Genomic DNA, 131,845 nt, shown 5'->3' with positions numbered 1-131,845 from the left:
GAAGTAATCTATTCCCACGATCAGGTATTTAACTTGTCCTGGTGCTTGGGGAAAAGGACCTAATAAATCCATTCCCCATTTTGCAAAGGGCCATGGAGAAGTGATACTGATGAGCTCTTCTGGTGGAGCCACGTGGAAATTTGCATGCATCTGACATGGTTGACACTTTTTCACAAACTCTGTGGCATCTTTCTGCAAGGTCGGCCAGTAGAATCCAGCTCGGATTACTTTCCTGGCTAGTGACTTTGCTCCTAGATGGTTTCCGCAGATCCCACTATGTACTTCCTCTAATACCTCGACAGTTCTTGAGGTCGGTATAGACTTTAATAATGGTGTTGATATCCCCCTTCTGTAGAGAATATTTCTCACCAGGGTGTAGTGTTGTGCTTCCCTTCGGATCTTTTTTGCCTCTTTCTCCTCTTTAGGGAGGATGTCAAATTTCATGTATTCGACCAAGGGGCTCATCCATCCGAGGTTTAAACCGACTACCTCAAGTACTTCTTGTTTGTCTTCTGTTTTTACTACTGAGGGTTCCTGGAGGATTTCTTGGATCAGGCTTCTGTTGTTCCCTCCCGGTTTGGTACTTGCTAACTTAGATAGGGCGTCCGCTCTGCTATTTAAATCCCGAGTTATGTGTTTGACCTCGGTTTTTGCAAAGCGCCCAAGGTGCTCCAGAGTTTTCTCCAAGTACCTCTTCATATTTGGGTCCTTTGCCTAATACTCTCCACTTATCTGGGAGGTTACCACTTGTGAGTCGTTGTATATCATCACCTTTGTAGCACCGACTTCTTCTGCCAACTTCAATCCGGCAATCAGGGCTTCATATTCTGCCTGATTATTTGAAGCTAGAAATTCAAATTTTAGGGAAACCTCTATCTGGGTTCCTCTTTCATCTACCAATATTATGCCTGCGCCGCTTCCTGTTTTATTGGAGGATCCATCTACATAGAGTTCCCATGTAGTTGGTTTTTCCTCCTGATCCCCTGTGTATTCTGCAACGAAGTCGGCGAGGCATTGGGCTTTAATCGCTGTCCGAGTTTCATATCTTAAGTCGAACTCGGAGAGCTCTATTGCCCATTGAACCATTCTCCCTGCAACATCCGTCTTTTGGAGGATTTGCTTCATGGGTTGGTTCGTACGGACCCTTATTGTGTGGGCCTGAAAGTAAGGTCGTAGCCTTCGTGAGGCTATTATTAGGGAGTAGGCGAACTTCTCTAGTTTGTGGTACCTTAGCTCAGGGCCCTGTAGAACTTTACTGATGAAATAAACTGGATGTTGTCCGACCTCGTCTTCTCTTATCAGGGCTGATGAAACAGCTTTGTCCGCTACGGATAAGTACAGGACGAGGTCTTTTCCAGATACTGGTCGAGTCAGAATAGGAGGTTGGCTTAAAAACTTTTTGAACTCCTGGAACGCCTCCTCGCATTCAGGAGTCCATTCAAACTGACATCCCTTTCTCAATAAGGAGAACAGAGGAAGGGATTTTAGTGCCGATCCTGCCAAAAATCTGGAGAGGGCTACAAGTCGGCCATTCAGCTGCTGGACTTCCCTCAAACAAGTCGGGCTTTTCATCTCTAGGATGGCTCTACACTTATCGGGATTGGCTTCGATCCCTCTTTGTGTTAGCATAAATCCTAGAAATTTTCCTGCCTCCACCACGAAGGCGCACTTTGTGGGATTTAGTCTCATCCCGTGTAGCCTTATGGTGTTAAAGACTTGTGAAAGGTCGGACAAGAGGTCGACTTCTTTCTTGGTCTTTACCAGCATGTCGTCGACATATACTTCCATTAGGTTCCCGAGGTGAGAAGAAAACACTTTATTCATCAACCTTTGATATGTGGCTCCCGCATTCTTCAATCCGAATGGCATGACCACGTAGCAGAAATTAGCTCTGGGTGTGATGAATGATGTCTTCTCTTGGTCTGGCTCATACATTGGGATTTGATTATATCTCGAGTAGGCGTCCATGAACGATAAGTATTGATACCCCGAGCTAGAGTCTACTAGGGTATCAATGCTTGGCAGTGGATAAGGGTCCTTGGGACATGCCTTATTTAGGTCAGTATAGTCGACGCACATTCTCCATTTACCATTTTGTTTCTTAACTAGCACTACATTAGCTAGCCATGTTGGGTACTTGACTTCTCTGATGAAGCCAGCTTCTAAAAGTGCCTGTACTTGTTCTTCCACTACGAGAGCTCGTTCAGGGCCGAGCTTGCGTCTTCTCTGTTGAATAGGTCGGGATCCCGGGTAGACCGAGAGCTTGTGTGACATGAGCTCGGGATTTATCCCGGGCATGTCGGAGGCCTTCTAGGCGAAGAGATCGGAGTTATCTCTTAGGAGCTTAGTCAACCCTTGTTTTAGGGTTTCCCCTAGGTTGGCTCCTATGTGAGTATTTTTTCCTTCCTTTTTGCCGACCTGTTTCTCCTCCGTCTTTCCTCCCGGTTGTGGTCGCAGCTCTTCTCTGGCCCTTGCACCTCCGAGCTCTATTGTGTGAACTTCTCTGCCCTTTTCCCTCAGATTTAGGCTTTCATTGTAGCATTTCCTTGCCAATTTCTGATCTCCCCTTACTGTTGCTATTCCCATTGAGGTCAGAAATTTCATGCAGAGGTGGGGAGTGGATACCACTGCTCCGAGTCGATTAAGGGTAGCTCTGCCGATTAAAGCATTATATGCTGACCCGACATTAATGACTATAAAGTCTATACTCAGAGTCTTTGATTTTTCCCCTTTTCCAAAAGTGGTGTGGAGGGGCAAAAATCCCAGTGGTTTTATTGGCGTGTCCCCTAATCCGTATAGGGTGTCGGGGTAGGCTCTTAATTCTTTCTCATCCAACCCTAACTTGTCAAAAGCGGGCTTAAAAAGGATGTCTGCTGAGCTTCCTTGGTCTACTAGGGTTCTGTGGAGATGGGCATTGACTAGGATCATAGTTATTACCACTGGATCATCATGTCCAGGGGTTATTCCTTGCCCATCTTCTTTAGTAAATGAGATGGTGGGGAGATCGGATGACTCTCCTCCAACCTGATAGACTCTCTTGAGGTGCCTTTTGCGAGAGGATTTTGTGAGTCCCCCTCCCGCGAACCCCCCTGAGATCATATGGATATGTCTCTCAGGAGTCGGTGGTGGTGGGTCTCTTCTGTCGATATCATCTCGCTTCCTCTTCCCATGACTGTCCGACCTTTCTATGAGATATCTGTCAAGCCGACCTTCTCTAGCCAGCTTTTCTATCACATTTTTAAGGTCATAACAATCGTTCGTGGGGTGACCATATATTTTATGGTACTCACAGTAGTCGCTGCGGCTTCCCCCTTTTTATTTTTGATGGGTCTGGGGGGTGGTAGCCTTTCAGTGTTGCAAATTTCTCTGTACACATCTACTATTGAAACTTTTAGAGGAGTATAAGAGTGGTACTTCCTTGGTCTGTCGAGACCGAGTTCTTCCTTCTTCTTGGTCTCCCTCTCCCTCTCTTTTATTGAGGGAGGGTGCCCAGGTCGCCAACTCAGGTCTCTCAGCTTAGCATTTTCCTCCATGTTGATGTACTTTTCAGCTCTTTCCTGCACATCACTCAAGGAGATGGGGTGTCTTTTGGATATGGACTGCGAGAAGGGACATTCTCTAAGCCCATTGACTAACCCCATTATTACTGCCTCGGTGGGCAGGTCTTGAATCTCCAAACATGCTTTGTTGAACCTTTCCATATAGGCTCGTAGGGACTCTCCGACCTCCTGTTTTACTCCTAGGAGGCTTGGTGCATGTTTCACTTTGTCTTTCTGGATAGAGAACCTCATCAAGAACTTCCTTGATAGGTCTTCAAAGCTGGTGATTGACCTTGGAGGGAGGCCCTCGAACTACTTCATTGCTACCATTGACAGAGTGGTCGGGAAGGCTTTGCAGCGTGTTGCGTCAGAAGCATCAGCCAGGTACATCCGACTTTTGAAATTACTTAGGTGATGCTTCGGATCCGTGGTTCCGTCATAGGAGTCCATGTCTGGGCTTTTGAAGTTTCTCGGAACTTTTGCCCTCATTATATCCTCGCTGAAGGGATCCTCCCCTCCTAAGGGTGTTTTTGCACGCTCGTCGCGGGAGTTTCGACCTTTGAGGGAGGATTCCAACTTCAAGAGTTTTCTTTCTAACTCTTTCCGTCGTTCCGTCTCCTCTTTTAGGTTCTTCTCAATCTCCCTTTGTCGCTCCCGTTCCTGTTCTAACTGCTCCAAACGGTTTTGGTGGACGTGGACCAATCCATGAGTTCGGTTGCATGGGATGGTTCATCCTTTTCTGATTCGCGGCCTTCTGAGGAATTTACCTTTGGATTTTTTACTCCAGAGGTGCCTTTCCTGTGATGGTCGCTGATTCCCTGGTGGAGATCCATATCTGGGTTATTGTTTCCAGTTTCCTGATTCTCTTGTTCAGAATCTGTCTCCACATGTCCTTCTTCAGAGAATCTGTCCGCCATTACTGGTTGATCTCTCGGGTCCCCGGCAACGGCGCCAATGTTACGGTGGGTAACCAGAGATTAATGGACTGGACTGTATTAGCCGGCCCGATCGTCAGCGGATTGCAGCCTCAGAGCAGGTTTGTGCGCTGGAACCTCCTTCCGACTTGTGTTCGTGAGTGAATGGGGGGTGGTACCTGCAAAGACACTTCGATGCCTAAGTTAGCAAGGGTGTGAGCAGGTATAGAATGTATTGGGCTTAGAGATACCTGAAGAGTGTCAGTGTATTTATAGTGGTGAGCCAATAACCACCGCTGAAGTAGTGCCACCCTTTTAGGGTGATAACCGTCCCTTTATCTTAGGGAGGTTAAGATATGGCTCCTGGAAGTGGTTAAAGAGATTTTAGGGGCAGTTACTCGTTTGGATTGATGTTGATCTGCCAACTACTCTCCGTCCCGACTTCTTTAGAGCAAATCGTAGTCAAGACCGACTTCTCAGTACGAAGGTCGGTGCTCAGTAAGGCTCAATCCTTTGGACTAGGACTTTCGTTTGGACCTGGGCCTTTATTATTGGGTCAGGGTATGAACAGTTTGTAAATGAAAAAATAATTAAATAATAAAGTAGATTGAATTATTTTTTACTAACACTAATGTATATCCAAAAAGAATTAATAATTTTTTAATTAGTGTTCTAATACGTTTAATGACCCAAAAAAATATATAGGTTATATGGTAAATTCGTTTTTTAAATTTTTTGGTCGAAAAGTTTAATTTTTAACAAATTTTAATTATTAAATCAGTTACTAAACTTATTACACATATTACTTTTCATGTTAAATTATGTAAAAAATAGACGAATTAATTTTTATTATTATTTAAAAAAATATTAAAAAACATCAAAATTTATTAATTTTTATCATTACTTAATCATCAGTTCAATTATTTTAGTTTAACTTTTTAATCTAATAATCCAACAACATAATTTTAAATATTAACGATTAAGTGATAATAAAAAAATAATAAATTCTGATAATTGTTTAGTATTTTTTTATTATTCAATAAAAATATAAATATCTATATAACCAAATAATTTAATATAAAAATTAATTTTTCTAACAAAATAAAAATTTAAAGAATGATTTGATAAACTAAAATAATATTTCATAAAAATTTCCTTAAATATCGATCCAATCATAAATTGATTAGCACTAATTTATTATGACTAAGACTAGTAATTTTGTACAATCTAAAGTATGATGACAAATAATTTTGCATCCCAAATCAAACAGTTTAATAAAATTTTGCTAAATCAAAGGTTATATTTCATGTAAGGTGAAGTAGTTGTTCTATCCATGGTCATGAACATGAGTAATGTTTATTTGTTTTCGTTAAAGGCAAATTTTTTATTTTTTTTGTTATTAAGATCTCTTTCACGACTAAGTAGAATAGATACATTGGTAATGAATTAGTCATAATATTAATGATAGTAAAAATTTTATGATAATAATAACTGACATTATAATAATAACTAGACTAAAATTTGTACGATGCATAAAAAAAATTAATTTATAGTATAAATTTAAAAGTATTATATTATTAATAAATTGATTAAATAATATATAAATTAATACTAAATTTAAAAATATTGCACAAAGTATTAATTTTGTAATTTGTATATAATTTAATATAGTTAATTAAGTAGAAAAAAACATAAAGTAAAATATTATGTATTTTAAAAAAATAGGTATTTGATATTGTAATCCTTCAAAGTTACGTATTCATTTTTTTTTATTTTTATATTATTTGTAATTGACAAATTTATTAGTCTTTTTATGTGGTGTTTGTTTTACTTTTTTTATTTTTGCTTCTTATTGAAGTCGTTTGTTTATTTTTCTTCTTATAGACTTTTGTAGAAATTATATTTTTTTAAAATATTAATTTGTTTGAGTTTTGTACTATATTTTTTATTTAATCTTTGTATATAAGTTTTTCATTTGAAGATATCTTCTATATTTTTTTTATATTTTCTATTTTTGTAGAATCTTGATTAATATGTGATTTTTATCTAAAAATATTAGTATTTGTGTTAGTTTTTATATTTTTTAAGAAATAAAAACTTTATTTAAATAAACATTATAAATGATATTTTGAATAAGAGAATTTTTTTAGTATTATCTATTTTATTTATCAAAATAGAGTAACGGATCTTTAAAATTACATAATATATATAAGAATAGTAGCAAATCTTTTTATTTTGTAAAAAGATTAAAAAATATTTCAAATAAAAACAGAAGTATTAAAATGTAATTTAATTAGATAAGATGTACTAAATAGTCACTTAAACTGATGTGACATAATATTAAAAAACTAAAAAACTAACAATACATTTAGAGACTAAAAAAAAAAAACGGCAGATGTCCTGGTGTAGCTCGATGATCTTCGACCATCATAGATGCAAGCATGAAACAAAACTTTCCAACACGCATGAGGAAAATTAGGATGAGAGTTTTAAACAAGCAGTAGCGGCGAAAAAAAAGCGTGTGACAACAAAAAGATGGTGGTTGAATCACCATAACCAGCAACAAGAAGAAAGAGATGGAAACACCGAACGAAAATGACAACAAAAGAAGTTGGCAATGACCGACCTAAGACGTCGATAAAGTCGTGGACTGCGTCGACAGTGGTTTAGTGGCTATGAAAATTCGAGTGCCTTTTTCAAAACTTAACTTTCTAATATACAGATTATAATGACTAAAAAAATACACATTAAATAATTACTTAGTTATCTACTATATATATGCATGAAATAATAAAATAAAAGTAACACATTAAATCAGTTTTTAAAATTTTTTTGTTCGAAAAGTTTAATCTTTAACCAATTTTAATTATTAAATTAGTTACTAAATTTTTATTTTGTTTGACAAATTAATTTTTACTTTAAATTTTACTAGAAAGTTAGATAAATTAATCTCAATTATTATTTAATAAAAATTAAACATCTTTATAGGCCAATAATTTAATATAAGGATTATTTTTTTAACAAAATCAAATTTTAAAAAATAACTTGATAATTAAAATTTATTAAAAATTAAAATATTTCACAAAAAAAATTCTTTAAATATCAGTATGGGTATTACTCATATATAATTGGCACTAATTTATTCGTTTGAATGAATTTGATTTTGTAGAATTGATTTTAGGTAGGAGTGAATTTAGGCTAACATGATTTATGTGTGACAATTTTATACCAAAATTGTTTTTGATAAAATAAATATTATTTAAATAATGTTAATTAAAATCACTTTTAGATAAACAATTATTAAAAAAGATATGACATTAAACTATATACATAAGAATATTCCATCAAACATGTTATCTTTTTAAACATGTTTAACTTTTTAAATATGTTTTTTAATATTTTTTATCAATAAAATTCTACATTAAAATTATTTTTTTAATATGACTAAAGATTAATAAATAATTTGTCAAAATTAAATATTAATTAATTGTTTAAATCACCAAATATTTTTTTATTATTTTTATACTAGTTACATATTTATTTTTATTTGGATTTAACTTCTTACATATGAAAGGGTTATTAAAAAAAGTGACTTTAAACTTAGTAGGTAGTAGGGGTGTGCATGGCCCGACCCGATCCGAAGATCCGGCCCGGTTCCAAATACTTTAGGGGCTAATTTGGTGTGATTTCATCGGGTCTAGGACCGGGTAAGGGTCTCAAAAATAGACCTGGTCATTATTTCGGGTCGGGTCCGGGCCATGGCTTCGGTCACCCGAAGTCGGCCCAGTCGTCATACACAATTAATATTTTGTATTATTAGTGATGGATGATGGCTATTCTTATGTGGAGTTTAAATATTATAAACCTTAATATTTTGTATTATTAGTTATTCTAAAACTATAAGTTAATGTTTTATGTTTAAAATGCATAAGATTTTAGACTAATGCATAATATTATGTTATTTGTATTGATTTAAATATTTGGTGTTATTAGATAATATTAGGGACAATGTACATATTTAAATAAAACCACAGAATTCTACCCAAATACACAAAACAGAAAGTTATTACGTGCATGTGCAAATTACATTATTATGTAAATCGTGGGAGCCAACCACGGTTTCTGAATTGTACATAAACCGTAGCTGACAGGGAGGGATTACGTGTTGAAACAAAATGACCATAAACCGTGGTTGGCTACCACGGTTTATGAATGCAAGAAAATCTTTATAAAACCTTGCTACCAGCAACGGTTTATGAAGGAATGGTAATTGGCATAAACCCTTGTAGCCTTCAACGGTCTATGAGGAGTGAAGATCTATATATATGTGGGTGAGATTCAAGCTGCATGAGAGAGATCATTATCATAATGGCAAGTGAGGAAGAGAGTGTTCTTGTCCTAGTGTATTGCTCTGGGAAAATTCAAAAAAGCAAAAGATATGGTGTAAAATTCACTGACAGAGAACCAGTGAGTGTTTTCATCAGTTCATCAAGTACTTTGTCAGATCTAAAGAACAACATCTTGCAAAAGTTTGGGATTTCTGGTAGTAAGTGGGTGAAGAAGTTATTCTACAAGATTCCCATCGCAGTTGTCTCGACCCGGATTCAGTATGATACCTTCGTGCTAGCAACTGATGAAGACATTAGGGTTCTGTTCCATTGTGTCAGAAATTTTCCAGAGGTCAGAATACACGAGTTATTCACAAAGTTGGATGTTGGGGTGGATAGTTCTGGGGCATCAGATCCATTTCATAACTTGACTGGCGTGGGAGGTGCGTCTTGTTTGATGCCTATGATAGCACCATCCGTTCCGCTGGTCGCATCCCCATCATTCGCGGCTGATTTAGATCGAACGGAGGCTGTTGGTTCTGCACCTTTACAGAATCCAGGGGTCCGTGGGCAGGCATATGAGGTGGGCACCAGTGGTGGCTTGATTCCTGGTGTGCAAGGGTTTGGGGAACCTGATCGAGTAGAGAATGCAATGTATGACGATGAGTCTGACTAGGAGCCTGTAGATATCATTGGGGACAGCGATGATGACACAGCTGCCAATCCTAATACACAGCATGGGCCTTCAAGTTCTGGCACTCAGCAGTACCCTCCACACTTCTCGACTTTAAACTTGGAGGCTCTGGGTGAACAGGCGGACGGTGGTCCCACAGTTGGGGGCTCTTCTACAGAATTTCAGATTGGGCAGTCATTCCAAAATAAAGATGAGGTTGTGCTGAGTGTGAAGGACTACAACATCCGTCGAGGTGTTGAGTACAGAGTCATCGAATCAGATCATCTGAAGTATCATGGAAAATGTAAGGAGTTTGGCAAGGGTTGCACTTGGTTGATTCGCGTAGCGCTGCGTGCACACAAGGGCACTTGGGAGGTTCAAAGCTGGCTGAGGAAGATGCTGAACACTGCCGAACACTGCCATCCTTGGCATGTAACCAATCTATGTTCAGAGCTGGCTGAGGAAGATGCTGAACACCGTCGAACTGAGGAAGCACCCTATCCACTTGATGCCACTCAATCGCAGCAAAATATATCAGGCTAGTGATGGACGTCCATAACATACGGTGCTGGTCAACTAGTATCTCCGGATGAATAATAGCAGCAACCTCGGCAGAGGAATAAGGCTCCCACACAAACTGTATAAAAAAAGGAAAGTTATGTCAAAACATAAAATAAAATCTAAACTATTCCAACTAAGAGCAAAGACTAAATGACTCACATCATGGACACGCAATCAATCCAACATAAGGCGTGCAGACAGGACTCTTTGACCCACTGCATCGTTTCTAGGTAGATATGTAGCCCACCTACAATAATAATTGAAATGATGTCCTAATAAAGAAGTAAATAGCTTCTTGAACAAGTTATAAAACCAAAAATATTAAACGGTACCTGGATGCAAGCAAAAACCCGAATCCATGAAATCTAGCAGGCCTCAAAGTGGGAAACCTCCAGAAAATTCAAGACTGTAGAAGCTGTAGCGGCCCGGCCAAGTTAACGACATTTCTGTTTGTCCCACGGCAGAGACATCTATACAACCAGGTCAGTGCCGCCGAACCCCAGCTATATCTCCCCAACTCGTCCAACGATGCCAAATAAGGCAACCAGCGAAGGTGGACCCGGTTCGCGTTCTTGTCCGCGAACAGCTGAGAGGACAACAACATCAGAATATAAGCACGCGCGTATATATGCACGATCTCCTCACTAGCATCTGCTAGAAGAATCCAGAACCTCTCATGGAACCATGTGTAGCACACTGTCATCTGCTTTACCTTATTCTGCGGAGGTAACTCCCCAAATAACTTGCGAAACCAGACCCATGCCGGTCTACCGTGTTCCATTAGATTCTCAAACTCAGTCAGGCACCCATTGACAGGCTGCCCATCGATCGACAAACCAAGCTGATATGCCACATCTTGCAACATGATAGTGCACTCACCAAAAGGCATGTGGAAGGTGTGGGTCTCAGGACGCCACCGCTCAATAAATGCGCTAAGTAGAGGCTCGTCAACCCAGAATCAGTGACTGTTCAGCCTAGCCAAATGATACAACCCCGCGGTCTCCAGGTACGGTATGATCCGCTCGTGTAAAGGCATATTTTGTTGCCTCCTCACGCCACTAATAACCCTAGTGGGCTGCACAATGTAGGTAAAAAAACCCCTCAACGTACGACCAATACTAAACAAATCATATTAAATTTATAAAAAAATTTAATTACATACGTACATATGTTTTCTATTTTCTTTTAGATTAAGAAACATCACAAAGGGAAAAATAATGATAACAATACCAACAACAATACCTCTAGTAAGAATAACTACATTTATGATACTAACAGCTACAGGTACTAATAAAAATAAAGGTAATACTGATAACTAGGACTATCATAATAGTAACAAAAATAATAATGTAAATAATAAATTAATTATATAAATAATGCTAATAAAATAAACTGATTACATTATTAATTATAAAATAATATTAATTATTTAAATAATGAGAATAATATTATTAATAAAGACTAACCTCATTATCGATGGATCCAGCCACATGAGCAACGTCATTTAGTCGGTATAAGCGAGCTTCATCCTCCATGACTCCACCACCCAAACCTCACCAAATCCTCCCACCCCCTCTCTCAAACTCTCTCAACTATGAAGGTTGCCAAATTTTTGTTTCCTTCCAAATGATCCGTGTTGAGCATCAACAGATTATGTATATATACTAATATAAACATAAACGGTGGGAGCCTAGGAGTTTTTACGTTTAATGCCAAAATCCTCATAAACCGTGGTAGTCACCCACAGTTTATGCCTAAAACTATTCCTTCCTAATCCGTGGTTGGTGGCCATGGTTTACAGCCATATTTTTCCTTCCATAAAACGTTTCTGCCAGCCACGGTTTATGTACAATTCAGAAACCGTGGTTGGCTCCCACGGTTTACATAATAATGTAATTTTCACAAACACGTAACAACTATCTGTTTTGTGTATTTGGGTAAAGGATTCAATGGTTTTATTTAAATATGTAAATTGCCCTAATATTAGTATTGATTATGGTTATTTTTAATTTTAGAGAAGAGTTGGTTCTTGTTATATTTTTCTAAGTGAATTTTACCATATCAAATAATGATTGGAGTCTTAGAAATTTGGATATTTTCACATGCTGGCTTATTAGAAGGTATTAAGATAATGAAATGTTAATGGTCCGGTTTTTACTCAGTTTTTATCCGGTATAATCGTGGTCCGAAAATATATCGGGTTCGAATTTAACAAATAGGCTCGGTATATATTTCGGACCGAATCTAGGTCACATCAAACCCAATTTTATCCGGCCCATACACACCCCTAATAGTTAGTATGACTCACTTTTCTCTATAACATATGGCTTAGGAAAAAAAAAGGTTAAAAATTTTGCAATTCAAGTGCAAGCTGCACAAACATAGAATTTTGAACCAATTTAAACTGTAAAAAGAAAAGACTAGTTATAAGTGTTTTGTGAATTTTCTAAATTGCATGCTCACAATAATGTTACCAACCCAATTTGAACTCTATAAATTATTTAATATAAATCCCAATGGTCATGAGATTTGAAATACCAATATGCCAGAAAAGGACAATAATGGCATACTTGAAAACCTTCCAATAAAATAATAACAAGCATGTTAAGCATGTGCATTAATATAATAATAAATCATGAGATGGATGTACTATACAGTACATATGTGTGTTCTTGATTGTTGAGTGTGACAAACGAGTGAATAATTAACTATGAAAGTGAGTGAGTGAACGAAGAATGAGTGAGAGAGTGCAATAAAAATAGGCGTAGTTACCTTTATACACATATTAAAAAAAGTGTTATAATTTTTTTATTATAATTAAAAGTTTGTATTTTTTTATATATATAAAAGAGTAATATAATTTTTTTATATATAATTAAAAACTTGTAATTTTTTTATTTGATCATAATATATATAAAATTATCTAAAAATAAAGTTATCGTGTTTAGTTTCGTTTTTTTTTTATCTTTAAATTTTAATTGCGTTCATTTGTTCCATTATTCTAGTACCCAACATCCAAATATATATATATATATATATATATATATATATATATATAAAAGATGTTAAAATTAAGGAGATAATACTCAATTTGATTTTTAAATTTACATGCGAATTTTAGTTTAGTTCATAAAATTTTAATTGTCTTTATTTAATTTTTAAATTTTGCAAACATAATTTAAAATGATGTCATTTTGGTTTTAACACTCAAATAACCCAAAAACATCATAAATTGTGTATATTAAAAAGTTACCTAATAAAACAAGTAATACTTTATGATGTATATTGAAAAGTTACCTAATAAAACAAGTAATACAACGTGGTTTTTAAACAATTTGAATATCAATACTAAAATTATAACATTTTACAAACATATCAACGTTCTATTAATATTTTTTGTACTAAAAAATTAAAAATTATTTCAAGAATTAATGTAAGACAGTTCATAAGATTTAGAAACTAAATTAAAATTTGTATATAAATATAAGTATCAAATTGAGTATTAAATCCAAAATCTAAGTTAATGAAATATACAATACTAACTTCTAGCTAAGCTAAATAAAATAAAAAAAAATCTATTGCAAATCCATCAAAATCATGAATCATCATCGAAAGATATTAATACACAACACTATGCGACTCTAAATATAATACAAATAAATAAGGTGTTTGTTGTAGTGCTGAAAATATATTATCTAATTGTTAAAATAGGTTAACTAATTAATTTTAAATTAAAAAATATAAAAATTAAAAAATTTAAATATTTTAAAATTATTATAAAAAATAATTTAAATAAAAATTAGACACCAATAAAAAAATACTCTAAAATTAGCCAATAAATAATTCCCAGCGTTGGCATTGAAGCAGACTAGTTAAACATTATTTTATTGATTTTTGACAGAGTTTAGAGTCTAGACACTAAATAAAATGTTTCTTTTTTCCTTTCTGTATACGTAATTTTAAAAAGATTTTTTTAGACATAGTTATATAAATATTGAAGGTTAGAAAACAATAAAACGAATGTGATAAAATGTGAATTGAATCAATGAAAAACCGCTGGAGAAATCCCAAAACACATTGTTTGCATTGATACTGATACAGAAAGTGATCCAAGACTTTTTCCTCTCTTGAGAATCTGTTGGGGGTGTTGATTCTCCTGTTGATCTTCAATTTTTCTCCCAACCTGCTATGCCCGTAACCGCTGCCCCCATTTCTCCTTTTGATCAGCATTCGCTGCTATTGGAGTCCAATTAATGAATGTATCACACAAATTTATATAATGTTGCTTTTATTTGTGCATGGAAAATTGTTTATAATCTTCTACTTATATAAGTTAATGAATTTTAATCTACTAAAGTAGTACTATAAAGCCAACGAGCTGTAACTCAAATGGCATAGCCTTCTCGTAATCATTTAGAGATCACAAGTTCAAATCTTTTTATCTTTGATAAAAAAACAAAAAAAAAAAAAACAGTACTATAAAGTTTATTAAACAGTTTAAAACATGTAAAGTAGCTAGCACAAGGTTGAAAGGAGTTAACATAATATAGTGTATTTCATTTAACAGATATTGTTATTATGTGTTAACTTATATCTGGGTAACCATTAGCTGAAGGATACGTACCGTCCTTGAACAAAAGATACTAAGTTAAAGTATCCAACAAATATTGATAAGTGTTTGCTATGGTGCCTAAAAAGTGTTGCCTAATTACTAAAATTGGTAAAATAATTAATTCTAAATTTAAAAGTATAAAAATTAAAAAATTTTAAATATTTTAAAGTTACTATAAAAAATAATTTAAGCAAAAGTTAGACACCAAACAAAAGGCACTATAGAATTGCCCATATTGATAATAAGTTAACAAACAAGTTGTACCTTAACTATATATAGGTGACATCTTATTTAGCACAATTTTGATATTTTTAGAAATAATTCACATATCTATTTTATTTCATTCATTCATCAACTCAACAATTTCGTTCTATACGAATCTACAGAGGAAGACAGAAATTATTAGAATTAAAATATTTTCTCACTAGCTATCATAAAAAAACGACACCTTATTCCATCTAAACCACACTTCAATTTTTAGCAAATTTGCTCAAGAGAACTTGATGAATCAACTTGTCTAGATTCTGAAATGAGGATCCATTTGGGGCAGAAGCAGCTTCCTTTGCTAATTTCTTCAATTTCAAAGCCTTTTGTTTCATATCAACACCCTTCTCTCCATCCATTGACTCCCTCACAAGACTCTCAATTTTGTCCCTCCTAACATCTTCAATCTCCAACCCAATTCCCCATTCCGTACAACAAAACCTACAATTGGTTTGTTGCTCAGCAAAGAAGGGCCAACATATCATTGGCACACCACCACACACACTTTCCAATGTTGAGTTCCAACCACTGTGTGTCAAAAACACCCCAATTGAAGGGTGAGCCAAAACTTGTTCTTGGGGACACCAATTTGCTAACATGCCTCTAATTTTTGTCACTTCCACAAATTCAGGAGGTAACACAGCATTTTCACCAGCCACAAGATCTGGCCTAATGACCCACAAAAACTTTTTGTTGCTATTGGCAATTCCCCAAGCAAACTCTATTAAATTTTCATTGGTCATAGTTGTGATGCTACCAAAGTTTATGTACACCACTGAATTTGGCTCTTGTTTGTCTAGCCACTCAATACACTTTGGATCTTCCTTCCAAAGATTAGATGCAATGGATTTCAAGTCCTTGTCTGTGATATGGTTTAGTAGAAGATTCAAAGGACCAACGGAATAGACAGGTGGCAAATTATTAATGGTGGAGAATGCTTCCAAGATATCATGATCTAAGGCATCAAATGTATTGACTATGATTGCATGAGCTCTTTGAGCTCTCTTGGATTCTCTTATAAAGAAATTAAGCATAATATCATTTGGGTCTGTGGTTCTGATAAAGCTGGGCATATCCCTCAATCGGATCTCTTTCATTCCGGGTACCCAGTTGATAGTTGTCTCCAAATACCCATTTGTGATATCATTCATGTCTGCATGTGAAGTATGGAACATACTAAAACTCAGAAACATGATATCTTCTAATTAATTAATGTTATTGATATTTTAAACACATTTTTCTAAAATTTGACCTATAACTTAAAAAAAAAAGATCTTTTATAGTATATAATTTGTAAACAATATTATTTGTAAGAATTGAACTAATTTTTTTAATTAGAGTATAAAATACTAACCATATCAACTAATTTCACCATCATACATACATTATTAGAGCCACGGTAATGCTGACAAAAAAATAATTGTCAAAATTTGTCTTAAATAAATACTAAATATGATAAATTCTAACTATTTTTAGTTAATTTATTTTAATTATCATATTTTGTTACAAAAAAACATTAAAAGACTATTAAAATTTATCGTTTTTAGTCATTTTTTTAATTATCAACACAATTTTTTCTAGTTCAACAATTTAACTACATATTTTAGACTATATTTTTAAATATTAATAACTAATTAATAGTTAAAAAATAAAAATAATAAAATTTAATAATTTTTTAGTATTTTTTTATTATTATATAAAAATATTTTTAAGAATGAATATTTTTAGTATAAACAAAAAGAAAATTAATTAGTATTATTTAAAACAAGACAAAAATAAAGAAACATTAGTTACTTAATATTTATTTTATTTTGTTATTATTTAAAATCAATTTATAGAAAAGTAAATTTAGAGAGCAAAGTACATACCTTTAAGGGGAGTGAAGTCTTTATCAACAAGTTGGCGATAGTGCATATAGCACATGGTCCCACACCCACTAGCCGTCCAAAACACCACCACCGGAATCTCCAATTCTTCCGCTGCCTCAATCCCGAAACTCATCGTTCCGTCAGATACTATGCAAGTCACCGGAGGAACACCGCTATCACCGCCATTCAGCTCTGAAATCAGCTTCTTGAAGTGCGGCAAGCACCTTTTACTAGTGGAGTCACACAGTAACGGTACATCCTGCGTTGCATCCACAGGGTTAGGGTCCACGGGTAGACCGTCGGGGATGGTTTCGAATCGGAAGGATGGTAGGTTTCTGAGCGAGTCGGAGCCTCTGGATTTGAGAAGGCGGTTGCGATTGTAGTCGGTGTAAACGAACGTGATGTGGAAGCCTTTGTGGTGAAGAAGCTTTGCTAGTTTTAGCATTGGGTTTATGTGTCCTTGTGCTGGGTATGGCATGAACACCGCATGTGGCTTATTATTCTTTGTTATGTTCAAAGAACCCATTTTCTTTGTTCAATTCTTGCTTTCTGTTGTTGATGCAAGGTATTGGATTTTATAGTGGAGCCGTGGAGGTGGAGGTGTATGTGTCTGTTGTGAAATTAATTAAGTAATAATATACTGTAAAAATTCAGGTGTAATCGATTTCATGTTAAGTAGATAACTGATAGTCGTTAGTTAAAAATTTAATCAAATTAATCAAATCATTTAACGACCTCCATTATCAACTTCACATAAAATTGACTCCACCTAAATTTTTCCGTAATATATTTGGAGGCTCCAATTAATTGTGGTTGTGGCGGTAGTAGACTAGTCGTCTAGTAGCAGTAGCACCGGCACCACGATATGAATTTTATATTTCAATAGATTGAGAAAGGGCGGGACTGGGGTACTGGATCTTTATCCTGTAACCAAATTCAATTACTTTTTTTGGTTTACACCATCATATAATGAAGTATTTGTGGTATATATTAAAATTAGTTATTAATATAAAATATATATTAAAATATAAATATATATTATAAATAATATTTTTATTATATTATATAGAATTAAATTTTAAATTGATTATTATTTTCTATTAGCCGTTTCGTTGAATTTTTAAATTATGAGGTAAATAATCAATTTTTAAACTTATATAAGAAATATTTTAGTCTATATTCTAAATCATCACAACTTATATATATAATTATAGAATTCAAGGAGTAACAACTAATAAATAACGATTAAGAACTAAGGTACCGCTCAAAAAAAAAAAGAGAAGAACCAATTTGAGGTTTTACTATACATATAATTTCATTAGGTAACGAAATATAATATATATGCGTATAGGACCATCTTGTATGTCTGTGTGAGCAATAAAAGCTCTGGTCAGTTATATATGAAAAGAATGATCCATCTTATCTTTCCAACCATAACTATATGTTAAAAAAAATCCCTTCATACTCCATGATTTAAGTATACCAATCAATTCAAATATTATAAAAAGCATATTCTGTACCATATCCGTCAAGAAAATATTCAAAAATGTCAAACACATGGAGACAACATGTACTGTTTTAATACGAAAGATAAGCAACGTGTCGAGCGTCGAGTGAAAATGGATTCAACGGAGTAGTGCTGGTGGCCGAAAATATCAATAAGATGGTGACAACCGATACTTCACGTCATTGGACAAATATTTCTAGTGTTACTCAAAATAATTCAAATCCTTCCAAGTTTGTCGTATATAGCGATTAGCAGGTGATTGAGTCTAATTATTGTATCCACGTGCATGACCAAGCAGATGATTTTAGTCGTTATATATTTAAACATTTTTGCTTTTTGGACTTTTTATATATAGAATTTTCCAACACTAATTAAGTCTAAAAAATAATTTATAACCACACATGTAATGCGCTTGTTATTTTTTATGTGGGAGAGAGAAGTGTATAACAAGAAGCTGTGAACATAAGTGTGTTTCACATTGGTATGGGATGTACAAATCGGATGCACCGATTTGTTTGTTTTATTTTTTTTTTCAAACAAACAATCACAAATCGGACGGTCCGATTTGTGAATTCGAAAAAAAAAATTTTAATGTTGAAATCGGACCGTCCGATTTTTATTTTAAAAAATAAAAAAAATAAAAAATACAAAACGGATCCTTCGATTTGTAGTTTATTTTTTTCTTCAAACAAATCGGATCCTCCGATTTGTAATTTATTTTTCTCTTCAAACAAATCGGACCGTCCGATTTAAATAAAACACCATATCAAAAAAAATACCTAATCTTTCAATAATAATATATTACACATATATTTAAACAATATAAAAAAAATTAGCCCATGTAATGCAGCCATTTCTATTGAACTCCGATAAGAAGTAGCAATAATCGGAGATTCGGAGTATAGGACCACATAAAGTCACGGGTCTCATTCATTACATGTACATCATGATCAATGATGCAAAATAATAATGCAGGCACTCAGGCAGCTAGCTAAAGAGAATTGAGAAAATTTGTATAATAGTTTATGAGATTTGCATGAATATTTAATGTGATTTTTAAAATTTTAATTTTTTTATAATAATTTTTTAGATAGATTTATAATGGTATTTAAAAATATTTTTGATGATAAATCATTACTGCAGTGTTTATATGGTCTCGTTTTATCACATTGAATAATTCTAATGGCTAGTTTAACTGGCACATTTTTAATTTATACTCACGTTGGTCTCTTTCTCTATATTTAATTCTAAATTTTCAAATGTTCAAAAAATTTATTTTTTTTTTTCTTGTTCATCGTTCTCTTTTCATTCTTCTAGTTGTTATTCTTCGTCATATCGATGATGGGTGGTGATAGTATTGCAGCTAGAAGCTCTATTCGTTTTTTCCATCTAATTGGAATTGGATGAGAACGCCAAACAGGCGCAGAAGATCAAGACTGCTAGAATAGTGCGGTTGTGGTTGTCGGCCGGTTTTTAGGTGGTCGGAACAGATTCAAATCCAAACAAACAATTTTATAGTTGTCCTAATTATAATGTGAGTTATCAGTATTACTTATGTTGTTATGATTGTCCTTACCTCACTGTTTTTCTCTTATTTTTATCTGAAATTTGAGCATGTTATATCTTTTTTTTTATTACAGACAAGTGGAAAGAGATAATGTGGACTTTTGTGTGGACAGATACTGAAAATAATGAATAAGTTGATAAATCAAAATCTTCTGGTGATGATCATCAAGTGAAGATGAATTTTGATTGGAGGCTTCGGAAGTTGGAGGAAGATGTCCAGATGCAAAAAAGTGGTTATTCAGTTGTTGGTGTTAGTTGTGTTTGTATTGATAATGTTGATAGTTATCCTGTATTGTAAATCACAAGGTTGCAAGAACCGGACCGGTCAATGAACCGGTAAGGCAACTGGTTCACTGGTTCAATGGTCCGACCGGGTTCAACCGGGGTTCAACCGGTTTAATTAAATATTAAATAAAAATTAATGTATGTAATGCTTGATCACTATCTAGTTGTTCTATCTTCAAAAATAAAAATTTCTAATTAGTAATAACTACAAATTACAAACACAAATTTACACAAATTAAATTCAGTTACAGCCAATGACTAAATATTGATAGTTGAATAGATTTACAGAATTTCTAATCACATAAAAAAGCAAACAATACATGCAGTACCAAAAGTTTAAAACAGAAAATTATCAATTACATTCGACATCAAAAGTTCAGAAAATAAATTCAGAAGTCATAATCCAAACAATTAGACAATTAAATCGACAATTAACAAAGGGAAAGAGAGGGCTAATTCCATAATTTATAGCTTTGAAGATGCCCACAGCCTCATCAAGAAACTTAGCAGAGAAAGAGAGAACCTGGAGAACAAAGGAAAGAAACTCGACTGCTCAAGCGTTTCACATAGGTGAAAGCAAGGTCCCTAGAATACGCTCTTGTGAAAGTTAAAAGAACTCCTCCTATGAAATAAGAATGATTATCCGGCTAACCCATTCTCTTGGAAGAAGAACTAAAAGGGCTGGTGCAGACAAATACATCAATTCATACAATTCATACAGTATTCAATATAATTAAATTCATCAATTCATCAGTTAATTCACCAAACTCAATATAGTAGAATTCAATACAACAGAATTGAACTTATATAGCAAAGTTCAAAATTTTAAAATTGAATTTACATCAAATTTATTCAAAATTACAAAACCTTTAATCCATATAATTAACAAATTGAAAAGCAGAACAAGAACTCAAAAGGAAAACTGAAAAACTCTGCATCTGCCATCTGAAGCTCTAAACTAAAATCTGCCCTAAATTCCTCACTGAATAAAAAAATCAATTGAAAATAAAAACCAAAAAATCCATGAACTCAATAACATCAGTAAGTCAACAAGCCAATTCATACAGAGAAACAAAATTCAGCAAGTCAACAAGTCAGCAACCCAAACCAAATAAACAAAATTCATTGAAAAACAAAGATGTTATGTTAGAGACTTAGAATACTCACCGCGGAAGAGCACAGCCAGACGACGACGACCAGATGCCTGACGACGACCAGACGATGCCGACGAGCAGAGTTCATTATTAACAGAGCATAGTTCATTATCCACCCTAACAACCGAAATTAACAATAAAAAATTAACAGAACAGAAATCATTATCAACCAAGAAGTCAAGAACACAGAACTTAATCAAATTATCCAACATACAACAGCCTTAATAATTTGAAGCACAGAACAAAAAAAAATAAAATTTAATAACAGAGCTTAACAACCGAGCAGGAAGCACAACCCTAAACCCTAACATCAGAAGCCTTAAACTGGTTCAACCCAGAGGCCAGAACGAACTAACCTCGAAGGAGAGAAGACGACCAGCGACGGTAAGCGAGCACGAAGCAGAGAAGACGACCAGTGATGGACGAGCGACGGTGAGCGACCCTGGAAGCAGAGAAGACGACGAGCGACGGTGACCCACGACCCGCGACTCCAGCCTCGACGCAGACAAGACGACCACCTCCGCCGTCTGCAGCTCCGATTAGGGTGGCTGTCTTCGAAACAAAGGTGAAGGGATTGTGGCTTTAGGTTAGTTTTGGAGATTTGGGGGAAAATGGGAAATGTCGAAGGGAAGGGGGAAGCAGCTTCAGATATTGGCTGTTTTAATTTTTTTTTTTAAGTTAATACGACGCCGTTTTCAGGGGGCTGGGAGAGAACCGGCGTTGACAAAAACCGGGCCGGTTCACCCGGTTCGCCGGTTAACCACCGGTTCGGCCGGTTTTTCCACCGGTTTTTTGCAGGGCGGTTTTCCATGTGGACCGGACCGGCTAGGGGACCGGTTTCCGGTTAACCCGGTTGAACCGGCCGGTCCGGTCCGGTTCTCAGAACATTGGTAAATCATGAGTGAAATGAGTTGTTGGTGAATTTTCTGTATTCATTGGTCGCACAATATATGTAAAAATGGTATTTGTTGATAGAATGAAAACCTAGTTAACTATGAATTTATTGTATTTATATTTGTTCATAAAATGAAAAAAAAAGAGTAATATATTAAAGAAGACAACAAAAGTGATTGAAAATCACAAAGCATTAGTGTATTAAGGTAAATTTTATAGTTTAGCAAAAAACAACCAGTGACAAGTATAAAAGACAACCAATTAACATGAACCTGCTAAATGTAGTTGTCTCAAAAGGAAGAATTTCCCAACAAAACATAAAGGATCACACATCCTTATAAAATCATTGTCTAGTGAAAAGCTTTAATAACGCAAAACAAAAGGCCATATATGCATTTATCTAAAATCTTCAATTCTTCTTTTTTGGAGGCTTAAATCTTAGAGTTGGGACGAACTTCATCAAATTGACAAATTTTGTAGTTGTTCCTAAACTAGCACCCTGTATGAGATTCACTATTTAAGAGGTTGTCAGTGGAGAGGATCTTCTTCTTGGTGACAACTTTGAAAGTCTTTTCATATCAAGATTTTATATGAATAAAAATTGGCATTACACATCAATGAGCATTCACCTGAATCACAAAAACCTAATAATATAAATATTAAGCTACCTGTTGAGAATTGGTGGTGGGAGTAACTATGACTACATACATCTCATTTTAGGGAGATTCACAACAGCCTCTATAGTAGTATTACACCCCTCTCCACCATCATCATTCAAATGTATATACAACTGTGTTATTGTCCACTAAAACTTCTGACACTGACACTCTATGCTCGAAATATACATTATTCACTCCATCATTTCTCCTATTACAATTCACTATCTCTCTTATTTTCTTGTCACTGTTTAGGTTTCTCAACCCATTCTCCAAGCATTTTTTAGGAACATGCCACCAACAATGCTTTATGTCATTGTACCCAAACTCTTTATGGTAGTTTCGTATGTAGAAGACATCTAGAGTATCGGCGTCTAGATTACCTAAACACACCTTATTGTGTGGAGAATATATCGTTATTCTTTCTATATTTTTTTTGAAATCATTCCGATGATAAAACATGATGTCTAACATCTCTTTCATTTGCAAAAAATTCAAAATTAACACTTAAAGCAGATTTTGTGAGTTATCAGTATTACTTGTGTTGTTATGATTGTCCTTATCTCACTGTTTTTCTCTTATTTTTATCTGAAATTTGAGTATGTTATATCTTTTTTTTATTACAGACAAGTGGAAAGAGATAATGTGGACTTTTGTGTGGACAGATACTGAAAATGATGAATAAGTTGATAAATCAAAATCTTCTGGTGATGATCATCAAGTGAAGATGAATTTTGATTGGAGGTTTCGGAGGTTGGAGGAAGATGTCCAAATGCAAAAAAGTGGTTATCCAGTTGTTGGTGTTAGTTGTGTCTATATTGATAATGTTGATAGTTATCCTGTATTGTAAATCATGAGTGAAATGAGTTGTTGGTGGATTTTCTGTATTCATTGGTCGCACAATATATGTAAAAATGGTATTTGTTGATAGAATGAAAACCTAGTTAACTATGAATTTATTGTATTTATATTTGTTTATGAAATGAAAAAAAAAAGAGTAATATGTTAAAGAAGGCAACAAAAGTGATTGAAAATCACAAAGCATTAGTGTATTAAGGTAAATTTTATAGTTTAGCAAAAAATAACCAGTGACAAGTATAAAAGACAACCAATTAACATGAACCTGCTAAATGTAGTTGCCTCAAAAGGAAGAATTTTCCAACAAAACATAAAGGATCACGCATCCTTATATAATCATTGTCTAGTGAAAAGCTTTAATAACGCAAAACAAAAGGCCATATATGCATTTATCTAAAATCTTCAATTCTTCTTTTTTGGAGGCTTAAATCTTAGAGTTGGGACGAACTTCATCAAATTGACAAATTTTGTAGTTGTTCCTAAACTAGCACCCTGTATGAGATTCACTATTGAAGAGGTTGTCAGTGGAGAGAATCTTCTTCTTGGTGACAACTTTAAAAGTCTTTTCATATCAAAATTTTATATGAATAAAAATTAGCATTACACATAAATGAGCATTCACCTGAATCACAAAAACCTAATGATATAAATATTAAGCTACCTGTTGAGAATTGGTGGTGGGAGTAACTATGACTATATAAATCTCATTTTAGGGAGATTCACAACAGCCTCTATAGTAGTATTACACTCCTCTCCACCATCATCATTCAAATGTATATACAACTGTGTTATTGCCCTCTAAAACTTCTGACACTGACATTCTATGCTCGAAATATACATTATTCACTCCATCATTTCTCATATTACAATTCACTATCTCTCTTATTTCCTTGTCACTGTTTAGGTTTCTCAACCCATTCTCCAAGCATTTTTTAGGAACATGCCACCAACAATGCTTTATGTCATTGTACCCAAACTCTTTATGGTAGTTTCGTATGTGGAAGACATCTAGAGTATCGGCGTTTAGATTACCTAAACACGCCTTATTGTGTGGAGAATATATCATTATTCTTTCTGTATTTTTTTTGAAATCATTCCGATGATAAAACATGATGTCTAACATCTCTTTCATTTTCAAAAAATTCAAAATTAACACTTAAAGCAGATTTTGTTGGCCTACTAATGCATAATAGAAAAACAAAATTAATACCATAAGAACACATATTTTTTCAATCTTATAAATATCGTTTATCCTATTCCTGTTTCATTCAGGTAAATGGAGCATTCCCACAAAATTCTAACCTACCTTCAAATCTTAGAGACTATAATGACAAAAAAATGAAAAAATCTCAACCACACGAACAACTTACATATAATAAAGAACCAACACTGTATTAAAAATCTTAAATAAAAAAAGGTACCTTGAATCTGATGAGGATGTCAGAACCTCATGCTTTTAATGGTTTTTTAACTCCAACCACAGAACTCTACGGTAACACTATTGATGAAGAGACAAAGAAGAAATGGGAGGATGAAAGAAGAAAAGACTAATGAAATATTTGTATTGGAGACAAAAACTGTTTTTCGTGCTACATATTAATCCAAACGGCATCGTTTTTTACACACTAGGGTGCCAAACCAAAACGACAACGTTTTGGAGCCATTCAGTATGGCAAATGAAGCTACGTAAGTGCTGCGGTGATAATTCATCACTAAAAATATGTTCAGCAGAAATCACTATAAATACTCGAAACTCTATCTGAAAGACTATTATAAAAAAATTAAAATCTTAAAGATTATATTAAATATTTACGCAAATCTCATAAATTATTATGGAGATTTCTCTCTAAAAGGAATTGGTAACCACCCAATTGCATAACCTAAAAGTAGTGCGTGTTGTATCATGTGTATGTCTACGCACAAGAAAAATATATTCTGCATTAAGAAAAATATAAAGAAATTTTGTTAAGTATTTAGTTAATACTAAATTTTTTAGAGAAAATTTGGAAGGCCACATTTTTCAATAAATTCTAATTAGTATTTGTCCGTTTTAAGCTTTTAATATTTTGTTACATTTGAGTATTTTATGGATTTATATAAAAAATATTAATATTAATTGAGGATTAAAAATAATAAAATATATTAGTCATGTAGTATTATTAAACTTTTTATTATAATTTTTTATTTTTGGAAAATTTAAAATTTATGGTTCAAAATTAAGAATTAAAAAAATGTTGATTGACATTGACTAAAAAAATTAGAATTAAATCTTAAAGTGATCCTAAACTTACAATCAAGTTTTAATTTTGTTTTTCGATTTGCAGTTATTATAAATTTCTCTCTAAATTTAACAAAAGTAACTCATAATTGTTCTTGAGGTATATTCTGACGAATATTTATGAACAAAATGATGATGTGTACAGAACTAGATGATCAACAACTATATTACGTGGCAATTATAATTTGTTAACTCAATTTAGTCCTTGTTAGTAGTTTATAACCTTAATTTCAATTTGACTATCGTAAAGGAAAGAAGGAAAAAAAAAGAAATAAAGAGAAAGAAAAAAAAATTAAATAAATTTTATTTTTCTTAGATGTATTTAGATGAAAGAAAAATAAAAAAGATAGAAATATTATAAAAAGATAATTTTATTCTTATATTATAAAATATTTAAAAAAGTGAAATGATAATATTAGAAGTAAAGAAAAAAAAATAAGTTTTCTCTTCTTTTTTTCTTTTAATATTGGAAAGATCACTAATTTTTTTTTCATCTCTTTTTCTTTTTTTTTAATTTTTTTCTCAATCAAATAATAAAAAATATTTTTTTTTCGTTTTTTTTTTTTCATTTTTTTTTCAAATAAATATAGCATAAAAGTCATTCTCTTACTTCTCCTCCGCTATTGTCAGATGCATTTGGAAAGAGTGATGATGTGGAGTCTACTGAGGGTTCGACTACGATTTCAGCAACCTCTGCTGAATATATGATAGAGGCACTGAAAGTGAAGGAGTGGGAAGTGGGAATATTCCACGATGAAGTTGTTGCTAGTCAATGTATAAGGATAAGGAAGAAACCACCAACAGGACCCCCTTCGCATTATGTAGGACCCTTCGAGTCCCAATTACAGAATGAGGGCAATACGTCCCATAACATTTTGGAAGAGATTGTGTGGAACAAGGATGTAGGAGTTTCATAGGTACTGATGGTTGATTTATTTCATTCTTGGTTTCCTCTGTGTGTGTATATATATATATATATATATATATATATTCTGAAAGAAAATGCTTTAATATTGGGTAATTTTTATTTTCACCTTGAAGAAAGAAAATCGAATAAATTACTATTTGTACACATAAAAGAATAAAACGACAATTATAATTACGAAAGATGGGTTTTATGTGCCAAGAGTTAGTTACACAATTAGTCCATTAGGATATTTTTGGCACACGGAAATTATCCTTTGTAGATATAATTGTCGTTTTATTCTTATATGAATATATTTATCAGCATTAATATCTTTCATAAATACAAATGGTAATTTATTCTTTAACCTCTCATTTCTCTTAGGAAAGACCTTCAAAATGTTCCTCCTACAAGTGCAATTTTATTCGTGCTTTTTTTTTTTTGGTCAAGAATTTTATTCGTGCTTTGAGGGCAGCAAATGAGGCAACTGGACTTACGAAATTGATAGCCGAAGTGAAGAAGGCTTCGCCAAATGAAGGTGTCTCTTGAGAGAGAATTTTGATCCAGTAAACCCATTTTGTTTCTTTGCTATTGTTATCGGGCCTAAAATTGTTATATTCTTGTTTCTTTGTAACGCCCTTGGACTTGTTTCATCATAAGTGCTTGCATCTTTGCAATGATAGGTCTTAAACTATTTTATGCTGTATCAATTTCTTCATTTGAGCATCTTAAGCTTTTTGCTTCCTTTATACATTATGAATTATTTTTATTCCTTTGTCATGACCACCAAAATGAGTTGTTTCTTCCCTTTCCAACAACGTTGCTACCTCCATCCATCGTTACCCTTTCCAAAGGCACTTAACAACGGTGGAGGAGAAAAAAGAGAATAACTTCTATTGACGGATGATATTTTTTGGAACTTAAATTAGGATTAGGATTATAAACTACTAATAGAAACTAAGTTGAGTTAAAAAATTATAATTGTCACGCAATATAGCTGTTGTTGTCCAACGTGACTTTCTTTCATACACGTCATCACTCCATTCATGAATATTCGTTAGAATATACTTCATGGATGATTGTGAATCACTTCTGTTGTTAAATTCAAAAAATTTTTTGTAACAGTTGTAAGTTAATAGACAAAATTCAGGATCCATTACAAGTTTAGAAATCACTTTAAAATTTCACTTAAAAAATTATTTGATTTAATTCTCTAATTAAACTCACAAAAAAATATTTATTCATAATATTATTGTACTTAATTTAAAATATAAAAAATTATGATGTACTTTTTTGAATAAATTATGATATATTATTAATATCAAATCAAGTATATTTAATATTGTAAATTTTTAATTAAAAAAATCTATGGGACCAGCAACTTTTGTGTTTTGTGGCTAGCACTTAACTATCAAAACAAAAGTGAGTAATCTTCTATCATTAGATGTCACACCATTAAAAACACTATTGATGGCCAATTGATGGTTACAAAACACCCAAATTGCCGCCCCTAACATTCCTCTTTTTAATAATATAAACTAAAGAACAATGGTTGGTAGTCGTAACTTAACTTCCTAATTTTTATTTTAATTTTTTTATTCTTTTATATTAAAAAAAACATGTATATATTTAAATATTTACGTATTTAATTATTAAAAGAATAACTAGAACTTCCAATCATTGATATAAACTAAATATGCATTTAAAATTTATATTATCGTTAGGACCATGAGTGTTTATAAAGTAGTTATGATGACTTATTCAAAGATATCACATAAACACCTTCATACACCATTACAAAATGCATGGTACAATATATATAGAAAGTACAAATTACATTAAGAAGGATATTTAATAAGCAAATTCAAACTTCTATATATTGACACTAATTTTTAGCAAATTTGCTCAATAGTGCATCATGAATCACCTTGTCTAAATTTTGAAACGAGGATCCATTTGGGTCAGAAGCAGCATCCTTTGCCAATTTCGTCAACTTTAAAGCATTTTCTTTCATCTGTTGACCCATTTCCCCATCCATTGACTCCCTCACAAGACTTTCAATTTTCTCCCTCTTAACATCTTCTATCTCCAACCCAATTCCCCATTCATTACAAGAGAATCTACAATTGGTCATTTGGTCCGAAAAGAATGGCCAACATATCATTGTCACACCATTGCACACACTTTCCAATGTTGAGTTCCAACCACTATGTGTCAAAAACACCCCAACTGAAGGGTGCGCCAAAACCTCTTCTTGGGGACACCAATTTGATAATATGCCTCTAACTTTAGTCTCCTCATGAAATTCATTAGGAAGAATAGCATTTTCACCAGCCACAAGATCTGGCCTAATGACCCACAAAAACTTTTTGTTGCAATTGGCAATTCCCCAAGCAAACTCTATTAAATTTTCATTGGTCATAGTTGTGATGCTACCAAAGTTTATGTACACCACTGAATTTGGTTCTTGTTTGTCTAACCATTTAATGCATTCTTGATCCTCCTTCCAAAGGTTGGATCCAATTTTATTCAATTCATGGTCAGTGATATGGTTCAAGAGAAAATCCATAGGACCAATGGAATAGACAGGTGGCAAACTATTAATGGAGGAGAATGCCTCCAAAATATCACCCTCCAAGGCATCAAATGTATTTATTATGATTGCACAAGCTCTTTGAGATCTCTCCATTTCTCTTAGAAAAAAGTTGAGCATAATATCATTTGGATCTGTGGTTCGGATGAAACTGGGAATATCCCTCAAACGAATCTCTTTTATTCCGGGGACCCAATCTATTGTAGTTTCCAAATACCCATTTGTGAGATAACTTGAGTCTGCGTCAATATTAAACGCACAATTAAATTTGTCAAAATCATCATAAACTACACAATTTTCTTTCCAATAACATTTAGAGAAATTCTTAGGGGCAGTAACTTTTTAATATTTTTTGTTATTATTAACTATACTTTTTAATGATGTTTATTAACTAATTTTTTTTTGCTGGATAATATTAAACTAAACAAATAATAAAACATTACTAAACAAGAATATTTTATTAAATAAAGAAGAAAAAAATTTCAAATTAAAATATGAAAAACTTTTAAAAATTAGTAATTTTTAGTAATTTTTCAATTATTTGATTAGTATAAATATTAAATTGTGTTTGACATATAAATTTTATTAATTTATGTATATAAATTTGAAAAAATATAATTACGAACTGTACTAATTTATGTATATAAATTCTAGTAAATATAAATGTAAATTATATATATTTTATGTATAAAATTTTTATAAATATAAATATAAATTATTACTAATTAAATATTAATAAAAAATAATAATATTTACCGATGACCATTACTATTGAAATGTTGTTTAAGAGGTAGAACATAAAAATTACCTTTGAGGGGTACTAAGCCTTTAAGAAGAAGCTGAGAATATTGTATGCAACATGTGAACGAAGAAGCACTTGCTGTCCAGAAAACGGCCACAGGGATTTCCAATTCTTGAGCAGCATCAATTCCAAAACTCATCACAGCATCGCACACTATGCAACTAACACGAGGAACAACTTGGTCATTCAGCTTCAAAATGAGGTTCTTCAAGTGTGGCAAACAAGTTGTTGTTGTGGACTTACACAAAGAAGGTATATCCTGCGTTGCATCCCCATGATTAGGGTCCACAGGTAGACCGTCGGGGATGGTTTCGAATTGGAAGGAGGATAGACCTTTCAGTGAGTCGGAGCCTCTGGATTTGAGAAGGCGATTGTGATTGTATTCAGTGTTAACGAAAGTGATGTGGAAGCCTTTGTGGTGAAGAAGCTTTGCTAGTTTTAGGGTTGGGTTTATGTGACCTTGTGCTGGGTATGGAATTAATACAGCATGGGGTTTTTCCCAAGAAACCATTATCTTGCTTCTTATTAATGGTAACTAGTAAGTTGTCTTCCTAGCATGCACAAGAATTTATAAGGCAGAAAAATATATAGAGATAGACAGGGATGGATATAGATGGTGCTTATAATTACTGTTGAAAAAATTCACATATTGTCACATATCCATCATATGAGTTTTATGTCCATTCTTTCTATAATTAATGAGAAAATTTCCTTAACCATGATGCAGAGAAAAAAAATAAAAGAAAAGAAACTGGTTATTAGGCTGTGTTTGTTTAGAGAGACAGTGTGTTCAAAGACATGGACACAAAAACATAAAATTATGTTTGGCAGAGGAGACATGGACAAAGACAGTGTGTGTCCAAAGACACTAAATTAGTATATTTTGTGTCCATCTTAGCAGGAAGGACACAGAGACACTGACAAGGGATACAATTTATTTTTCATTCTTTTTTCATTATTTTGTTAATTTTTCATAATTATATTTTTATTATATTTTTCATCTCAAATTTTTTGAATGAAAAAAATGAGAATAAATTAGATTTTCATAATTTGTTCTAGTTTATCATCAAACAGAATATAAGAACACAAAATTTTGTGTCTTTGTCCATCAATATCTTATCCTGTCCTGTTCTCAGTGTCTTGTCCTGTCCTGTTTTCAGAAACAAACGCAACCAGCCAAGTTACTTTCTCTGTATCTGTTTGTCCGTTTGTGTGTGATCATATATTTAAGTGTATATTAAAATTAGCTACTAAAATTAGTCATTGATATAAAATACATATTAAAATATAAATATATATTAAAAATAAATAAATAAATATATATTAGTAATTAATTTTAATATATAAATAATATTTTTGTCATCATATACTATATAGATATTTACTATAGTATCTAAAAATTATTGTTTAATTACTAAAAACATTAAATGTTTAATTTTCAATTTAAAAATATAAAAGTTAAAAATTATTATAAAAAATAAATTAAATAAAAATTAAACACTAAATAAAAAACACCATAAAATTAGTCTTCTATAGTCTTGTGTGAAAAGAAAGTTTCTATATATAGTGTGTAAATGCATTGTTTTCTCGAAAAGTAAAAAGAACTTAACTGTACTTTTGGATCGTAACTTAAGATGAAAGGTAATTATTCTGATAATCTACAAAAACTTATTGTATTTAAATTTCTTCAATTTCCTCTATATATACTTCATAGTTACTCAGTCACGCTTGGGTATCCTCCTTTCACTTTCAGCTGACTCACGCTTGGTTGAATGATTGGTGTGGAAGAGATTATGCATTGCTGAGAAATAGTGCTCATGAGCAAGAGATTAAAGCACAAGATTCTCTACGATGAATCAGACAGTGACAAAATATATCTTATATATGTATGTACTTTTTTGTTAAATATATATTCATTGTATATTTTTATTCAAAAATATTTTATAAATACTAAATTAATTATTAAATATTCATCACGTATTTTTTAATTTAGATATTCTAAAATAAAAAAGTTAATCAGCATTAATTTTATAATTTTTATAAAACAAATTTTGACTTTTTTTGTCTAACATTATCATTAATTCATATATATAATTAGACATTTTCAACCAAAGTTGTCCACTTGCATTATTGTGGCCACTACACTATAAAAAAACAATTAGCGGGGTATTTTATTCTTATTTGCAACGGTTTTTAACTCTCGCAAATTGTGTAACGACGGTTTAGTAAAATGACGCAATTAGATGTTCTGCAATAAATTACGGAAATTCTTTCGAAACTGACGCTATTTTGAATTTCGAATAGCGATGGTGTTTTGCGCTCCACTGTTCGCGACGATTTCAACTAAATTATATTAGCTTCTAAAGACATCCAACGGTCCTGTGTTGCGGCGATTTTGATTCAGGTTGTGGGAGTTTTAAACTCCTGGGAATATCATATACTTAAAACGATTTTTTTGTGAAAATTGTGAACTCTCACAATTTAAAATGTGCTGCCAAAATATTTATACTATATATATATATAGTTTTTTTATTTTATAAAATATTAATTAGAATGCAAAATTTAATAAAAGTAAAATTCTTTAAAGTATAAATCTACAACACCAAATTATCATTATAATATTATGATGTATTCGGCCAATAAATTGTGTAACTATACTCACTCTGCAAAAAAAAAAAAAAAAAATAAATCAATTACCTCTATAACACCGCCAACGACGGCCATCTATGCTGAGTAACAGTGTGTAGATCAAGCTTTGGTTTTTGCGAATTGAAGAGAAGTCTCTACCGACACTTCATCTGTTTGCGTCGCGAGCAAAGTTTATGTGTTAGCTCCGGTGATGGTACAGACATTGGGTACCGATAAGCAAAAAGATGGATAGAGATATTTGATGAGGGAGGAAATGAGTTTTATTTACTTTCATGCATTTATCCTTTCGCTGCGTCATATAATATGACACTTCTTTTTTTGACTCAGAACCCATACATAATGTTTTTTTTTTTATTTTGGACAGCTTCAGGTCCCATTACCAATCCCAACTGACCGAACCCACAACTCGACCGGATGAATCAGAAAAAAGAAAAACGACGTCTTTTTTTATTCTCCATGATTGTCGCTGCTGTTATTCATTATGCTTAAAGAAGACTTAAAATTATTTAGCAAATAAACAGGTAAAGAATTAATTTTCATCCAAAGGTGGACCCAAGAAAACCAAAAAGATATATATGTAAAGGAACAAAAGCATATGGGCTATCTATATGCATATGCTCCAATAATGGCTATTCAATTTTCTTTTTAATTGTCATTTAGGGTCCGGGAGAAAGAAAGATTATAACTACCCCACACATATAATAACTATTTAGGCATCTCTTTGTTTAGTGACTAACTAATTAAAAGGAAAGTAGCAAAGCAAAGAAAAGAGAGAAAGGAGTTTCAGCAAAGGTACATAATAAGAGTTTGCGTTAACAACATCTTTCCTGAGATCCATCTGAAGAGCAAACTGAGGTTCGAACCATCCATATAAAATGTCATCTCCATCTGAATTTTAACAGTCTCACTTAACACAAAGAAAAACAAAAAAAGATTCTTTTTTTATAATTATTCTAATACAATCTTTTTGCAGTAAGAGGAAAAATCGTTGATCTCTTCTCCAGTGTTGAGAAGACGATTAGCAACATCACAAAACTGGATAGCGGTGCATGTAGATAGGAATGATGCCAACAGGTAAAAAATTGAATCCATGTTGATTCTTACTTTGCATGCTATAAGAAAATGAACATACAGTAACACTCAATTGGTACATGATATAGAAACATACTATCCTAAATTGATAAAATTGCTCATCCCCTTATCCCATATTTAGTTATAAAGTCTTCAAATTATACAAACTTAATTAGATTTCATAGGTTACAATTTTAACCCCTTTTAACCAATCATAAAGCCGTGAAAATTTGATAGGCTATACATCCTTAGAGACCTTTTTCTATCAGTCAAAAAATTTTAAAAATTTTGTTTTAACGCATTCAACTCATCATTAAATAGCCAAACTCTATTTTGAGCTTATTATAAAAAGGTAACTTCATAAAGAATTTGAGAAACAAAATTTATTTGAAGTACTTAAAAATAAAGATTCATCAAAAGGATATATGATATTTAACCCAATTGAACAAAAAAGAGTTCTTAATAATTTTATTTTTTGAGTAATTTTTATATAACTTTTTATGTAATTGTTTTGAAAATAATTTTTTTCGAATCAAATAACAGATATATTAGCATAAGATTCATGAAATAATTGTACTCATTAATAATTTATCATTAATAATTTATCATGTACTAAAAATGTTGTTAATTTTTTTATCTGATTAATTATAATTATTGTTTAGTTAATCATTTTTTATATGTCATATTTTATTAAACTTGGCTTGGGTTGAAGTAACTTATGTCATTGGTTGACTCTAAATTTTTCAATTCAGATTTTTTTATCACTCTATTCATTTACCAAAGATACTAAAATTAATTATAGTATCTACAATTTGTATTTGGCTTCAAAATAATCATCCGATGATCATATTTGTAAATAATGTTTGTAGTCTATATGTTACTGTCATAGCCAGCCTTTTTTGTTTTTTTTACTCTTATAAAACTTAAATATATCAATAAAAAATGACTATTTACTTTAGGCAGTACGGGTCCATTTCTTAGAATACAAATAATCGAAGTCTCACTAACCTATGATGGTACTGTTATATGCTCTCAGGAGATTTTTGGCAATCCAAGAATATTGAATCAAAAGATAATAAGGGATTCTGAGGTTTTGACTATACGACGGGCAGGTAACCAAATATATGTAATATTATATCTTATATCTTAAAGAGCTTGTGAAGGAAAACATTTAATTTTAGATGTAACATGCAATATAGGTAAACAGAGCTTTATCACCGCATTTTGTAGCAACTTATGGCCACCAATTAGGGTCCTCATGCTACGCAATTGATGAGTGAGATAATTATCTGGTGTTGGATCTATAAAGTAAAACTAAACAGAAGATCATAATGAAGTGTTCAATTGAGCTGATTAGATATTTCTATTTTGTTAGAAGAGGAACTACTATACAATTTACCTATGTGGATTTTGGGATATTTTTCATTCACTATGCAATGAAATGAACAAATCTATTAAAATTGTTCCGGATAAAAACTTTGATGTGGAGGACCGATTGGACCAAAATACGCTGCACGATGTAAAAAGAGCATTTCATCTAAAGCACGGTAGCAACAGTGACGTCTCATCACCTGATGTTATAGTACTATCCGAGTTCAAACCATTTGATTTTCAGGACTCGTCAGATGAGGATGAAGATTTAACAATGGAAGGTAATAGCCCTAATAATCCAATAATTATGTGTGATCAAAACTATTCATCAATTGAGTTGAGCGAACAAAGTTCTGAAAAAGAAGAAATACCTGACAACGGGTAATGTGACACGTAATTTTTGTATTCACCCATAAATTTTATTTTTGGATAACATTGAACTACATTTTAGAATGGAGACTAGCAATTTAAAGTATCCACAAGCAGATACACTCCATATGCTTACCATAGGAAGACCCTGACACGTGCTGACCAGACTAGAAGTAGATTGACAAGTTGATTCTAAATAATTCATCTCAATTTTATGCAAACACGTTAAATTCTGGTTATGCATTTATGATAGATAACCTTAACAAATTTTCCCTAAACACTAATAATGGTTCATTTGTGCAGTACTTGGGTGTTAATTTGTTGTACATCTTATTCCATCTAGACATGGTTCGATTTGCAGATTGTTGGTCTACCTTTTAGCGGAGGCAACAACATCTTTTTTTTTCATCTACTTAGGAGTGAAGGGAGAAATATAGAGTGAAAGTTTGGAGTTGACTGGATCGAATGTTGTCAAATGTAAAAGTTGAAGGCAAAGGACAACATTATCCTGAAGTTGAATTTCTTGTAGAACCGCCAGATAGATCTGATAATTGAAAGATTTTAAAGCGTGTGGGTGATTGAGATCTTAAGTTTTACCTTGACCATATTTTGAACTATATCATGAAGTGTATTGTTCATATTTTGCCTTGTTATCCATAACTATGTGAGAACCCCTATTTTGAATATGACCAACAATGACAACTAACAACTGCTCCCACAATTAACTCAGAAACAACACCAACAGTTACACCTCAATTCCTCAAACAATGCAAGGTGCTAGTGCTGGGACAACCACACATTTTATACAATTTATACCGGTGCAACATCAACTGTTAGAGGCAGAGGAACAACAGTCAGAGGTAGAGGAACTTTAAGTGGGCCCAGTAATGTTGTTTCAAGCAGGAGCAGCAACTCAACTCCAATATCATAATTGTTTAGTTGATAAAAACTACTTATTTTGTTGTATTAGTTCAATCTTGTTTTAATCTGAATTAGAATTTTGGGCTTGTTTATGTTTAATGTAATCAAGAGAGATAATAGACTTTTCTATTTTATTCTGCTGTTATGATGTTCTGAGCACAATCTCTAGACTTTTTAATTTTATTTTAGTAATATAAGGTACTCTTTAATAGATACTAGACTCTTGTGTTTCTCTATGAATCCACCATGTATCACAAGTTGAAGTTTGTTTTAATCTTTAAAGATAGTGTTATAGAATTATAAACATGTATTTCAGTTATGTATAACAGGAATTAATACATGATAAATACATATTTTAAACAGCATGTCATTAATCTTACAGGACCTATTTAGTCAAATAAAACAAATACACATGGTTATTTATGTCATCTGATTAATCATTCATAGGTACTTCTATCAAAATAACAAACTGAATTGGTTCAAACTGGTTTGTCATTCTTAACAACAAACAATGCTCATAAACAACAACGATCTTCAGATTACATTAATCCTATATTTTCATTACTAAATACAAATTATAAGCTAAACAAAACATAACCACCAATAGTATAGTTACAAGAAACACTCTACTTGTTCTAACTTTGCTCCTGAGTTTTTCTACTTTTCTTGCAATCCTGGAGAAGTTTTTTTGATTCTCCCTTTTAATTGTAGTAATTGTCAACCCATCTTCACATATTGCATAAGAATGCTCTATATTCCTTTTAGCTAATGATCTTGCAAGACCTTCCCAACTTTCTTCGATCTCATCCACCCACATAAAGTATTTGTAGTTTCTTGTCTGAAAAATCAAAATACCCATGTCCAACCAGCTGACAACGAAAATTCAAAAAAAAAATGGAACCTTCACAAAAAAAAGAAAAATGCTAAGTCAATACCTTCTATAGAGGACATCGGATGAACCATCTATTTGAGGTTGTTACCGTACCAGATTCCATTAACGCAACTTTCAGTATATTGAAGCATCTCTCATCAAGCTTTTTTTCCTTCTTCTTTTTCGAACTCAAAGCATTGCTGCAACTTATATTACTTGTAGTAGAGTTAAATCTGTGCAAAGACATGGCCAGAGGTTAGAAAATTTTTTTTTTGTCAATGTTCATGTTTGAAGAAGAAACAAAAATGAAATGATTTCAATTTCTAAGTTAGGATAAACATTGAAAAAGAAAGAAAGAAGAAAGCCATGCTAGGATTTTAGTTTTTGTAGAAGTATACGTTGGGTTACATATAGGTAGGTTTGGAGTGATTTTATTGCCACATAGGTTTAGATATTAAAAAGACCAAGTGTGAAATCAATAATAAGGTACTTCTGGCACATAAAAATTATCTTCCGTGATTATAAGATAAGTTTTCTTCTTCTATAAATATATTTATCGGCGTTTATATCTTTCATAAGTATATATAGTCATTTATTTATTTATTTTATTTGGTCACACAAAACGTTTCTCAAAACTACTTTGTTTTGTCGGGTTCAGTCTTATGAATTGTGCTAAAACTAATGGGCTCAAGTTAAGGACCGTTTGGTTTCTGTTTACCAATCTACGCTTAATGTTCAACAAACGTCATTTTTTAATGTGTAAAAAAATCAACTATTCAAATATTAAATTAATGACGCAAAAAATATTAAAAATATATAAAATAATATACATAATAATATAATATATATATATATATAATTAATTCTTAGGGTTTATATAATATTATATAGTTGACACATAAATACATTTCGCTTTTTAATTTTAGTGTTAGACTTTTAATAATTTTTTAAATAGTATGAAGATTTGATGTATTTTTTTATATGAAGAACATAAATTTAAAAGCCAGATTTATGATTTTTAATTTTTTAACATATAAATTTAAGGATTTTTTTAATTTTAAAATTTTTAAATATACAAAATTTATTTTTAGATTTATATTTTAATATTAAAAAAAATTTAAATATATAAATCGAATCCTTTAATTTTTTTTACAGTAAAAAAAATTATTTCAACACAAATCAAACTTTTTGATTTGTTAATTTAAAAAAATTTGACCCTTAATATTTTTCTACAAATTTTATTATTTAAATTTAAAAGTTCAATTTATTATTTAAAATAAAATAAAATTTAAATTTTATATAAAAAAAACACACCGATTAATCATTACCATAAATTATACTTAATCTTTCTTCATATCTAAAACAATTAGCCAATACGGTCATCTCTGTTTTCCATTGTTACTCTATCAAGTACATAATCTCCATATATTTTAAGTGAATAAATAAAACCAAACCATTAGCAGCAACAGCAACAACAACATTTAATTACTTTATTAGCTTTTATAATTTTATTAAATTTATAATTAAATTTTTATTTTTTTAATTAAATATTTATATTACTTTTAATTTTATAATTAAATTTTTATTAGTATAAAAAATATTAGAATTAATGAATTATTTTTTTGTAAATTAAAAATATCTATAATTAAAAATATAATTAATCTTTTGATCACATATTTTTAAAAAAGATATAAAAAAAGCAACATAAATATTTATATTTTTAATAATTTCTCTCGCACGAGAGTTTTTTTTTTGTTTACTTAATCTTTGTATAGACATTCTTTTACTCTTAGATTTTTTGAATATAGAACTGAAAACTCTAATATTATAACATAAAATTATTTATTCTAAAAATTTAAATTAATAAAATCTAAAAGAGATAATATAAATAATTATATCTCTAACAAAATTTAATTATAAAATTAAAAATAATATAAAAATTTAATAAAAATATAAAAAATTAATTATAAATTTAATAAAATTATAAAAATTCACAAAATAATTAAACCTAATAACAACAACTTTCCTTAATCTATCATCTATAATTTTTTTTCTTCTTTACTTAAAATCTAAAGGATTCTCTCGTTGTTGATTTTGTTTTTCAGCTCATCATTCGCATATTGCTTTTTGTTGTCTATCATCATTTGCACATTTAGTTAATGCAATAATAAGCTAAGCTACTCAATTATTTGGATTCTTTTTAGCTCTATTGGGATCTAGTAAAATAAACTAATGAACAGTAAAAAGAAGAAATTGCATATCCAAAATTTATATCGGTTCATTATTAACTGATATTTTTGTTATTTTTTACATGTTAATTAATCCTTTAAAAGAATATTAATATCCAAATATGGTTATATTTTGCCCATGAAAATATTGTTCATTTGTGGTGGACTGGTGGCGGTGGGTGAACAGTCACTCTCACACACAAAAACATGTAATTTCTTAGAAGCTCCTCAAAATTAAAAACACAAACTAACATATGAAAGGATCATTCTATTCTATGCCAGAAAAAAAAAAACATAAAAAGAAAGAAAGTCTTCTCCTTTTCTTTTCTTTTTTTTTTTTTTTTAAATTATTCTCACTGACACCACTAGTTGTGCTAGCAACTTGTTTTGTGCATGTACATTCATTCTTCTGCTCTGTGCCTCAAACCTTTCTTCATTCTCCCCATTTTTTTTTATTCCCAATTTCCAGTTCTCGTTTCCTTTCCCTAACAAGACAAAGAGAGTGCTGTTCATTTTCTCCTTCTTTATAAAGTGAAAGTCTTCTCTTGAAACTCATAAAAAAAGTTCCTTTTTGACTTTCCAAGGAGTCACTGCAAAAGTCAAGTGAGTCTGCTATGCACACAATTATGAGTTTTGGAACTCTTTTTTGTTCATAGCTTCTCTTTCTCTTTATTATCATCTCTGTCTTGCTTGATTTTGGATTGTGACTCTGTTTGATCTTTTGACCGGTGAATTCTTTGCCAAATTGAAATATAATGAGGCCTCCATTAGTTTTATCTATTCAAATATTCTATCGTTGTCATTCCATTTTCATCACTGCTTGTTGTAGTTCTGTTTGCTCTGTGTTGAAATATTTAGTTATTTTGTTCCTTGGTTTGTGTTGAATGCTTTATTATCACCTATGAATTATGATGCACAAATACTTAATTTTTTATTTGCTTGTACATAAAGTATGCATATATGCATCAAATACTGTTATCTTAAACCTGTTAAATTTATAATTAATTTCTTTTTAATACTTGTATTCGTATTTGTGCCACATAGGCTAATGATATCAGAACTGATAAGCATTATGTCATCAATATTTTTCTTCAGAGCTTTGATTTCATTGCCCCTGGCACTTCTAGATAATATTTTTTCTTGTTTGGTTCTTTCTACTTTCCTTTTGAAAATGGAAGTTTGATTCTTAATTTTTTGTTACTATTTTGGTGTAGGTTTTTCTTTCATTGTAATGCTTGAAGAAATAAAACTAATGCATATGTTTTTATTCAGATAGGGATGGGAACAAATCTGAGTTTTCCCAAAACTGAAAAGTTTTCTGAAGACGGAGAAAATGACTGTCTTAGATATGGTTTGTCATCGATGCAAGGGTGGCGCGCAACAATGGAAGATGCTGTGAGTAATCAGTAATAAATTACTTGGAACATAGCTTTTAAAAATGAAAATATGTTGACTTTTTTATATCCTTTTCTTCTGCTAGCATGCTGCACATCTTGATGTGGATGCGTCCACTTCATTTTTCGGTGTATATGATGGGCATGGAGGTGAGGATTGAACAAGTTTGGCTATTTGGAAGAATGACAGATTGCTGGTTTAACTATTTGTTACATAAAGGAAGAACATTCTAGGCATTAGAATTTAGAGCTTAGTAATAATTAGCTACATGCATTTTCTATGGAAAAGCCGGGTAAAAACAGGACTAAGAAATTACATTTGGACTCTAACTGGATTGCTTTATTGCTATAGAATCGTCAGTAAATATGATCACGAACTCTAAATCTCTACAAGAATGTGGATAATTTACGAGTTCCCTCAACTTTCGCTAAACTCTCATCATAACTTAAGTTACAAGTATCACTATCTATCTCTTTCTTTTTCTTATTTATACATATCAATTTCCCAAAATATGCATGAAATTGTTACTCTTCGATTTTGAAGGAAAAGGGAAGGAAGGGAAGGATTTCTAGTGTAAAATGAAGTCTCTTTTACTTTTCAAAGCCTTTCCCTCCAAAACTTCAACTTGGAAACGCACATTACATGTCCTATCAGAATATTACTGAAATTATGTATAGTTTTGTAATCAACAATGTGTTTTCGATGCCTAATTAACTCCAAAATTTCCAGGTAAGGCGGTTGCAAAGTTCTGTGCCAAGTATCTTCACCTTCAGGTGCTTAAGAGTAAAGCATACCTTGATGGAGATGTAGCAGTTTCTCTTCAGAAAGCTTTTTTCAGGTTATATGAGAAAGAGGCCCCTTAAGTGTGTTCCGCTGTTCCTTGTTAATTACATCACCAAAATAAGTTGTTTTTGTATACGGTCTATGAAGTTTGAACTATTTAGAGTATAAACCTTCTTTTGGCTCACAAACTTTTAAAGGAGGTTGGGGATCCACTTCCCAGCTAAACTATCCAGAAATAAATAAGTGCTTACATAATCAATTATGCACAAAAGCGACAGTATAAATAAGAGATTATTGAAATGATTTTAATGTTTTAGTCTTACCAAACATCCTAAATAGTCCCTTGCAGGTATACCAGACACTTGAATATTTAAAAGGTTCTCTTTTCTGAAAAATAATTAAAAAATGAAATAAAATAAAATTATACAGTTAGTGAATGTATATGACTTAGTCTACATATTGTTGACCAAATAGCATATGAAAACGGTGAAGTTATGAACTAGTGTTTCATTATTATTATGCAGAATGGACGAGATGATGCAGGGTCAAAGAGGTTGGAGGGAATTAGCAGCCTTGGGTGATAAGATGAACAAGTTTAATGGGATGATGGAAGGTTTGATTCGGTCTCCACGCGGCAACAATGGTAATTGCCAAAGTGATGATTGGACTTTTGAGGAGGTAGGGGTTTTGTTTATTTCTTTTTCTTTTCTTACCAACTTACCATAGCTTAATTTGATCTTATATATTGTAATTTCTAAGTAGGGGCCCCATTCCAATTTTGCTGGACCAACTTCTGGAAGCACTGCTTGTGTAGCAATTGTTAAAAACAACCAACTTTTTATTGCAAATGCCGGTGATTCGCGTTGTGTTTTGTCTAGGAAGGGTCAGGTAATAACTTCATATTGAAGCTTCTTAGATTTCTATCATGCTAATCGCTTCTTTGAATGTATAACTACACTGCATGCTGTGTTTTCTGTGAATTGCTAGTGTACATTTAGTAACATATGTCTCTTGAATTAACTAGTTAGAAACTTAGAATGCATAGATATTGATTTTGTTTCTTTCTCTTGTGGACTATGTCTCTTAAAGATTGTAGATATATTTTTTTAAGTTCTAACTATCGCTGTTTTGCATAGGCATACAATTTAACAAGAGACCACAAACCTGACCTTGCGATTGAGAAGGAAAGAATCTTAAAAGCTGGTGGTTTCATTCATGCAGGACGAGTTAATGGGAGTTTAAATCTTGCAAGAGCTATAGGTATTTACAAATCTGTGTTTAGGAAGATCTATGAATTTGTCAGTATGAAAAGACACATTCAACGTGTATCAATGTTCTGCAGGTGACGTGGAATTTAAGCAGAATAAATTTCTCTCAGTTGAAACACAGATTGTGACTGCAAATCCAGATATAAACATTGTAAGTTTGTTCTTGTTGAAATCAGTTAAGTTCCAATGTGATACATAGATCTACCATAGTTTCCAATTTAGTGATATGCTAGTCATAGAACTCATAATAAAATGTGTGGTTAAGAGTCTCTCATTACTTCATAACCATGCATTTTATTTGTTTTAGTTTCTATTTCGAGTTTTTAACTCGAATTAGCCCGCTAACATATATTGGTTGACTCTTTTTATAGGTTGATCTTTGCGACGAAGATGAATTTATGGTGCTCGCTTGTGATGGCATATGGTATGCTACTAATGTTTCTCATATTTCCATTTAGATTTTTAATGTTATCTTGAATTTGGCAGAATAGTATGATTATTTAAGAAATGCAAAGTGAGCTCAGTGTTGCCCCAAGGCAAAAGAAACATTGATGTGTTAAACCGAAAAGCGAGTCACTTTGATGCGGCAAGGTGATGCAACCTCATAAGTGAAGTGATGCACACATTTTAGAAAAAGAATCCCTGAATATGCATCTTAACAACAAATCATCACATAAACTAAAACTTGAGTCATAAAAGTGTGAGAAACTGTACTGGTGGATGTATTTCCCTTTTACTTTCTCTTGTTTAAATCCCTGAATTTTTGCAAACGTTTGTTTCTCTTTAATTTTTTCAGGGACTGCATGTCGAGTCAACAATTGGTTGATTTCGTGCGTCAAGAACTGCTGTTGGTGAGTTTTATACAAGTTTCCTAATAAGGGTCAGTATGGTTTAGGTGCTATAAATGAAGTGAGGAATTGGTGGATGAGTTTTGTATATTTTTCGAAATTTGATCTTTCAAAATTTTACCCTCCAACTAAACTGAGCTAAGAGAACGAAGTAAATTCAAGTTTTCAGTTATCTTTCATCAACCAAAAGAAGTTACCTGTCATTCTTGTCATGTCATGATACACCAATACTTAACCTTTCAAGGTTACATTTAAGTTTTATGTAGTTTTGGTTAATGTGATTTCAAACAACAGATGTTCTTAAAATGTTACTATTTAACTTGTCAGGAAACAAAACTTTCTGCGGTGTGTGAGCGAGTACTAGATCGTTGTTTGGCACCGTCAATTACTATTGGCGAGGGATGCGATAACATGACCATGATCTTGGTGCAGTTCAGAAAACCTTCCCAATTCATGCCCCAACAGAAGAGCAATACTCTTCAAATGAAGCAAAACTAGAAGGAAGTCAAAGTTAGGACTTAGCAGCCACAATTCCAGTGTGAATTGTTAATTTATAGTATTGAGCACTTGTTAGAATCCATCCATATATTGCTCCAATTCCAACTAGCTAAGTTTTGTACCATGGAATGGATCCTCAATTTAACTTTTCACTTTACAAGGTTGAGCATGCTTCTCCTGTATAATCTGTTGGGTCCTAACTTGCATAACAGAAATATAGAGACGTTGGAACAGTTACAAAACATGTAAACGGTATTTGTCTTGTGTTAAAAATTTGCTCAAGTTTTCATCCAAAATATTAGGACAATTTGAACATGGATAGTATTTCTTCTCTCTCAATAAGTTCAGTTTATGCGGTGAAAACTTAGTACAGTTGACTTCACATGAAATTGATAACTGAGAGTCGTTAAATAATTTGACTTATTTGACTAAGTTGAAGTTGATAAGTGAGAGTCGTTAAATAATTTGACTGATTTGACTAAATTTTTATTTAACGGCTTTCTAACGACTCTCAATTGTTAACTTTTCGTAAAGTCAGCTGCAACTGAGCTTTATTTTATTGTATATACAATAATTTGTCAAGTTTGTGCCACGTCAGACGAAAAGCGAATATGAAAGGAAGAAATAGAGAATTCAGGAAACTTGGTCAATATATAGATTTCTTGCTCCCCAAGGATTTCAGAGGGTTTTCATTCTTTAAATTAGAATGATATGAATTTCATTTTCATTTCCATTTCCATTTCATTTATCACACGGTGAAACAAACTAGTTAGTTAGTTATATTCTTCGCGCTTAGTCGGTTACAACTGACAACACGTCACTTCACCCGACCTGAAATAAATACTTCACTATTTCATAACTAAACCGAATCCAGACACTCGTTCATTCTTCATCATAGCGATCGAACAAGTTCGTTCTTTCTTTGCGAGCTTGAATTGAACGTAACGAGCCTTCCAGAAGCGAATACCAGTTGCTGCAAGCAATAATAATGGAGTGGTGTGATCACTGTGTGCGCTATCAACAAACCAGAATTGAACAAATTCCCGACGTTTTCCCCAAGAATTTCAACGGGTTCTTCTTCTTACCCTGGATTCCTCTCTTCTTTTTTTTTTTTCAATTAATTAGCGTATCAAAACTACAAAGAGTAGGGTTTTTCTTTCAAATCTATACTGCAATTTGCATGCATTATCATAATTGCCATCTTTAATTCTTTTCTTTTCTTTATTTATTTGTATTTTGATTTTAAGATATAGTACAAAATTATCGGAAAAGAAAAGATAATGACAATGTTCTTGGGATTTGGTGTTTGGAGAAGATATTTTATATTCTAATCATTCCAATCTCGTTGATTGATTAATTTACCCTCTCTGGTTTTTATTTATTTTTAATTTATTTATTATCTATGTTGTGTTTGCAGGTCTTGTAGTTCTTGTGGGAAGGTTCTATGGGACATGAGTATCGGCTTCTCCCAACAAATTAAGAATAACAGCAAAGGTTATGACAGAATGAAGAAAGTGAGAAAGGTCAAGGACAATCCAAAAGTTGAGAAATGTGTAAGTACTCTCAATATTCCTCTGTTAATTTCATAGAATTTCAATATTTTAATGCAGTTTCAATAAGAATGTTGATTGCAATTTGCACTATATAGACTATTGTGTTGACCTTACTGTTTCTTGAACAATTGCTTTTTCTATTTGAGCCCTGCCTAGAGACCCTTATGGTTTTGATTGATAATATATATATGGTGTCTAATTATATTCATATAATGAAAACTGATATGTTCAAGGTTTGAAATTCTGTGAAAGATGAACTATATGATGACAATCATTAAGCCTTACCTTGAATCTTAATGTGTGTCCTCGGCAATCTTCCAGATTGTAAGGGAAATTTTTGTTTGCCCCAGTTTCTTGTGCTTCTGTTTGTATGCATTATATTTATATGTATAATTTATCATTAATTAGTTATAATTTATATGGGAAAGTTATTCATATGTGATATGTTTTTTAAGCAATGTTATTTGCGCACTGAAAAAACTTATGTTTAGATTTGAGTTTTAAGTAACATTCTGTATTTGTTATATTCGACCCCATTTTCAATTTATGCTTTAATTAATCATCAGATGGTTGAATTGACAATATTTTTTGTGGGGATGTTCCATGCAGGTTGTAGTAGATTCTATGGATGAAGAAGATTATTCTACGGATGAAGAAGATAATGATGATAAGGAGGAAGATAAAAGTATCAATTCTGATATCAACTGAAGATTGATGAGGCATGTAGCTCACATGTGACATACCAAGATCTTATCAGAACAATGTTCTTTAGATTTTAATTTCCCAACTTTTATGGTCAAAATTCAAATGTCTCTCTTTCATTGAAACCTCATTCATTCGATTCATGAGGCCCCATAGTTCCTTGTTGTTTTGTTATTTGGCATTCATCTTTTCAATAAAAATAGAGCTTTCTATTAAAAACAAAAGAAAGAAAAGCTCCTTCATATTACTGTGCTGTGTTTCAGAAGAGTAATTCGTCCTCTTTTATTGTCATTTGGACTTTAGATACATGAATTTATGATTGAGTGTTGACTTGATCTTTATAATATCTAATAACTTTTCTAGTCTGAATTTCATTCATAATTACATTATGTGTTATATTTTACATGATACTTAAAAACTATGTAATAAATGTGAGCAAAGTTTTACGGAAGTTTTCAATTTATCTTTTGAGTTGAACTACCTTATTGCTTTGACAACTTGAGGCCTTCTTTCTTTGTTGGCGTAATCATGTTCTACCTAAAATTCATCGGAAGAGGGGGGAGGGGGGATCAATGGCTATGAACATACTAAAAGAAATCTTTATATATATTTATTTTATTCATTCGTTTCTTTATTGTTACCATATTTTTGAAAATAAAAAAAAAGAAAAGAAAAAAAAATAGATATAGTTAACATTCTTATCATACTTGTATGTTCATACTTCATATATGGGCCATTACATTACTTTTTACAAAACTCAATAAAAACTATATAAAGGGAACATGACAATTTTTAATTCTTTATGTTAAAAAACCCTTAAATTGAGTCAAATGTATTAAATATTATCTTGATAGAATACAATGCTGGGTAGTGTTGAAATCTATGATGCACGGACACGGATACGCCGACATGCGAATTTTAAAATTTTATAAGATAAGGGGACACGTATACATATAAATTATAAAGTTTTTTTAGATAAATCATAATGATATTTTGATATTTTATTGATATTAAAATATAAATTAATTTTTTAATTATTTTTAATGTCTTATTTTAATTATATCAAGTATTTAAAATATCTTTTTGTTTTGATAAATAATAATATATACTATATCTAAATGTATTTCAAGAATATATGTTAAGAATAAGACTGAACATGCTGATACGTGATGATATTTAAGTGTGTCCAACTGTCTCCGAAAAAGAATTTTTTATTTTTTATTAAGACACGATTGGACACAGCAGACACGCGTATCGAACAAGTGTCAGTGAGTGTCGTATCTAAAATATGTCCAACACGCAAACACAAAAATATCCATACTTCATAGGTTGAAATTGTAACACATGACTAATTTTTTTGTTATAACCTGACTAAAAATGTACAAACACATACCCCTTTTAATTGTCATATTTAATTGTAACTTGCTACTAGTTCAAGTTTTGAATTTTTAAACTTTAATCTGTTCTATTGTCTAATTGCTTAGGACTTTGGGTTAATGGTTTTTCTTATCTTGACCTTGATAGTTCAAAAGTATTTTTTTTGTCTCCAACGTTTGGGGTAAGTTTTAAAGTCATCTTTAATGTTTTAATCGTTTTATTTAAGTCTCTTAACATTTTAAAATTGACTCAATATTGTCCTGCCATCAGGGATCCATTAACAGAATTGATAGCGGGACAAAATTGAGACGATTTTGAAACATTTAGAACTTAAATAGGACGAACACGTTAAGGACAAAAATAATACATAAAAATAAATTTTAATTTAATTTTATCCTTCAATAATATCAATTTTTTACTGCACATAGTATTTAATTATTTTTTAATCACATCTAAATAAATTATACTTAATCACATTACTTTAATACTTTCATTTTAAATAAATTTATTTTTTTATAATTTAAAGAATTTTGATACATTAGAGATAAAATGTATAATTTATATTTCATTATATATATATATATATATATTATTTTTTCTTTTTCACAAATTTATATACTAGTTATTTTATAAACATTTTATGATAACAAAATCTTTAAGAGTAAAATCATAAAAAAAACTATTTAGAATGAAAATAATGTGATTAAGTGTAATTTATTTAAATGTGATTAAAAAATAATTAAATACTATGTATAGTAAAAAATTGATATTATTGAAGGATAAAATTAAATTAAAATTTATTTCTATGTATTATTTTTGTCCTCAACGTTTTCGTCTTATTTAAGTCTTTAACGTTTTAAAATCGTCTCAATTTTGTCCCGCCGTCAATTCTGTTAACAGATCTCTAACAACAGAACAACATTGAGTCAATTTTAAAACGTTAAAGACTTAAAAAAGACGATTGAAACGTTAGGGACAATTTTGGGATTTATCCCAAAAAACGTCGGAACAAAAACGATTTTTTTTCGTGTTAGTAATGTCAAAAATCCCCAGGCAGCGAGGATCCCCGCGGGGACTGCCCCGAACGGGGCCCCGATGGCGGAGAATTTTCCCTGCGGGGACAGGGATGGAGGACAAAATTCCCCCGAAGCAGGGACCCGAGCGGGGATCCCCGTCCCCGTCCCCGTCCCCGTATTCCCCAAAATCCCCGAATATATTAAATTACTTAAATACCCTTAAGAATTTAGTTTTTATTTTGGTTTTTTAGTCATTTCACTTTGCATATATATATATATATATTGAAAAGTGAAAACCCTAATTTCTTCTCTTCCCAGAATCCCAATTCGCACAGACTACAGAGGCATAGAGCACCGCGCATTGCAACTTCCTCACCCTGCTCCAGTGCTCCTCTCGAAACCCTTTCTTCCCACAGAGGCATAGAGCGCCGGCTGTGCCGCGCATTGCAACTCCCTCACCCTGCTCCAGTGCTCCTCGCGAAACCCTTCCTCTCTGTGCCCTTCATCTGCGTTCTCTCCCTCGTCCCAGCCAGCCACCTCCGACCGCTCCGTGCGCCATCTTCCGTTCGCCCTCTTCCGCATCGGTCGCCGCTCTTCTCTTCACCGGCGTCTCTACCTCTTCGACCATTTCTGTGATTCTGTCTTATCCCTGGTAAGATTCACTACTCCCCTTTTCTTCTTGTATTTTGGCATTTCACTTTAGATTTTTGTTTTTTTTTTCATGAATTTGATGGTGATGATGAACTTGGTTGGAGTTGGCTTGCTTAGACAAAATGTTCAGTTGGATATTCATGTTCGTATCCATTGTAGTCATAGTACAGTCTCTCCCCTTTTGATATATCTCTGTTAGCAATTAAAAGAACCTGGCATTCACCATTGATGTCAAATCTCACACACTTCTAGTTCTGCTTCTTTTTTCCTTCCCTGCATGGAAAACAACGCACTTCAATGTTTTATTTCTATCAAACATTTACCTTACTTAAATTCAAAAGATAATGTTACACTTCACATGGAGTACAACATCAAAAAGGTAACATCTGACTAATCTTGATAATCTAAATGCCTACTGGAACCCATATATAATACAATGTTAACATCTGACTAAGCCACAATAAAAAATAATGAGTTTGTATATCAGACTATATACTACTCGACCAGTAAGGTGTTACATATAGCTTACTTATAGTGATACCTAAACTTTATAGTTTTTTTAATGTAAATGCTAGATAGCAATCTTATTTTCTGTGTTTGGAGACTTTCCCCATTTAGTAAATTGAAACATTTTCTGGTTATATCGCTTACCTAATTAATATGCTTATATTAATGGTTATGTAATTATTATGCATGTTATTTAGAATGCTGGCTTGGTGGACATAATTTTGCCTCTAATATCTTTGATTGGTGTTTTGAAATAATCTAAAGCTAGCTAGATAGATAATGACATGATAAAATGTATATGAATGGTGATGAAAGTGGGGGTATGGTAAATTAAGTACTCAATGGAGAAAACAGGCATCTTATAATAGCCTCTCCTTTCATTAGAAAATTGATGCAGATTGAATTTGAATTTTAGTTTAGTGTTTCTGTATTAAATCTGAATTGATTATGTGTTTTAGTGTTTTAGTGTTTATGTATTGAATTTGAATTTTAATTTAGTATTTCTGTATTAAATCTTACTGTATAGGATGGATAGTTTAAACTTGACTCCTATTAAAAATAATAATGAGACAGAACTAACTCAAGATGATGAGGGTCAAGCAATTGAAGCACATGTTCAAGGAACACAAGAAGAAGGACAAGAAGAAACACAAGAGGGAGGGCAAGAAGTTAGCCAAAGTGTGCAAAACAGTCCTAACAAAAAAGGATTAACTTCTGAAGTTTGGAAACATTTTAGGAGGGAGCAAATAGATGAAAAGTGGAAGGCAATATGTAAATATTGCGAAAGAAAGATTGGAGGTGACACGAAACAAGGAACTAAGCACTTGCATGATCACATTAGAATTTGCCCGATTCGTACTGTTAGGGGACCAAAGAAATCAATATTGAAGATAGTGCAGCAATCATCAGGTTCGACAGGAACGGGAAGGCCAACAGATTCACTTTTGGTTGGAAACTTCACATTTAGTCAAGAGGGAGCACGACGAGCACTCACAAGATGGGTTATTAGGGACGAACACCCTATGTCGTTTGTTGAGCAACAGGGTTTTCATGAGTTTATGGCTGAGACTCAACCTTTGTTCAAATTTTATACAAGAAATACACTGAGAAGTGATGCTATGAAGATGTATGAAGCTGAAAAGGCAATGCTTCTAAAATTGTTGGGAAAAAATTCAAGCCGCATTGCTATAACTACTGATATGTGGAGTTCTGATTGTCAAAACAAAGGTTATATGGCGATTACAGCTCACTTTATTGATGATGATTGGAACTTGCAAAATCGGCTTGTAAGGTATTATTTATGCTTTTAGCATCTTTTAAATATTTGAATTTTTAATGTCATGATTGTTTATTATATTTACATTATTCTAGGTTTGCATATGTGCCTGCACCCCATACTACTGAAGTTCTTAGTGATGTTTTGGTGAATTCCTTGTATGATTGGAATATAGATAGAAAATTGTCAACTTTAACGGTTGATAATTGTAGTACAAATGATGCCATGATCCATCTTGTGCTTGATAAGATTTCACCGTCTAACTTTGTTAAGAGAGGAGAATTTTTTCACATGCGTTGTTGTGCTCACATTGTGAATTTGATTGTGAAAGATGGCATGAATGCAATATATGGTTCTATTGAAAAAATAAGAGATAGTGTTTCTTTTTGGGTTGCAACACGGGAAGAAAAATTTGAAGAGACTTGTAGGCAATTGAATATTAATTATAGGAGAAAGCTTGCACTTGATTGTAGAACTAGATGGAATTCAACTTATCTAATGCTTGCTTCTACTTTGCCATATAGAGAAGTTTTTGAGCGTTTAAGACACCGTAAATCTCTGTATAAAGTTGTACCACCTGATGATGAGTGGGAAATGGCAAATGAACTTGTTGATAAATTAGAAGTCTTTTATAGTGTGACTGAATTATTCTTTGGCACTTTATATCCAACGACAAATTTATACTTTTCCAAGGTATGTGAAATGAGATTGAACTTGAATGAGTGGTTGTTTAGTCCCAATGAGATGATTCATAGAATGGCAACAAATATGATTAGTAAGTTTGAAAAGTATTGGGATCAAATTAATGAAGTCATGGCTGTGGGAGCTATCTTAGATCCTAGGTATAAGATGAAGTTATTGAAATTTTTTTCCTAAAATATATGGATCTCAAAGTGAGAATCATCTGAGTAAGGTAAAGAAAATGATGGAAAAATTAGTATGTGAATATAAACTTAAGGCTAGGTTAAAAGAAGAGCAACAAATGATGATAGTTCAGCTTTTACTTTGAATGTTGGACATGATGAAGGATCTTCAAAGAGAAAATTTAACTCTATCTACTTGCAATTTGTGGAAGATACATCTGAAGGCTGTGTTGCAAAAACTGAGTTGGATTTCTATTTGGAAGAGAGTGTTATGGTAGATAAAGCAAATTTGGAAAAATTTGACATTTTGGGCTACTGGAAAAATATTAGAGTGAAATATCCAACTTTACAAAAGATTGCAAGAGATTTTTTAGCCATTCCCATTTCTACTGTTGCCTCAGAGTCTGCTTTTAGCACTGGTGGTCGAGTTATACATCCACATCGCAATAAATTGGATTGTGAACTTGTTGAGGCGTTAATTTGCACTCAGCATTGGATACACTCTTCAGATAAAAGTATTAATAACTCAAATTTTATCTCCTATTAAAGTTCAATTTCATGTTAAATTTAACTCTCGTGAATTGTTGGTTTTGATATAATATAGGTAAATCGGGGTCGAAAATTCCAATTCCTTGGGACTATGTGATGGATATGGAGATTTAGGAGTTTAGGTAATTATTTTTTTATTATGTCAAATTCTTATTAAATATATGGTATTGTTTATAATGTATGTTAACATATTCATGTTTGTGTCGTATTTTAACAAAGAACATGGAGTTGTTTGTTGGAGGTTGAAGACTTTATTTTATGGCTTTTTTTAACAATGGAAGTTGTATTTTAAAATTTCATTTTATGGACTATGATAACTTGATTTTATATTTCTTTACTTGTAAGTTGTAATCTTGGATTTTGTGTTGTAATTTTCATTTTGTGGACTATGTTAAACTTGATTTTGTGTTGTAATTTTCATTTTGTGGTTTTTTCTATGTTTTTTTTTTATTTTTTATGATAATTTTCATATAAATGTTCAATATAAGCAGATGGTGAATGAGGACCCGAATGAGGACCCGCGAGAAACACAAAAAACGTGGAGAATGGGGATGGGGTAATTATCTCCCATAACGAAAAATGGAACAGGGACGGAGACAAAATTTGAGGACGGAGACGGAAAACAGGGAGGCATCCCCCGCCCCGCCCCATTGACATCCCTAATTAGTATAATCCATTATGAATGCATTACGATAGTTGTGCAAATAAGAAATACTAAAGTGATAATCATAGATTCATAATTTGATTTTTAAATTTATTATCAATATAGAAGATAGAATAAGATAGATAGATAGATTATAAATATCTTTAGAAGTATCTCCCCATACTTTCCCATTAGGTTAAAGTCCAAGATTCTAGATGATGACTAGCCTTCTTCTTTAACTTGAATTCTATTAAGATTTTCAAAGTACCAGGAAAAAAAAAAAAAGAGAGAGTTTTCCTGTTTTATATACAACTCACAAGTATCATCGTTCTTATTTTATTTGTGGTCATTATTGTTAACCTCGACACAATTTGAATTAATATTTTTTAAAAAATTAATTATTAAAATTCATATAACTTGTTATCGAATCTCAATAGTTAAATATAAAAGAAATTAATAATAAAGATTTAGATTTAGATTTATGGTTAAAGACTTAAAGATATCATAAAGAAAAAAATCCAGTAAAAATAAAAATATTTTTTTCCAAAAATAAATAAATAAATATTTTTTTTCCTTTCTTTCTTCCAAAAGGAAAAAAAAAAAGCAACAATTCGAAGGGAGAGATGCTCCTAAGGCAGAGAGATAATACAAGTACAAGAAATCAAGAATTGAAGACATATGTCTTTTGAATTCTGTTCTCATCATCTGATCGGAGATATCATATCAAATCATATCATATCATATCTTGAAGCCACAACAACTCAGTATCTTCCCACATTTACCCTTCTTTCTTTCTTTCTTTCTTTCTTTCTTTCAGTTTCAATGGGTCCATTATTGCCTTCTTATTATTCTTCTTTCCTCCTCCTCTTCTTTCTTCACGCACACTTATGCTATAATAATAAACACAATACTCACCCTCCTCCTTCTTTTTCTTTCTTCTTCTCTCTACTGTTACAAAATTAATAAAAAGGAGGAGGAAGCACAGTGTCTCTCTTGAGGATTCTTTCTTCTTCTTCTTCTTTGTTTTTTTATTAGTAATCTCGATATTGAAGAGTTAAAGATGAAAAGGGCTGCTGTTAATTCCTCTCAATTTTGTGGTTCTGTGAAGAATTCCAAGTTGAGCAACAAATACAATGGTTTGTTGGAAGATTATTTAGAGATACAAAAGGTTAGTATTTTATCTTGTAATTATTATTGTGAATTAATTAATTTGAAAATATTATGAGGCTTTATTTTTTGCTGGCCTTGTTTATGGTAAATTCTATGGTTAATCATAGCCTGTTTATAAGATGGAGATAGCCGAGAAAACTGAACTGAAAACATGATTATTACTCGTTAGTGTTAGGAATGAACTATCAATCTGTGCTTGAATGATTTATTACGTTTGACAAATCATCTCAATTTCGATTCCCAGAACCTACTTGGGTTTGGTGAATTTGTATAGGAAGTATATCTTTGTGTATCAGAAGTTCAATATTCAGCGTATCAATCTTTTGGGTACTAAATTGATTCTGTTTACCTTCATTCTAGCATTGATCTTAAATTATGGTTTGCAACAGCATAATCTGTTTCACTGTTTGTACCTTGTTAGTTTTAGATTGTAGTCTGCAACCTCATGGCTACAATAGAAGCAGATATCTGTGCTTGAAAGCTTGTGAGATGAGGGCTATAACATTTTGTGTTTGGTTTATAAGACTTTGGTTGCATATCTGATTGATAATAAACAAGTAGTTTATTGATGTTTGGTATGGTGGTGGTGTCTTTGCTTTCTGTTTTGTGATTTCTTTTTTCTTTTTTCACAGTTGATTGATTTTCCGGTAGCTAAATGTTCACAAAATTCTATCACAATGTTGCAGGAGTATGTTTCGAAGAAAAGGAAATTGAAAGTCGAAAAGCAGAAGCGAGATATTCTTTTGGAAGAAGTTAGGTATGAAATGTACACTTAAGAGTTCATTGATTGTTAATATGCATTCTTTTATCGAATATTTCTTTGACCAGTGCCTTTTGATTTCAGGTTTTTGAGGCGACGGCATAGACATTTAACAAAGTTACACTCTGCTAAGGTTGAACAAGATCATGGTCCTTCTGCTGATGTAAATATTCATGATGTGCCTGTTAGGACGAAGGAGAGTGTTGCTCAACATGAGGTATTGACTTCATTTGAAATCCTAACTGTTTGTCTTTCGATATAAATATCGTTGACTATCTACTTTGAACCAAGAATCATCACATTTGTTTTGTTTATTTAACAGAAACAAAGAACTACATTAATGCAGATAAACAGAAGGGAAAATGTCAATGAGAAAAAGAAGCTTGTGAGTAAAGCCCCAAGGATAATAGAGAAGCCACCTAAGAAAGTCAAATTCATTGAAGAGAAAAGTGGAAAGGAGAAAATCTTGTGGCCAGATGAGTTAGATTTGAAGCTCTGAATTCGTTACTTTCAATCAAGGAAGAAAATAAACACACATTTTTTGCTGAGGAGAAACCTCTCTTTTGGTGCAACATCCTTTGAATTGTTGGCTAGTGTAGGATAGATTTTTGGCAAACATGGGTTGGGAAAACTTGGCCTGTGTAAATTCAAATTTTCTTTTAATATTTTTTGGATCTTTATCAGGATCCTGTTATAAGAAATGTGAGTAGTTTGTTTCGGCCTTTTGGGGTTAGTTATTGATGAGGTCTAAAATCACCTGAGACCATTGAAACAGTAATACAAAACTTTAGGTCTTTATTTACAGAATAAATTTAGTTCATGTTTTATGAAACTTACATGTATAGACACACTGTTATTTAGTCATCAAGTTTCTTTACTTAATTTTCATATTAACTTGGTTAGCATCTCACAATCTGGTTAAGATTATATTATAAAAAAGTTCAAATTTGTCCGCCAAAAAGCCTTTATTATTCAATCTCACTTAATTTACATAACCTTTTTAACATATTTTTCTTTTCAAAAATTATGTCAAAGGTCGATAATCTTTCAGGTGTTACGAAAACTTTCGTTCCTTTGGTTCAATTTTGTTCACACCAAAATATTTGGGGTAGATTTTTGGTATTTTACTTCACTCCAGCTAGCATAATTTTGCTTTGGCAGTTACATCGTAATAATCAAATTTGGCAAAATGCAGTGTTTTATTGGATGAAAATATTTGGGTCGCAGTGACACATTAATTTTTAAAGATAAATTTGCTCAAATAAAACAGAGAGAGATCAGTCTTTTTAGTTTCTAAATTTATACAAGTACTTTTTCATTGTTTTCAAACAAATCTGAACCTACTTTCACACAACTTGAAAATAGGTAGACTGATGGCTGAGTTTGAAGACCAACTAAACGTATGAACACCCTAAGATTTAAAATCAATGCAGTTGCTTCCTTGTCTGAAAATACATGTCATTTACTGGGGAACTAAGGATCAAGTTATATGGTTGACGTAAAAAATCATAATACTCATCCCCTCTACTTGGCAATTGTTTATAAAACATATGAAAATGATTGATTTACAGTAGCATCTATGTTGAATATATAGAGATGAACATAAGAAAAAAGAGTACAAAGTAAGGAAGCCTGCTTAGTTTTTCAAAAAGTAAGACAATAACGCAATTCCAGTGCTCATCTCATCTCATTAGCCAAGTTGCTCTTTCATTCTTCTCTACTGATGACCTAAAGAAAACGACTATCAATTAAATGCTTAGTAATCAAATACTCCAGAAACTGCATATGAAATAAGTACTTGTGTGAACGAATGGAACTCTGCTCAAATATCTAAATGAAAGGTTGCCTTCAAATAAGCTATTTTGATTGCAAATATGTTCCAATACACACATCAAATCAGTAAATCATTAAAAAAATTAGTTTGTTGACAAAAATGATCCTTCAAAGATTGAGAATTACACATTAGTCTCCAAAGATTGGTTCTGCTTGACTTTTCCACACAAAATAAAGATTCTTTTGCTAGCAAACTAATATTTCAAGGGCCCAAATGCTAGATTAATAAAAAAATAAGGATAAACCACCAATTTAGTATCCAAAAGATCATGACACTTAAAATTTAGCTCCTAAAAACAAATAAATTAAACATGCCAATGAACCCAGATAAATAAGGTCTAACAAAATACCACAAAGTCAAAGCAGCAAAATGGACATTTATCCAATTGTTCATATTTGGAGGATTATGTGTTTATTTCTTTGTTCAGAGCCTAAATTTGAGAGATTTCATCCACATCAATTTTGAACTCAAACAATGACGGTGGATGCATCACAAGATAATTAAAAAAAAAAAACAACAAAAACCTAAGAGGCAACAGCTACAATGGTTCAAAATGTAAAAGTACCTGAGCAAGAAAAGAATGGCATCAAACAAAAAGCAGATTTATGACAAAGAAGACCTCGCTGTTGCAGAAGACAAGGAAGGCTTTTCATTCCTCAGCTCTTTAACAAGGGCAGCAAGTGCTTCTGGGTTAACTCCAAGATCACAGAGAGCAATAAGAACAGAGAGAGTGTGACGGTCAAGGCCAGTGTCGAGTATATTCGACATTTGAAATGCCAGGTCAAGAGATTCTCGTGCAGTTCGTGAAGCTTCCGGATCCATACCTGATCTAAGGTTGCAAGAACCGAACCGGTCAGTGAATCATGAAATTATGATTAAATTACTAATCAAATTCATGAATCATGAAGCAAATTCAACGCAGCAATTGGCAGAGTAGTAAGTCTTACCAAGGGCGAGGGAAGGAAGCAACCACAGCGGAGAGGTTGGGCAGACACGGAGCCGGAGAGGAAAGCGTGTGACAGAGATGCTTTGTGGCAGCGATGCGGGTAGGTAGAGACGCTGGTGCCGACGAAGAGTTGAACGGAGTAGCGATGAAGGAGGAGAGCAACGATGCCGGAGGCGGCGACTCTGGCGGAGTTCGAAAAGAAATGGAGAAGAAAGGTGGCACAGTAGCAGCAGCAGCCAAGGTTGGGGGAGTTAGGTTTCCAGTAATTTCGGATTTTAATTTTAGGTTTCTTATATTTTATTTTTGAGCTAAAACCCATTCCATTCCGCCCCTCACAATTTTATGTGAGTTATTATGATTAACAAGTGTAATAATAGGTGGATAATTTATTTTAAATTATAATAATTTAGTTAATAAAAAAAACATGTTATGTATTATTTATTTTTTTAAAATTTATATAATATTAAGTATATTAATTTTAAAATAATTATTAATCAATTTTAGTAATATTTTTTTAATAAATTAGACGTATATATTTAATATCATCATTAATAATTTAGTAATACTTAGATTTATTAATAAATTTTTATATGTTAGTTTATTGTTAAGTAAAGACTAAAGACATATCAAAATCAGCTCAAAATGAACAATAAATTATTAGAGAATTTTAATGCATAAAATTTTTTAATAAATAATAAATAATTTAAACCCGCTAAAAAGTAACTCAATATTTTTCTTTAATACCGGTAAAACATATACCTAAAATAATATTATATTAATATTAGTATAAAAAATATATGATTAACGTAATTTTAAAATAGTTTATCAAAAAAATAAAATAACATAGATTTTTATGATATAATTAATATTCTCAAGCTATAAAATTATAAAATAAGGATGCATTATCTATTATCTATTAGCATCTAGAATTTGTCAATTTTGTTAATTGATAGTAATAAATTTGATTAAGAAAATTAGAAATTACTTTTTTTATTATAAGCTCTTAAAAATTTCTCTATATGCAATATTCATCGTGCAGTTATCTTTCAAGTGTCCGTAATCTTGCAATAACATTCGCAATCCATCTTTACTCTTTAATCTAAATAATGCAACATACAATTGATCATGGGTGAAAACTGGTCTTAGAAGGTATATTCCAACTTTTGATAGAGTTTGTCCCTGAGACTTATTTATTGTCATTACAAATGACATTATAATTGAAAAATGTCTTCTTTCAAACCTGTTTAGTAATGTTTCGTTATTTGGAATTAGATTCAATCTTGGGATAAGAACAATACTTTCAGTTTTGTTACCGGTTAAAGTCTTGCATTCTATTACATAATTTCTCATTCTTCTAACTTACATTCTCGTTCCATTGCACAAACCATTAGTTTGGTCTATATTTCGCGGTAACATAATAGGAGCGCCAATCTTCACGATCAACTTTTGTGGTGGTAGACTTAACAATTTATTCCATTTAGAATCTCTGGTGAAAAGGCATCTAACTCAAATTCTAAATTTTTCTCCTTAGCACACACAGAGTCAGAACTTAAATAAACTCTTTCTTGTCCAGGTAACTATGCAGTCATCTTATTGTTGACATCAGTGACACAATCCAAAGTTGGTACAAGAATTGCTCTATCCTTAAAATAATTTTCAACGGATAAATTAGATAACATATATGGATACACAAAATTAATGAGGTCATCCAAAACTGTCTCAGAATTCTTAACCAATATTTCAGATGGTATATGAATGATCGATTCACTATCTGTTGTATCACCAGCCAAACCATCACCAATTTTAAGTAGCCATTTTATAAAATTTTGGAGTTTTTGTATGTTGTTGTTTTTACCTGGTGACAATTTCATATTTTTTGTAAGTTTTAGAAGCTTACAGTTATGCTACAAATATGAAGAATTAATAGAAGACCGAATTATATCTTACCTTGAGCCTTTGGAAATCACAGGTAAAATTTGTCTAAAATCTCTTTTAAAGATAACAACTTTACCTCCAAACGACAAATGAAAACTATACGAATATGAGCACCTCAAGATATCTCTAAGGCATTTGTCTAAAGTTTCGTAACAATACTTACTTATCATTAGAGTTTCATCCCATATGATTAATTTGGCCTTGGTTATTAACTTTACAACCGAACTTCTCTGTTTATAATGTTACACAAAAAATCTTTATTTATGGTTAAAGGAATTTTAAATCTTGAATGTGCAGTTCTTCTATTTATAGGCAATAGAAGTGCAGCAATTCCACTCGAATTAACATTTAAAACTATACCTCCTTTTAACTTAATTGAGCACGATATAGTTGACTATAAGAATGTTTTTTCACAACCACCTTAATCACATAAGAAGAAAAATCCACCCATATTACCGCTAACAACACTCATTATTTAATTGTATGCAAATTTCTGCTCATCAGTTAGTTTTTCTAAATACCCACTTAATTCACTCGCAAGAGTATTAACATCAAAGTTCAATTCTTCCATTATAATTTTGTCTTCTAAGATGGACACCAAATTTTTTGAAGAATATGACATTCCACAATATTCTTTTAATGATTTGCCATTTGACTAGAGCAACTCTTCAATTTTTGTAAGTATAATATTTTTTTTTTTAAACTTCTGACATCATCAAATTTATATTTTTTCAATTTAAAATAACATAATTAATTAAAAATTTATTAAATAAGTGGTCAAAAAATTGCTCTTACGAGTCAAATTTAATTATGACTAAATAAATAACATAAATAACAATTAATATTATTTTTTATTCTTTTATGTTGAATATTCGTTGTAAATATAAAAAATACAACACTTAATGAATAAAAATATGAGTAGAAAATGAGTAAACCAATATGCTTATCAATGCTTTTATTAAATTTTGCAAATTCGAGAATAAGTATGTATTTAATTGCTTGGTGATCACATAAATAATTGAGTAATTAGATTATAAATTGATCCCATAGTGTATACATTATTTTTTTTCTTATTTCTAAATAAAAGGGAGAATGAAGAGAAATAAGTAGTAATAACATATAATAAAAAAGATAAAAGATTTTGCATATGGATAGATAATTGTTACAAAACAAAATTTCATTGTGAAATATTAAAATTTCTCAATCATGAAGCTTAATAACAATGTAATGGTCACTTCTCTTTGTTTTTGACCAAGATATAAGTTCTCCTTTTTCGGTTAAAAATCTAATAACATCTAATTGAAAAAAAACTGAATTAAAAACATCAAATTAAGGACAAATAAATGAATAACATTATAAATTACTTATAAATTAAAGAAATTTTATCAATTTATTTTATATTAAACGATAAAATTAATAATATATTAATAAAAGGATATACCTTTAAAAAAATTCACAATACAATTTCAAACATTTGTATAAATAAACTGTTAAAATTTATGTTATCGATAAAATGATACTATTATGTAATTTCTTGACAAAAAGTAAAATAAAAATTTTTGTATATCTTAATACAAATTAACTACATACCAAATAAGTTACATTGTTCATTTGTTTGTCTCAATATATTAGCATGAGCAAGAAAATTGAAATGATTGACAAGAATTTTATGATCATCGATCGTATTTACTATACATGACTTCTTCTTAAAAATTATTCTGCACACATGTACAGTCGGAAGATAAATTTCACTTGATTCCTCAATCAGAAAATTTGAGAAGACATAGACTTTCTCTTCAATCAGTTCATTTTTAAACACCTTTGTCAAATAATTCTTAATTGAACAATGAATTTTATCACACTGTAAAACAAATTAAATATAAAAGCTATTAGCACTTATCAAGCTATTAAATCACACGGTCTTTGATTCGTGCAAGGGTCTACTTACCAAATAAACTTAAAATATGAACAAAAAATATTTTTAAATTGAAACTAGCATTACTTGAAAGAATCATGAAAAATAACTAACTAAACTTATCATCCATGAGAACCATTTCTATATAAGCCGTCTTACTCTTGTCAAATTTAGATGGGACTTTTCATAACTTTATAATTCTTGTCTTTATTTATCAAACTTTTTCATCACATAATCTATCTTAAGTAATACTATTGATAGAATCATAGCTAGTAGCCATTAGCACTACAAGAAAAACACTCATTCAGGTACACTTGAAAAGTGTAGCCAAAAGTAAAAAAAAAAAATGATACCTTAGGCTACGGCTACGCTTTTTGAGGTGATTCCTATTCGGCCGTTGCCTATTCTCAAAGGCTACGCTTTTCTGCACCAAGTGCTACGACTGCATTACCTGTAAAGCGTAGCCACATTGTATACCATAGCTACTTTTTATAAGCGTAGCCTTAGGTCCCTCGTAGTTTTTTTTTTTTGTAGTTCTTTTTTTGTATATTATAGCTACTGTATATAAATGTCATTAGATCTCGTTTTTTTTTTTTTGTATACTATAGCTACTGTATATAAGCATAACCTTAAGTCTCTTTTTATATATATATATATATATATATATATATATATATATATATATATATATATATATAATAATTATTAATACAACATAATAGTTAATATGATTATATGTATAATAATTCTGCATTTTTATTTAAATGAATTGAATATTACAAAATAAAAATAAATACATAATTATACTAAATAATTTCTTTAAATAATAAAAATTATCTCTAATCAAATATTCCGGGGAGATGAATTATTTTTACGAGTTCCAGGTATCCCTCAATTAGGTCCTAAAATTAATGTACATATTCCAAAATTGAAACATTTTATATGCAAACTATGAAAATTAATATACCGCTGGGAGCCTTGCTCTGGTGATCAGTTCACCAGCTTGTGTTGATTCAGTAATAATACCGCTAGTTGGGAGAGTTCATCGTTCCATTTACTTGATGATCTTCTATGTCTAACATCGTAAGGCAGATGACATTGTGGAACCCTCTTTTTTATTCTCATTTTCAATCAAAAGAGATCCATCAGCAAGGGTATCAAATTTCTGAATTAAAGAGAGAAAAAAAAGAATCAATAAGCTAGGTTTACAATCATGTTAACATATTCCAGTCTTCCAGAGGAGAGTACTCCCACAATGAAAGGCTCTTTAGAAGGAATATACTTTCCTAAAAGATAAAATTATATTTACATGTAGTTAAGGACTCAACATCTTAATTAGCCTACAAGCTCAAGATGTTAGTAGGTGTAAACTGTAAAGTGTGTCAGTAAGGAGAAAACACTTGTCCACTTCATAAAAGGCTTTATTTTAGACAAACATTAATGTCTGAGAATAACAAGGACTTCAAATTATTGCAGTTCAGGATAAATATTAAAAGGATGGTACAACATATCCATGCTATTGAATGAGGAACTGACATCATCCTCACCAAGAGAGAGGCTTCGCTGGTTGGTATGACAAGGTCCAAGAGAGCAATAAAATATAATAACTAGCAATGATCACACGTTTAACCAGCATGTACATATAAAATAATCACTCGTGCAATATATCCAGCCTCAGGTTGTGGTTAAGCTATATTTCCGTTTAGTAAAATTGAATCAGGTGTATAATCCAGTGCTTTGTTACTAGATTATAATACTAATATACTAAGATTCTTACAACTGTAAAAATCATATGACTTCCGCTGCTGAACAGATTAAAATTGTTTGACCCAACATGATGATGCTCTGCCATCAAACATGTTTGTTAAGTTTCTGAATCAACAATTAAAGCATGAGTACAAATGGAGGAAAATATTCTGTCATCACTCATCAGTTATACCTTCTCCAGCAGTAATAAAAGAAAGAGCATCTCCTGGCGATAAAACAACTTCTTCCTTTATACCCTCCACATAAGTACCCTGAAATTCAAGCCAATATAAATCATCAATTATACTTTAAACAAGTCCTTAGAAATTTTGACATAATTTTAATGAACTTTTTGGTACAAAATACAAAAAAGATTTATGTTGTTGAAACAACAAATACTGTAACTATTAAAAAAAACAAGTGGAAAGTTGAAAAAGGGAACACCCTACAGATGAATATAATGTAAGGGGAAAGTGTAGAAGGTTAGAAAAAAGAGAATCAAAGAGCAAAACCAATATTAATCAACTGAAAGAAACAAGACATTCTATAGTCCTAAGTCCATGTATAGATCTGATGCCACATTATAGAGACAATCAGAAATATCAGTGTTCATGTATTCAAAGACAACTAAGAGCAACATAACAGGTGGTTCATGTTCCTTCCAAGATATGGAAATAATGAACCCAAAATATAAATTAGATTTATATAAGAATAAGAAAGAAACCTGTGCATCTTCTCTAACACGCAGATTTTGGGATAATAAAGAAATAAATCATGGATAGACAGGGATAAGAAAACCAATCCTAAGATACACTTCTTAAAATATTTTCCTCATTCCTACCAGATGCCAGAATAAGAAGATGAAGCATATGCTACAATCACTTGACCATGCTATCCAAGCCCACATCATGGCACCAAGGAATTCCGAGCAAAATAATTACATTACATTTAGCTTGAAAAAACATCTTGAAAGGTATCAAAAGAATAATTGAAGAAAAAATAAAAATGGATTGATAAACAACAGTCATGGTAACAACCTGCTCCTATACACTCGAAATTTCTAAAGCTCATGGCAGCCACCAAATTTTGCTCCTGAAAAGGAAACACAATTTTGGACGAAGAGAATTATTAATCCTCAACATGCATAGGTATTAAGGCTGCATTTGGATTCAGTCTCACAAACAAAAATACAGAGAAAATAGACAAGCTGTATATTAAATCACAGTTCACAAACCCTAAAATACTACACATCTTCATCAACAACAGCATGCATGTTATCAAATTACAGTTCACAAACCCATATTTCACAAATTAAAACCCCCAAATTAAAACCCCTAAAATCGGAACCCTAAGCCTCTGAAATTTCAGAACCAAATAGAAATCAATACATACCTATTCAATGATGTGAGCACAGAGAAGACGATGATGAGAAGCACGGAGATGACGATGGTGAGAGCGGCGCAGCGACGATTACTGGAGAACGGCGCAGCGATGATTACTGGAGAACGGCAATGGTCAGTGCAGCAGTGACCATGGCAAAGGTGATGAGTGTCGATGGTGAACGGTGAGCAGTGACTGGCGGTGAGTGGTGAGTGGTGACTGGCGGTGAATGGTGACTGGGTGGCGACAGTTAACGGCAACGGTGAGAAGGCGAAGGTGATGAGTGTTGAAAGGTGAGATTGGCAAAGGTGAGGGTTGTTGTGCGCGAAAGGTTGGCGAAGGTGAGGGTCTCACTTTCTCGAATTGAAGGTGTGAAGGTTAGTTGTTGTGGGCGAAAGGGTTCGTGTGTGTGCTTTTGGAGGGAATCGGAAGTTAATAATATAAAAAATTTACCAAGTGTTGTTAGGATTTGGCTATGCATACATTAGGTATCATTTTTTAAGTGCACCCAAAACTTAACAAATATGTTATAATCTAAAAATGCTCTCTTAGATATAAAAATAAATTCATAGATATCAAAGTACGGCTGTATTTTATAAGTGATTTTTAAAATGAGAAAAGCTTAGTATACAAGCGATTAGGGCTTGTAACTATTACAAGTTCATTAACGTCTAATCCACTAAAACGCGCTGCAACTCCTACGTCACTTACACGCGCTATACAAAGATCTCGCGTTTGTATAACTACCAAATTTAAAAGATTTATTTCCTTCTTTGTTTTCTTTCTTTTCAAATTTCATCGTTCTTCTTCTCGCGCGTCTTCCTCTGGTTTTTCGATCGTTCTTTTCCTCTCCTTTCTCATTGGTTTGTTCTTCGTCATTGATATTAGTTTTTCTTTCTGTAACTCCAGCTTCGTTTTGACATGGTGTATTTATAGTTTTTGACATAGTGTATTCTGCAACCTCTCTATTGTTGATGACCAGTTTGTTCCGAAGGTTGGAATGACCTTTACCACCCTTGAAGATGCTGGAAAATTTTACAGGAACTATACCAAGGCTGCAGGTTTTTCTACAAGAGTTCGGAGCACAAATAGAAAGGAAAACGAGATTAAGAATCAATTGATTACATGTAGCAGAGAGGGAAAATGAAACTCTCATAGCAAAGACTCATTTGATAGGAATTGGAATGATTTTCTGCTAAACTTTGGTCTTGTGGACAACAAGTGGCTTTCATGTAGTGTTGGGTTAAAATCTGCAGCAGAGGTGTAAATTTAATTTTTTATCAGGTGTATTTATAGTCTGTGTTTGGGTGTATTATGCAGATCTCTATGCAGACCGTCATATATGGGTTTCAAGCTATCTGATCACCACTTCATATTATAGTACCTGTAAATCAGACATTTTGAATACACTAGAGAGAGTTTAATTAATTTTGGTCTTGTGGACAACAAGTGGCTTTCAGGTAGTGTTGGGTTAAAATCTACAGCAGGGGTGTAAATTTAATTTTTTATTGGGTGTATTTATAGTCTGTGTTTGGGTGTATCATGCAGATCTCTATGCAGACCGTCATATATGGGTTCCAATCTATTTGGATCACCACTTCATATTATAGTACCTGTAAAACAGACATTTTGAATACACCAGAGAGAGTTTAATTAATTTTGGTCTTGTGGACAACAAGTGGCTTTCAGGTAGTGTTGGGTTAAAATCTGCAGCAGAGGTGTAAATTTAATTTTTTATCGGGTGTATTTATAGTCTGTGTTTGGGTGTATTATGCAGATCTCTATGCAGACCGTCATATATGGGTTCCAATCTATTTGGATCACCACTTCATATTATAGTACCTGTAAATCAGAAATTTTGAATACACCAGAGAGAGTTTAATTAATTTTGGTCTTGTGGACAACAAGTGGCTTTCAGGTAGTGTTGGGTTAAAATCTGCAGCAGGGGTGTAAATTTAATTTTTTATCGGGTGTATTTATAGTCTGTGTTTGGGTGTATTATGCAGATCTCTATGCAGACCGTCATATATGGGTTCCAATCTATTTGGATCACCACTTCATATTATAGTACCTGTAAATCAGAAATTTTGAATACACCAGAGAGAGTTTAATTAATTTTGGTCTTGTGGACAACAAGTGGCTTTCAGGTAGTGTTGGGTTAAAATCTGCAGCAGGGGTGTAAATTTAATTTTTTATCGGGTGTATTTATAGTCTATGTTTGGGTGTATTATGCAGATCTCTATGCAGACCGTCATATATGGGTTCCAATCTATCTGGATCACCACTTCATATTATAGTACCTGTAAATCAGAAATTTTGAATACACCAGAGAGAGTTTAATTAATTTTGGTCTTGTGGACAACAAGTGGCTGACCGTCATATATGGGTTCCAATCTATTTGGATCACCACTTCATATTATAGTACCTGTAAATCAGAAATGTGTTTGGGTGCAGATCTCTATGCAGACCGTCATATATGGGTTCCAATCTATCTGGATCACCACTTCATATTATAGTACCTGTAAATCAGACATTTTGAATACACCAGAGAGAGTTTAATTAATTTTGATCTTGTGGACAACAAGTGGCTTTTAGGTAGTGTTGGGTTAAAATCTGCAGCAGAGGTGTAAATTTAATTTTTTATCGGGTGTATTTATAGTCTGTGTTTGGGTGTATTATGCAGATCTCTATGCAGACCGTCATATATGGGTTCTAATCTATCTGGATCACCACTTCATATTATAGTACCTGTAAATCAGAAATTTTGAATACACCAGAGAGAGTTTAATTAATTTTGGTCTTGTGGACAACAAGTTGCTTTCAGGTAGTGTTGGGTTAAAATCTGCAGCAGGGGTGTAAATTTAATTTTTTATCGGGTGTATTTATAGTCTGTGTTTGGGTGTATTATGCAGATCTCTATGCAGACCGTCATATATGGGTTCCAATCTATCTGGATCACCACTTCATATTATAGTACCTGTAAATCAGACATTTTGAATACACCAGAGAGAGTTTAATTATGGAAAAAAAAATTTACTTATAATTGGATCAAATATATTTACACCATGTGTTCAATTTCTTAGAACAAGAAGATCAATAAAACCTAGAAGAACATAGAAGAACAGTAAAACATAGTTCTTCGGTTTCGAAATCAGAAACAGAAATGTGGAAAATGTACGAGATGAGTAAAACAATAACGTACCTTGAATAATATTTTGTTGATGTTTTCTGCTATTATTCGCGATGAGTTCAAATGTCTATTCAGTTTGGAATGTTGCTCGAAACTTGAGGATTTGTGTTATCTTTGAAGGAGAAGATGAAGAGTGAGCCATAACGAGCAGTTTTTTCGAAGCGTAATCGTTCGAGTGATGCGCGTGAAATTGACGCTCCATTTAAAGGGAGGAAGTGCGCGTGGATTAAACCTGAGTTGGGCCAACTTGTAAGGATTGTATGCGTTATTTGCTTGTATGTGTAGCGGAGCCCTTTTAAAATATCTAAGACTATACTTTTTAAATGATGCAACAATTATGTATTCTTTTATCTTATAAAAAGACAATAAAGAGAAAAACGAAGCCTATTCTATGAATATAAAATAGGCTACGCTTTTCAAATGTAGTTTAAAAAAAGTGTGGCTGAATGAGTATTTTTCTTGTAGTATAGGTATGAAGAATAAAAAATAGAAGAAGAACTATGTAAGAAATATGAATTTTCTAAATGATAAATAATTATAAAAATTCACTATTACTCATATGTATATATGATTCTCATGAATAATAAAGTAAGTTGATTATTTTCCATGATTCTTTCAAGTGATGCTAGGTTGATTTTATAAATATTTTTTGTTCATATTTTAAGTTTATTTGATAAACACACCCTTGCACGAATAAAAAATAGTCTAATTTTATAGATTTATAAGTGCTAATAGCCTTTATATTTAATTTGTTTTATAGTGTAATAATAGTTAATATATTTGTTGTTAGATTTAACTATTACTATATTATTTATGATCATATTTAGTATATATGTCTGATTTATTGAAAAAAGTAGATTATTAAAATCAATTAATAACTATTTTAGAGTTAATTTAATTAATACTAGATTAAAAAAAAAATCAAACAATGCATAATATATTATTTTTTTATTAATCAAATTATTATAATTTAAATTAATTTTAAAAAAATAATTTAAAATTATAATTTTAATCTTATTACATGTATAATACAAATAATTACACTTGTTTAATAGATAAATGAGCGATGTAGACATATTTCATTAAAAAATATTGACGGTTAATAAATTTTACAGAAGTAAATATCAAAAGACAAAAAGAAATTTCTTTTATGGTTGAAAATCTCGTTGTGTAATTATCAAAGATTATTTATGATTTTTCTTTTTTCAAGGAGGATCGAATTGTTATGGATCGGTTTACCGATTTCTTCCCCTCATTATTGATTTTTAAATCGGATCATTGTTGGTTATTTATAATTTAGAAGGTCTAAATTTTAACTGATTGGGTTTGCTTAATAAATTCACCATCACTAAGAAATTCTAAGCAACTAAATAGGAATAAATAAACGTAATTAGTATCGCAATAAATATGACAAACCGTACGATAAATTAATATATTTATAAAAAAATCTGACTCAAAGATAGATAATATAATAAAAGATAAAATAAAATAAGAGCAATACTAGGGGTCAGTAATTTTTGTGATTGTTAGCTATCAATTAGTCATCAATGATGATTTGATGGTGTGAGATTGGTGTGAGATTTCATCCAATGGCTCACCTTCTTCTGCTGGTTACATGCTGGCCAAAATTCAATAAAACTGGTGGCTCCTAGACTTTTCCATAAAATAATAATTCGGTTGAAAAGTCATAATTGCCCTTGTGGGAATCCATGTGTATAAAATATCCTAGTGTTTGCGTTCTTTCTCTCGTTTCATCTCAAATCAAACTACAAACCTAATACTAGTCCTTTCCTTTCTCTTCTCTACTCATCTCTTAGTCATGAACATGAAGCCATCTGATAACCAGTATTACAAGTTTGACAGCCAGATTTTGACACTCTTTACATGGTCCCTGTATCTGGCTGCTCTCGTGGCATCACTTTGTACGTCTTCTATCAATCGAATCTTTGGAAGCCGTCTTACCATGTTGTCCGGCGGTATTCTATTTCTTGCCGGTGCCGTTTTTAATGCCTTTGCTCAGAAAGTATGGATGTTCATAGTTGTTCGCATGTTGCTTGGCTTCGGAATTGGATGTGCCAATCATTCTGTTCCAATCTATGTGTCAGAGGTTGCTCCTTACAAATACAGAAGCGCCCTTAACAGGATGTTCCGATTGGCCATCATCCTTGGCTTCATTGTGGCCAACGTCCACAACGATTTCTTCCCCAAGATGAAGAACAGTGAAGGCTGGCGCTACAGCTTGGGTTTCGCGGCTGTCCCCGCCGTGATGAACGTCATCGGCGCAATCTTTCTCCCCCACTCGCCGAGCTCCTTGATCGAGCGTGGCAAAGATGAGAAAGCCAAGCAAGAGCTTATCAAGATTATCGAAACCAGTGACGTGGAGGAAGAGTTCAAGGAACTTGTTGAGGCGAGTCAATCGTCCATGGCAGTGAAGCATCCATGGGCCACTCTGTTGAAGAGGCATTATAGGCCTCAACTCGTGATGGCCATAGCCATTCCTTTCTTCCTATGCTCCTGTTTTGTTCAGAACTTTTAGCTTTGGCAGCAAGGCTTCCCTTATGGCTTCCGTGATCATGGGTGGCTTTAATGCGCTTGCTATCTTTGTTTCAATCTTTACCGTTGACAAAGTTGGAAGGCGCAAGCTCTTTCTCGAAGGTGGAGCTCGGATGTTTATCTGTCTAAGTCTGTAAGTAAAAGAAGTTAAAGCCAAGGTTAGATTCTTTAAAACAGTTTCAATTTTAATTAGAACCAAAAGTGATATAGAATATATAGTTTTTTAAGGTTTTATTTCTATTTTAATAAACAGTTAGACTTGTTATTAAGATTTGTTTAAAATTTGGTTTAATCCAATATATTTATTTTTGCTTTTCTTTGAATTTTTATAATATTATTTAGTGAGATTATCAAATATTTTTATTAAACAACTTCATATCTTAGTTTTTTATTTTATTAGGACTATTTGAAAAGGATTTATTCCGCTTAGAATGAAACTATTTATTTGGTTTGTCTTAACTGGTAAAGTCAATACGAAAGAGAGATTAATTCGCTTTGAAATTATTAACCAAGAAAATATTTTGTGTTTTATATAACAGCAATGATAAAAAAATGGTCACCACTTATTTATGGGCTGTAATTTTTTTTTGGCAAGTATAGTATGCTAGAATATCATATGCTAGTTTACTATGAATTTGTTCGGATATGGTCAAGAAGCAATTTTAGAGTTGGACTGAGACATCAAATAAGAAAGAAGAAAGAAGAGTGCAAGAGATAAATGATGTGTTTTTTAACTATTATACATGTCCTTTTGGAGTTATAAAGAGTGATTAGGTACATACTCTTTTTTGTTGTTAATAATAATGCTGGAGATGACAAAAAAATTTTTATGGTTATAATGGTTGCATTGATTATTATTTTTTTGTTTATTTATTTTTTTTTGTTGTTGCCTCTATGCTTTACTTTTTGTGTTGAGTTTCTCTTTAAAAAATAATTTTAACAAGAAAGAATAATAGAAAGCAATTTTACCAAAAGAACAACAAAAAATGCAAATAATGTGAACAACAGATCATATTTTAGGTCTATTAATAAAAATTATATTTAATTAATTTAAAACTTAATTTTTTTTAAATTAAAATTAACTTTTTTTTTAACTTATTATTTACGCTGTTCAAATAAAATATTATTCTCTTATTTTTTTTAAAAAAATACAAATGTTTAGTTTTACTTTTTAGAATTTGAAAGCATCAATCGTAGTTTTAAGTTTAAATTTAATGAACAAATAAATAAATCCATTATTGCCCCATCATAGGTACAGCCGGAAAAAAAGAAAAAATTATTATAAATTAATATTAAAAATTTTAATTATTAAAAAAGATTTTTAATATTAAAATTATTTTAAAGAATTAATTTTTATAATATTTAAAGAAAATGATTAAATTTTTTTGAGAAGAAACAAATATATTCTTAAGTTATTTTTTTATTTATTTTTTTATAAACATATCTTTTTTCTAAGGGTTAATCACCAAAAATGTCTTCGAATTATTCAAACACTGATAAAAATACACACGAATTTTACTATAGACAAAAATGCCTTCAAATAATTTAAAAACACAACAACAATATCCAATAGTAAATATATATTTTCAAAAATACCTTAGAGATTGAATTTTGATGCAATTTTTTGCAAACATGATTATAAAAGTAATATATTATTATACATAAAAATTGATAATTTTTTGTTAAGTATATAATTTTTTTATAATTGTTATTGCCAATAATACTTTTAAAAAATCACAAAATAATATATATTTAACAAAAAATTACCAAATTTTAAGAATAATAATATCTTATTTTTCTAATTATGCTTGCAAAAAATTGCATCAAAATTCAATTTCTAATGTATTTTTTGAGAAATACATATTTAATGTTAGTTTTTTTGCAAGATTATCTAACATTAAATATGTATTTCTCAAAAAATATATTAGAGATTGAATTTTGATACAATTTTTTATAAGCATGATTAAAAGAATGAGATATTAATATCCTTAAAATTTGGTAATTTTTTGTTGAGTATATATTTTTTTTTGTAATTTTTTTGTTAACAACTAATAATACTTTTAAAAAATCACAAAAAATATATACTTAAAAAAATTATCAAATTTTAAGAATAATAATATATCATTTTTTTAATTATTTTTGTGAAAAATCTCATCAAAATTCAATCTCTAAGATATTTTTTGAAAATATATATTTACTATTAGGTATTGTTGTTATTGTTTTAAATTATTTAAAAGTATTTTTGTCTATAGTAAAATTCGGGTGCATTTTTGTCAGCGTTTGAATAATTCGGGGGCGTTTTTTGTGGTTAACCCTTTTTCTAATTATATATCATACTCAAATATTTTTTGATATACTTTTATTTATAGTTCATATAGACATTTGTTGCTGTCAATCACAAAAGGTAAAACCTCCGAATATACTAATGTGTTACTATTATCATATATATAGTAGTCAACAATTAGCATAAAACAAATAATTTAGAACACGTGGAATTTGACTTTGATGTCTTACTATTATCATATATAAAGTAGTCAACAGGAATTTGACTTGATAGATCTCTTTTTTTTTTCAATCATTCAAAACTTAGCCCTTGAATAATGCAATAATCGGTGCTGATTTAATTGGTCTTTGTCATCTATTACTCCTCACGAGTTGTTTGCTTTTGAGAAATTTCTAATGTTTTATTATTTTGTTTTATAGAGTAGTCAACAATTAATAGTAATTAGTCAATATTAATATTTTTTTTTGTAATTTATGTTTTTATTATTGGTTATTTATTGATTTATGTTTTTGCATAGACATGGAATCTACTATTCGTCAGTGACAAATTTTTTGTTATTTTCACGTTGGAGGCAATATTAAAGTTGTATCAAATCAAAACATTATTTATCATGGAGGAAAAACTACAGGAGAACTAATTAAAGAAGAATGTACGCATTCAAATTTAATGTATAAAATATGACTTCGAACCCAGAAAAATATGCAGAACAAATGCGTTATCTACATAGTTAAGTTTAACTAATCTCAACTCATGAATCTTATTGATACTGGTAACCAATTGATCACGTTCAATGATGATACAACTTATGTATACATCATGGAGGTAGAAAAGACTAACCATGATAGTACACCTCATGAACCTTATTGATACTGGTAACCAATTGATTACATTCAATGATGATACAACTCATATATACATCATGGAGGTAGAAAAGACTAAGCATGATAGTACACCTCATGAAGACAATGACAACAACGATCATGATAGGTATGTATTCTAACTGTTTTATCTTTTTATAAATTTTTCTTATATTAGTGATTAGTGAATTGTTATAAAAGTAATTTAAAATTTTTTATGATTAGTATACTGTCAAATAATTCAACTCAAAGAGTCGACGTTTCTCTAATATTGATAGTCAAAATTCATTGACACCAATTCCATGTATAACCCAATTTGTCCTTATATCCCAGATTATCAATGGTTCTACTAAATGGAATGATCTTATAAAAAAAGAAGGAGAGATTTTTCAAAATACAAGTGAGCTGAGAAAAACATTGTTTAAATATGGTATTGCTCATAAGTTTACATCATGGTTCTGAAAATCGGACCGGACCAGCTAATTCAACCGAAAAAATCAGGAACCGATTACTTGGCCAGTCCGGGTAATCTCAAAAACTGAATGGTAAAGAACCAGTAAAAAAATTGGTCGAATCGGCAGTTAACCGGCGAACCGGAAGAACCGTCCGATTTTTTGGTGGTTTAGTGATTTGGAAATTCAGATGCCAAACGACGTCGTTTTGGCTTAAAAAAAAAAGGCGTACGCATTAAGCCGTTAACCAAACCTAACCCTAATCCACTTTCTTCCCCCATTACCCCAATCAGCCAATCTCCCCTTTCTTCCCCCCTCACCCACCAAGGCCACCATTGCCACCGCCCACCAAGCTCCAGATTTCAGAAACCACCGAGCCATCCACAGCAGCAGCGCTCCTCATTCGCCACCCAAACCAATCCACAGCAGCCGCGACCACCACCGTGTTGAGCCCGCCTCCTCGTCGTCGAACGTCGCCGAGCCCGCCTCCTCATTCGCCGGTAAGACTCTGTTCTTGTCTTCTTCCTGATTTTGAACTTGCTTTCTTCTGAAATCTGAGCTCGCCTGTTCTGTTTGAAAAAAAAAATAACAGGGCATCTGAGTTAAAAAAAATAACATATGAATCCAGTTAAATATGCTTCAGGTTCAATCTGTTTTTCAAGTCGTGTTGAGTCTCGAACGCTTTTATTACCCTTTCAATCTGTTTGCTGCTTCTGAATATGTTCTGATCTTGATTTTTGTTTTTGATTTTCTATGCTGCCTGTTCTGTTTGCTGCTTCTGAATATGTTCTGATCTTGATTTTTGTTTTTGATTCTCTAAGCTGCCTGTTCTGGTTGCTGCTTCATGAATATTTTTGTTGCTTCTGAATGGAAATAGTTTGAAATTTTTATTTTACCTGAATCAGTTGATTTCTGTGACTGTCAAGCTGCATGAACAAATTACATATATTATGAACAGTGTCAATTATCTAGGCAGCAAAATTTATCTTTCATATACATGACCAAATGAAGCTCATATATACCTGTATGTTGATATAATTTTCCATGCTGCCTGTTCTGTTTGCTGCTTTTGTTTGCTGCTTCTGAATATGTTCTGAATATATACCTGTATGTTTGCTACCTGTATGTGCTGAATATGCTGCCTGCTTCTGTTTGCTACTTCTGAATATGTTCAAATACAGCTTCTTTTGGTGGTACTTCTGATGATGGTGGCTTTGGATTACCTGTTTATGATGGAGATGTTGGAACACTTAATGATAATTATGATTTTTGATGAGTTGCACCTTTGATTAGTTGAAAACTTGCTAGTAATTGTATCTTTTGAATGTAGAACATTATGGGTTTGTCATTATGTACGTTTTATTTTTTGTTTAGTTATAAACTTTGATATTTGAAGTTGTTTGTGAACCTCTAATCTTAAGTAATGGATAATTTATTATATGAAATATTAAATTTTATTAAGTTAGCAATTATTGAATTTATATATTTAAGATTATTTTAAGTTTTTTAATAATTTTATTTAATATTTAATTAAACCGGTTGAACCCCAGTTGAACTCCGGTCGAACCAGTAAACCATTGAACCAATGACCTCACCGGTTTATTGACCGGTCTGATTCTCGCAACCTTGGTTTACATACAAGTTCTTTTAAAGAACAGTCCAGGTAAAATAATTTGTGTCAGCAAAGTTGAAAATTATCCATGGAAATTGCCGGTTTATGCTATGGGAAAAAATACTTCGCTCTTTGTAGTGAGACATTTTATCAAGAATCATAAGCACTCAGCTCAAGATGCATTGGAGAGTACTCACTCTTTTAGGTCTGATTCGGTGTCTTCAATTATTGTGGACAAGTTGATATTAACTCCTGATAAATTGCCTAATGACATACGAAATGACATTTTTAAAGAATACAAATTTTCACTAATATATCACCAAGGTTGGGAAATGGATCATCTCCAGTTTTTTTATCACTTGATAGAATGCAGTGTGATCTATCACCTTTAATTTTATAAATAGAACCAGAAATAAATAAGAAAGAGAAAGCAATAAATGGTTAGATTAAACACTGGATACCATCCAGTTTTTCTTTCACTGGAGAGGATCTACTCCCCCAAACTTGGGCTGCAAAGGAGAAAGCATTAGCTGAAATTAATGACGTACCTAAAGATTCATATATGCTAATTTCTTACATATGTGCATTTACAAATGTAGCCGATGTGATCAGAATGGTCATAATCGTTCTAAATGTAAAAATTCTAATCCGAAAAAATACGAGTATTTTTGGATAGTTATAACTTTATAGATTATCACATTTGGAATTGCAATGTTGGTTTTTCTTATGTTATGTATATGAGGTGATTCTACTTTGATTTTAATTGTATTTGTGAAAATTTGCACTTAAATTTTATAGTTTTATGTTGGTTTTTATTTAAATTTGTGTAATTTTACACTTGAATTTTGTAGTTCTATGTTGATTTTAATAGCATATGTGCAAATATGCACTTGAATTATGCAATAGGTTTTGGCTTTAGTTCTATTGTGCAATTCTACAATCAAATGACAAAATTCTATAATTCTACATTAAAGTTGCTGCATTTAGTAAATAAAAAATCTGCAATTCTACATTAATTCTATAATTTTGTACTAATATTTTATAAATTTTTGCACAAACTCTGCAATTTTACACTAAAATTGTGTAACTCTGCTCATAGTTAAACAAAAGAATCTTAGAAAAAAAAAAACTTTCTATAAAATTTTTAATTGATATTTCATCACAAGTCAAATATTCAATGAATAATTATGCTTCCATATCAGTCTTCTTATAAAATTAGACCATTCTAATGTTTTTATATCACTGTTTCTTATGCTTCATTGTACAAGTACACGGTAAAAAACAACAATCATTAAGTACAAATACTTTCAGTAAAAAACAACAATTATTAAATACAAATACATTGCAAAAAAGTGTAACTAAAGGATTGATCAAAACCAGAACAATCTTCTTCTAACACTCCATCATGATCTAACAATGCATTCTTATTCTTAGTCTAACTGAAGTCCCAAACACTTTATTGCTCCAACCGTTGTCATCTTGCATGTATTCTTAAAGATTGGAGTCAAGTTATTCACTACAACATACACCGAGTATGATGCACAGAGGAACCAATAATTGGTTAAAACCTTACTCTAGTAATAGAAATTCCATCTTCTTGCAATTTTTGTGTGTAAACATAATTAAGAGTCATGACATATAATCAGGTTCTTTTAATTAGACAAATAAAAAGAAATGTTACAATCATAAGCAACGCCAAAGCATTGCGTTTAAAGTTCATAAAAAAAAATTTCTAACACAACTTTAGAAATAAAAACTGATCCATCTTCATTTTTAGCCTCATACTAAACACACCTTATTGAACATAAACCCTTTAAATTCAGATTCATTCGTTCATTAGTGTATTTTTCAACATAGATAACAAGTGTTATTAGAGTTCTTATTGGGGTTAAATATATCGCTCTTAACATCAATAATACACTATTATATTCATTAAAAAAATTAACTTAGATTTTGTTTAATGCATATGCCCTTATGACTTGAAAGAAACAAAATTGAAAATCACATAATCAGTAAAACAAAACAGTAACTAATAGTCTCATAAGCTTTGGATTAAGGCATTTTTTCGGCTGGATCAATTTTAGGATATGGAGGTGGAATGAGTTTGAAAATTATGATTTTTCTATAGGTGAAAAAGATGAGAGAAAGAAAACAAGAAAAAGAAAAAGATAAATTATTAAAATAATATTATCTTTTAAATTTTTATTTAAATTAATGATTTTTAATAATTTTAATATTAACCGTCCTTCTTATTAATTAAGTTTTATTAATGGTCTTTACAATAATTTTCCCTATAAAAAGGGAGTGGTGCTTCCACTCTCTGTTGCAGTTACCACATTTGAGTCCTGTCACAATTTTGAATCGATTTAGGGTTTTAACTCTTAATTTGCTCTCAAAATCGTAACGCAAATGGCAGAAGGCCCCGCACCGGAACCCGTCGATCCCAGCGCCGCAGCTGTCGACATGGAGCTCGAGAAGGACGACAACGTCGCCGACCCGAACCAGAAGCGACCCAGAGAGGATGCCCAACAACAAGAGGAAGCGAAGGAGGACGACGTTGTCGCTCCGAAGAAGCAGAAGGTGGAGGCTGAGGAGAAGTCCGTAGAGGAACACCGCTTGGAGAAGATTGACGAACCCAAAGGATCAGAAGAAGCCGTGAAGTTGGGGCCCAAGAGCTTCCAGTCTTCCTCTGACATGTTCAATTACTTCTACAAATTCCTTCATCTTTGGCCTCACCATCTCAACATCAACAAGGTATGCCCAAAACAAAATAGAATATGAGATTCATTTTATTTATGATTAGTTAGAATCTGTGAATGATATCGATTGAGTTCTGCTAATATTTGGAGCAAAATTTAGGTAAAGTTTCGCAGGTTGTTGCAGATCATAATTTTCTCAAGGGAGGGTCCAGCGGTTAAAAAATATTGTACATCTCACTCTGAGCACTGAAAGAACTTTTCCCAAATTTGATTCTCTTTTCAAAGTGTTTTATACACCTTCATTAACTGATTGATTACCCATATTATATCCAATTTATGTTTATAATCTGTGGACATTCCTGAACTCTTCAATTTTCACTTGGATTTTCGAATCTTTCTGTTAAGTCATTAAAGATTAAATTCCGCTACGTTACCATAAGTATTTTTGCCAATTTCTGCCAACTCTTATTTATAACTGTGTTTAATGAAAGTGTCTTTGTGGACGTGTCTAATAAAAATATATTTTTTAGGGAAAGTATAGGGAGCCAATGGCTTAAGCGTACAATGAAGGTTTAGGAAGTATTAGAGATATAATCATTAGTGTTACGTTGTCCTATCAGGTTATGCTTTTGGGATGAGTGGTTTCATGATATGACATTAGAGTTCTAGATCTGAAAGGTCAAGTGTTCGATCTTTGGTAAATCCCAAAATCAACTTAAGTTTTTGAGATAAGTGGTTTTATGACATGAGATGTTTATTTATCCTGGTATCCGTATGGTTATTCTGGATAGTATGGGTGATCCGGATGATTATTTTGGATAGTATGGATGATGATCATTCTATTCATGGATCAAAGATTTAGCCCATTGTACACATTGTACACTTAAGCTATTGGCTCCCTAGCACTACTCTATTTTTTATGACTGTGTTTAACAGAATTGTCTTTATAGATATATTTTTTGGATGTATCTCTTTACATATGTGTTTAAAATATAATAATTAATTATTGTTGACAATAAGTTGGCAGATAATATGTTGATACCCTATACTTTTTCTTAAAAATTTAGGAGGGGCGAGCAGCCTTACCTATTCATTAGAAGAACCAGTTGTTTCAATGCATGCATTCTTGATTTGATATTCAGTGCGATGGTTTTGAGAACAGAGTTTCACTATATATTTGCATTAAGTTATTGAGTTGTTGAACTTTATGAAGATTATTTGCCACCAGATGTTTAAATTGGTGTTTGAAATGTATCCAGATTCTGAATTCTGAAGGTGTATATGTTACTGAATCATTAGTGACTTTCTTGTATGCATCAGTATGAACATCTTGTGTTGTTGGAGTTGCTTAAGAAAGGGCATGCTGAGTCCGACAGGAAGATTGGTGTAGGGATCCGCGGCTTCCAAGTCCGCAATCATCCAATCTACAAGAGCAGGTGCTTCTTCCTCATCAGGGAGGACAACACTGTTGAAGATTTCAGCTTCCGGAAGTGCGTTGATCATATTCTTCCATTGCCAGAAGAGATGCAAATAAAATCTAATCAGAACAAAGCATTAGGCGGCAGTGGTGGAGGAAGGCCTCATCGAGGAGGAAAAGGTGGCAGAGGGAGAGGTGGAAAAGGAGGAAAAGGAGGAAAGTGGAGACAATAGAGCATAAAATAGTTCTCTAGTAGGGGTGTCGGTCTCTGTTTTGTTGAAATCTAAGTTAATTTTATGTATGCATGAGCAGTTAATTATTGTATTATTTTTGCTTTAATATCATATTAAACTCAAACATTTTCAAGAATGTGACCGACTAAAAGAATCTGTTTTAAGAATTCATTTTTAGAATAAAAAATTTGTCCATTCAAAAATTAGCTAATTTTTATTGAAGTTAACTAAACTTGCCTCAAAACAAGTTTTTTAATGATATTTCATAAGGTCATTTAACAAATAAAAAATATATTGAAGAAAAAACAATGACAAGTTTAAGACAAATTATATATGAAACGATAGGTTACACAATTGATATATACGAGAACACAAATTTTATGTCTGATAAGAAACTTGCAAATTTTATATTGGAAAGAAGTTCTTTCAATTGATATGATTTTGATTTATTTTTCAATATTTTAGTTATTGATTTCGTGTATTTGACATTTGAATATTGAAATTTCAATTTTATATGAAATCAACTTTCTTATGAAAACTAAAGTATTAAAATTATCTAAAACTAATTAATACACCAACAAATTTATTCATACAAAATAAAAATTCAATGTTTTAAAAGAACTATCTACAAAATGTAATAATATTGTTGACAAAATTATCCAAATTTTGTGTTGATTTTCCATACGAATTAGGATTTATAGATACATTAATTTGCTTAGTTTTTACTTTTACTTTTTGCATAAATAATTTTGTACATAATATAAAGATTTTCAACCATACTATATGAACATCTGTCACTTGTATCGAAATATAGAATGACATCATATTTATATTTACAAACAAATTTCATAATCAATATATTTAAATTTGATTCACATTGTAATTAAATTTTATAAATAATATAATTAAACTAAATTTATATTTATAGTCAAGATACGAATAAAATACAAAAATTTATTGGTGAATAAATTTTATATTCATAAAAAATTGAATATTTTATTATGGAAAAGCTTGATTACTCAATTACAAAAAAAGTTGATTATTATGTTGTGAAAATGATTATTTTGAAGGTCATATTACATGTTTAATGCATATATATATATATATAGACTAAAAATAAATGAATAAATTAATTATTATTTATGTGTATTTATACATTTGAATTCAAATATATTTTCAACTGAACAATTAGCATCATCAATCTTACATTGGACGAATAATTAAATTTGTCTATATTATTATAATAAAAAAATAATCCATAATCATAATATACATTATTAAAGGGTAAACCTTCATGTTGAATATGTGACAAAACGAAAATAGATATAAACTGGTCATACATGTATGCATGTTTATTGATAGATGGATTATATAAGATGAAAGTGATAAAGATTGTCTCTAAAGTGAAGGGTATTTACAAATTTGATTAATTAATATTATTAATATTAATAAATGGTTATTAATTATTTTGTATCATTTGATTGAAGGGACACAATCTTTTAAAGAATGTGTATGTTCAAAACATTGTGTCTATTGGCTAAAGGGACACGACTCTTTAAGAATTGTATATGTTCAAAATATTGTATCTATTGGCAATAGAAATGACAACCATTTGTATACGTAACTAATCATAATTGCTACATGCAATATGTATAAATAAGTCCTTGTCCACTATTTCAAATATGAAGTATTAAGCGTACAATTTACACTACTATTAAGAGATTTTCGTTGTTCAAGAGAGTTGAGAATTTCTTACTATTGCTAATTAAGAAATTCTTAGGTTTCATTGTATCGTGGGAGAGTATTGTCATCAACCCTATAGCAACTAAGTGTGGGGACAAATATCTCTCTAAAGAAAGCGATCTAATCGTGCCTTGAAACCACTACACAAATATAAGATTTTGTCATCTTACCATCTTCATAAACCCAACAATTTTAGAGAGATACTTCTTGAAGATGGCACAAGATCAAAACACTACGTTCAAGGTCATGAATCAAGAGTTTGTCAAATTAGATCGCTTTGATAGAACGAACTTCAACCGTTGGAAAGACAAGATGATGTTTCTTCTTTCAGTTCTCAATCTTGCATATGTGATTGACCCAAAGACTACACCAATTGCCTATGCTGCTGAAAATTTCACACCGGAAGAGAAAGAAAAGATTGTTCAATTGAAAAAGAAACGTGATGAAGATACTTTTGCATGTCGAGGTCATATTCTCAATACTTTATCCGACCGACTCTATGATCTCTACATGTCAATTCAATCACCATTAGAGATTTGGAAATCTTTAGAAGAAAAGTACAATACCAAACGACAAGAAACAGATAAGTTTATTATGATGAAATATTTTGAATTTATTATGAATGATACTATGCCTGTCATGGATCAAATTCATGAATTACAAATCCTTGTAAGTAGACTTCGTGATCTACAAGTGGTGATCCCTGAATCATTACAAGTTGGAGCAATTATTTCAAAATTGCCTTCATCTTGGAATGGTTATAGGAAGAAATTTTTACATCTTGGTGAGGACTTCACGATTGAGAAATTACTAAGGCATATACGTATAGAGGAGAAAACTCGAAAACGTGATGCTGTGTATCTTTCTCAAAGTTCTAAAGTGAATCATATTGGTGAAAACAACACCAATAAGAAGAAAAGAAAGTTCTCTAAAGATTCAAAGCAAGATAAGAAGAGACAAAGAGAGTGTTATCATTGTCACAAGAAAGGACACTATATCAAAAAATGTAGACTTCTGAAAAGGGAAGCACCAAAGACCAACTTAGTGGAAGAGAAGGATCTAATTGCTATGGTTGTAGAAAAAGTACAAAACATGCATATTGGCATGGTTACAGAAGTCAACATAGCAATACAAGAAAAATCACTTGAGTGGTGGTTAGATTCTGGGGCTACTGTTCACGTTTGCAATGATCGCAACCAATTCAAAACATATGAAGAAGTGAACAATAGAGAAGTCTTGATGGGCAATGACAACTCAGCCAAAGTTTGTGGTCAAGGAAGTGTGGAATTAAATTTTACATCTGGAAAGAAATTAAGTTTAATAAATGTACTTCATGTTCCATATTTGAGAAAAAATTTAGTTTCTGTTAGTCTCTTGTGTAAGAAAGGATTCAAAATTGTTATGGAATCCGATAAAGTGATCTTGCTTAAGAATGATGTATTCATAGGAAAAGGATATTGTACTGAAGGCATGTTTAAACTTAGTATTAATAAAGTGAATGTTTCCTTGTATGTTGTTGATTTTTGTGATTTATAGCATAGTAGATTAGCACACTTAAATTACAAATCAATTGAATATAAGCAAAAGAATAACTATATTGATCTTAGTAACAAGGATTTTAGTAAGAAATATGATATTTGCATACAATCTAAAATTACTAAGAAACCTTTTCCTAAGGTTGAAAGAAATACACATTTATTAGAATTGATTTATAGTGATATTTGTGAGCTAAATGGCAATATTACTAGAGGAGGAAAAAGATACTTTATAACCTTCATTGATGATTGTTCTAGATTTACTTATGTGTATTTGCTTAGAAATAAAGATGAAGCTTTTGAAATGTTTAAGAAATATAAAATTGAAGTAGAAAATATGCATGATAAGAAAATAAAAGTTCTTCGTAGTGATCGAGGTGGAGAATATTTTTCTAATGAATTTGATCACTTTTGTGAATTACATAGTATTGTGCATGAATCTTCCGCTCCATATACTCCGCAACAAAATGGTTTGACGGAAAGAAAGAACCGTACCTTAGTGGATATGGTTAATTCAATGTTACTAAATGCAAAATTGCCTTACAATTTGTGGGGTGAAGCATTATTGACATCATGTTATATCCATAATAGGATACCATCAAGACATAGAAAGGTTTCTCCTTATGAAATTTGGAAAGGAAGGAAACCTAATTTAAATTATCTTAAAGTGTGGGGGTGTTTAGCCTTTTATCGAGTTCCTGATCAAAAGAGAACCAAATTGGGGCCAAGAGCCATAAAAGGCACTTTTATAGGATATGCTCAAAATTCTAAAGCATATAGAATATTAGACTTAGTGTCTAATGTAGTTGTTGAATCAAGAGAAGTAGAATTTATTGAAAATAAATTTATCAATGATTCAACTTCTAATTCAGAGTATCCCCAAAATGATACTAATATTTCACAAGAAATAAATAATCAAAATAATAAACGTCTAAGCGACAAAGAGTTTATTGAACCAAGGAAGAGCTTGAGAGTAAGAAAAGAAAAGGACTTAGGTCCAGATTTTATTTCTTCTCAGGCTATCACCTTTTTGGTAGAAGGAACTAGGAATTTTGTAACAAACAAGATTCCTATTGTTATGAACATAGGGGTAATCCTCAAACATTCAAAGAGGCTATGGCTTCAAGGGATTCTGCTTTTTGGAAAGAAGCAATAAATGATGAAATGGACTCAATATTATCTAACAATACTTGAGTATTGGTTGATTTGCCTCCAGGATCAAAGCCTATAGGATGTAAGTGGGTATTTAGAAAAAAGTATAATACTGATGGTTTATTACAAACCTTTAAAGCAAGGTTAGTGGCCAAGGGGTTTAGACAACAAGAAGGTCTAGACTATTTTGATACCTACGCACCTGTGGCAAGAATGACTTCTATTAGGCCTCTTATAGCATTAGCATCCATACATAAGCTTCATATACATCAAATGGATGTTAAAATGGCTTTTCTAAATGGAGATCTTAATGAAGAAATTTATATGGAGCAACCGAAAGGCTATGTGCTACCCGGAAATGAAAAGAAAGTTTGCAAATTAATTAAGTCTTTGTATGGGCTAAAACAAGCGCCTAAACAATGGCATGAGAAGTTTGATTCAGTGGTGTTATCAAATGGCTTCTCACATAATAGTGCGGATAAATGTATTTACTCAAAATTTACTAAAGATTATGGAGTAATTATTTGTTTATATGTTGATGATATGTTAATCATCGGAACAAATTTAGAAGGAATTCGTATAACGAAGGAGTATCTAACTTCTAAATTCAAGATGAAGGATTTGAATGAAGTTGATACAATATTAGGCATAAAGGTACATAAGAATGAAGTTGGCTTTACTTTAAGTCAATCTCATTATATTAAAAAGGTATTGGAAAAGTTTGATCATCTCACAATTAAAGGATCCAATACGCCGTATGATCCTAATCTTAAATTAGAAGGAAACATGGGAAGATCTATAGCACAATTAGAATATGCTAGTGCTATAGGAAGTTTAATGTATGCAATGCATTGTACTAGACCTGATATAGCATTTGCTGTGTGCAAATTATCAAGGTTTACAGGAAAGCCTAGCAATCAACATTGGAAAGCTATAACAAGAGTTCTTGGTTATCTCAAAAAAACCATAAACTTGGGATTACATTATAGTGATTATCCCGCAGTTTTAGAAGGTTATTCCGACGCAAGTTGGATTACAAATCTTAGTGATAACAAATTCACTTCAAGATGAATTTTCACCATAGGTGGTGGAGCAATAAGTTGGGTCTCAAGGAAACAAACATGTATTACACATTCTACTATGGAGGTTGAGTTTGTAGCTTTATCAGCCGCAGGTAAAGAAGCGGAATGGTTAAGAAATTTGTTATATGATATAAAGCTGTGGCCACAGCAGACGACAGCCATTTCAATCTTCTGTGATAGTGAATCAACCATGTCTCGAGCATATAATAAGGTTTATAATGGAAAGTCTAGACATATAAGTTTGAGACATGAATTTGTGAGGCAACTAATAGATGATGGTGTAATTACCATCACTTATGTAAGATCTCAAGAAAATTTAGCATACCCTTTGACTAAAAGTTTGTCAAGGGATAAAATCAAAGAAACTACTGCTAAAATGGGATTAAAACATATTATTTCTAAATGATGGGTACCCAACCTTATTCTAGTAGACCATTAGTTTCAAGGTTTAATGGGTAATAACAAGTTATTTAGCAATTGGAGCACTAAGGTATATGATTTAGTGCTATTTACAATAAATTAGGAGGGTGAGTTTAAACTCTTAATGGAATGATAATATTATCTATCAAAAGATTCCATTTATATGAATATAAGAGTGGTGTTGCTCTAATCGAGAATTTTAGAGGTTTTATTCTCGTAAATATTCATGAAACCAGGATGAGTACAAGGCCATATAAGTGCTTAAAATTGTAAACTCTTGAACTTGTAGGGTATAAGCAATGTGTGTGATTTTTGGTACTAACATATGGAGTATAGGTTTAATCGATTAGACACCTATTACTTCGTTAGAACTTTAAAATTTACACTAAAAGAATGTTTAATCTTAGTGACACATTCTTTATGCATATACTTGTATGACATTTAAATTTTGTAAATAATGGGAGATTGAAGGGTATTTACAAATTTGATTAATTAATATTATTAATATTATTAATATTATTATTAATATTAATAAACGGTTACTAACCGTTTTGTACCATTTGGTTGAAGGGACACAACCTTTTAAGGATTGTGTATGTTCAAAACATTGTGTCTATTGGCTAAAGGGACACAACTCTTTAAGAGTTGTATATGTTCAAAACATTGTATCTATTGGCAATAGAAATGACACAACCATTTGTATACGTAACTAATCATAATTGCTACGTGCAATATGTATAAATAAGTCCTTGTCCACTATTTCAGATATGAAGTACTAAGCGTACAATTTACACTACTATTAAGAGATTTTCTTTGTTCAAGAGAGTTGATAATTTTTTACTATTGTTAATTAAGAAATTCTTAGGTTTCATTGTATCCTGGGAGAGTATTGTCATCAACCCTATAGCAACTAAGTGTGGGGACAAATATCTCTCTAAAGAAAGCGATCTAATCGTGCCTTGAAACCGCTACACAAATATAAAATTTTGTCATCTTACCATCTTCATAAACCCAACATAAAGGCATTTATATTGTTGCTCCACTATACACCGAAGTAACAGAAGAACATTTTGAAAGAACTAGCAGTGTTATGGATTTAAAAGAAGATGATTTATCATTGTTGTTAAGTTTAGCATTAATGTTTTTAGACTTACTTCTATATTATTTTTTTGACTTTTTGATTCGAAATCAGTTGTGTACTCTGTTCTTGATAGACTTGGCTTGATTATTGTTAAATTTTTTTTATAGAATTGTATACTACAAGGTACTTTTGCTCCTAGAAGTAATAATCGTCATCGTCATTATTGATCTTCAATATGGCAAGAGTCTCAAGTTCGTTCGGAAAAGGAGAGAAAGGATCAACCTATTTTTTGCTCCAACCATTACTCTTTTTCTTTGAATTCACGCTGATTAGATTCTTTAAGAATATTGCGATTAACTTGGCCTTTCTATAAAACTTGTTATCATCTTTGCTCTGACGAAGTTTTTGTTTTTTTCTAAGCCCTGCTTACAACTTTTGTTTATAGATGTTGGATGGCGCTGCATTTTTTTTCCCTAATCAATTTAAAGCTTTGTTTTTTATCTTTTACTTAAATATTATCTTTCACCAACAAGTTAACAATATTTTTTTTTTATTTTGGCCTTTATATATAATAGTGTCTCAACATTTCTAATAAAATAAAGCACATTTAATAACCTTTTATCTTATTTTTAAAATTAAATTTTGATTTATTAAATAGCGTAATTTTTGGTTTTTTTTAATTTCATTTAAATTTAATTTAATATTATCTATATATATAGATATAGATAAATCTCATTCAAATATTATTTTTAAATGCTTAAAAATAGATTTATATTGTAGAATAATAAAATTTTTTATTGATTTAAGATTTAAACCAGTTTCAGAAGATATATAAATATATAAATAAAATTTAAAACGTACAAAATTTCATATGTACAATAAAAACAAAATTTCATATGTACAATAAAAACTTTACTTGATTTGAGATATTAATAATATATACTCACTGTTTATTTATTAATAATATATCTTAAAAATTTGAACATTATAATTTTTTCTTCTCCTAATATAAATAACGGTGTCAAAGAATAACATAAAATAAGATGATAAATTTAGAACTTTAAATAGATTGGACGAGATCCTTTTTTTTTTTCGGTTTAATCTTTAATTTTTCCACTAACATTTATGCATCGAGGTGAGTATCAAATACAGAAAAATTTTTTGTCTTCATGGAGACAAGGTTTCTCACGATCGATATTATTTTATTTTATTGGGAATCTATGAAATTAACATTGCAATTATTTGATTTTTTTTTAAAAATAACTATAAGTATATTATAATTTTTTTAAAACTTATTTATTTTTTTAGAATTATATAATCTATAATTTTTTTAAAAAATGTACATACTCATTCTATTACTCATGAAGAAATAAAATTAATAAGTATTTTTAGTGCATATTAAGAGTAAATAGTCAAATTAGTCCCCGAAAGATAGCCCGATCTCCAAACGAGTCCCCTTAAGAAAAAGATAATAAAAATTGTCCCCGAAAAATTTAAAATTGGTAGCGTTAGTCCTTCCGTCAACGTTCCATGAATTCCGTCAGTGACGACGTTAACTGTTGCTTATGTGACTGTCAGTGTGGCATATCAGCATGCCAACTTGGCGCAGAGTGGCTGGTGACAAGAAATGTTTCCATATGTATGTCAAATTAGTCCTAGGTCTGTAAACCCTAATCTCCTCTTCATTTTAAATTGCCATTGTTGCTGCAGCTTGAGATTGATTCTGCAGAGGCCGGAAATTCATGACCGATTGCACGATGGGTAGGTAGGTGGGGGTCGCAGTCGACAAGTCTCGCAATCACACGGAAGCCATGTCTCGAGCTCTTCGCTGCGGTGGCGGAGGAAGAACTCCGACCAAGTTTGCTTTTGTGGTCTGAAGACAGTGATCAAGAAGTCTGGGACAAGAGAAAATCCTGATAGATTGTTCCATGCTTGTCCAATATACTGGGTGAGTTATTAATGTAGTCTTCTTGAAACTTCAAATTATTTGAGTTAGATTTTGAAATTTTGGTACCCTGATGTTGTGCAGAAGGGAAGCCACTGCAATTACTTTAGGTGGGCTGAGGACGACGAGTATGAAGGATTAGAGCACTTAGGAGAAGTTAAAACTGATGCACAAATGGAGAGTGATGCTGCTTTGTTGAACCATAACATATCTTGGAGAATGATGACCTTAGAAGCTGAAGTAAAAGCACTTATGATGCAACTATATTTTGGATTAATAGTTGTGATTGTAGTTTTTATGATTATGTGTATGTTCTTTAGTGGGAAGTGAACCAGTTACTGTGAAAAGGTGAAAAGGATGATGCTGTGAACCTTGACAGTTTTATGTTATTGTGAAAACCTTGTATGTTCATGTTTCTTTACTAGTAAAAAGGTTATTTACATGCAACATTGTTGTTGATCATAACATAATGTAAGCAAATCAGAATAAGCAGAATTAAAATTAAGTGAAGTAAAGATGGCATAACATCATAACATCACCAATGGTGTACTAGTTTTCATTGTCTCAAATTCAAATAACAACATTGTTTTAACATGATAATAAACCAAAAGGTAGTAGCTGACAGTTGAAAGCAAAGCAGTATACCATAAAGGGCTATACAAAAAACAGGGCTATACAAAAAACAGGGCTATTGAAGGTACCAGAAATACCACATTGTTTATAAATGGTAAAATGTAGCCCCGACAAAATAACATATACTAAATGCCCTATATTTTAGTTCTTCAAGTCTTGAAGTCATTCCATGTCTTTTTTTCTGGGAGGTTTGAAACCCGGAGTTGGAACAAATGTCATGAAGCTGGAAAGTTTCTTCACTGTTGCGGAGCTGCTACCCTTGATGGTTTCAGCAGATACAGCAACTGCTCCTGGAGAGGCATTTCCCTTTGCCCTGGCCCTGGTGACATGGAGTTTTGGAGGCCTTCCTCTTTTTCTAGTCTACACCAAACAGTTATCATCATTGTCTTAAATCAGAAATAGCTACAAGTAACCAATGCTCAAATTAAAACTCGTTAGAAGATTACCTGAGTGTCATTGGTCGAGGTTTGGGATTGTTGTGTCAGTGGAAGCTGAGCATGCTGTGTAACAGGAATTTCAGTCTGTTCATCTGGAGCAGCTACTGCTACTGCGGCTAGTGTCTGTATGGACTGAGTGTGATCTTTCTTTCCTGTTTCTGGACCAGGTGCAGGTTGTGGTTGTTGAACAGCTGCAAGCTGCAATTGCATCATTTTTGCTTTCTCCTGAGCATCGTCTTGCTTTTTCTTGCTGCAAGTTCTCTTGTTGTGGCCCACCTATCCACAGTACATGCATCGAATTGGAGCATACTTCCTTTTCATTTTTGTCTTCGTGCCAGTGGGTCCTTCATCCTTGTCCTTCCTTCTATTTGTTGTTGGTCTGCCTGGTTTAGGTTTGATAGGAGGTGGAACAGGTGCAGGAGAACCAGTTTTCTCCCATAGATCTTGTCCCTTGACAGGATTAACATTGAATTGGTATGTTCTTCTGTAAGCATCCATGCTCAACCATTCGTGGCAATACTCCTCAGGCCTCTTATCATTTTTTTCTTGAATGGCTAATATGGCGTGCATACAAGGCATCCCTATATATGTCACACAAAAAATGAAAGATGAAATCAGTTATGAATCATGGTATGCATATTAAAAATTAAAGTTCAGTTATGAACTCAACCTGTCAACTGCCAAAACCTGCAGGAGCAAGTATGCTTCCCCAAGTCTACCACCATATTAGTAGGCCATCCTTGAACTTCGTACACTTCCTCTTTCGCATCACCCGACCAGTAGGGAGCCCAGTTTCTGGATAACTTAATAAGAGATTCTAGCTTGCTTTGCTGAACTGGAGCAAGTTTTCCTTGATAACTCAGAAGCTTCAGTCTATTATCAGACATGCTTTTCATAATCATTCTTCGCACCTCCTCTGCCAGACTCAGAATAGGCTTACCTCTATCATGCTTCGTCTTTGCATTGAAAGATTCACAAGCGTTGTTGCAAATGTTGTCCACCTTTGACCCTTCACTGAAATGGGCTTTGGTCCAAGCTTCCTTCGGCCACTTGGATAAGTATTCCCAAGCTTTTTTATTAATCCTTTTAACTCTATTCATATTCCTCTCGAACTCAACCGGGGTCCTCAATCTTGCACACTCCCAGACCAAGTCCTTAAGTTCGACGCTGCCCCACTGTTTGGAGAAGTTCCTCCACAAATGCCACACACAAAATCTGTGTGGAACTGCTGGGACGAGTTCTTTGACAGCTGGTATTAACCCCTGCACAAACAGTCAAGCCCGACAAGATTTACAATCATTACAGTCCTCAAAGAAGCATCATTAAATAAAAAAAGTCCTTAAAAATTAAATCGTGATTCAAATTGGTCCTCACCTTTTGCATGTCTGATATGAAACACAAGTTCCTTGCCTCATATTCTCCCAGATCTGATAGCAGCAGCTCCAAGAACCATTTCCAGTTCTCCTTGTTCTCAACATCAACAATTGCATATGCAATCACAAAAATGTGATTGTTTGCATCCTGTCCAGATGCAGTGAGAAGCTGCCCTCCATGTAATGTTTTCAGGAATGCCCCATCTAGACCTATTAATGGCCTACAACCTGCCTTGAAACCCTTCTTACAAGCATCTAGACAGACATAAAATCCCTCAAATTGAGGCAGATTATCAGTTATGGGAATCACACCCACCTGAATTGTGGAACCTGGGTTGGCAGTGAGCAATTCATGTGCATAATCCCATATCAACCCGTATTGAGCAATCACATCCCCTTCAACTATCTTCCTAGATGCCTTAAGAGCTCGGGTAATGCATGAACTATTCAGCTTGACGTCGCACTTCCCAACAAACCACTCATACACCTCCCTATGCTTCATCTTAGGGTGCTTCCTAAGTTTTGGTTATAACTTATTCACAGTCCATTCCAATGTAGCAGCTCTATTTTTATGCTTTCTTGCGCAGGTGTGATTGTCAACTAGTGTTTTTATCTGCCAGGAACCATCACTGGGGTTGTGTCTACAATATACTACCCATGGACAGTCTTCACACTTACAAACTGCCCTGACTCTAACCTTGTCATTCTTACAGAACCTAATATTCCTACCCCATTGTATAGTGTAATCTCTAGTGGCAGCCATAAAATGTTGCTTGGATTTGAAAACCATACTTACCTCAAACTTCAGATCACCAAATTTGGCCTTGTCATTATAATGTGGATACACAGCCGGCCCTTCATCTTCAGAGTCTAACTCATGGGCAGAATCTTCTGACTTCCATTCATCTCCATCTGATGATTCTTCCCAATCAAATTCGTCATCTGACTCTGAAATTACATGAAAATACCATAAGATTTGTGTAGAATAAAAACATTAGTTGAATCAGATCTATTAAACAAGTAAATTCAATAACAAATACACGATTAATTATGCAATACCTCCATCAGAGCATTCATCAGATTCGATGTCCTCATAGCTGGAGTCATCAGTGTCAATAGCTTTATCCCTTGTTCTGTCAGTAGCAGGCCTATGCTTCTCTCTGTGATCTACTTTATTGGGCCTAGAACACTCTACGCCATCATCTCCACTATCACTGTCACTACTGTATATGGAATCTCCTACAACTTTTGGAGGCTTGTACAAACTGTCTTCAGCACTATCATATGAATCATGAGATTAAGTGTCATCTGCAACTGGAGTTGCCTTAACCTGCCTTCCAAATCTTGTACTGGTTGTGGCATTCACCTTCTTGCTGATCTTGGCGGCTGCTGTAGCCTTGCCACTCCATTTAGCAGCCTGGGGTTTAGTCCAAGGTTTGGGCTGTTGGACGGGCTTTTGCATGGGCTTGGTTTTGGGCTTTGTACTAGGCTTAGGTGTGGGCATACGTGTGGGTTGGGGGTTGGGCTGAGGAGTGGGCTGAGGTGTGGGCTGAGGAGTTGGCTCAGGTGTGGCTTTAGGTGTGGGCTTAGCTGTGGGCTGAGGAGTGGACTTAGGTGTGGGCTGAGGAGTAGGCTTATGTGTGGGCTGAGGAATGGCCTTAGGAGTGGGATGAGTTTTGGCTCTTTTTGGCTTAGGTGATTTTTTTGTTCTCTTACTGTAATCTTGGGACATTGAATCATTGTGGTCCTTGTTCAGTTTCTCTGCTTCTTCAGGTATGGTTGGGAAACAAAGTACTTCATCATCATCCTCGCTCATGTCGTCAACCACGTGTGGCTTAGACACTACATGCTCAAAATAGATGTTGATGAGGTGATGATTCCTCCTGCAATCCTTAACCAATTCCAACAGATCAGTGTCATTTTCTAGCCTCCTCAACCCATTATCCAGCAGCGTTCCAGGAACTTTCCACAAGCAGTTGTTCATCTCAGCATATCCCAGCTCCTTGTAGTATCCCTTCACAAAGAAAATGTCTAGAGTGTCTGAATCTACACCCATTAATACTTCAGTATTATCTGGTTCATAACACAGATAGCCTGATTCATCTGTTTGGAACTTCCCACCATGGTGAAATACAAAGGTCATTGGGGGACCTTCCATCTAAAACCAAAACAGCAACACACACAACTGATGCAAATTTTTTTCATGGAGAGGCAAAGCATATTCAACATCAACTCACAAAATGAATCTAACACACACACATGCAGCTACACAGAGCACAGACAACGTTCTCAAGAATCCAAAAACAGGGTCATATATCATGGATAATTACCAAAGCCCTAAGCCTGAACACAGTCTCCTAAACCCTAACATTGCAAACAGTAACAATGGATTTCCAACGATAATACAACCACAATGATCAGGAGATAAAACCACACTAACTCTCACAAAATAAGAAAAGAAAGCTAACCTACCTCTCACGCAAGGCGATGGACTGCCCTTTTCGGTTGACCAGCGTCGTCGCAAATCGGTCACCAACAACTCCAGCACACTGTCGTCCTCGGTCAAGCCTGGTCGTCGCCGTTCAATGCTTCGTCTTTCTGGAGGAAAAAACTAACACACAGGGATTGCAAGGGTTCTTTCTTTTCAGAAGAAGGATGCAACTAGAGAGGGAATACGAAACAAGGATGAAAACCAAGCGTTGTAACGGGGAGCACCTAAAACGACGCCGTTTAAGCCATCGCTGACGTGTCACACTAACGGCCAGGTCAGCATATGTTCATGCCGTTAACCATACATTTGACGGAAGGACTAACGCTACCAATTTTAAATTTTTCGGGGACAATTTTTATTATCTTTTTCTTACGGGGACTCCTTTGGAGATCGGGCTATCTTTCGGGGACCAATATGACTATTTACTCTGCATATTAATCCACTAATATTATTTTTTTTAAACTCCATTATTCATTAAGTATAACAGTAATTTTAGACAACCAAATATTTTATGGATTATACTACACATATAAGTATATTTTATTGTCATCACCAACAACACCAATATTTTATTAATGAATTATTTTTTCAATCAATTTGAATGGAATGCATTTGCTAAATTGAATTGAATTGAATAATAGACGCATGTGTTCTAAATCTGAATTGAATTGAATTGAATTGATAATCTCTAAATTGTAGCCAGAGGTATTTCGAATTTGATTTTATATAATGGATTATGTTTCATTCATTCAGTACTATAAAATTGTTTTACCATGAGTATGTGTTCGATTCATTATACATAAAGCTGTTTGAATTTGATTTTATATAACGGATTATATTTCGTTCATTCATGTACTATACAATTATTTCTCCATGAATACGTGTTCGATTCATTATGCAGAAACTGTTTAAATTTGATTTTAGTGGAATATATTTCATTTATTCAGTACTATACAATTGTTTCACCATGAGTACGTGTTTGGTTCATTATCCAGGAAGTTGTTTGAATTTGATTTTATGTAATGGATTATATTTCGTTCATTCAGTACTATACAATTATTTCACCATGAATACGTGTTCGGTTCAAAAAGCTATTTGAATTTGATTTTATATAATGGATTATGTTTCGTTCATTCAGTACTATACAATTGTTTCACCATGAGTACATGTTCAGTTCATTATGCATAAAGCTGCTTGAATTTGAATTTATATAATGGATAATGTTCCATTTATTTAGTACTATACAATTGTTTCACCATAATAACCTATTCGGTTCATTTCTGTTTTGCACAATTCAAAACTTATCCTCCTCAAACAAAAAATACAGCAGCAACAACAACAAAAGAATGACGACAAGGAGAAAACACGTGAAGAATAAGGAACGCGAGAAAGAAGGAGGAGAATGAGGAGGAGGAGCGCAAAGAAGAATGCGGAGAAGAAGACGCTTCATGCGTAAACGAACGTGAGGAGAAGAAGAAAAAGCGCGGAAAAAAGAGAAGAAGCGTGAGAAAAGAAGAAAGCTGAAAAAGCTCCTGACCTAAAATTACTTGGATGAACTTAGATGCCAAAATTGCTTGAACATGAAGAATATCTCATATTTTATATAACTAAGTCTAATAATATATATGTGTTTTTTTTTTCCTTCATTTTTTTCTTCTTTTTCGTCACTTTTTCTTCCATTTTTAATTAATTATTTCTCGTCCTTTATTTAAATAAAAGCTTTAATATATTTGCATATAATAATATTAATATGTAATTTAAAGTACACGTTAGTTAAATCTAAAACTAAGATAAAAAAATTAAGTAATAAAATAATTGATAATTCACTAAATAAAATTATAAAAATTAGACAAAAATGCAAAAAATGTATTCAATTAAACTAAAAAAAAATCTAAATTGAATAACAACTGAAATGTTTATTTGAATAAAAACGAAACCAACCTTAAATAACTAATAAAAACTCTAAAATGATAAGGGTGCTATGAAACATTTTATTTTTATAGGATTGAAATTTATCGATTGTATTTAACTATTTTAGCGTTCACCTTTTATATACTCCAAAGAACAATATTAAAATTATTAATTTAAAAAGATGACAAATTTAAATTTTAAGATATTTATTGTGCATTTATTTAAATAAAATATTTAAAATTTTTTGCAGATAATACTATTAAATGTGATCTAAAATATACGTTAGTTAAATATAAAACTAAGATAAAAAAAAATTAGGCAACGAGAATAATTGATAATTCACTAAATAAAACTATAGAAATTGGACAAAAATGCAAAAAATAATAAAATGTATTAAAATAAACCAAAAAATTTTAAACAAAACTTAATAATAATCGAATTGTTTATTTAAATAGAAATAAAACTTTAAATAACTAAGAATTCTAAAATAATATGGCTGTTGTGATAAAATTCCTTAAATTTATTAATTTATTAAATTTAAATTTAAAACTACAATGGATTGTTTTAAACTTTAAAAAAGTAAAAATTAAAAATTTGTATTTTTTATTATTTATTTTTCTTAGTGTTAAAAAATAAAGAACAACAAAATAAAATACAAAACTAATATATGAAGTAACTTAACAAAAATGTTTAATAATTTTATTAAGTAAAATTATAAAAATTTGAAAAAGAACAAAAGAAAATATCTTCAATTAAACTAAAATATAAACAAAACTTAATAACAAGTGAATTATTTATTAAAATAAAAAAATTTAGGGTGCGTTTAAGAAAAAAACTGAGACTGAAAAATTGAAATTAAAAGACAAAAATTAAAAAACTGAAACTTAATTAAATTTTAATATTATATTTAATATAAATATACAGGTCTTAATTATATTTTAATCTTTTATTTGGTTTGGTTCAAAAATCAAAATAAATGCAAAACAGAATTATTCCTACAGATTAAAAGAGAAAACAAAAATAAAAACCTCACCCAATCCTCAAGACAACCGTTTCTCCTTCCTCCTTTCTCAATCCCCAGTGTTCCCCGTCAGTTCACCCCATTTCGCCGGCGTCACTCTCTTGCTTGGCGTCGAGTTCGCCGTTGACGACGAAGCTTTGCCACCGTTTCTCCAGTGTTTCGCATACGGTTCTCTCTCTCTTCCTCTGTCTCTCTTTCACTTTCGATCTCTGTCTCTCTCTCTCTCTCACTTTCGATCTCTGTCTCTCTCTTGCTCTCTCTCACTTTCTTCTGTTGGTTGCAGGGGATACTAAATAAGAGCGAATTGGTTGCAATTGATGCTGGAAACAGGGGCTACCCTCCGAATAAGGTATGTAAGTTGATGATTACGATGTTTTTGACACCAAAATTCTGATGATTTGATGATGACACTGATCTGAGGTAGTTAACATCGTTGTTAAGTTTGCATAAGGTCACAAGTTGAAAAGTTGTTTTCCACAGTGAGTGCTTTTGAGTTTGTGGTGTTTGAAATTTAAGGGGAGAAAATGAAGGTTAGATGGTGAATTGGTGATTTAGTTTTGGAGCACATAACCTAGTCATGTGTTTACTGTTTTTCATTGTTTTTCAAGAACCAAAATTGCTTGCAGTTGATATTCTTATTGCTTGCAATTCTTTCACTCTGCCAGATATTTGCAATTATGTCACTGAGAGCTAAAAGAAGATAATTTTGTTTCATTACAATTTTGTTAGCTGAACTTGAATTTAATCAACTCAATTTAACTATTATGCTTTTGTATTCTTTTACTTGTGTTCTATTTAACTATGATGCTTTTGATTCTCTTTTGCTGATATCCTACAATCAAACTTCAAGCTGTTTTGGATTAGAATTGAAGTTCTCTAATTTGTATAAAGCATGTCTGCAGCATTCAATTTATTTGATATTACCTTTCATTAAAATTAAATGATGATATAGAATTTCACTTACAATGAGAATGTATATTTCTTCTTCAAGTCGAGGGCTTGTCAAGAGTATGCTGCGGAAAGATCCAGAGCTTAGGCAAGCGTATGTTTACTTGCTTGACTTCTTAACTGTTACATTTCATCTTTTAAACTATGTATTAACTGGTGAAAAGTTGAAAATCAAATCTACCCTTGCTGTTTGAATTTGTTTGACCGTTTGTTAATTCTGATTTCTGAGGCCAAACAAATAACAACAAGAAAACATAACTCTGTGGCCCCCACACCATGTACCATTCCCAATGTACCCTTTTAACGGCTACTTCTAAGTTCTAAGTTCATCGCAATATCTCATCACCCAAACCCACCGCTATATAAATGACCTCAGCACATTGCTAAAACCAGTTGGTTGTGTACCATTATATCACATCAATAATCAGTAAAAATCCTCAGCATATTTTGTTGTTGTTTTGAAACAATGGCTGGTTGTTTGAGAGCTTCCTCAGCTACTTGTATTTTGGTCCTTTTTGTTGTGTTTGGAATATCTTATGCTGCTAAGGATATCTTGGTTGGAGGCAAGGTTGATGCATGGAAGGTTCCATCTTCACCCTCTGATTCCCTCAACAAATGGGCTGAGAGGGCTAGGTTTCAAGTCGGAGACCGTCTTGGTAATTCTCTTCTTTTTTATTTCAAAATCTAAGTTTCTTTACAAGATTATTTGTGACCAATTATAGAAATTGGTGTATTATAAAATTTGATGATGAAAAAGTATGGTAAAGTTGAGAATGAGTAATCCATAAGTTTTTTCTTTATTCAGTGTGGAAATATGATGGTGGGAAAGACTCTGTGTTGGAAGTGAACAAAGAGGATTATGGGAATTGCAACACATCAAATCCAATTAAGAAGTTCAATGGCGGCAACACTAAGGTGGAGCTGGACCACCCTGGACCATTCTACTTCATAAGTGGAGCAAAGGGTAGCTGTGAGCAAGGTGAGAAGCTTCATGTGGTGGTCATTACTCCAAGGGGTGCACCTGCACCTTCACAGGCACATACACATGCACCTTCTCCTGCTCCTTCACCTTCTTCAGGATTTGAAGATGATCATACACCTGCCCCTGCTGTTGCTCCTTCAAGTGGTGGTGCCAATGCTTTGGAGTCCGGCAGTCTTATGACTCTTATTGGGGTTTTTGCCATGTGGGTTTTCTAATGTGAATCAATGAATGGTTGAATTATATCCAATACAGTAGTTTAATTGAAAATCTGTCACATTGATGTGATATTATTAGATTATTAGTTCTGTAGGGAAGGAATTGAAAGATTTAATTTTTTTCATATATTATTATCATGATTGCCTTTTCAAATATCCTATAAAATATATTGATTTTTACTAAATATTGCATATTGATCATTCTTCTATTCGAAGAAATTTCTTCAAACTTGATATAACTTCATAAAATGCAAAATATATGCTCACCAAATCATATTTTAATACATATGGAGTGTAATTACTAGTTGATGTAGAAGCCAAAGCCAAAAAAAAAAAAAATACTAAAATTCCAAAGGCCCAAGATTAACAACAAAGCAACAAGCATTTCAAATTAATTCATTAAAAATTAAGCCTTACAAGTTGAAGAACCTTAAAATAACTTCTGGAAAAGTTACTAGAAAAGAACATAACATGAACATATAAACATGGATGATATAGGAAACCAGTGAGATCAACACTATACAAGCAGTTGACTGCAAAACATGCCATAAATCTACCCTGCTTATCAGTTGAAATAAACGTCTCCAGCACTGCGAAAGTCATCCAAAAAGTATGGGAAAGCAGCAAGGATGACACAAAATTCTCTCTCTTGAAGGCAGCTCCATTTTATTCAGTTATACTGCAAAACGAAATCAAAGTGTAAAAAGCATATGGAAAAATTCAAAGATGAAATAAGAATTTAATTTTCTCATAAATCTTCAATTATTACAGTAAGCCAGTTGCAGAACTATGGGTGGGTTTGGTAAAGTTTAGCAGAGAAGTGTTGAAGTGTTTGTAGTTTTTAAAAACATACACACTTCACTTTGTGCTCGACAAATCAAAATGATAATGTATTTATGCTTTTAGCTTTTGAAAACTCCTATATAAAGATACTTTACAAAACTAACTGGTGTTTTTTAAATTAAAAGATAATATAACCTTGTATATTAACAAGTGTTCAGATTTATTCTTTTGTTATTATATTTATATTTATGTCTATTACAGTCATTCTAAACTTTACAAAACAAATTTTACTAAAACACAATTGTTGTAGTTTGTACTTATTTTTAAAGGCTCTTTTATTTGATTTAGCAAATATAACTGCTACAAAAGCCATTACTTTTGAAAAACAGAAGGTTTACCAAACCACCCTAAGTGAAATTTTTTGAGAACATAAGAATTTAACATCACAAATAAATGAATAATTGCACATTGTATAATCAAACCTTAACACCAAGCATACACTAAACTTTCAAAGATAATAAGTTAGAAATATGATAAAGTACACCAACCTCCCTTGAATTTTAGGTAAAATTACACATAGCACCCCATGAATTATATGTTGACAATGACAAACCCAGATCTGGTGAGAGGTCAGTGTCCATTTAGAAAAATATAAAGTTACCAGATGTCAGATAAACTTAAATCTTAGAAGAGTTCTGTAAATACTTTTAGAAATAAAGAGGTATGTGTGTAATGTCCCTTATCATCAGAGGCTCAGAGGAGGTTAATGTAATTTTACCAATCACACCAAATCAACAAAGCTTAAACATTTATACATGTTATAAAGTTAGCAAGGCTAGAGTTGTCTATTGCGGGCTAGAGCAATTCTCTAACTAGAAACTTCTCCAGAATCCGCAAACTTCAGTTCTGAGTCGAGATTCTTCAATTTGAGCATAAGATGAATCTTAGTTCTGGAAATGAGCAAGTCAACTGGATTGACTTGGAATCAAAGAAAGCAGTTACAAATCCTTAACTTTTTTCAGTTATAAATTCAAATATTTTGTTTGTCACAGTTATGGTTATATCAGATTCAGTATATGAACAAATGAAGTTTTGATTAACTCTTCAGTAAAGTATTCTTGGACAAATCTTGGACATGAGCTACTAAATAATGATAGTAGTAAAAAATGTTTTCAGACCAGAATAAAGTCTTAATACCCTACAGGATCATCATGCAGTTATTGTACCAAAAGACAGTTTTGGAAGACATCATCAAATTCGTAAAGTAACTTACAATACCAAATGAAACTCTTACCCAGATTCTGAAAAATAAGGGAGGCACAACGGCACAAGCAGCTCAAAATGATCATCACTCGTCATCATCTGAAATGTCAATGACTATTGGTTCCTCAGTTTTTCCATTGTTATGACCAAAAACCTCAAGTGGTTCTTTCTTCACGTGCACCTCAGCATCAACTTGAACAGGGTGTTCTTCAGAAGATGGATGCTTTCTCTTCTGACCAGCCTGCTCCTGATAGTTGCTCATCATTGGTACCTCCCCAATGCTCATGTTAGCCATTTCTTTTCTTTGTACTGCATAAAATAACCGTATTCAAAATGAAATACATCCAACCATTTGAGTAATACTCTATTCAGTTCTAGTAATTGTAAGCTTGTGTCATCAAACCCCAACTTAAGCAAATTCATTTTGAAGTATTCAATATTTTACTTTGTATTCAATTTGCCCCAAATTAAATAATTAATCCCAGTGGGGTTAATTTTCTAAAAAAAAGTAGCGATAAAATAACTCATTTTTGTGTATTCACTTGCAACTCAACATGTTATCATCATAGCATAAAATGTGGCTCCCACTACTCACTTCAGATTCATTACCTCACCACATCGGATCATAGGATGGACTGTGATGAGTGTGATCCCCATTTTAACTGGTCATCACACTGTATCATCCTATGATGATGAAGTGATGAGTCCCAAGTACATAAAAAATGCATGGCACAAATATGTCTCTTCTCTATAGTTGGGGACTATTATCCTAGAGGCTTACACTTTCATGCATTAAAGTTCAGAGTTATATAACTTACAATTACTTACCTGAAGTGAGGTCACGTAAGGAGTGGTCAACAGAAGGCTGCTCATCCAAGAAAGAAGAAGGCGGTGGTAGAGCTTCGCAAACAAAAACCCAAATCGACTAATATTAATTCTAAGATCAGATAACTGAAACTTGAACTCAAGAAAGAATTAAATTGTAGAGTACCTTGACCTACATCCCCAAAGGGTTCCAGTTTGCGTTGGTAAACTTTTAACCTGTCCTGTGAGAGTCGGAGACAAAAGCAACAACATTAACGATTAACTAACATACTTTGGGCGTGGAAACTTACAAGGAAGTGTTAAGCGAGAAATGGAACTTACAAGTTCAGATTTGAGGGGATGATAATCTGGATTAGTCCCTTTGCATCTCAACTTCACTACACAGAAACAAAACAACAAAAAGCCCTAAGCATGTGTGTGAATTGGGAATTTGGAAGAAGAAATGAAGAAAAAGACGAAAGTACATGAGAAAAGGGTGGAAGTGATGTTGGCAAGGGTTAAGAGAGAGTGAGCGCGTTGAAGAGGAGGCATTTTAGAGAGGATGAAAGGGTTTGAGAGAGAAAGAATATTCGGCAGCTCTGCTTCCAGATTCTCCAGGCTGGCTACCGTGCGCCTCAGTGCTTCGCTCATCTCTTTCGGTACGCCCTCACCCACACTTTCGCTTCCCCTCGCCATTTTCTGTCTCTCTCTTTCGGTTTTAGTCTCAGGGGAAGTAGAGATGTTGGTGACTCATAAGTCATAAGGGGCTAATTTTTTTTTATATTGGCTAAATATAGGTGTAATACGTTGTTACGGGAAAATTAGGTGTTTTTTTTTTATATGGTGTTTTATTTAAATCGGACGGTCCGATTTGTTTGATAAAAAAATAAACCACAAATCGGAGGGTCCGATTTGCTTGAAGAATAAAATAAACACGAAATCGGAGGGTCCGATTTGTATTTTTTATTTTTTTTAATTTGTTGAAATGGAAATCGGACGGTCCAATTTTAACATTAAATTTTTTTTATTTTTGAAATTACAAATCGGACCGTCCGTATTGTAATTTTAACTTTTTTTTTTTTTCAAACTGAAAACGGAGGGTCCGTTTTCTGCTAACACCATATATATGTAAAATATCTCTCTTCTCCACATTATTGTATTACTACATCCTCTTCTCCATATAAAAAATCAAAAGGTGGTCATAAGGAGAGAAGCACAACATTCAAGGGGAACATGGCAACATGCTTTTTCACTATTTGATTAGTGAAAATTCAGTTAACATGAGTAAATTATTTAATAATTTTTAATTATTAATTTTATATAAAATTAATCGTACTTAAATTTTTATTCTATTTTATAGTTTCGTTCATCTAATAAATAAGAGTAAATTATATTTTTTAAATAAATAATTAAATAAGTCTTAAGAAAAAAAGAAAATTTTATTTTTATTTATGATAGAATTTAAATTTATCGATTGTATTTAACTACTCTAGCGTTCACTTCTCAATTTTCATATACTCTAAATAACAATATTAAAATTACTAATTTAAAAAAGATGACAAATTTAAATTTTAATATATTTATTGTGCATTTATTTAAATGAAAAATTTTAAAAATTTTGCAGATAATAATATTAATATATGATCTAAAATATACTTGTTAAATATAAAACTAAGATAAGAAACTAGACGATAAGAATAATTAATAATTCACTAAATAAAACTATAGAAATTGGACAAAAATAAAAAAATAATAAAATATATTCAATTCAACCAAAAAATCTAAACAAAATTTAATAATAATTGAATTGTTTATTCAAATAAAAATAAAACCTTAAATAACTAAAAATTTTAAAATAATATGAATGTTGTGATAAAATTCCTTAAATGTATTTATTCATTAAATTTAAATTTAAAACTACAATGAATTGTTTCAAATTCTAAAAATTAAAAATTTGTATATTTTTCTATTATTTATTTTTATTAGTGCTAAAAAATAAACATAACAAAATAAAATATAAAATTACGATATGAAATTGCTTAACAAAAAATATTTGAAAATTTTACTAAATAAAATTATAAAAATTCGAAAAAAAAAATGTATTTAATTAAACTAAAATCTAAACAAAACATAATAACAAATGAATTATTTATTAAAATAGAAAAAAATCTTAGGGTGCGTTTAATAAAAAAGACTGACACTGAGAAATTAAGATAACAAAAATTTAGAAACAGAAACGTAATTAAGTCTTAAATACTGTATTTGGCGTGTGATGTACAAGCCAAAGACTGAGCAGAAATCATACGGTTCGCTTTCTCTTCCTCTGTCTCTCTTTCACTTTCGATCTCTGTCTCTTTCTCTTGGCTCTCTCTCACTTTCTTCTGTTGGTTGCAGGAGATACTAAATAAGAGCAAATTGGTTGCAATTGATGCTGGAAACAGGGGCTACCTACCCTCCGAATAAGGTATGTAAGTTGATGATTACGATGTTTTTGACACCAAAATTCTGATGATTTGATGATGACACTGATCTGAGGTAGTTAACATCGTTGTTAAGTTTGCATAAGGTCACAAGTTGAAAAGTTGTTTTCCTGAGTTTGTGGTGTTTGAAATTTAAGGGGAGAAAATGAAGGTTAGATGGTGAATTGGTGATTGAGTTTTGGAGCACATAACCTAGTCATGTGTTTGCTGTTTTTCATTGTTTTTCAAGCACCAAAATTGCCAGATATTTGCAATTATGTCACTGAGAGCTAAAAAAAAGATAATTTTGTTTCATTACAATTTTGTTAGCTGAACTTGAATTTAATCAACTCAATTTAACTATTATGCTTTTGTATTCTTTTACTTGTGTTCTATTTAACTATGATGCTTTTGATTCTCTTTTGCTGATATCCTACAATCAAACTTCAAGCTGTTTTGGATTAGAATTGAAGTTCTCTTAATTTGTATAAAGCATGTCTGCAGCATTCAATTTATTTGATATTACCTTTCATTAAAATTAAATGATGATATAGAATTTCACTTACTTGCTTGACTTCTTAACTGTTACTTTTCATCTTTTAAACTATGTATTAACTGGTGAAAAGTTGAAAATCAAAATCTACCATTGCTGTTTGAATTTGCTACTAGTTCATTGATAGGTTCAATTTATTTCCTCTCTTTTGCTGAACAGATCTGCTACATATACTATCATCTACTCCGAGACATCCAAACCTCACTGAGCACACCAGTGAGAAAGCCAAGGAAGCTAAAGATATACAAGTGAGAAAGCTAGTGGATACAGAACAGAAACTCTTGGAAGCAAAAGGAAATGCAGATCAAGTTATAGTGTTGTGTTTTAAATTGTAGTAGGAGCATTTGTTTGTATTTGTGAATGTTATAAAAGCAAAGTATATGAATGAATTAGATTGGCTGGTTTGTTGACATTGAATTCTTGAAATTAGATTGGCTGTTTTGGAAGATTCTTCTCTTCTTTACCTAGTTACAAACAAAACAAATGCAAATGCAAATTCTTCTCTTCTTGACAATGTATATCTTGATCTTCTTCCGTTTCCCTTAGTTGAAGAACTTCTACAACGGTAAACCAACTGGCTCAAAGATAAATACTAGTAGTAGCAAATAGCAACACCGAATCTCAATCTTGTTCTTGTAAATAACCTAACTCTTTCATAAATCACATTTATAATTAAAGCTAGTATCACAGAAAGTGAAGTTGGCTATAACATTGTAGTGTCCAATCATAAATCATATTCACGTCTAACCATATATATCCATCATAACTCCTCTCCCCATTACTAGAAACAAAACCCAACTTTCATAAATAAATGACTTAACTCACCATGTTAATGTCTCTCAGGTGCAATTCCAGAGCCTCTGAACATTCATGGTGGTTTTTGAACAAACAAGCTACTAGTAATATTGCATCATATATAGATAATGTCATACATTTTTTAAAATAGCATCAAACAAATTAAGATATAAAAATTTATATTTTTTTTAGTTATTGATTCTTGTTAATACTGAAAAGTAAACAACAAATTAAGATATGAAATTGCGTGAGAAGAACATTTAATAATTTCATTAAGTAAAACTATTAAAATTTGAAGAAGAACAGAAAAAAATGTATTCGACTAAACCAAATTCTAAACAAAAACTGAATAACAAGTGAATTATTTACTAAAATAGACAAAAAAAAAAACTTAAAAAAACAATAAGATCTAAATCACTTTTGGTTCCTAATTAAAATCGAAACTGTCTTAATCAACACGAGTTATCCACCTTGGCATTAGCTTCTTCGCTTGCGGACTTGACAAATTTCTTCCAAAAAGAATGGTTTTGCCACACAACAGACATCTCTTCAATGGGAACTCCTTTAGTCTCGGGAAGAAACTTATGAATAAAACCGCTCATGACCAAAACAAAGAAAGCAAAGAAGATGAAGAGGCCAAATTTCATGTGGCAGAGCATGGAGGTGAATACTTGAGCAATTGCAAACGTGAAAATCATATTGACGGACACATTAATACTCTGAGCTGCAGATCTGACTTCAAGGGGAAATATCTCGCTAGGAACCAACCATCCAAGAGGACCCCATGACCATGCAAATCCCATGACATAGATGCATATAAATCCCACCACAAGGAACGCATACCATTTTGGCAAGATTCCGGGGTTTCCATCCACTCCAAATTTACTTGCTATCGCGGCGGTTATCACAATCTGACAGATAAACATCTGAGCACCGCCTTCGAGAAAGAGCTTGCGCCTTCCAACTTTGTCAACGGTAAAGATTGAAACAAAGGTAGCAAGCGCATTAAAGCCACCGGTGATCATGGAAGACATAAGAGAAGCGTTGCTGCCAAAACCAATGGTTCTGAACAAAACAGGAGCATAGAAAGTAATGACGTTCATGCCAGTGAGTTGCTGGAAGAAAGGAATGGCTATGGCCATCACGAGCTGAGGCCTATAATGCCTCTTCAACAGAGTGGCCCATGGGTGTTTCACTGCCATGGACGATTGACTAGCCTCAACGAGGTCCTTGAACTCTTCGTCCACGTCACTGGTTCCTCTAATCTTGATCAGCTCTTGCTTGGCTTTCTCATCTTTGCCACGCTCGATCAAGGAGCTCGGCGAGTCGGGGAGAAAGATTGCGCCGATGATGATCATGACGGCGGGGACAGCCGCGAAACCCAAGCTGTAGCGCCAGCCTTCACCGTTCTTCATCTTGGCGAAGAAATAGTTGAGGACATTGGCCACAAAGATTCCAATGGTGATGGCCAATTGGAACATCATGTTAAGGGCTCCTCTGTATTTGTAAGGAGCAACCTCCGACACATAGATTGGAACAGACTGATTGGCACATCCAATTCCGAAGCCAAGCAACATGCGACCAACAATGAGCATCCACACTTTCTGAGCAAAGGCATTGAAACCAGCACCCACGAGGAACAGAATACCGCCGGATAACATGGTAAGACGCCTTCCAAAGATTCGAGTGATGGAAGACGCACAGAGTGATGCCACCAGAGCAGCCAGATACAGGGAGGATGTAAATAGTGTCAAAACCTGGCTATCAAACCTGCAATACTGATTGTCAGATGGCTTCATGTTCATCTCCTTTGCATACACGTCTGGGAAAAATTTCTTCAGAAAAGGATCCATCGATGTAACTCCACCTGAGATGCCAAGATCATATCCAAAAATTAGTCCTCCGAATGCAGCAACCATGCACGTCACAAAAACCCGGAAAGTGAGTTTTCCCGGATATTGCTTCCCATTGCCGGACCCCTTTCCAATGACTCCACCCGCCATTGTTATATTTGATCGGTTAATGGAATTGCTAACAAGGGAGAAGAGAAAAATAATCACTGATGATGAGGGAGAGATATGACTAAGAGAAGAGAAGGGAAGAGAAAAGAAAGGACTAGTGTTTGGTTTGTAGTTGAGTTGAGATCTGAGGAGAGAACAAACACTACGATATTTATAGATGGATTCATGATTTTTCCGCCGAATTATTATCTTTTTTTTTTCTTTTATTATATTATCTATCTTCTATCTTTTGTTTAAAATGATACTAATTATATATCATCAGTGAATTGAGATCACATCAGAGAAAGAACACAGAGTACAATATTTATATATCTTCTTATACTATTTTAAATATTAAATCAATAAGCAGTTTAAATAAATCTTTCTTTTAACATTTTAAAATAATATTTAAATAAAATTTATCTATATCTATATATACATAAATAGTATTAAATTAAATTTAAACTGCAAAGACTATCTATTTTTATATTTTTGAAATTATTTTAAATATTAAATCAATAGACAATTTAAAATAAATCTTATCTTTAAGCATTTTAAAATAAAATTTATCTATATCTATATCTATATATATAGATAGATAATATTAAATTAAATTTAAATAAAACAAGAAAACAAAAGTCAGGTTATCTAATAATAAATCAAAATTTAATTTTAAAAATAACATAAAAGATTGTTAAACGTGGTTTATCTTCTAAAAAAATTCTAGAACACTATTATATATAGAGGTCAATATCAAACTAATCCACTAATAATTTATTGATGAAAGATAATACTAATTAAGAAGTTAAGTGAAAGAAAAAAAAATAAATTTTTAAATTGGCTAGGAAGAATGAAAATGCATTATCATCCAACATCTATGAGCGAAAGCTACAAGCAGAGCTTTAAGAAAGACAAAAGAAAACAGTTCGAACGGAAATGATTACAACAACTCTTATAGAGAGGCGAAGTTAATGGCAGTATTTTTAAAGCATCGAATCAACATAGATTCAAAGAAAGAGCAATAGTTTGAGCAGGAAGATGGATTGATCTCTTCTCTACTCTTCCGAGCGAACTTGAGACTCTAGCCATATCGAAGATCACATATGATAATGAGGGTTCTCACTTCTACAGGCAAAAATACCTTGCAGTATACAATCCTATAAAAAAATTCAATAGTGATCAAGACAAGTTCATAGGAACAAAATATACAACTGATTTCGAATGAAAAACTCAAAGAAGCAATATAGAAGTTGATGGTTTCAGTGGCTAAGAGAAGGGGAGTTGAATCTTAGCCCCCTTTTTGCTTGCTAACACTTGCTGGACTTAGAAGAAACTTTTCTGTTTTTAGCTCGTTCCTAGCCACGAAACATTTTCATTTTGTCTCGTCACTTGACATGAGACATTTTTTATTTTTCATCTGAACAGTAAAAACAGAATTGAAGTAGGAAGAGAGAGAGAGAAGATTACACCCAGATATATCCTGGTTTAGCTGCTAAGTGCAGTGCAGCCTACATCCAGTCTCCATCACAACAATGATGGAATTTCACTATAATCATCCAGATTACAAATTGTAAAGTGCTAACCCAACTTACAAGGGGATTCCCACAGAATCATGAAACACAATACAGATGTACAAAGGAACTCTAAGACATCTATGGTTTTTTCTTTTAATTTTGTACTCTCTGTCTTTTTTCGCTCTATGACTTTTTCATACAAACCTCATTGTTTGCCTTTTTTCCATGAGACTCAAGACATGACAAAATTAAACAGAAAAATATTAAACAAAATACATTGAAGGAGAAGAGAAAATTGTTAGCTCAGGTAGCTCTGAGAACTCCGTGCCTTACACTCTCAAATTTTCTCCTTGCTCCAAACAGTGGCCGTTCTCTCTTTTTTAAAGAAGAGGGAAGCCTCCACTCTTGAAGCCAACACCCAAACCAACTTCTTCCTCCTTCAAGAAACAGAACCGGTTCGACCACATAGAGAGAGAAGAGATAACCATGCAAAACCCAACATGCAATTACCTCTAGTCCTTTCTTGATCATCACTCTTCATCAATCCGAACTCTCCATCCTTGGCTTGCTCTCCAAGATGGATTTCTGGCCCTTGATGCTTCATGCTGATGATGGCTTCATCTGCTTCAATCTCTGCCTCTTCCATCACTTCGCCACTCTAGCTACTTCCTGTGGTGGTTGAGTAGAATCAAAGACAAGTCATGCCTCCAAGAATCTCACCTTGCTGGCCAAATCTTTATCTTCCTTTTCTGAGCATGAAGAGCTCGAGATTACCTCACCAAATCTAACTATATTAGGTGACAATCTCAGCCACTACATACTTTTGGTTTTCTTTTTCTTGCCATCATTAACTTGATGGCCTTGAAGCATGCAGCTTCTTCTTTTTCTTTTTGGTAGCTTAGTGTAGCTTTCATGGTTGCTGTGACATGACCGAAGAGAAGAGAGAAAGGGATGAGAGAGAAGAGAGAGGATGAAGAAAAGCAATAAAGTGTGTTTGAATAAATTAATTAAAATGGGTTGCTTTTACGTCCCTTTGATTGAGTAGCGTGTAGCATTGATGATCACCATCATGTCAATCACACTTTCTCTCTCATAGTTCCCATGCATTTATTAACTCCGCTTCAAAGAGATTTGAATTCCATCACATGGTATCAGTGGAATCCATTGGGAGTGTGCAGCATAATTAAAGAAATGGGTTTTATTTGTTAAAAGGATAAAGCAATATTGTGTGCCCCATCTCCTTTTGATTTCGATCCAAGCAAGTTGGTCATTTACCAACAATAAATTTGGGCTTGTACATTTAAATTTGGCCCAACATTATAATGATCAATTCAGCCATACATCATTGAATATTTTTGAATCAATGCTGAATTGATTTAACCAATTGGGCTTAAGTAACAGTTTCTAGCCCAAATATGATTTCAGCCAACATTATCACAATGTCTTAATACCAAGGCTTAATACCAAGGCTGAATATTTTTTATACAATTGAGCTTGATATATTTTTCTTTTTTTTTCGGCCCCAGTAACAATCCTGCATCACAAAATTATTAATTAACGTATGTTAAATAAAAATCAAATTAATAATTTTATAATTAATTATTTCAATAATATTTATTCATCATCAAAAATTAAATTAGAATTTTCCAAACTCATCAGAAGTAAATTCAAAAATATTACTGTTGAGTTTAACAACAATGATAAATCATCTTTCTAAATCCGTAGACATTGTTAGTTCTTTTAAAGTATTATTCTTTTGTTATTTCAATGTGCAGTAGAGTAAGAGCATAAATTAGTTTAGAGATAAATTCTTCAATCTCTTCATTAATTTTATTTTATTTAATTCACCTCTCAATAGTCATGTATATACACACATAGCCACCTTATATCTATATGACTATATCCATCTTGTTGCATATGATTTGAGACTTGCCGTAAGCGCTTCTTTTTATTTTTTCAATATATTTTTTGTTTGCTAAATGACCTTAAGAAATATCATTGAAAAATTAGTTTTGAGGCAAGTTTAGTTTAATTTAAATAAAAATTTGCTTAATTTTTTTAATGTTTATTGGATTGTTCGTTGCCAAAGATAAAAACGATTTTAAAATCAGGCCATAATTCATCAGATTGTCTTAATTCTTAAATAGATAAAATTTTTATTCAAAAAAAACTCGTAAAACATAGATTTTTTTTTGTCGATCACATTCTTTAATCTATAATAAAAAAATGAGCTGCCAATTTAAATAATTTTATTTAGAAAATTTTTTTAAGAGTCTAAGAAGATGTTAAAGAAAAAATAATACAGTAATTAATTACAAACATTAAATAAATAAATATAAAATAAATTCCTTAAACATACACAAATTATTTTAATTTTTAATAAAAAAAATTAACACCCCTGTTAAAAAACTATTTTATACTCTACCGTCACCTCTTTCTTTCTTTTTCACCCCTCTCCTTGCTATCTTTTCCTCTATGATAACGCCTTCCTTCACCACTGCTGCCTAATGCCTTGTTCCGATCAGATTTTATTTGCATTTTTTCTGGTCATGAAAGAGTATGATCACATACTTACGAAAATTGATCTTCAAATGTGTTATCCTCCCTAGTAAGAAAGCACAAATTATGGTATAACAGATTGTTATACGAAATTTTTTTAATTTTTTTTATCTTTTATTATATTTAATTTTTATGGTTAGATAAAATGAGATGAAATGAGATAATATTACTATAATTTTATTATATGTATCTATCTTTTGTTTAAGATAAATTTTTTTTTGTCTTAATTTGAATAATATTAACTCTCTAAAAAAAGATAAAATATATATACAGATAAGATTAAAATAGAGATGATCAAGTTTTAGATAAAAATTAAAAGATATAAATTAAAAAATATCAAAGTGTGATCAATATAAAAATAATGTATAAAGATGAGACATATGTTAAAATTTTAAATAATACAGAAACTAATAAAAAATCTGACAGAACAACTTAAATAATTATCACTATTTTTTACCGTATTTAAATTAAAAATGATTTAATTTAAAAATAATCAATTATCTATGAGGCAAGCTAAGTTTTCTTTTTTCATGAAATCAAATATTTGTAAAAATAAATTAAATAATAGTTTAATTTAATACATTAAATATTGTATTTTATCTTTAAATACATGCATTTAAATAATTTTATATCAATAACAAAATATAAAAAAAATTGTATCAATAACAAAACATAAAAAAAAGCATGTTTAGATAAAGAAAAGGAAGACAAAATATGAAAAAAAAAGTAAAAAAATAAGATGTGCTGTTGTCGGGTTCCGGACAGGTAGGATTCACGGGTGAAAGAGTGAGAACGCCCTGACCTTGATCGCGCTGGTTGCAGACTTCACGAGCTGCCGAGCACTTGCCCTGGTGAGAGGATGAGGGGGAGGGCCACCTGCAAAGACACTCCGACGCTCAAGTCAGCTAGTGTACAGGCGGAGGAAAATGATGTGGAAAAGTGACGTACCTCGGGGGAAGAGCCAATCTTCCCCTTATATACGTCAGTTGTGGGCCCCTTGTGAGGACAGACCCATATCCCCAAAGACATTGTCCTGCAGCCGCGTGCAGGTCGTACAAGACACGTGTCCGAGTCGTTCGAAGGGCGAGGAGCCGGGTCGGGTGGAGCTCGGGCCAGGGCCGACCCGTCGGGTGTTTGGGCCGGGCCGTAACAGTGCCCCCACGCGCCAATGGTAGCCGTGGGAGCTACCAATGGCGTGTTGTCTCGTTTCTCACTTGGGGTCGTCTGGTCGGTTGTCCGTGATAAGGACGTGCCCTTTACGCGCGTGTCCTTTGGTTGCGCCAGCAACCGTTTCGTCGCATCGTTCCCCGTGCCGATCATTAAATGCTCATAATGGGGTGAAAAACCCTGGCTGAAAAGACTGTTCTACCCCCAGACGTTTCGCGCTTCCTGGGACAGTTTTTAAACGGGCCAGTTTAAGCAACCCTTTCTTTCTTTTGCCATCTTCTCTTTTCTGCCATCTTCTTACTCCCAAATCTCATCATTTCTTTGCTGTGCTGTTTGTGCGCCTCTCCCTTCATATCTTTCTTTAACGCTGCTCCGCCGTTCTTCCCCTAATTCAGGTAATTTTCGAATCGCACTCTCTTTTATGCATTATTTTGCATGTCTGTTGTTTGGTTTTTTGCTGTTGTTGTGTAGCTTTTTAATTGCGACTAGATGGGGGGGAAGTACCATTCCAGGGTAGGCTTTTCTTGTTCTTTTCGTGTTTTAGTCTCGATTGGCCTTAGTCGGGAAGTCGTGGGGGTAGTGTTTGTGTTCGGCCTGAGCAACCGATCTCTTAGACTGACTGGATGGTCCCCCCATGTAGGTATGGCTCGCACGGTTTCCCGGGCTTCCGTTAACCCCGCGGCGTACGATCCCTATGCTTGGGTCGTTTCTGACTTGAAGGATTCGCCTAACCAAATGGGCGAGGAGGAGCTTACCGAGTTCCGACAAGCCGGGTACCTGTGTGGTGGGACTGACGAGGAAGCCAATTACGACGTTTTCGTCCCGGCTCCTCACGAGCGATTGTATGAAATCAACTTCCACCACCCCCGAGTCGCCGACTGGATTTGGTTCTACAAGTCCATGTTCACCCAAGTCGGCGTTCGTATCCCGTTCTCAGCCTTTCAAATGGCGCTTTTAAGTCGAATTTCCGTGTCGCCATCGCAGTTGCATCCGAACAGTTGGGCCTCGATCCGCTGTTTCGAGATGGTTTGTGAATACCTCGAACTGCCGGTGTCTGTAGATGTTTTCCTCTTCTTTTTCACCCTCACAAACCCTTCCAAGGAGGGGAAACACAAAAAGGGGTTCATGTCCTTCCGGTCTGCTCAAGGTCGGAGGATTTTTGGTTTGTTTGAAGATTCCTACCACGGGTTTAAGGACAAATATTTCAAGGTCCGCCCTGTTAAAGGTCGTCATCCCTTTTGGTTGTCGTTGGAGGGAGTACGGCTCATCCCGACCTATTGGAGTTTCGGGGCAGGGTCCAATACCTTCATTAAGGTAACCTATAACGGCATGTCGGCAGTGGATAGGCAGATTGCCGAAGTGTTGGTGGCGGTCTTTGGGAAGAACCTAGTGAATCCCCACCTCCTTATGGGTGACCGGGAGTCCGGTCGTAATTATATTTGTGAGAAACTTGTACTTTGCCCTTTACCTTTCTGTTTTTACTGATACTTTGTGGCGATTAACCGATCTTTTTTACTTTCCTGCAGTGGAGATGTCTGCGTCGGTGACGGGCCTTCCCAACTTGTTCCAAACTTTCCTCTGTGCCAGCGACGATGAAGGGGATAATGAAAAATCTGCCGCCGAGAAGTCCGCAATTCCTCCCGAGGACAAAGCTACCTCAGAGCAAGAGGTCGCAGTTGATGGAACCGGGACCTTGACCCAAGCCGCCCAGGTCGAGGGCGAGAAAACGGTTCATGCCTCTCCCTTCCGCGAAGTGATAGGCACCGGGGGTTCGTCGTCTGCCCCTGAGACCGATGATGGCGTGGAGGAGGTTCCTAACCCCAAGAGGAAAAGGAAGATGTCCTCCAGTCCCGAGGGGGTCCTCACCGTCATGGAGAGGAACTTTGATGCTGGGAACTTCATAGATTCCCAGCTCATCCCTGGTACTGAGGAGTACTTTCACGAGTCTTCCCTTGCCGGTCAGGCGAGATGGATGTACCGTACTCTTCTGCGGGGCGCCGTGATAGCCCGGAAGGCTGAGTTTGAGCTGTCCGGGATGGAGTCCCTCCGTAGGAGGTTAGAAGCTAGTGGGAAGGCCAATAATGAACTGAAAAGTGAAGTTGAGACTCTCCGGGAGCAGCTGACCCAGTCAAACGAAAAGCTTGACGCTGCCGAGAAGAAGGCCACTGCTGCCGAGAAGAAGACTGCCACTGTTGAGGAGAAGTTAAAGGACTCGGACGCCACGGTTTCTCGTCTTGTTGAACGTGAGATGACTTTGGAGAGCCAGGTAGGCGCAGCGCAGAAACGGGTGGCCGAGATGGAGAAGGAAAAGTAGGTCGTGGAGGCCGAATTAGCAACGTGGAAGGCTAAGTACAAAGATGTCGTGAAGCAGGGGAAGGGTGCAATTTTGGCGACCGAGGAGGCTCTTAAAGCTCAGGTCAAAGTCATTGCTCCCGAGTTTGATACGTCGGCGATTGGAGTTCTCAAAGTTATTCAGGATGGCAAAGTCGTCGACGCCCCCAAGAAATGAATCTCTGTTTAGAATTTTTGTCTAGCCGTTTTGTTTTGACTTGTGAACAATTTTAGTTTTAGCCGTTTTGGCTTGTGAACAATTCGATTTTAGCCGTTTTATTTTGGCTTGTGATCAATGACCGTTTTAATCGTTTGCTCGAGTTGTCGTGATAAACTTTTCCTTATTTGTCTGGTCGTGTTTCCGTTTCTATTAACCGTTTTTGGTTTATTGTCGTCATTTATATCGATGGCCCATGGCCTTTCGCGCAGTCGTTACGATGGTGGTTGACGGGTTCCCGGGGTGATCAGTCCCGGGGACGCGCGTCGTCGTTGGTCGTGATGGGGTGGTTTATCTGGAAAATTGAGTGACAAAACAGGAGAGAAAATTTGCACAAGTATATCTTATTCGGTAATCGTGTAGAGGACTCGTAAGTCGCTATGAGAAGTTCAAAAGTTAAATTTGCAAATTAACTACTTAGCTAGCCTGGTCGACTTGTCGGGCCATTCTCTAGGAGTAGAATCTTCTTAGGTTGTCCGCGTTCCATGTTCTCGGGACTTCTTTGCCGTCAAGCCTTTCCAACTTGAATGCTCCTTTTCCCATCACTCTTTTGATTCTGTAGGGGCCTTCCCAGTTCGCCGCTAGCTTGCCTTCTCCGGGGGTCGGTAAGCCGATATCATTTCGCCTCAAGACGAGGTCGTTTAACTCGAATTCCCTCTTAAGCACTTTGGTGTTGTAGCGCAGGGCCATTCTTTGTTTTAGCGCTGTTTCTGTCAAATGGGCCATTTCCCTGGCTTCATCTATCAGGTCTTTTTCTACGGTTTCCTCCACTCCTTTCAAAAGTAACCGCGGGCTCGGTTCTCCGATTTCTACGGGTATTACTGCATCCACCCCGTACGTTAGTCAGAAGGGAGTTTCCCTAGTGGAGGATTGTTCAGTTGTTCGGTAGGACCAGAGAACCGCTGCTAGTTCGTCGGCCCAAGCACCCTTTTTATTGTCCAACCTCTTTTTTAGCCCTGAAAGGATAACCTTGTTGGCGGACTCCACTTGTCCGTTCGTCTGAGGGTGTTCTACCGAGGAGAACCTTTGCCTTATACCCAGGCCATTGAGAAATTCCGTGAACTTTTTGTCAGTGAACTGCGTGCCATTGTCCGAGATGACGACTTCCGGTATCCCGAATCGCGTTATCACCTGCCTCCACATGAATTTCCTGCAATTGGACGAGGATATGCTAGCTAGTGGTTCGGCTTCTATCCATTTGGTGTAGTAGTCAATTGCGACTATGAGGTATTTGACTTGCCCAGGGCCGACTGGGAAGGGCCCCAAGAGGTCGACTCCCCATTGAGAGAATGGCCGGGAGGTCGTTAGCAAGCTTAACTCGGAAGCCGGCGCCCTGGCAAAGTTGGCGTTCTGTTGGCACTTTACGCATTTTTTCACAAACTCTTTGGAGTCCGCCATCATCGACGGCCAATAGTATCCGGCTCGGAGTAGTTTCCTCGCTAAGGCCTTGCCTCCGATGTGGTGCCCACAGCAGCCCTCATGGACTTCCCTGAGGACGTAGTCCGTTTGGTCGGGATGTAGGCACTTCAGTAGGGGTTGGTTGAGCCCTTTCCTGAATAGCTGTCCTTGGATAACGGCGTATTTGGCCGCTTCCCTTCTCAATTTCGCCGCGTCCTTTTGGTCACTAGGGAGTTTGCCGTGTTCCAGGAAGTCGGTGATGGGATCTAGCCATGAAGAACCTAGGCTTGTCATGTGCAGTGTGATTGCTGGTTCTCTCGTCAAGCCTTGGATGAGAGACCGGTTCCCCTCTCCCGGCTTCGTGCTGGCTAACTTTGATAGGAGGTCTGCTCGTGTGTTCCTTTCTCTAGGTACGTGGTGGACCGTGACCTCTTCGAACTTTTGGCTCAAGCTTTTAACCTTTTCCAAGTACTTCTGTAGCAAAGGGTCTTTGGCTTGGTAGCTACCGTTTACTTGGGAGGTGACGACTTGGGAATCACTGCATATTTCTATTCTTCTTGCGCCGACTTCTGCTGCTAGGGTTAGGCCTCCTATAAGGGCCTCATATTCTGCCTGGTTGTTCGAGATGGGGAACTCGAATCTGACCGACTGTTCGTATACAACTCCAATCGGGCTTTCCAGGATGATCCCGGCACCTCCGAAGGTCTGGTTGGAGGCTCCGTCCACATGGAGCTTCCACCGTGTGCCCCCTTCCTCGCTTGCGTCCCCCGTTACTTCTACTAAAAAATCCGCCATAGCCTGCGCCTTGATGGCTTGCCGGGGCTCGTACCGTATGTCATATTGGGAGAGTTCGATGGACCAAGTCATCATTCTTCCCGCCAGATCGGGTTTTTGGAGTACTTGCCGGATCCCTTGGTCCGTTCTGACGACAACTTGGTGACTCTGGAAGTACTGCTTCAACCTTCTTGAGGAAGTTAGGAGTGCCAAAGCTAGCTTTTCCAACTTGCTATACCTTAATTCTGCCCCTTGCAAGGCCCTGCTTATGAAATAGACTGGCTGTTGAGTTCTCCCGTCCTCCCGCACCAAAACTGCGGCCAGGGCTTCACTCGTTATAGCGAGATATAGGTATAGTGGCTCCCCGTCCTTTGGCTTCCCGAGAACGGGTGGTGCCGCCAGGATTTCCTTGAAGTGTTGAAAGGCTTCTTCACATGCGGGCGTCCACTCAAACGCCATCCCTTTCTTCATGAGGTTAAAGAATGGCAAGGCCTTTGTTGCCGAAGCTCCGAGGAATCGAGATAGTGAGGTCAACCGCCCTGCCAACCTTTGGACGTCCTTGATACAACCCGGGCTCTTCATCTGGAGTATTGCCTGGCATTTCTCCGGGTTGGCTTCTACCCCTCTCTGAGTTATCATGAATCCCAGGAACTTGCCAGCTTCCATGGCGAAGGCGCACTTTAGGGGATTCAGCCTCATACCGTGTTGACGGAGAGACGCGAATACACTCGCCAGGTCACTCAAGAGGTCGTCAGGTCGTGTTGTTTTAGCCAGGATGTCGTCTACGTATACTTCAACTGTTTTCCTTATGAGATCGTGAAATATCCTGTTCATCAACCTTTGATATGTTGCCCCCGCATTTTTCAAGCCGAATGGCATTACCTTATAGCAGAAAGTTCCTCCTGGCGTTATGAACGCCGTCTTGTCTTCGTCAGGACGGTGCATCGGTATCTGATTGTAACCGGAGTAAGCGTCCATGAAACTTAGATACCGGTATCCCGCCGCGGCATCGACGAGTGCATCTATGTTGGGGAGGGGGAAGCAATCTTTGGGGGATGCTTTGTTAAGGTCAGAATAATCCACGCACATTCTCCACTTGCCGTTGTGTTTTCTCACCAACACCACATTCGAGAGCCATGTCGAGTAGTCCACTTCCCGTATGAAGCCCGCTTCTAGGAGGCTGGCCGTTTGCTTGGCTACCTCCTCTGCTCTTTCTGCCGACATCTTTCTCCTCCGTTGAGCTACTGGACGTGCTTCCGCCTTGACGGCCAAATGATGTGAGATGATTTTTGGATCTATTCCCGGCATGTCGGCTGGAGTCCAGGCGAACAAGTCCCTATTGGCCCTTATCATTTCAATCAAAAATTCCTTCAATTCTTGTGGGAGGTTCTTGATAACGAACGTGAACTTTTCCTCTTCGTCCTTCTCCAGGTCCCCTTCTGGTTCTGGCCTCGGCTTGTCCTCTACTCTGGCATCAAGGTCGGCTAAGAACACGCCGGATGCCTCTTTGGACTTCTTTCGAAGGGAAAGGCTGGCGTTGTCACAAGCGACCGCCGTCTCGAGGTCTCCCCTTATGGTCCCTATGGATCCGTCATCGGTAACGAACTTCATAACTAGCAGCTTGGTGTTGATTATGGCTTCAAAATCGTTGATTGTTTTTCTTCCCAAGATGATGTTGTAGGCTGTGGAATCTCGGAGGATCACGAACTCGGCCATCGCCGATCTTCGGCCTTGGGTTTGGCCCACCGAGATTGGTAGGGATATGACTCCGTCCGGTTTGATGAAGTGGTCGCCCAACCCGATGACCCCGTGCTGGTGAGTCGTTAGGTCGGCATCCTTTAGCCCTAGTGCGTCGAACACGTTGCGGAACATGATATTTGAATCAGCTCCCGTGTCGACAAGGATCCGTTTGACGAGGCCGGTTCCCACTCTGGCCGTTATGACCATGGGGGGGTTTTCCGGGGCGTCGCTGAACCATTGGTCTTCGGGGCCGAAAGAAATGGATGGAGGTTTTTTAGAGCCCTGCGCCGGCGGGGACAAGATCGTCAGGACCTTAGCGTCTTTCTTGTGTGCCGACCTGGATTTTGGCGCAGCGTTTTTTGCCGTTACCACGTTTATCACAGTGAGGCCGTGGTCTCTATCTTCGGGTTCTTGTCGCCGCTTGGCCGAACGGGTCTTGCCTTCCTCGTCTTGATCGCGAGAACGCTGCTAGCTTTCCTTCCCTTATTGCCTGTTCCAATGCATCTTTTAGGTCGAAACAGTCCTGCGTTTGATGGCCGTAACCCTTGTGGTAATCACAATAAAGGTTCTTGTTTCCTCCCGTACGGTCCTTGAGTGGTCGGGGCTTCGGAAGGATTCCCTTCTCAGCTATTTGCTGATAAACTTCCACGATGGGGAGAGTGAGTGGAGTGTAGTTAGTAAATTTTCCGACCCGAGGGAACGGTCTAGGTGCCTTGTTTGATGCCTCGTCCCTGGCTTTTTCTTTTGCTCTTTCGCCGTCGCCTGGCTGCCGAGCCTGGTTGTAACCGGACTGCCGCTTATTGGCGGCCACGACCCGGCTGACTTCCTCGTCGTTTATGTACTCCTTGGCCACCGTCTGGATTTCATGCATTGTCCAAACCGGTTTCGTGGTAAGGTGTTTTCGGAAGTTCTCGTTGAGGAGGCCATTTGTCAGGCAGAGACTGGCCACCGAGTCGGTTAAGCCGTCGATTTCCAAGCATTCGTCGTTGAACCGATCTAAGTACCTCCTGGTCGGCTCTCCTTGTCTCTGGGTTACCCCTAGAAGGTTGATAGGATGCTTGGCCTTTGCTATTCGCGTTGTAAATTGGGCCAGGAATGCACGGCTGATGTCTGAGAAATTGTAGATGGAGCCTTGAGGGAGGCCGTTAAACCATCTGATCGCTGGTCCTGCTAGGGTTACCGGGAAGGCGCGGCATCTTACTTCGTCCCCTACTCCCTCTAGATTCATCCTGGCCTCAAAGGCCGTGAGGTGTTCTAGAGGGTCTTGAGTTCCGTCATACCTCATGTCCGTTGGTTTGTCGAAGTGTTTCGGCAACCGGACCTCGAGGATAGATCGGTGGAACGGGGTGACACCCATTATGACAGGTTGCCGTGTTCTCTCGGATCTCCCTTCCCCGTCCTCGTGGCCTCTTGCCGCTCGGCGGGTTGGTCCGCCTCGAGTGTAGATGATCCTGTCGTTTCGCCTTCTTATTATGGGTGACTCCTCCCGCGTGCTCTCCGCTTCCGTCCGGGAAGCGGATGTACGCCGCTGGCGGCTTCGGTGAGAGTCTTCCTCCTCGCTCCCGGGAGATGGGGTAAAGCTGGGATTGGTAGACCGTCCATCCCGCTCCCGGTCGGCTAGCTGTCGTTCTAAGTTCTGGACTCTGTGGCGTAGCTCCTGCATTATTATGGCGCTATCGCCACCCGTTCCCCCGAAGGGTCGTGTTCTCGTGTGTTGTTGGGGGGACCTCCGCCGCCCCCTCAGTGAGGCGACGGAGGCTGCCCCCTCCGCTCCGGCTGCTCGAGCTTGGTCACCGGGACCCAGCACGACTTCCATTTAGGCAGGAGGTTCCCCACAGACGGCGCCAATGTGCTGTTGTCGGGTTCCGGACAGGTAGGATTCACGGGTGAAAGAGTGAGAACGCCCTGACCTTGATCGCGCTGGTTGCAGACTTCACGAGCTGCCGAGCACTTGCCCTGGTGAGAGGATGAGGGGGAGGGCCACCTGCAAAGACACTCCGACGCTCAAGTCAGCTAGTGTACAGGCAGAGAAAAATGATGTGGAAAAGTGACGTACCTCGGGGGAAGAGCCAATCTTCCCCTTATATACGTCAGTTGTGGGCCCCTTGTGAGGACAGGCCCATATCCCCAAGGACATTGTCCTGCAGCCGCGTGCAGGTCGTACATGACACGTGTCCGAGTCGTTCGAAGGGCGAGGAGCCGGGTCGGGTGGAGCTCGGGCCAGGGCCGACCCGTCGGGTGTTTGGGCCGGGCCGTAACATAAGATATGTTGAAAAAAATTTTGGTGTCATACTTAAGAAATTTCGATGATATTTTAAAGAAATTTTGGTGCCATTATTGTTTCAGATAATTTTTAATTAGTTCATTGTTAACAAATTTTAGCGTCAAAATTCATAAATTTCTTGTGTCAGACTTAAAAAAATTTTAGTATTATTTTTCGGATAAATTTAATACAATTCAAAAAGTTTTCTTTTCTTTCTTCTTATCCTCATCGTCATCTTTTTTTATCTTCTCTTTCTTATTTTTTTATATTTTTTTGTTTTTTTATCTTAATAAAAATAAAAAAATCAAACAAAAAATAATAATAAAAAATACTGCAACAATGATATTTTTTTTCTCAAAGTTTGTAATTGAGTTGAGATAGAAAAAAATTGCAAAGACCGATATTTTATATTATGACTTTTTTGTCAAATTATTATCTTTTCTTTTATTCTTTATTATATTATCTATATTTTGTTTAAGATATTTTTTTAAGGGATAAGTATGGTTTTGGTCCCTAGCGTTTTGGTCTAGAATCGAAATCGTCCTTCTTGTAATTTTCGAATTAAAATTGTCATTAACATTTTTTTTATTAAAATTATCCTTTTTAATAAATTTTTTAATTTAATTTCTAAACTACCCTTATTTTAATAAAAAAATAAAATTAAAAAAAAAACACATTTTGGGGGAGGGAGAAAAGGAAACATGTTGGGAGTGGGGAAAAAAGGAAACGCGTTAGGGGTGGGGGGAGAAAGGAAACGCCGCCGCCACCATCGCCGGTCCGCCCACGAACCGCCACCGGAACCACGACCAGAGGAAGACATCACCGTTCATGCATGCTCCTGCTACCGCGTTAGGGTGGGGGAAAGGAACCACCCAGCCGCCGCTGCCATTCACCTTCTGCATCTGCTTCTGCTTGAATTTGTTGGATTTGTTAATTTGGCTTTCTGTTTCTATTTGTGTTAAATTTGTGTTAGATTTGTTGATTTTCTACTTTCTGTTTTTGCTTCTCTAGTGGTGATGGAGGTAGAGGTGGAGGTAAGGGGTGGGGGGAAGGAAAAACGGGGAGGGGAGGTGACGCGGGGTGGGGCAAGGTGCTGGGAAGAGAAGATGGGGAGGGGGGGTGACGCGGGGTGCTGGGAAGGGAAAACGGGGAGGGGGGTGACGCAGGGTGGGAGTGGGGGTAGGGGTGCGGGGAAGGGGCAAGGAGGGGAGGGGGACGACGGCGGTATTGGTGGTAGTGCTGGTGGTGCTGGTGATGGTGTTGGTGGATGTTGTGGCGGTGGTGTTGGTGTTGGTAGTGGTGGTGGTGGAGGAAGTAATTATGTTGGTAGTGGTGAGGGTATTTTTGTCTAAAAAAATAAAAAGGACGATTTTAATACGAAAAAACGTTAAAGACGATTTTAAATCCAAAATTACAAGACGGACGATTTCGATTCTAGCACAAAACTTTAGAGACCAAAATCGTACTTATCCCTTTTTTTAATCTTAATTTAAACATTTTATTAAATAAATAAATATATTAGAGATTAACATATCGACATAGACATATTCCAAAAAAAATTATTGAGATTAATTAATCTCATAAAATTAAATATAAAAAATTAGAAAATGTATTTTTTTTTATTAGGGGCTGCGTGATTCTTTGAAAACATTATTAGGGACAACATGAGTATTCATCCCACAAATATATAATAATTAATTCAATGATTTATTTTTAATATACATATAATATTTTTATAAATAATAAAAATTAATTATCATATATATGTATATTTTTATATATTGCAAATGTAATATAACCTCCAAAATAATTATTTTCACAACATAATAATCATTTTTATTTTGTAATTGAGTAATCAAACTTTGCCATAATGAAATATTCAATTTTTTATGAATGTAAAATTATTCACCAATAAATTTTGTACTTTATTCGTATCTGACTATAAATATGAATTTAGTTTAATTATATTATTTATAAAATTTAATTACAATGTGAATCAAATATATTGATTATGAAATGTATTTATAAATATGAGACCATTCTATATTTCGATACAAGTGACATATGTTCATAGTATAGTTGAAAATCTTTATATTATGTACAAAATTATTTATGGAAAAGGCAAAAGTAAAAGTTAAGCAAGTCAGAATATCTATAAGTGCTGATTCAAATAAAAAATCAACACAAAATTTAGATAATTTTGTCAATAATATTATTACATTTTGTAGATAGTTTTTTTAAAACATTGAATTTTTATTTTGTATGAATAAATTTGTTGATACATTAATTAGTTTTAGATGATTTTAATACTTTAATTTTAATAAAAAAGTTGAGTTCATATAAAATTAAAATTTCAATATTCAAATATGAAATACACGAAATCAATAAAATATTGAAAAATAAATTAAAATCATATCAATAGAATGAATTTCTTTCCAACATAAAATTTGCAAGTTTCTTATTAAACGTAAAAGTTGTGTTCTCTTCTTATACATATCAATCGTGTAACCTTTGTATATAATTTACTGTTTGCCTTAATTTACTATTTGCCTTAATCTTGTCGTTTTCTAAGATTTGAGACTCACCCATAAGCACTTTTTTTTAATATATTTTTTGTTTAATAAATGAACTTATGAAATATTATTGAAAAACTAGTTTTGAGATGAGTTTAGTTTAATTTCAATAAAAATTAGCTAATTTTTGAATGACAAGCCATTTTAAAATCAAACATCAAGAATAATCCATTAGATTATCTTGATTCTTGAATGGACAAATTTTACATTCTAAAAATAAACTCTTAAAATATAGATTTTTTTGAATAGGTCACATTTTTTCAATCTATGACAAAAAAAAAAATGAGCTGCCAATTTCAATAGTTTTATTTAGAACGATTTTTTAAAAGTTTAATAAAAAAATTATAGCAAAATTAATACAATAATTAACTGAATACCTTAAATAAATAAACATTGAATAAATTGATTAAACATATACAAATTATTTTAAATTTTAATAAAATAAAAATCAGCATCTCTACTAAAAAATTATTTTATGCTCTACTATTCTTTAGGGTGTAAGTCATCGAATCGGACCGAAAAATACTATCAAACCGAACTAAAAGTTATAACAACCGATTGAAAAACTAAAAAAATCGATTTTTTTAGTTTTTTCGAACTAAACTGATCGATTCACTTCAGTTTTTGGTTAGTTTAGTAAAAACCGAATCAAACCAAACCAAACCGAATAAGATGCTGCATAAGTGATTTTTTCACTCACGCGGCGCAGTCACCCACTCACCCTCGTGGTGCTTACTGCACATACACAAAACACCCACTCAGCCACAGGCCACAGCTCACTTCCATCTTCCATTCTTCCTCCTCCACGCAGCCATGTCTGAGAGAATGATAGCAAAGATCAGCATCGTCCTGTAGCCAGCAGCATCGTCCAGTTCGCGTCCTCGTGCAGTCCGGAGTCCACGCCGTCATCTAGTCATAAGCCGTCGGAACAAACCCTAAGTCGTGGCAAGAAACCCTAAGCAGAGCAGCACTCCAGTCGCCGAGCCCTCTCCTGTAAAAAGCACCTGAACAATGTCTTCTTCGGAGGTTAGATCTGATTTATAAATTTTTATAATTGATTTTGTTTCTGAGGACTCTTACTGGTTTGTGCTTAATTTGTCCCTGATTGTTGTTGCTGTTACTGATTAAAATTATTATTGTTGTTGTTAGTTTATGCTTAATTAGAAAGATGAGTTTGATTGAAATTTTTTTCTGCAGAATTTTATTGTTGTTGCTTAATTACTGTTCTTGCTTTTTATCTTATTTACCAAATCCTGGTCTCTGTTATAAAAAGTTAACAATGTCTCCCATAAAGAAAAAAATCAAGAATCAGTACAAATTATGGAACGTACAACAAGCAAATAGGGGAGAGTTTCATTAGTTAGTGTTCTATTTCAATAACAAAAAGTAGTTAGTCTTATAGCTATATATATAAGGTCTATGGTGTAGTCAATGGATATAATTCTATCCTATCAATTCTAGTCATAAAATATTACTCGATCGCTTCTTTTCTGCACTTATATCTCAGCTAGCCTAACATCTTGCTGCAGAATTTATCTTTGTTCTTTACTGCATTAATCTAATCAACTCATATAATTTGTTGTGGCTGCATATAATATGCTTTAATGCATATAATATGTTTTATAATCTGCTTTAATCATCTGAAACCAGATGACCTTTGTTGGAGTTAAATTATTTTGGATTAGAGGCATGATCGGCAAACTGTGTCAAACTAGATTACCTTGCTTGTCAACTTTGTGCTTCTGCCGGTTTTATATTTTGAAGCAGAACAATGATTTTTTGTACTGTTTTTCACTTGATAATTTTTTCAAAGAAGTTTTTTCTTTTTATATCTTTTTTTTTTTATTTTTGTTAGAAAATTGCATCAAGGATCAACAAGTCATAATTATTATTTTGTTCATTATGGCTGTATATTTATGTGTGCCGTTAATTTGTATTTCTTTGTGCATATATGTGTGTCGTTAATTTGTTATCTTATAATCTTATTTTATAATTTGTTGTGGCTGCATTATAATATGTTTTAATCCATATAATATCTAGCTGCATATAAATTTGCATAATATATTTTATAATTTGTTGTCCCCGCATATAATATGTTTTAATTTGTATAATATATTTTATAATTTGTTGTGGCTGCATATAATATGTGTTAATTTGTTTTATATATTCATTATGGCTGCATATAATATGTTTCACAAATTGTTGTTGTGGCTTAAAATGCTAATTTTTCATTGTTATGTTTATATATATGCAGCCAACAAGCAATGAACAGTTCAATCAGAAAAGATGATGATGAGTCTGGTGTGGATTCAGATTAAGTATGGTAACTGTTTGATTTTCATTTGTTTTAAAGTGTATTTATTTTTGTTGTTTACTAGATATTTTTAATTGTATTTATTTTATGTTTAATTAAGTTGAATTTGTATTGAATTGGAATGTGATACACTCTTGTTATTCTAGTTTATTGACTGTTTTAAAATTTATTTTATGATAATTTAAATTATGATGATTAGGAATAAAAAAATCAAAAAAACAATCGAACCAAACTGTTGTTGGTTCGATTTGATTCGATTGTTCAAACAACAATCAACCGAATGATTGGTCTCATTGTAAAACTGATCAGGTCAATTCGATTAGTTTTCCGTCTAAAACCAAACTAAACCGAACCGATTACATCCCTAACTATTCTCACTTTTCTCCTTTTTCACCCTTTTCTCTGCCACTCTTTCCTCTGTGATGACCCTTCCTCTACCATTGCCACCTAATACCTTATTCTTATCGAATTTTATTTGCATCTCTTCTAGCAATAAAAAAAATATGATCTAACACACTTCTGAAATCTAAATTTTGTGCCTTTTTGCCGAATTTTTATTCATGGATTCACACAAAGACTATGATATTTTATACATGGATTCATGCAAGGGCATATTATGACTTTTCTGCTGAACTTTTATAATTTTTTTTATCTTTTATTCTATTTAATTTTTATTGTTAAATGAGATGAGTGAGATGATATTATTGTAATTTTATTATATCTGTTCATCTTTTATAATTTTATCTTAGTGTGAACAATTTAAACTCTCCAAAGAGATAAAATATATAGGTAAATAAGATTAAAGTAGAAATAATCAAGTTTTAGATAAAAATTAAACAATATAGATTAAAAGATATCAAAATGTGATCAATATAAAAGATAATGTATAATTAAGTTTTTGTATAACAGAGAAGCTAATAAAAAAAATATGATAGAACGACTTAAACCAACTATCACTATTTTTAATAATATTTAAATTGAAAATGATTTAAATTAAAAATAATAATATATTTAGGAGTAAGGTTAAGTTTTTTTTTCATGAAATGAAATATTTGTAAAAGTATATTAAAAAATAGATTAATTTGATACTTTGAATATCACAGAGGAAAAGATAGCAAGGGGAGGGGTGAAAAAGAAAGAAAGAGGTGACGCAGAGTATACAATAGTTTTTTAACAGGGGTGTTAATTTTTATTTTATTAAAATTTAAAATAATTTGTGAATGTTTAAGGAGTTTATTTTATACTTATTTATTTAATATTTGCAATTAATTATTGTATTATTTTTGCTTTAACATCTTCTTAGACTCTTAAAAAAATGTTCTAAACAAAATTATTTAAATTGGCAGCTCATTTTTTTTATTATAGATTAAAGAATGTGATCGACTAAAAAAAATTTATGTTTTACGAATTTTTTTAGAATAAAAATTTTATCCATTTAAGAATCAAGACAATCTGATGAATTATGGCCTGATTTTAAAATCGCTTTGTCTTTGGTAACGGACAATCTAATAAACATTAAAAAAATTAAGCAAATTTTTATTTAAATTAAACTAAACTTGCCTCAAAACTATTTTTTTAATTATATTTCTTAAGGCCATTTGCAAACAAGAAATATATTGAAAAGAAAAGAAAGAAGTGCTTACGGCAAGTCTCAAATCGTATGCAACAAGATGGATATAGATATAAGATGGCCATGTGTATATACATGACTATTGAGAGATGGATTACATAAAATAAAATTAATGAAGAGATTGAAGAATTTATCTCTAAACTAATTTATGCTCTTACTCTACTGCACATTGAAATAACAAAAGAATAATACTTTAAAAGAACTAACAATGTCTACGGATTTAGAAAGATGATTTATCATTGTTGTTAAACTCAGCAGTAATATTTTTGAATTTACTTCTATATTGCTTCTTTGAGTTTTTCATTCGAAATCAGTCGTGTATTTTGTTCCTATGAACTTGTCTTGATCACTATTGAATTTTTTTATAGGATTGTATACTGCAAGGTATTTTTGCCTGTAGAAGTGAGAACCCTCATTATCATAAGTGATCTTCGATATGGCTAGAGTCTCAAGTTCGCTCGGAAGAGTAGAGAAGGGATCAATCCATCTTCCTGCTCAAACTATTGCTCTCTTTCTTTGAATCTATGTTGATTCGATGCTTTAAAAACTAGTGTTAAACCCGTGCGATGCACGGGCTTATATTTAAATTTGATAAGTTAAATTAAAAATAATATTTTATAACCATATATTTTTTTAAATTTAGTATAACACTATCATCGTCGTTATATAATAAACGTGTTAAATATGTTGTTTTATCTTTTATTCAAAGTAAAATATAAATAGAAGAGTTTGAAGTTTATAATATTCTTAAACCATAAGGAGGGAGACATGAAAAAATAAGAACATATATAACTGTAATAATAGCATGTTAATTTACACTAAATTTTGTATAAAAAGCTAATAAAAATTTATCGATCGATAACCTAGTATTTTACTAACTTTATTAGAAAAACAATTGGCATAGGATGTTGTGCTCCTTGTTACACATTTCATTTCAAATCTGAAAAAAGAGTTATAGATAAATTAGTTATATCTATAGTAAATATTTGTACAAAAGTATAAATTATAACATGCTATTAAAATAAAAATAATATTATTCTTACCTAAATATTATTAAAAACCTCTTTGAACACGACATTTGTTGTTGATGACTTTAGATTGCCGTCTTCGTCTAGAATTAAAACCCTGAGGCCACTGCGACTCTTAACTCTTGACAAAGCAACATAAAGTTGTCCATGGGTGAACACTGATTTTGGCAAATAAAGCCCTACATGTGATAATGATTGACCCTGACTCTTGTTAATGGTCATTGCAAAGCATACTGTCAATGGAAATTGTCTCCGTTGGAACTTAAATGGCAATCCTGAATCTGAAGGGATCAAGTTCATTCTTGGAATGTATACTTTATCTCCAATATTTCTACCGGTCACTACCGTCGCTCCAATTACATTGCTACCAAGTTCGTTAACTATTAATCTTGTCCCGTTGCATAAACCTGAAGTCTGGTCTATGTTTCGCAGTAGCATTACAGCGACTCCTGGCTTCAAAGTCAACTTGTGATTGGGTAGTCCCGAACATTTGATGTCATTTAGGAACTCTGGTGTGAACCACTCTTGTTGTACATCTTCATTCTCATCAGCTTGACATGTTGTGTCAGAGCTCAAATACTCCTTTTCCATTCCTGGAAAGATTGTCAAGACAAAATCGTTTACCTTCTCAACACTCTCAAGCGTGGGTGCAAGAATTGCCCTACTCTGAAAATACCTGTAATCTGACATGTTTTGCAACAAATTTGGATATGCAAAGTCTACCAAATGAGAGAGAGGGTCATCAGTAGTTGTAATCAATAGATCATTTGGAATTTCAACTTCTGATTCATCACCAACAACAGAGCCAATATTTCCATTTCCAACATCAAGTATCCAATTAGCAAATCTCTTCATTTCACCTTCATCTTGATCCAAAGAAGACATTAGAAGCCTCATATTCGTATGCAGTTTCAGAACCTTACAAAATGACCACAGATGGGATGAGTTAATAGCGGATGCCAATATATCGTGTCTACTTCCTTTCGGAATCACCGGAAGTATCTGTCTGAAATCACCTCCTAGAACAACAACCTTACCACCAAATGGTTGAATTGTCTTATGTTGATCGGTAACTGACATAAGATCCCTGAGCGTCCAATCAAGTGCTTCAAAGCACATTTTATTGAGCATTGGAGCTTCATCCCAAATTATTAAGCTACTTTGGATGAGCAGCTCAGCCTTCAAACTGCCATGCTTGATGTTGCAAGTAGATTCATCAGTAATTGTAATGGGTATTGAGAATCTAGAATGAGCCGTTCTGCCACCAGGTAGGAGTAAAGAAGCAATTCCACTGGATGCGACATTTAAAACAATTTTTCCTCTAGACCGAATAGCAGAAGAAAGTCCATTCCAAATAAATGTCTTACCACATCCACCATGCCCATAAACGAAGTAAAAACCACCAGAGTCTGTAACAACAGCATTGAGTATCTCATCAAATACTAACCTTTACTCATGAGTCATCTTTTGTTCTGTATATAAGTTTGTATGAGTCAACTCATTTGTGTCATATGCTAACTCCTCCTCTATTAGCTTATTCTGAAAAAGGCGAACATGAGACATCTCAGGATATGGCATTGATTGATAGTCTCTTAAAGATCTCGCATTGCTGTTGAGTATCTTCTCAATCTCAATAAGGCAGAGGTTTTTCAATTCGTCATCAGTCATGTTTAGTCCTAGAAAAAGCACATAGTGGTTTTATAAAATATTTAATAAGTAATTCTAAAATAAAACTATTAATATTTTTAATAAAAATAAAGATAATAAGAGAATACAATCTTGATATAAAAAAAAGACATAGTAAAATACCTTGGTTTTTCAAAGCTTTTCTCCTCTCATATAGTATTCCATCAGCCAATAATGTCCAAGTTGCATTCCAAACACGCTCTGGGTTGCTAATGCTATTAGATATCAGTAGCATCGCAAATAATTTTCTCAATTGATGACCAGATGTAAGTTCAGCTACCTCATTAATAGCTGCAATGAATTCCCTATCATCGCACAGTAGTCCCATGGAATAGCAAGCATCTTGGAAGTTAGAATATGTAATTCCATTAACTGTT

At 33.3% G+C, this 131,845-nt stretch overlaps 11 protein-coding genes, 4 long non-coding RNA genes and 2 pseudogenes across 28 annotated transcripts; 8 read left to right on the top strand and 9 right to left on the bottom strand.

The window, feature by feature from the left end:
* Positions 1-10,189: 10,189 nt before the first annotated feature.
* On the bottom strand, positions 10,190-10,880 carry LOC140180311 (protein MAIN-LIKE 1-like). The gene is made up of 2 exons (XM_072220777.1): positions 10,495-10,880; positions 10,190-10,262 (listed from the first exon to the last, which is right to left on the bottom strand). Exons 1-2 carry the CDS (start codon positions 10,878-10,880, stop codon positions 10,190-10,192), a joined length of 459 nt encoding a protein of 152 aa, XP_072076878.1.
* A 4,055-nt stretch (positions 10,881-14,935) lies between these two features.
* LOC112697585 (7-deoxyloganetin glucosyltransferase) lies at positions 14,936-17,743 on the bottom strand. Its single transcript, XM_025750812.2, has 2 exons — positions 16,760-17,743; positions 14,936-16,044 (listed from the first exon to the last, which is right to left on the bottom strand). Exons 1-2 carry the CDS (start codon positions 17,283-17,285, stop codon positions 15,098-15,100), a joined length of 1,473 nt encoding a protein of 490 aa, XP_025606597.1. The 5' UTR covers positions 17,286-17,743; the 3' UTR covers positions 14,936-15,097.
* A 2,599-nt stretch (positions 17,744-20,342) lies between these two features.
* On the bottom strand, positions 20,343-21,933 carry LOC112697584 (uncharacterized). Of its 3 annotated transcripts, none has more exons than XR_003151268.3 (3): positions 21,628-21,933; positions 21,285-21,388; positions 20,343-20,739 (listed from the first exon to the last, which is right to left on the bottom strand). It is a non-coding gene; the product is annotated as an uncharacterized lncRNA (long non-coding RNA). The 3 variants fall into 3 exon arrangements; XR_003151267.3 differs by having other exon boundaries at positions 20,343-20,640; XR_003151269.3 differs by having other exon boundaries at positions 20,343-20,798; positions 21,628-21,928.
* A 6,698-nt stretch (positions 21,934-28,631) lies between these two features.
* Positions 28,632-31,027, bottom strand: LOC112697583 (7-deoxyloganetin glucosyltransferase). Its single transcript, XM_025750810.3, has 2 exons — positions 30,263-31,027; positions 28,632-29,693 (listed from the first exon to the last, which is right to left on the bottom strand). The coding sequence occupies exons 1-2, from the start codon at positions 30,765-30,767 to the stop codon at positions 28,747-28,749; spliced, it is 1,452 nt and encodes a 483-aa protein (XP_025606595.1). The 5' UTR covers positions 30,768-31,027; the 3' UTR covers positions 28,632-28,746.
* An 8,945-nt stretch (positions 31,028-39,972) lies between these two features.
* Positions 39,973-44,824, top strand: LOC112697580 (probable protein phosphatase 2C 60; annotated as a pseudogene).
* Positions 44,825-44,940: 116 nt separating this feature from the next.
* LOC112697581 (uncharacterized) lies at positions 44,941-47,030 on the top strand. Its single transcript, XM_025750809.2, has 3 exons — positions 44,941-45,599; positions 45,946-46,081; positions 46,691-47,030. The coding sequence occupies exons 1-3, from the start codon at positions 45,517-45,519 to the stop codon at positions 46,787-46,789; spliced, it is 318 nt and encodes a 105-aa protein (XP_025606594.1). The 5' UTR covers positions 44,941-45,516; the 3' UTR covers positions 46,790-47,030.
* Positions 47,031-49,473: 2,443 nt separating this feature from the next.
* LOC112697578 (putative AC transposase) lies at positions 49,474-56,489 on the top strand. 7 transcript variants are annotated; one of them, XM_025750808.3, is made up of 7 exons: positions 49,474-49,828; positions 50,908-51,625; positions 53,078-53,144; positions 53,514-54,833; positions 55,522-55,592; positions 55,680-55,812; positions 55,942-56,489. In XM_025750808.3, exons 4-7 carry the CDS (start codon positions 54,726-54,728, stop codon positions 56,092-56,094), a joined length of 465 nt encoding a protein of 154 aa, XP_025606593.1. In that variant the 5' UTR covers positions 49,474-49,828; positions 50,908-51,625; positions 53,078-53,144; positions 53,514-54,725; the 3' UTR covers positions 56,095-56,489. The 7 variants fall into 7 exon arrangements, 4 of the variants coding, with proteins under 4 accessions (XP_025606593.1, XP_072075440.1, XP_072075441.1 ...); XR_011873528.1 differs by lacking the exons at positions 55,522-55,592; positions 55,680-55,812; positions 55,942-56,489 and having other exon boundaries at positions 49,477-49,828; positions 50,861-51,625; positions 53,514-53,977; XR_011873527.1 differs by lacking the exons at positions 55,522-55,592; positions 55,680-55,812; positions 55,942-56,489 and having other exon boundaries at positions 49,480-49,828; positions 50,861-51,625; positions 51,706-53,144; positions 53,514-53,977.
* Positions 56,490-57,088: 599 nt separating this feature from the next.
* Positions 57,089-58,625, bottom strand: LOC112697579 (mitotic-spindle organizing protein 1B-like). Of its 4 annotated transcripts, none has more exons than XM_072219343.1 (3): positions 58,377-58,625; positions 57,995-58,253; positions 57,089-57,323 (listed from the first exon to the last, which is right to left on the bottom strand). In XM_072219343.1, exon 2 carries the CDS (start codon positions 58,249-58,251, stop codon positions 58,033-58,035), a length of 219 nt encoding a protein of 72 aa, XP_072075444.1. In that variant the 5' UTR covers positions 58,252-58,253; positions 58,377-58,625; the 3' UTR covers positions 57,089-57,323; positions 57,995-58,032. The 4 variants fall into 4 exon arrangements, with proteins under 4 accessions (XP_072075444.1, XP_072075445.1, XP_072075443.1 ...); XM_072219344.1 differs by having other exon boundaries at positions 57,089-57,336; positions 58,377-58,617; XM_072219342.1 differs by having other exon boundaries at positions 57,089-57,336; positions 57,995-58,258; positions 58,377-58,582.
* A 4,336-nt stretch (positions 58,626-62,961) lies between these two features.
* Positions 62,962-65,762, bottom strand: LOC112697577 (uncharacterized). The gene is made up of 4 exons (XR_003151264.3): positions 65,364-65,762; positions 65,009-65,063; positions 64,165-64,243; positions 62,962-63,390 (listed from the first exon to the last, which is right to left on the bottom strand). It is a non-coding gene; the product is annotated as an uncharacterized lncRNA (long non-coding RNA).
* Positions 65,763-70,314: 4,552 nt separating this feature from the next.
* Positions 70,315-71,409, top strand: LOC112698315 (sugar carrier protein C-like; annotated as a pseudogene).
* Positions 71,410-78,577: 7,168 nt separating this feature from the next.
* On the top strand, positions 78,578-80,851 carry LOC112697576 (uncharacterized). Its single transcript, XM_025750806.3, has 2 exons — positions 78,578-79,053; positions 80,319-80,851. The coding sequence occupies exons 1-2, from the start codon at positions 78,709-78,711 to the stop codon at positions 80,646-80,648; spliced, it is 675 nt and encodes a 224-aa protein (XP_025606591.1). The 5' UTR covers positions 78,578-78,708; the 3' UTR covers positions 80,649-80,851.
* Positions 80,852-90,952: 10,101 nt separating this feature from the next.
* On the bottom strand, positions 90,953-92,551 carry LOC112805940 (uncharacterized). Its single transcript, XM_025848256.1, has 3 exons — positions 92,051-92,551; positions 91,347-91,938; positions 90,953-91,257 (listed from the first exon to the last, which is right to left on the bottom strand). The coding sequence occupies exons 1-3, from the start codon at positions 92,549-92,551 to the stop codon at positions 90,953-90,955; spliced, it is 1,398 nt and encodes a 465-aa protein (XP_025704041.1).
* Positions 92,552-97,429: 4,878 nt separating this feature from the next.
* LOC112697573 (early nodulin-like protein 13) lies at positions 97,430-99,802 on the top strand. 2 transcript variants are annotated; one of them, XM_025750805.3, is made up of 4 exons: positions 97,430-97,640; positions 97,756-97,821; positions 98,464-99,076; positions 99,226-99,802. In XM_025750805.3, exons 3-4 carry the CDS (start codon positions 98,887-98,889, stop codon positions 99,615-99,617), a joined length of 582 nt encoding a protein of 193 aa, XP_025606590.1. In that variant the 5' UTR covers positions 97,430-97,640; positions 97,756-97,821; positions 98,464-98,886; the 3' UTR covers positions 99,618-99,802. The 2 variants fall into 2 exon arrangements, with proteins under 2 accessions (XP_025606590.1, XP_072075439.1); XM_072219338.1 differs by having other exon boundaries at positions 97,432-97,640; positions 97,756-99,076.
* A 178-nt stretch (positions 99,803-99,980) lies between these two features.
* Positions 99,981-103,233, bottom strand: LOC112697572 (uncharacterized). 2 transcript variants are annotated; one of them, XM_072219337.1, is made up of 6 exons: positions 102,953-103,233; positions 102,810-102,865; positions 102,655-102,709; positions 102,492-102,563; positions 101,216-101,972; positions 99,981-100,296 (listed from the first exon to the last, which is right to left on the bottom strand). In XM_072219337.1, the coding sequence occupies exons 1-5, from the start codon at positions 103,161-103,163 to the stop codon at positions 101,749-101,751; spliced, it is 618 nt and encodes a 205-aa protein (XP_072075438.1). In that variant the 5' UTR covers positions 103,164-103,233; the 3' UTR covers positions 99,981-100,296; positions 101,216-101,748. The 2 variants fall into 2 exon arrangements, with proteins under 2 accessions (XP_072075438.1, XP_025606589.1); XM_025750804.3 differs by having other exon boundaries at positions 101,695-101,972.
* Positions 103,234-104,691: 1,458 nt separating this feature from the next.
* Positions 104,692-105,925, top strand: LOC112697575 (uncharacterized). Its single transcript, XR_003151263.2, has 3 exons — positions 104,692-104,773; positions 104,862-104,931; positions 105,639-105,925. It is a non-coding gene; the product is annotated as an uncharacterized lncRNA (long non-coding RNA).
* A 597-nt stretch (positions 105,926-106,522) lies between these two features.
* Positions 106,523-108,645, bottom strand: LOC112697571 (sugar carrier protein C-like). The gene has a single exon (XM_025750803.3). The coding sequence runs from the start codon at positions 108,275-108,277 to the stop codon at positions 106,727-106,729; it is 1,551 nt and encodes a 516-aa protein (XP_025606588.1). The 5' UTR covers positions 108,278-108,645; the 3' UTR covers positions 106,523-106,726.
* A 16,825-nt stretch (positions 108,646-125,470) lies between these two features.
* LOC112698314 (uncharacterized) lies at positions 125,471-127,289 on the top strand. Its single transcript, XR_003151489.3, has 2 exons — positions 125,471-125,836; positions 127,065-127,289. It is a non-coding gene; the product is annotated as an uncharacterized lncRNA (long non-coding RNA).
* The last annotated feature ends 4,556 nt before the right edge of the window (positions 127,290-131,845 follow it).

Source organism: Arachis hypogaea, chromosome 16, assembly GCF_003086295.3.
Source record: "Arachis hypogaea cultivar Tifrunner chromosome 16, arahy.Tifrunner.gnm2.J5K5, whole genome shotgun sequence".
Lineage (NCBI taxonomy): Eukaryota > Viridiplantae > Streptophyta > Magnoliopsida > Fabales > Fabaceae > Arachis > Arachis hypogaea.
Note: the sequence above shows the minus strand (reverse complement) of the source record. Positions and strands in the feature narration are given on the sequence as shown.

Coding starts and splice junctions, on each gene's coding strand:
- LOC140180311 (XM_072220777.1), bottom strand. CDS start 10,880: ATGTTGCAAGATGTGGCATATCAGCTTGGTTTGTCGATCGATGGGCAG. Junction 10,263..10,494: donor GGTTCGGCGGCACTGACCTG/GTTGTATAGATG, acceptor TTATTATTGTAG/GTGGGCTACATATCTACCTA.
- LOC112697585 (XM_025750812.2), bottom strand. CDS start 17,285: ATGGGTTCTTTGAACATAACAAAGAATAATAAGCCACATGCGGTGTTC. Junction 16,045..16,759: donor AGACTTCACTCCCCTTAAAG/GTATGTACTTTG, acceptor CTTCACATGCAG/ACATGAATGATATCACAAAT.
- LOC112697583 (XM_025750810.3), bottom strand. CDS start 30,767: ATGGTTTCTTGGGAAAAACCCCATGCTGTATTAATTCCATACCCAGCA. Junction 29,694..30,262: donor AGGCTTAGTACCCCTCAAAG/GTAATTTTTATG, acceptor ATATTGACGCAG/ACTCAAGTTATCTCACAAAT.
- LOC112697581 (XM_025750809.2), top strand. CDS start 45,517: ATGGAGTGGTGTGATCACTGTGTGCGCTATCAACAAACCAGAATTGAA. Junction 45,600..45,945: donor TTCCCCAAGAATTTCAACGG/GTTCTTCTTCTT, acceptor TTGTGTTTGCAG/GTCTTGTAGTTCTTGTGGGA. Junction 46,082..46,690: donor ATCCAAAAGTTGAGAAATGT/GTAAGTACTCTC, acceptor TGTTCCATGCAG/GTTGTAGTAGATTCTATGGA.
- LOC112697578 (XM_072219339.1), top strand. CDS start 51,357: ATGTCGTTTGTTGAGCAACAGGGTTTTCATGAGTTTATGGCTGAGACT. Junction 51,626..51,705: donor TTGCAAAATCGGCTTGTAAG/GTATTATTTATG, acceptor ACATTATTCTAG/GTTTGCATATGTGCCTGCAC.
- LOC112697579 (XM_072219343.1), bottom strand. CDS start 58,251: ATGGATCCGGAAGCTTCACGAACTGCACGAGAATCTCTTGACCTGGCA.
- LOC112697576 (XM_025750806.3), top strand. CDS start 78,709: ATGGCAGAAGGCCCCGCACCGGAACCCGTCGATCCCAGCGCCGCAGCT. Junction 79,054..80,318: donor ACCATCTCAACATCAACAAG/GTATGCCCAAAA, acceptor TGTATGCATCAG/TATGAACATCTTGTGTTGTT.
- LOC112805940 (XM_025848256.1), bottom strand. CDS start 92,551: ATGAAGCATAGGGAGGTGTATGAGTGGTTTGTTGGGAAGTGCGACGTC. Junction 91,939..92,050: donor TCATATCAGACATGCAAAAG/GTGAGGACCAAT, acceptor CTGTTTGTGCAG/GGGTTAATACCAGCTGTCAA. Junction 91,258..91,346: donor CAGGTTTTGGCAGTTGACAG/GTTGAGTTCATA, acceptor TGACATATATAG/GGATGCCTTGTATGCACGCC.
- LOC112697573 (XM_025750805.3), top strand. CDS start 98,887: ATGGCTGGTTGTTTGAGAGCTTCCTCAGCTACTTGTATTTTGGTCCTT. Junction 99,077..99,225: donor TCAAGTCGGAGACCGTCTTG/GTAATTCTCTTC, acceptor TTCTTTATTCAG/TGTGGAAATATGATGGTGGG.
- LOC112697572 (XM_072219337.1), bottom strand. CDS start 103,163: ATGGCGAGGGGAAGCGAAAGTGTGGGTGAGGGCGTACCGAAAGAGATG. Junction 102,710..102,809: donor ATCCCCTCAAATCTGAACTT/GTAAGTTCCATT, acceptor CGACTCTCACAG/GACAGGTTAAAAGTTTACCA. Junction 101,973..102,491: donor CTTACGTGACCTCACTTCAG/GTAAGTAATTGT, acceptor TATTTTATGCAG/TACAAAGAAAAGAAATGGCT.
- LOC112697571 (XM_025750803.3), bottom strand. CDS start 108,277: ATGGCGGGTGGAGTCATTGGAAAGGGGTCCGGCAATGGGAAGCAATAT.